The sequence below is a fragment of the Sander lucioperca genome, chromosome 23 (genome assembly GCF_008315115.2).
Source record: "Sander lucioperca isolate FBNREF2018 chromosome 23, SLUC_FBN_1.2, whole genome shotgun sequence".
Lineage (NCBI taxonomy): Eukaryota > Metazoa > Chordata > Actinopteri > Perciformes > Percidae > Sander > Sander lucioperca.
Window position 1 is genome coordinate 1,156,634 of NC_050195.1, and position 143,865 is coordinate 1,300,498.

The 143,865-nt window shown below is 39.9% G+C and overlaps 9 protein-coding genes across 16 annotated transcripts; 4 read left to right on the forward strand and 5 right to left on the reverse strand.

Annotated features, from left to right (window-relative positions):
- Window positions 1-3,286: 3,286 nt before the first annotated feature.
- Window positions 3,287-16,322, forward strand: csrnp1b (cysteine-serine-rich nuclear protein 1b). 2 transcript variants are annotated; one of them, XM_031323454.2, is made up of 6 exons: window positions 3,299-3,557; window positions 8,038-8,172; window positions 9,954-10,146; window positions 12,057-12,316; window positions 12,426-12,722; window positions 12,844-16,322. In XM_031323454.2, exons 3-6 carry the CDS (start codon window positions 9,972-9,974, stop codon window positions 13,816-13,818), a joined length of 1,707 nt encoding a protein of 568 aa, XP_031179314.1. In that variant the 5' UTR covers window positions 3,299-3,557; window positions 8,038-8,172; window positions 9,954-9,971; the 3' UTR covers window positions 13,819-16,322. The 2 variants fall into 2 exon arrangements, with proteins under 2 accessions (XP_031179313.1, XP_031179314.1); XM_031323453.2 differs by lacking the exon at window positions 8,038-8,172 and having other exon boundaries at window positions 3,287-3,557.
- A 587-nt stretch (window positions 16,323-16,909) lies between these two features.
- On the reverse strand, window positions 16,910-19,117 carry LOC116067140 (chymotrypsin-like elastase family member 1). Its single transcript, XM_031323456.1, has 8 exons — window positions 19,006-19,117; window positions 18,806-18,900; window positions 18,476-18,582; window positions 18,247-18,375; window positions 17,822-17,958; window positions 17,548-17,693; window positions 17,088-17,237; window positions 16,910-16,978 (listed from the first exon to the last, which is right to left on the reverse strand). Exons 1-8 carry the CDS (start codon window positions 19,037-19,039, stop codon window positions 16,967-16,969), a joined length of 810 nt encoding a protein of 269 aa, XP_031179316.1. The 5' UTR covers window positions 19,040-19,117; the 3' UTR covers window positions 16,910-16,966.
- Window positions 19,118-20,098: 981 nt separating this feature from the next.
- On the forward strand, window positions 20,099-24,580 carry LOC116067147 (Golgi reassembly-stacking protein 1-like). The gene is made up of 9 exons (XM_031323465.2): window positions 20,099-20,337; window positions 20,840-20,920; window positions 21,585-21,788; window positions 22,141-22,227; window positions 22,341-22,471; window positions 22,573-22,714; window positions 22,807-22,924; window positions 23,019-23,141; window positions 23,546-24,580. The coding sequence occupies exons 1-9, from the start codon at window positions 20,272-20,274 to the stop codon at window positions 23,812-23,814; spliced, it is 1,221 nt and encodes a 406-aa protein (XP_031179325.1). The 5' UTR covers window positions 20,099-20,271; the 3' UTR covers window positions 23,815-24,580.
- A 22,552-nt stretch (window positions 24,581-47,132) lies between these two features.
- On the forward strand, window positions 47,133-50,627 carry slc35g2b (solute carrier family 35 member G2b). Its single transcript, XM_031323466.2, has 2 exons — window positions 47,133-47,643; window positions 48,859-50,627. Exon 2 carries the CDS (start codon window positions 48,886-48,888, stop codon window positions 50,134-50,136), a length of 1,251 nt encoding a protein of 416 aa, XP_031179326.1. The 5' UTR covers window positions 47,133-47,643; window positions 48,859-48,885; the 3' UTR covers window positions 50,137-50,627.
- Window positions 50,628-53,265: 2,638 nt separating this feature from the next.
- nck1b (NCK adaptor protein 1b) lies at window positions 53,266-82,964 on the forward strand. 3 transcript variants are annotated; one of them, XM_031323458.2, is made up of 5 exons: window positions 53,266-53,519; window positions 66,540-66,592; window positions 68,093-68,333; window positions 77,754-78,508; window positions 78,880-82,964. In XM_031323458.2, the coding sequence occupies exons 3-5, from the start codon at window positions 68,108-68,110 to the stop codon at window positions 79,078-79,080; spliced, it is 1,182 nt and encodes a 393-aa protein (XP_031179318.1). In that variant the 5' UTR covers window positions 53,266-53,519; window positions 66,540-66,592; window positions 68,093-68,107; the 3' UTR covers window positions 79,081-82,964. The 3 variants fall into 3 exon arrangements, with proteins under 3 accessions (XP_031179318.1, XP_031179319.1, XP_031179320.1); XM_031323459.2 differs by lacking the exon at window positions 66,540-66,592 and having other exon boundaries at window positions 53,278-53,519; XM_031323460.2 differs by lacking the exons at window positions 53,266-53,519; window positions 66,540-66,592; window positions 68,093-68,333 and adding an exon at window positions 71,126-71,254.
- A 1,266-nt stretch (window positions 82,965-84,230) lies between these two features.
- On the reverse strand, window positions 84,231-96,807 carry bdh1 (3-hydroxybutyrate dehydrogenase, type 1). The gene is made up of 5 exons (XM_035998098.1): window positions 96,550-96,807; window positions 87,195-87,305; window positions 86,563-86,704; window positions 86,295-86,447; window positions 84,231-85,036 (listed from the first exon to the last, which is right to left on the reverse strand). The coding sequence occupies exons 1-5, from the start codon at window positions 96,760-96,762 to the stop codon at window positions 84,570-84,572; spliced, it is 1,086 nt and encodes a 361-aa protein (XP_035853991.1). The 5' UTR covers window positions 96,763-96,807; the 3' UTR covers window positions 84,231-84,569.
- Window positions 96,808-98,281: 1,474 nt separating this feature from the next.
- LOC116053754 (glycogenin-1) lies at window positions 98,282-108,836 on the reverse strand. Of its 2 annotated transcripts, XM_031304906.2 has the most exons (8): window positions 108,665-108,836; window positions 106,988-107,123; window positions 106,706-106,880; window positions 106,451-106,613; window positions 100,880-101,006; window positions 99,349-99,565; window positions 98,833-98,871; window positions 98,282-98,561 (listed from the first exon to the last, which is right to left on the reverse strand). In XM_031304906.2, exons 1-8 carry the CDS (start codon window positions 108,669-108,671, stop codon window positions 98,412-98,414), a joined length of 1,014 nt encoding a protein of 337 aa, XP_031160766.1. In that variant the 5' UTR covers window positions 108,672-108,836; the 3' UTR covers window positions 98,282-98,411. The 2 variants fall into 2 exon arrangements, with proteins under 2 accessions (XP_031160766.1, XP_031160768.1); XM_031304908.2 differs by lacking the exon at window positions 98,833-98,871 and having other exon boundaries at window positions 108,665-108,835.
- A 2,522-nt stretch (window positions 108,837-111,358) lies between these two features.
- Window positions 111,359-116,364, reverse strand: cpb1 (carboxypeptidase B1 (tissue)). Of its 2 annotated transcripts, none has more exons than XM_031304909.2 (11): window positions 116,178-116,364; window positions 115,539-115,614; window positions 115,088-115,212; window positions 114,869-114,968; window positions 114,673-114,774; window positions 114,459-114,563; window positions 114,260-114,370; window positions 114,036-114,126; window positions 113,457-113,659; window positions 112,039-112,123; window positions 111,359-111,727 (listed from the first exon to the last, which is right to left on the reverse strand). In XM_031304909.2, exons 1-11 carry the CDS (start codon window positions 116,276-116,278, stop codon window positions 111,540-111,542), a joined length of 1,287 nt encoding a protein of 428 aa, XP_031160769.1. In that variant the 5' UTR covers window positions 116,279-116,364; the 3' UTR covers window positions 111,359-111,539. The 2 variants fall into 2 exon arrangements, with proteins under 2 accessions (XP_031160769.1, XP_035854151.1); XM_035998258.1 differs by having other exon boundaries at window positions 115,084-115,212.
- A 210-nt stretch (window positions 116,365-116,574) lies between these two features.
- agtr1b (angiotensin II receptor, type 1b) lies at window positions 116,575-125,157 on the reverse strand. Of its 3 annotated transcripts, none has more exons than XM_035998259.1 (2): window positions 125,138-125,157; window positions 116,575-118,625 (listed from the first exon to the last, which is right to left on the reverse strand). In XM_035998259.1, the coding sequence occupies exon 2, from the start codon at window positions 118,517-118,519 to the stop codon at window positions 117,431-117,433; it is 1,089 nt and encodes a 362-aa protein (XP_035854152.1). In that variant the 5' UTR covers window positions 118,520-118,625; window positions 125,138-125,157; the 3' UTR covers window positions 116,575-117,430. The 3 variants fall into 3 exon arrangements, with proteins under 3 accessions (XP_035854152.1, XP_031160770.1, XP_031160771.1); XM_031304910.2 differs by lacking the exon at window positions 125,138-125,157 and adding an exon at window positions 123,843-124,159; XM_031304911.2 differs by lacking the exon at window positions 125,138-125,157 and adding an exon at window positions 120,456-120,548.
- Window positions 125,158-143,865: the final 18,708 nt, after the last annotated feature.

The window sequence follows — 143,865 nt, forward strand, 5'->3', positions numbered from 1 at the left end:
TAAAGAGTCACAGGGCGACGGGAAAGCTAATTGGGTGGAGTCTGTCTGGACATACAGGCTCCCTGGCTCACACTAGCATTACTACGTCACACACCCTCACCTACTGTATTCCACACCTTAGACACATACAAACAAAACAGAGACGGTATCATTATTACAACATCTTCTGTCTGATCAGATATAACAACAAAGGTTCCCTATGCAGATAGCACTATTAAATGTTTATTTAGGATAATTGATAACTTGTCTATTTATGTATTTGATTGCCTTGCCCTGCCTAAAAGCAAAGTGGTTAGAAAGATGTTTTAGTTTGAATGATTTTAGATACCTTAAGAAGAAAAAGTGTCCAGTATTTTACAATAAATGTGCAGACATTAGAGAAACAGCATAAGCATTCGCTCTCTTTTCCTTCCCTTTTCCCTTTTAATCATCTTGTGACCTCTCAGATTGATCCTCTACACCTCTTCCTAGTTGCAATAACAACAATGTGAAGGCTGCAATAACACTTAAAATTGCTCCTTCCCTACTCACAGTGTAATTAGGCTGTAACAGTATGTGATGAAATGGATATAGCATTTACCTTGATCTTGACTATTTACTCAGGAATTGTGTGTTTGAACCATAGAAAACCTAAAAAAATAAAAAATAAACATTACTTTTAGTGGTTTCCTTTAACCAAAAATGTTTTACTATGTTTTTCACTTATCAGTCAGAATCGGGCTTAAATGTTAACACTAATTTCTTAATGATGTTTTGTAACATTTATTTATATTCCTGGGCACAGCAGTACATCCTCTTTGGGTTGCAGCTTTTCTCACGTTTTCACTTTGGCTTCACAAATAAGTTGCATGGCCAGCCATAATCTCCGTTATCTAGCACGTTCATTATCACAAAGCCGTTCACTCTTGTTTACATGTTAATGTATGACTCAGGTGAAACTACTACCTCCAAAGCAAATGACTGAAAACAAGTACATCCACACACTTGCACTCTGTATCTTGTGTTATTTTCATTATCTATTACTTGGAAACTTGGAAAACATGTTTTAATTTAAAATCAGAGACACTTTGGGCACAATAGGAGCACTAATGGGACTATCTGCTGTCATTTAGCTTGGTGTGCTTGCTTTACCTCTGAGGGTGAGGCCCTAAATGGGGCTCAACAGGCTAGTGAGAAAAGGGCCCTCTATTAGCAGGAGACAATTAGCATGGCTCTATGTACACAGCTTTAGGAGGCCTCTCCCCAAATATCGGAGTCAAGCACCTGTATTGACATTGGCGGAACACTTTGCCTCAGTGTTCAGGTCCTGCTGAGAATGAAAGCAGAGCATGTCAGTGTGCTCGCTGCGAGCAGCAAGACTTGTAAATACCTGAGACGAGTTCAGCAGAAGAGGGGAAGGGTGCGTGACGCTGCTGCTTCTGGAGAAAAAGGTTGCAGATTGATCCAGTCAGAGTTTACAGAACTGTGGAATTTCAATTATTGTGCTGATGTGAAACCTTTAAATCATAGAGAAAATGTATTCATTCAAGTTATTCTGCTTGACTGCTCAGAAACCCAACTAACTCAAACTAATTGTTACAGAACTTTTTCTTTTTTTTTCTCCCTAAAATTAGTTCAAAATTACATCAGTTTACATAGTTCCTTCCAGGAAATGTCCATAGGAAGTTATCAGGAAATCCCGGACTATATTATTTATTTGTTTGTGGTAGCCTTACAGTAGTCAAATTTAAAGCAGTATAGTTTGGAGCAGTAGCTTTGTGGTGTCTGCACCTCTCTGCCAAGAAATATTCCGGAGCATAACCTCCTGTAAAACGGAAAATTGTCATTTTTACACTTTTTTTTTTTTTTTTTTTTACGGATTAAACAAAAAATATATAATGTATTAATTAGTGAGCTTTAGAGGGACAGATTATGCTACTGAGCCATGTGGCTAGCAGTTTCCCCTGTTCCCAGTCTTTGGGCTAAGCTAAGTTATACTAAACGGCTGCTGTAGCCTTATATTTCACAGACATGAGAGTGGTATTGATCTTCTCAACTAACTCTCAGCAAGAAAATGAAAGGGCACATCCTATGTCCCAAAAGGATGAACTTTACCTTTTAGGATACTGTGTATATATGATAATCGGCCTAAAAATGACTCGTGTGTAAATTCAACTGTATCTTATGGTTTCCTGATTAATAAATTGTGTTAATTATTTTGTCAAACCACTAATAAACTGAACTGTCACTATGATGCAAAACTATTAAAAGTATATACCGACTTTATATCAGCCGAGTCTGAGTGCCTGTGACATTCTTTAAATCATTTTAAGAGCATATATTGATCACTTTTTATGGTAAAAGCAGTTGTTACCTTTGAAACTGTATTTTAACTTTTGTGTTCCATTGAAAAAAAAAAAGTGAGTCATTTCATACCAGCTTAGTCTAAGTGTTTTCCTTTAACTGGAACTAAGCCACACTACCCAGCATTACAACACTTCCCACGTCAATATTAGAGATGATGATATCTGTCTACTGATGTCACTTACTTCTCACTGTGCACCAGTTAGCTCATAAAGAGAAGAATCTGGAGATCCTCTGAAATTGGTTATGGAAGTTTCCAGCAATTGTTTTTTTATGTGAAGATGTAAGGTATTGGTCAGAGGCTCCACTCTTATTTGCTATATGGTCAGTTAAGAGCACCACATACAAGACAATATACCCTACAGTAGCCTATATTATTGCTGTCCTGTTAAAACCACGTGTCTCCAAAGCCTTGTTTTCAGCTTTTCAGTGCATTTTTCAGATTAGTCAATGGTTTTTTAATAGTTTACTTAGCTACAGTAGGTAATTAGGAGAACCGATAAAACACCTTATCCTTACACTACATTGCACTATAGGCTATATACAGAATATTACCACTATCATTGTATAGAGACTTTTTTTTCACGTTATGGATTTTACCTAAACGTGTTTTTACTAGCCTTCCTATAGTTTCCTGTTTTGTGTTTTTGTGTTTTATTTTTTAATCATATTATATTCTTGTATAGGCATAATTCTATCTATCTATCTATCTATCTATCTATCTATCTATCTATCTATCTATCTAAATAGGCTATGTGCACAACCCCACCACCAGAGGCACTTTAAGGGCTCGTGAGTATTTTATAATTATTAGGCCTATTATTATATTAAAAGGCGACGTTAGATGACCTATGTATTTTCTCATGCAGGTAACGGCGGACACACAAGAGTCACATAAATAAGAGGACAGGCAGGAAGCGGCGTGGGCAGCCTCCCTGTGTCACCGCCTGCGTCAGACCAGACGCCAGGAGGGAGTTTTCCACTGACGAAAAAGGCTGCGCTTCTCGGCAGTCTGCTACAGACAAGGGAAGCGCTTCAGCTGGTACGGAGCCCCGTACGGCGGAGACACACAGACAATAGCACCGAGAGCTGTCTATATGCGGGGATAAGCGCTGCATTTCTTCGTGTCATACTGGATTACTCCACTGTTATCACATCGGCTGTTTATCCAACGCTATTCAGTCCCTAATGGTGATCGGATACTTGACTTGGTGGTGAGTATAGCCTATAGACACAGAATGGAGCTGGTGGGTGACTGAACACCGTTTTTGATGTGTTTAACCTCAGCGGAGGAGGGAAGCCAAATAGTTTGAATGTTCTTTCTCTTGTGTTGGAGTCCTTTTAAATGCACTGTTTGTGTAGCTGTGTGACAATATGTTGTTACAAATGAATCTGTACCGTTTGTTGGCTGGGTTTCCTTTTAAACACACTTCATTTAGTCGTTTAACTTGACGCTTTTATTGTCGGCTATACCTACATATTGACATGGTTGGCTGCTTGCTGAAGTGAGTTTTAACTAATTGGGCTGGTTTACACGCAGGTGATTTAATCTGATTGCAAAGGAATAAAATCATGTATTGGTTTAGGCGAGATTCCAACAAGCCGCTCCATTCACTTATTGATTAATGGATCGATCGCTGATTAATCAGGTTTGTAGAAACTTCACAGCTCACACCAAGCGTGTTTTGCTTTAGGCCTACATTATAGTGTGTTTTCAGATGTGGATTCATTTATGTGTGAACTGTTGATGAGGGCGGCTTTGTGTCCTATTGAACCCGTGCGGAGTTGTTCTTGTTCACCTCAGTGGTGCTGGTGCGCCTCTTGTAACACGAGCGACTCCTGAAGGCACTACATGTGAACACACATACACACACAAACACACACGCACACACACGCACACACACGCGCGCGCACACACACACACACACACACACACACACACACACACACACACACACACACACACACACGCGCGCGCGCACACATACAGCTGACAGGGCTGCTGTCATTAGAATTAGCATTAATCATAAGGAATGATCGGGTCAACTGGGAGAGAGCACCTCACGTCGTGCACGTTCGGCTACATTTAATGATTGGTTTTTGATTGATGGTTGATTTATTTTCACTTGGTGCAGATCTCAGTTTACGCTATGAGCCAGGTGTGGATACGGAATGTTGAGCGCCTTCATTGTTTGAATAATTCTGCACAGGAGCACATGGATATTTTCCTCGTAACCAATAATTATGACCCATAGCCTATAATGTTTGTTATTTCAACCTCTAGAAAAAAACAGCGAGTGTGTCTGCTGTTTATTTAGCCAATTTACAAGATGATTATTTTCATCAGAAGCTGTTAGTAATGCATTATTCAGAAATGGCACTATTAGTCTGAGGCTCTTATTCTATAGAGCCAGACTATCTGTTTTTGATAAAGCGACTGACTGAATCAATTTAATCGTCTCTAGCGCGACCTCACACGGATCCTTTTTGGAATCATGTTTTCTGGAATTAGGCTACAGAGAGCAGAATGATCCTTTGTTTACAGAGAAGGGAATATAGGACTTCACGCTATGCATTTCATGTGCATTTCCCAGGAATGTGCACTGATGTTGAATATCTCTTGTGTAGTAGGCTAGGTAGGTTAGTCTATATAGTATATTTTTTATGATCCCTCTAAAAAATAATAACCAACCAAAATGTTCTCTTAAACCTAAATGGCATGAAGCAACAAAAGCTATTTGCAATTTTTGGAGGAATTTCAATAATGGTCATCCATGACTGACGCCCTCATCTCCATCATATGATCCTGTACTCGGTTAACCTTGTGGTGCCTGCAGCTGTCAGCATAGATGATCTGGATGGCCACTTCCTGTTCACTGCAGTGTACGTTTCACAACCTCAGGAAGCTCACACACACTTTTAGTATCTGTCTCCCCAGCTGGGAGACGCAGCAGCAGTAGTGCTGGGTTCAGACAAGGTTGTCTGTGCCTGCTTCATTTTGGTCACGCAGGATGGCCCCACGCTTTTGTGCCTGGAGATGTGAGAGGGGGCGAGGGGGTGGTGGTGGAGGGGGGTGCAGGGAGTCTGCTCATGGTCTCTCACACAGCAGTGGAGAGTTCCCATCTGCTTTGTCCTCTCCCAGCATTCCATACTGCAAGTGTCCCAGACTGGAGCATGACCCCTGAACCCACCACACACAGACACACAGACACACACACACACACACACACACACACACACACACACACACACACACACACACACACACACTTTTTTATATTTCTTTGTGCAAAGTGAGACTTTCCCCAGGAATTAGTGTACTTAAAATCAGCCCTCTATGGTTTACAATTTGAGTAAACTAACCCAAATCAGTAACAGTCTGACTCCTGCAGGCATCACCTGGCTATTAAAGTTTGGCCTGCATAGCAGATTAATGGCAGCTGAGGGCATGTGAGGTCCACGTGCAAGCTAATAACCCTGTCAGGTGTGGCCAGTAGAGGTAGCTTGCTCGGCTGCCTTATGGGAATAGGACTTTCCAGTGGTTAGCAGTAGAAAGCACATCTGGCTTAGATAGAGACTGTGTTCTTCTCCCACTATTACAGCAAGAGTGGTGCTGCCAGAAAGGAATTCCTGTGGCAGGGAGACATGACATTATTTATTTGTTTTGTACAATCCTCCCTCCTTCTTCCCACTACCTCTCCTTTTTGGAATTGGAGTGTGCCCGGGTCGGGGCAGAGGAACAGAATGTTTCTGTGGCACAGACAGACGAGCTTTGGGCTTCAGGGAGAACAACAGACTCATAGAGGAGAAAACAGGAGCTCTCCCTGCTTTGTTCCAGCAGGTGGAGCGCTTCTGAGTAACAGCTGAGTTTAAGAAACAAGCCAGTGTTTCCCCAGCTGTGCAGGCGCTGGAATCCAGCCCGCCGGCACCTTGATGGCTCTGATCAATTACCCCCTGTCTCCTCAGTGACAGAGCTGGAAGTGAGAGGTGCAATACCATGAAGCCTGGAGGGGGCATCCTGCCCAGACACGCTCCTTCACACACAGTAAGACTCCCAGGTTCATCATTATCACATTTTATGAGCACTCAACTCAGTCAGTCATTCAGGCACTGCACAGGGTTGTCAGTGTGCCATGTAAATGCTTTCGGCTGGCTAAGTTTAGTGTGACTTGTCGCTCCCACCCACACTGTTATCAGCTGCACAGGGGCAGGACAGGCAGTGCAAGGGGGCAAAGTCAACTGTGACTTGTCCTGTTGGGCTGCAGGGCAGACAGGGTCAGTTTAAACAGGCTACTGGGATATGTCTTCACACATGCAGGGATGCATGCAGCCTCTTTTTCCCTTTTAGGCTTTTAAGATTTCCCTGAACATACAAATTCCACTCTTTTTTGTTTTAAAGTATTACCTAAAGTGAAGAGGTAGAGCAATGCTATTAGCTAAATTGCTGTTGAATTTTCTTAATGAGTGATTGATTAAACTTAAACTTTAACATTTTTAACATTCTCAGCTGTTGGAATAATTTAAGATTCCTTAAGAACTTGATGAGCTATCTGTAGATAAAATAGTAATGAATTGGGATTCATATTAACAGCCTGTAGCTGCATGTATCAAGATAATCTTATTCGAATGACATAGTTATGCGTCTGACTTGAGCTGTGTAGTGCTTCTGGTGACAAATCTCCTCGCCAGAGATTTATCTTCCCAACTCTGTGACAACTGGCTGGGGAGCACCTCAGCGGATGCGTCCTTTATCTGCCTGCCTGTGTGTGGTTGATGGAATGACAGTGATGCATAATTTAGTGCGCCATTGAAAACATGCTGTGCTCCTTCTCTGGCTCGGCTGTCCGATCCCATCCATTCTCCGTTTAGTGCAGACATTCACAGGCACGGCTTACTTGAGGAGCTGGCTCTGAATTCTTCTCTTTCATCTTTGTTCTTTTTTTCCTCCCTTCCCTCCACCCTTTTGCAAATGAGTCATTGCACGATTGTTGTCTTTTTTCACCCATTCCCTTGTTCCATCCGCTCTCCCTGCTCTGTTGGCCTTGTTCTGTGGGTGCAGGCAGTGGCTGAGCAGGCTGAGAAGCTCCTGATTGACTACAAGCCGTCCCCTTGCCAGGATTAACCTCTCGCCATTGTTTCTGCCCGTTAAACAGGATTAACAAATCAATGTGTCAGGTAGACTGCAGTCAAGAGACAATGACCCAGTTCTGACACCACTAGCCCCCACCCCAACCTCTCTCCCTCTTCTCCCCTTCTGCCTCACTGCAGCTTTTAATTAAAAAGACTTTGCTTAGCTGGCGCTATGCACTCCCTTGAGGATGCCTCGCAGCTTTGTTTTCATGTTTTTGTTTTTTTTAACAGGGAATTGGGGGTGGGAGTAATGTCAAAAATGTAAGTTGTACCCATGTGTGCTCCTCTTTTATATGTATGCTGTGGTGTGGCGTTCAAAACACACTTGTTGCCTGATCAGTGAATATGTAAGCAACAGATGCTGCACCCAGATGTTTCTAAATTGTTTCAAGGCAAATCCCATGATGTGATAATATTAGTTGCTGTGAAAGGCATTTGGAGATTATTGCCTGCTCGAGAGAGTTGATGGATGGGAATTGAGCGACTGCCTTTCTCATTGGTTCGGTAATGTGAAAAACCGCTGAGGTGGTCACAATGTAAAGGATGCCTTTTTGTTTGTTGCAGGGACAGTATGAGCCAGCTTGACCCGTTGCAAGGTGATTCATTCATCATATGTGCACTGGGGACAACGATATCTGACTGCAGCAATAACAACCCCCCCCATACAGCTGCAAAGCTGCCCCCACTGCCTATACAAAGGTGTCAGCCTCTTGCCCTTGACTCTGATTTCTCTTTTATCCTTGTCAAAAGGCAGGAACGGTTTTACATAATTGCTCCCTGTTGCATGCTGAAAATGACCTTTCTTCTTACCTGCTTAGGCATTTTTTTTTCCTGTTCTTCGATTGCTGACGCTTGCATAACATCCCGATAAGACAAACCAGGCATGCAGGCTACACGTGGAGTTAAAGTTCCTTTAATGCCATTGGATGATCTCTGGGCATGACGTATCATGTCTTTGACTCATTGAGCTGTCCTCTAAGGAGTAGAGGTGACAAATTAGCCTGTTGGCAGGACGGCTTGGTGTGTCTAGCCATGTTCGGTCTAATAATTGACATGTTTGCTACATAAATTGAACTAACTTAAATCTAATCTGCAGTTCTCCCAAAAACAAATCAAGCCAAAAAAGCAACAGAAAGTGCAAAACTGACATTTCCTTATAAACATTTATACAAAAATACAACAACCAAAATTAAAGTGCATTCCTTACATGCTTCAGCTGCAGAAGCTATAAATGATTTTGGCTGCGATTCCAAAGACGGTAAACAGTTTGATGGTAAAAATTATGTATTTATGGGTAAAGTAAAAACTTCCTTTCCCATTCCACGTCATGGAAGGGAGTGTCTGCGCTGGACTTGAGCCCAGTCATGTCTTCCCTCTCCCCTCACTTCCTTCCTCTCCTCCAACCCTCTGTCCCTCCTTGTTTAAGTTAGCAGGAGCTCAGCCCCCGGACTGCGATGATGACTTGTCTTGTATAGTATTCGCCTCGCGCTTCCCAGAAATTGTGACAAAGACTGTGTGTTGTTTGTCAGAGCTACGTGATGCATTAACGTCACCGTAACCATAAAACACACCAGCAGTAAACCTTCCTTCTCATCCAACATGTTCATTTTTTATGTCTGTGGTTTGTTCTTTTTTTCCTGCAACACGCTGAGGTTGATTTGGTTGAGCAACGAGAGTAGGCTATTATTCAGGACTAAACTAAGATTTAAAGATATCAACCAAGCCTGTACATGGAAGAGGTTTCAGAGATATTGGCCATATTTTGGAAGAATAGAGGGTAAATGGCATTCTCTCCTCTCATGATCATCTTTTTTTCTCCTTGTCTCTTGTCTGTCTGTCTACCTGCCTGTTTCTCTCAAAGGATTGATTGTCTTTATCGCTGAGCCAGCAGCCCCTCTCACGGGAGCTCTGAAAGAATACACGCAGGAAACAAAACATCTTGACTATGCATAGCTGTACATATTTACTATTAGGGCTATGCAAACACATTAAACAGGACAAGTGGAAAATTGCCCTGGTGTTGACCCGCTTATTTGATAGTGCTGCCTAAAGGGAATGATTCAAATTAAATGTCTACTGTATGGCTGAATTTGGTCACCCCTGTGCTCGGTCCTTCCTTCTAATCAATGCATTTGCTGAGCTGATGAGATTTGGAAGAGGGTGAAGGGTCCAGTCATTTTTGACGTATGTGAATAGGCCTGATTGATTGCTTCCTGCGCCATGGCTATCTTCTACTCTCAGCTGAGAGCAGCTCGAGATTTGGATGCATACAGTCTCACATGGCCAAGCACAGGACTCGCTTGTACCAATAACGCTGTAAAAGGCCTGTGTGTGTGTGTGTGTGTGCAACATAGAGATCATGTTTATTCGTTGGTTCTGGCTGTGTTATATTACTGTACATTCATAAGACAAAACTTCAAAGCTGTTAAAATAAGTGTAAATCATTTCCTAATAACCCCAACCTCTGCTCTTTCTTGCAGATTGTTCGAACTAACGCCATGAGTGGGCTTCTCAAGAGGAAGTTTGAGGAGGTGGATGAGGATCCATGCTACTCCTCACTCTCCTCCCTCTCCTCTGCCTGCTCAGGCTGGGACTCGGAGGGGGAGAGCTGCTACTCGGACACCCTGGATTCCACTCCCAGCAACCCCAGCTCCCCAGCAACACATTTCAACAGTGAGTGTCCTCTTCCAGCAACAATAAATCATAGAAAAGCTGATGGTACATGCTTTTAAATGCATTCTCTTGCCTTGTCTTTACTGCTCCGCGGAGGCTCTGATAACAAACCCATAAAAACGGGGGACAGTTAAGGAATTTAGGCAGCTGGCAGCTCATGAAACATTTCACAGAAATGATTTCAGACTTCTGCAATGAATGCCCCTTTTGATTGTATGCCCTAAAGCTGCAAAATGGCTAATCACATTATGCAGTGGCTGCTCACCTTGGCTCGGTCTGCACCTTCTTCCCAGAGCCTTGCAGACAGACAGAGCCTCACCTTTTTTCTTGAGAGATATGGGTCGAGAGGCTTCACAGTGTTTCTGTCTGGACCTGGGTGCGTCTGCTGGCCTTTAGGGGACCGGCCGTGTTGGAGAGGGATTGTAGGGGGAGAAGGGCAAACATTTGTGAGGTTTCCAGGATGGCGGGGCAGGGAGCCAGGAGGAGAAGCGTGGCAGGTTGCCAAGGCTGGGAACACACAGAGCCTTGTCTGAAGCCCGGGCGTGCACCCAGCACAGGTGCTGAAAGAGGTTGGGTGAAGGGATACAAAAAAGGGGGGTAGGACAATCAAGAAAAGAAGGCATGCAGACACATCTAGAGGAGCAGATTGTGCAAACCATTATAAATTATAATCCGGTGTTTGTGTTAGACAGAAAGATTCCTGCCATTATGAGGTGAAGGGGGAAAAACAGCCTGCAAAGCTATCCCATTTAGAGGCAGAAGAGTAGGTGTAATTTGTTTCCTGCAGGTGTCATAAGCCTGACTGGATTTGATGGCTGAAACTTGCAGTTTGTTTCATCTGTATTACCCCTAGCGACAGATTTAGTCCACATAGTAAATCTACTGTCTGGACCTGCATTGGGGTAAAAGGTTGTTTTTCAACCTCTGAGCTTCAATTATCACACAGAGTACACATATTTTCCTGTTGGAGGGAAGTTGTTCAGGGTGTGTCCCAAGAAAGCTCCATGGCTGAGAAAAAGGGAATCTACAAGAAATTCCCCACCACATAATAAAGGTGTAATGCAACACATGTGGAGTAATAGCATCCTTTTCTGTTCACACATACATGGACAAAAAAAACTGGCAGCTTATGTAAAGGAAAAAGCATGTCTTAAAGCAAGGCTCAAAAGTCGTGTTGAATATTCCTGGGCAGAGTAAGTGGAATTTCTAATAATGCTTGAATAATTGTTCCCACATATGGTTCCACTTTGATTCCCATATGGTTTCATTGTATTTGTCTGAGTATAGAAAGATGGCTAGTTGCTTTGGGTTCTGAATGTTTTCAACAGAGAAAGGACCTTTGACTCCTCTCAGTTACTGGGCCATTTGTGGGGATTGTCAGCTTGCACAGAGACCAGGGTGGGCCGTTTTTATTCCTGTCCTGAGAGCTACACTTCCACCCTCGACCTCTTCCGCAAGCCCCGAGCATTTATTCACCCGTTTGTGAGATCCTGGCAGCTCTGCTTCCTCCACAGTGTTGGCCACCACAAGGAAATTCCAGAACTGGGTGGTTTTTGTCTCAGAGTAGGACAAGAAACAAGGCTGAATGGATTCTCGTTAGTTTAGGTTTCACTTTAAAAGGATGTAAGTGTGTTCAGGCTCCTGTTAGCAGTGTGTTTTAATTAGGTACATGATAAGGCTTGGTTGAGGACTAGGGCAATGAATCAGAGGGGTGTCCTTTTACAGTCTGTTCAGCAGGGTTTGCACACATCTCAAGACTTCACATGGTGGGGCATTATGCCATCTAGTGGCACATAAAAACAATTAAGCCAGTTTGAAAGAATTCACCAATAACCTTCTGGTTAAAAATCCAATCTCCTTCTTAGACAAGATGTATTCTTAATCTATTCTTCTCTATTCCCCATCAACAGCAACATCCATCCTTAAGAAAGCCAAGAGAGCACGACGGGGCAACGTTACCTTTGACCAGGTGACAGTGTTCTTCTTCCCTCGGTGCCAGGGCTTCACCAGTGTTCCCAGTCGGGGAGGATGCACTTTAGGCATGATGCAGCGCCACAGCACGCTCCGCACATATTCGCTTGCTGAGTTTGCTGTGGAGCAGCAGCTCCTACGCCGGGAAAAATTCCTTAACAGACTCAGGGAGGAAAAGCTGGAGGCTCTCAAATTGAAGGTGAGCAAAATTGCACTAAAGTGTATCAAATAATTTGTAAAAATCCCCAAATTCTGATGCGCAAATTCAGTACAACTATTACTCATTTGATGCCTTTTGTCCTCACCAGCTAACTAAGAACGGAACCCAAGAGAACGAGGAGGCAGAACAGCTAACGGTGGACGACATCCCTGAGCAGGACATCGACATCACTGGGGCCAATTTGGATGAGGTCTCTTTCCTCCAGCCCTACCCGCCAAAACGTCGCTACGGACTGCTCAAAGCAGCCGGTGTGAAGAAGATCGAAAAGGAGGAGAAGCGGCAGCTGCATGAACTGAGGATCTCCAGGGAGAACTGCGGTTGCGACTGCCAGGGCTTCTGCGAGCCTGAGACATGTAGCTGCAGCCTAGCTGGTATCAAATGTCAGGTAAGAGCCAAAAATCCCCTAAACTGCAATTCAAGAACAAGGGCTCCAAATCACAATACAATTGGGACTTCTTATCTGTAATTTTACAAGATATTTAACTACTTCCTTCTGCTTTCCACAGATGGATCATTCCTCTTTCCCATGTGGCTGTACCAAGGACGGCTGTGGAAACACAGAAGGGCGCATTGAGTTCAACTCCACCAGGGTACAGACGCATTACATTCACACTATCATGAAGCTAGAGCTGGAGAAGAGGCTGGAGGAGCAGTCGAGTACAGAGGAGGAGGAGGAGAACACAACCACCTTACCAGCAGTGCCCTCCTTCCCCTTTAGTTCAGAATTGGCAGCAGCTGGAGAGAACAGTTGCAGCAGCGATATGACAGATTTATCAGACTCTTCAGGTCAGAGTGAGGACTCTGAGGCAGGCGAGAGCCGGTGTGAGCATCGCACCCAGCTGGATGTGGATGAGAAAGGCCTGAGCCACATTTTCAGTTTCAGTGACACAGAGAACGGCTCACGAAGTATCAGGGACGGTGGGAACTGTAAAGACACTTGCTGCCCAGACCAACGGCATGAACAGCAGCAGCCATCTGCGGAGGCTTTTAGTAGCTTTAGCATGGTGGACTTTGCTGACGACAATGACAATATAGACGCCGCGCTGTTGGGCGATCACACAGACAATCGAGCAACAACCATCTCAGAACTTTTGGATGAGAACGCCAACCAGGAAAACGGCCTATTCCATAGCAGCAGTGTGCCGCGCACGCCCTCCCCTACCATCGATCGCTCTGCAAATTATAACATGGACCTGAGCCTCTCCTCAGAGTCAGACCTGGAGTTCTTTGACGGTTTCCCCTGCTTGGGGCCCAGCTCGCTCTACAACTCCCTCAAGGAGTACGAACACATGGACAACTTTTTTCAGTTTCAGTTGCCTAGTTACCCTAGCTTCCCTCCGGCGAGCGACCCCGGGACCTGCCTCCTGGAGTCGCTGATTGGCCTTTCAGAATCTGTCCCAGAACCCCCTGCCACATTTACAGACAATCAGCTGTTGGAGGAAGCCATGAAGTTGTCTGTGATGGAGTCTGTGAAAGTTTGACAAAACGTGAAAATGTGTGGACAGTGCAAGAAAAAAAACATGGGTTTTGGAGAGGACCGACCATGCACATAAGAAGTCAATGTCAACGTGATTTTTTTGAAGGAAGTTGTGATTTCCTTCTTGCCTAATAAATGTTTAAATTCCAGACTTGCCTTCAAAACGTTAGCAAAGCAGTTTGGGATGATTGCTGTGTGAGATGGCAGCTAGTGTTAAAAGTGATACAAATTGAGATCAATTTGCCCAGGCCCATATAAACCAATGATGGCTCTCAGTTCCTAAGAAAGCTCTTTTAACCAAACCCAGATCACCAACCATATGCTAAACAGGAATCAACCTTAACCAGGGCCAGGTTGGGAATCTCAACACAGCTGAATGTGCACCTCAGGGATTTTTTCTAGCTTTCTAGCTTTTGGAGGCAATGTATGGTGACCATTGCTGTGATGGCCTTCATATGGAACTGAGTCAAATCACAACATAGTCCTGTTCATGTCCTCCCTTTGGGCTTACACCCAGGTGACTTGAGTAGGTAGGGTCCTCCCTGTGTTGAATCCTGAAGCTAGATTACTCTTTCTTCTCAAGATCTCTCCCAAGGGTCTTCTATGGTACAAAAAAAAAATCCCTCTAAAAGCTCCTCGATCAGCACTTTATCTGTGAAAATAGTTATGTAATAGGCATTGTTGTGGTTTTATGGGGTCGATTCAACAGTTCAACGCTAAATTATGGAGTTTCTTATTTATGAGCTGGGTAACTAGAAATAATGCTCATACTATTTTAAAGCTGTAGCTTGTATTGTCTTTTATTATAACTTTTGTTTTTAAATTATTTCCTTTTATGATTTTATTCTATTTATTTCAGATAAAGCCTACTTTCACTCAAGAAGCACTGTGGTTTGATATTTTCACCTGAAAGTGCAATCTTCCTTCCTTTTTTTCCATATCACATTAAGTCATTGTTATGGGAAATGGGACCACAAGTCCATCAGAAAGTATTTAATATCTATTCTCTTTTACATTTAGCATTTTTGGGGATAATTTATTATGTCATCACTTCATTAGTTATTTAATTTAAGACATTTTGGCAATAAAATGGGGTGTTGTGAAGTTTACTAGATGTGCCTGCTTATCAGGGGAGCCATGCCTGCCAACGGTGTGTGCACAGTGCTTCCATATAAGCTTTGGGACTGAAAACTGTGGAATCCCCCTAATCACTGAAACTAAATTATGGGTCTATTGTATCGCTGCCTATAATGTAACCATAGAAAATTACACTAATATTTTGTAACTAATTTATGTAGCTTGACAAAAGAATTCTAATCACTGACAAATTGAATATTTTATTAAGAAACAAAAATGAGTAATTTTCAATCTGGGAAAACCTTTGTAATATATGAATTATAGAGATATGTATACTTATGAAGGTTATCGCTCTCTAGCATTCTGAAGTATTTTTCATAGGCAGTCTTATGGTTAGATATATTAGCGAAATGCCACTAAAACTAAGTAAATTGCAAAGATCAATTTGATTGTATTCTGAATTTCTTGGAAGTCTGTGACTTGGGTTACATTATGTGATAATTACACATGTAAAGGGTTTTTGTGGATAAAAACTGCATATATTATACATTTTTTATCGCACACACAAACCCTGAAAATTGAAGAGTTGCCTCATTCATGATAGAACAACACCTTTCAAAGGTGATTCTGCTGTCACTTGTGGGAACAGCTGAGGACACTAGAGAGTAGATGTACATATCTCACCCTTTCTACAGCTGTTTTAACAACCTTTCTGGACCTTTTAGAAATTATGCATGCAGGTCCTGTTTGTTAAAACTTCTTCTGATTACTTGTATACTTTGAAAAAGTGCTGAGTGCACATTGGAAATGTATTATTCGCTTTTTGCCTTTTTGATTACTTTGAAATCCATCCGATATATGTTCTTATGCCATGAAGAGGGCACTGATTTTTGCAAGCAAACATTTGTTTCTATTGTATAAAACATCAATTTTCATGAAGAAATGGCAACAGTAAGTGTTTATCAATGTAATGTATTACAGTATAGCTTTTTTAATTTTGTTTTCAAAGAACGTGTCTTACTTTTTGCCTTTTGTGTTGTACATATTTCTGCTTGAATGGTCCTGCAGAGCAAACAGAGCAAACAAAGCTGCTTTATTTTTTACATATTCACACCTTAACCTGCTGTTAAACAGTTTCTTTCATCTAAGCCATTTTGACAGCCTGTCCCTCCAAATAATAAAAAAAAAAACATTTTCTAAATGCTGTTGTTTGTCATATGCTGTTTTGTTAAAATGAACTTTAAGCTACATAATAAACCTGAGTGAAGTTTAGATTCAGAGGATAAGCAAATATGCCCATATTGCAGTCTTTGATTTATCTTATGCACATTTTATGTAGTCTTGGCTTCCTAACTGAAAAGATGTTCAATGGTTTCATGTTCTAACCTACTAAAATCACATTTTCTGTAGCATTAAAGGAAGTAAATAGTCCACGTTCACATTAAATGCATTGACATTCTTTTGTTTTTTTTTTGTGTGTAAACCACTGGAATTCATCTGTGGCTTCTGGTCTCCATGGTTAAGAGAAAAACACTTTATGTGATGTCACGCTGTAGTCTCCTGACTACCACCACAAACATGGCCAGAAACTCCAGACAAGAAGGAAATGTCATGGCGGTGACTACATATAGCTCACATTTGGACAGCATTAAGAAAATGTGGTTCTCGTTAAGTCTTTTGGTAGATGTTACAAGAATTCCTTTTGGTTTTCTTTGATTCTGACTACATTAAAAGGTTTTACCTCTGTGCCACATTACCACTTAAGAAGTCTAATATAAGTCCAGTCTCTTTGGTCTTTTGGTTTAAAACATCCTTAGGATTTTGTCATCCACTGGGATTGCAGCAGATTGGGAGGTCAGAGGATCAGGATTGTTACCATTTGCCCAGGGGCCCTTTAGCTGTGGCCCCATTTGCAGACTAGTTGTAAGCAAATGATATAGTATACTATAGTCAGTTATTTAGTCTTAACATGAAGCACTATCGCCACTTTTTGGCTAAATGTTAAACACACAAATGAATGAGATGCAAATTAATTTTATTTCACAGGTTCCATTTGACAGAATACACTGTGCCACCTATTGGACTATCTGGAGAGAAAAAAACATACAAAGAAATGAAAAGTTAGGCAACTGAAATAGACAGACAAAAACGAGTGACATTTTCAGAATCACATTATAGAGATAAGAGGAGGCTTACTGAAAAGATCCAGTCTTCGAAGAAAGAGACTCTGGTGAAGACAGTGGGTTTAGTCACTTGGTTGCACTCGCCAGATGGACCGTAACTGACAACACCGTGGACCGTCCAGGCTCCATGTGTGAAGCAGCTCAGGGGACCTCCGGAGTCGCCCTGGGACAGGTAGAAACAAGAATAGGGCTCCAGTTTGAAGACTGTGGAATATACCTCTTACTCAGCTTCTTTTGTACAGCTTTTACTTAGCCAGAGATCTACTGGGTGGCATTATGATGTCAGAATGATCATCCTAAATTGGTAAATAAATCGCAAGTGCTGGATCACTTACAATACCATTTAAGTGTGGAGATTAACTTTAAATTACAGTAAAAGAAATAAGACACAAATAATTCAAAAGAACATTTGAATTGTCATGGTCTTGCATTTATGGAAATCAAAAAAGTATGCAAACATATGTTTGCTGTACCTGGCAGCCTGATATGACTCCATCCCCTCCAGCACACACCATGGTTTCCAAAGCATTGCTGCCCCACCAGTTAGGCTGGGAGCAGACTGAATGCTCCACTACAGGGATGGGAGCCACCTGCAGGATGGCAGGGATGCTTCCTATGTCTGTGAAAAGAAAGTGTTTTTTATTAGATGTGCATAAATGGTTTTCATGGGCAATGAGAGATGTGTGTGTGTGTGTGTGTGTGTGTGTGTGTGTGTGTGTGTGTGTGTGTGTGAGAGAGTCTTCTCACAGTCTATGAGTCCCCAGCCGGTGATGTAACAGGTGAACTCATGAGGCAGCATCTCGTTAGGGTAGGGAAGGTTGGCGATGGCCACATAGCCGTTGTCAGTCACAGGATTAGCCAGTCTCAAGAGAGCAATATCATTTCTAATAGACACAAAAAAGAAGCAAAGTTGTGACTGTTTTGACTTGAGGGGGAGGAGATACAGTAGTTCTGTTACCATCTACTTGTGCAAGACACCTCATTCCAAAGCCCTACAGCTCTGTGGCCAAAGTTGAGGGAAAGGGGTAATACAGGATTTCTCCCACTTGTAAATGTGAATGCATGTGATGCCCCCACCCTTGAAAATATCCCCTTGGGCCACTGCTATCAAAAGAAGTTGTGCTTTTAAATGGCTAAATTAAGGTAAGTGATCTGACTTGTTTTTACTTTACCCTTTGCTAAGGTCTTCAGTCCAGCCAGGATGGACATTAATCATTTCCACACGGATGAACTGCTCGCTGCCGTCATACTCATACAGGTTGTACTCACCCACCACCACGCGGTACAGACTAGCATCCATGCTGACAGGAAAGTAAGAAGCAAAGACACACTATGTTTATTTACAATCATTTATCCAACAGACAATGAATAATATGTCAATAAGGACAGTGAGACACCAACCTGAGGATACAGTGAGCTGCAGTCATAATGTAGAAATTACTAATGATAGTGCCTCCACAGATGTGGTAGAAATAACCATCACTGTATGAATCATACTGGAGAGAAGCCTGAGAGAAAACAGAGAACAAATAGACACTGATAATGATAAGAGGATGTCATATTATTTCAGAAATCAAATAAGTATGATGAGGTCTACAGTATAGCAGCTCAATATTGAGCCTATTTGCTCAATTAGAACTAAGAAAACCACTGTTAATGTGTATTATACTGACACAAAAGCCCCACAATTGTATAGAATCACTGTAAAAAAGAAGTGCTAATAAGTTTTACCTGCCATCTCCAGGTGTTGGGTTTAGCATCGTGGCCTCCTATGACCCTCTCATTGTGGACATTATGGTTGAAGGGTGTTTCAGCACAAATCAGCCCTTTGGTGCACACATGAGCATGAAAAGAGAGAACAGTATTGTAATTGTGTTAATGTTCAAAAACAACTTTGTAAAGTGTGTTGGTATATTTCTTAAAAAACTTACCAATGCAGGACAGGCAAGCCACAAGCCAAATCATGTTGGAGCACTGAGGACCAGATGCTGTTTATTACCGGTATTTATATCAGTTTGAGACTAGAAGACCTTCAGAAGGTACTATCATGGTGGGAAAATAGCAGGTGCATATACATGCAGGCCAATTAAACTAAACCATCTGTACAGAGCCTTACTCAAATACACATTTCCCTACAGATAGCTTTTGAAACTGATCAACAAGAAGAACATTTTCCACAGCCTGCTAACATGACTTTATTCAACCCCAAAGAACAGACAGCCTATTTCAGTGGAAGATACAGATGTGTAATTATGTAGTACAAACATAAATACCTATATATGCATATAAAAAGTAATTAAGATAGGAATGTAGAAATTTCTGGAGCTAGTATTTTATAAAATCAAATAAATATAAAATATAATCTTTTAAAATGTAAACATTATTGTCGTTATTATTATGATGTCCTGTGGGAATATAACCTGTTGAGTATTTAAATGGTTGGTTGGTGACTAAAACTTTATCCTGAGCTGCTTTAACATAAGATCTCTCCAGATGATCCATTTTCATCATGCTCAGGTTTCTTTATGTAGCCTAATGTAAAATGTTAACTTTCTTTTGTGCTATCCTTATATACACCAATATGGGAGATAGTTAACTGTAAACATCTTAGGTTAGCTAATGTTGTATTTTGTTCTCTCCCTTGGAACATAACTGTGGTAAACTGACCCCATGTGAAACTCCGGTCAAATCAGATTAGGCCTACAAGGCAAAGCTAAATCAAGTTTAACGAGAAATATAACAGCGAAACAGCTTGATTTTCCTCAATCGTGCTTTATGTAAGGCTACAAACTGCCAAATATATTTGCACGTGTTGTATTCAAATTGATCACGGACAATGTCCATTCTTCATGAATGGAATTAAAGCTTTTACAATAGCGTTTTCTGTTGCTAGGCAACCGCGTAGAACAACCAACCCGACAAGGGCAGCTAATCGAACGCAGATGCTTGAAATCATATTGGCTCGATTTTTCTAGCATCTTTATTTATTAGCTTTGCCTAGCTTTGAAGTGGCTGCGGCTGTCAACCCTTATATACTGTCTATGCTGTCAACCTACCTCTGCTGCTGTTGTTGTTGGCGCTAGCTAGCTTGGATCAGCTGTGTATCTTTCAGTAATGACTTCTACATTAACGTTACTCTACCTCAGTGACAATTAGTCAGTAATATTACGTAGCTATAACGTTAACTGTCGAAGGAAATGGGGCTACCACAGAGCTCGTTTTTGTCAGATGGGGGAACTTATAGTGGATATCATGTCCACGGGGTAAGTTACGTAGTAGCGTAGTGCAAGGTTATATATCCCACAACTCACTTTTTGAACCTGGGTTACCCACTTTTAGCTCACTGGCTTGCTAACTATGCTAGTTATGAACTAATATTGTTGCTGCATGTAGTTATCTATGATGAAAGTAACCCAGTCGCTGGTTTGTAATTGTCAGGTTGTTAGTAACTCGTAAACCGTGGTCAGCTTTAATGGTGTCCGCCCATGATGAGGTGGCATTTGGCAAACATCCAGGTTCTTTAGCTTTGCTAGAGATTGTAACTGTTGAGTACTCATTGCAGAAACTGATACTAGTTAGAATACATTATAAAGTTACAAATTAAGCATGTGAGGAACACCAACTGTGTGATATCTCGCAATGAGAATCCCCAAATTCTGGACAATGCAATATCTTTAGTTGACACAGGGTGGCGACTATAACATGGTACCCTTTTTGTCAAATCAGCCAAATCTCATCAATGTGTTTTGTTTTTTCATATTTCAGGTTCAAGAGGACTCCCCAGCTCTGAGGGCTGGTCTGGAGCCCTTCTTTGACTTCATTCTCTCTATAGGAAATACCCGACTTGTGAGTAAACCTCTATGATGCTTAGGTAAAGGGTGGCATGTCCACTCACCAAATGGAAATATATTACCAAATGACAAACATTGGGTTGTATTGAATGAGTGGCATCCAATGGCATCGAATAGATGAGCACATTTGATTTAAAAAAAAATGGGACAAGGTGAGGACTAAATGAGTTGAGGTAGAAGTAGCATTTAATGTTAGGTTAGGTTTAAGGTTAGATGAGAACATTTGAACATTTGATACTGATGTAAGAAATGTTGTCAACCATTTACCTGATAAGGACTCCTCTGACCTATCCCTGCAGAGGAATGTTGAGCACTTACCTTTAGGCTTTTGTTTGTATAGCTTACCACAGTAGAGTTGCGGTTTCACATACTATTTTGTGGGACAACAAAGATAACATTCTTTGTTTTGGCCTGGTCCTTTTAACTCATTTGGGACTGTTTAAATGTACATTGATGTGTGTTTCTGTGCTGTGTTTCTACTGCAAACCCTGTTTGACAGCCAATTTTCTGTGTTCCCCACAATGCATTTCAAACATCGGGCCTGAATTATAGTCTGGGCCATAGAGTCTGCTATAATCTCATTTCATGTTCTTTTACATAAAAACTGGTTCGCCGCCGCTGCACTGCTGGAATAGTCCACATTTCTCTTGTTTCTCCAGAATAAAGAAAGTGACTTGCTGAAAGACCTTCTAAAGGCCAATGTGGAGAAAGCGGTCAAACTTGAAGTGTACAACTCTAAAACCCAGCGGGTGAGGGAACTGGAGGTGATACCCAGTAACATGTGGGGTGGTCAGGGTCTGCTGGGCGCTAGTGTCCGCTTCTGCAGCTTTGAAGGAGCCAATGAGAACGTTTGGCATGTCTTGGTAAGTCAAGTCTAGCCTTTATAGGGGCTATTCTTTAACTTTTTTTGTTTAACTCTTTCTGCCCTGATATAAAAGAGTTTGTTGGCGGCTTTGAGATAGTAGCCAGGGCATTTTCTTTTAGTTTTTTTTTGTTGAGTTAGAAGAATTTAAAGAAGAGTTGAAGGCTTCAAATCGACTTAATTGTTGTGCCAAATTTGCTAGGGGTTCCTAAACTAAATTAAATGAAGTCATGACCAAATAGACAAATGTTGGTGTGTTATTGTCACACATACATTCTCACACACACACACATATATATATATGCAGTGTTTTAAATATAAATGTCTTCATAACTATCTTACCCTTTTTTCAGGATGTGGAAGCCAGTTCTCCTGCAGCTTTGGCTGGCCTCATTGCTCATGATGACTTCATTGTGGGAGCTGACCAGGTGTTACAAGATGTAAGCTATCTGGTTTTATTCACATTCTTTTTTACATGGATATAAAAAAGATGCATGCGTTCATGAACAAAATACAGTGCAAAATCTGAAATTCCTTTCTTTTTGTGTTGCAGTCAGAGGATTTCTTTTCTTTGATTGAAGCCAACGAGGGGAAACCTCTGAAGCTGCTGGTGTACAACACACAGACTGACAATTGCAGAGAGGTAGTGGTGACTCCAAATGGAGCATGGGGAGGAGAGGGAAGGTAAGAATAGCTGTGACCTTTTCTTATCATGTCACCTGTATATGTACAGACACAATAAACATTTATAGTAATACCCTAGTTTTGTTTGCCTCAAATTTTAGCTTAGGCTGTGGCATTGGCTATGGCTACTTGCACAGAATCCCAACTCGTCCAGCTCACCCTAACAGCCAGAACAAAAGTGTTCTGCAGTCTACAGCGATTGACAGCAGCGAAGAAGAGCTGGTTGCAAGCGACCACACTGAGGTACAGGTTATCACATCTTTCTTTTATTAAATGTTCTTTGGTAGAGAGCAGTTTTCTTCCTCTTGTCTAAAACACAAGTTCTCTTGCCACAGGTGCCTTCAGTGGATGCATGGAGCCCCTCTAGCATCAGTGAAATAGATTTGCATCAAGTCGAAGGAGCTGTGCAGGACTTGTGTGTATCCTCGTCTACTCAGCTAGCTGTGGACTTAGGTTACCAGATCTCATTTTAAGAAGCATTCATTTGTTTTCAGTGTCTGATTTAGTCGATGTGTTTTCACACAGAACAAAATGTAATGAATTGCAGATATTTCCAACACAACCGAAGCGATGACTCAAGACTTGTCAGACATGGTTTCCACTAATGACATGGGACAGAGCTCCATGTTTGTTAATTATGGGGATGACTCTGGAGATCAGTGTAGCTTTGGTAAGTACCTCTACACCCTCTACAAGTGATTGAATTGTGCAGCTGAATGGCGCAATTACATGTTTTCAATGCCATCTGGCTTGAATAGAAAAATGAAGGCGGTTTAAACCAGCTATTGTTTGCATGCCTCGCATGTCTGGGCTCATTTAACGGCTTAGTTGGTGAATTATTTGGTGAATTATTTTTCTTTTATTGCCGTATAAAAAAAAGTCCTTCTAAATTATAGATATTTGAATATATGTGCAACACAACTAAAATAACAATAGCAAAGCGTTTCTAAAACTGTGTCAAGGTTTTCTTTCAGTTTGATATTAAAACAATGCCGTGCAACCGTTTAACAGCATACAGTTTCCTAAGGTTGAACTCTCCTTTACCTACACTTGTTTGTTTTTCTATTTTTACAGATACATCATCTGTTGACCAAAGACCTTCCTCTCCAGAGAGGGAAGAAGACTCAGACATCCAGGAGACCGAGCCAGGGGGTGTTATTGACCGGGTCACTACTACTTCTCCGAGCAGAGAGACCGCGGATTACCTTACAGGCCTTGAAGTCACCACAGAGAACCTGAGTGACGCGAGTATCCCAGAGGTGCAAAAACCTAGTTCTGAGCCCTTAAGCTCAGAGAATACAATGGAGGAAGAGACATGGAAGACTGCTGCATCAGACAGTTAAGAAGACCAGAGTATAAGTAACCTGTTTAACTCATAACTGACGCTAGTTGCATTAGAGGAGATTTAGAGCACACTAGGAAACAGAAATCTTCCCTTATGATTGTAGGTTGCATCACTGGAGCCATGTTTTCGTTTCTAAGAGTTTAATTTATATCCAGGTTCCATTGCTGCATGTTGAATTGCACATTTAAGAGATAGTATGTTGACTGGAAATATGGTTAATACAATATGAATGTACTCTTTAATTTAGGCATACTGCATGTCTCGACATCATGCAGCATGGCGCCTTAGTGGAGTCTTAGATACTGTTAAAAGTCATCCTAGTTTGCACTAAAAAGCCAAAGGTGAATATGTTGTTCTCACCATTATAACCTGCTGAATAGTTTGTAACGCTGTTAGAAAAAGAAAGTTTGAGCTAAAGTTCCCACAGATCCATCATGTGATTTAATTTTTTTATATTTTGGAATTTTAGGTGGATGTTTTTATTTTTGAGAATACACCTGAAAAAGGTTTTTGAATCTCAGGCAGTTACCATTTAAGCCTCTTTGCCTTACGTCTCATTTTAAACACTCGCCTTTCTTATGTGTAGGTTTGCCTTTTTATTGGTGTAAATGAGTGAGCAATGTTTGATGCAGCTCTGTGATTGTTTTCTGTTTCTTCTCTTTCTATGGATTTTAATTAAATTATGTTTCAGATTTTTATGGATGGACAAAGATATTCAAACATTTATGAAAAGAAGATGATCAAGATAAACCTGCAGCAGCCTAGTTAATGTCTTTCTTTTCTTTTATAAGGTGTGTGCATAATTAGAGTGATAAAGCCTTAGCATTTTGTGTAGTTTAACCACTAAAGAGAGGACTGCCAATGTAGCGGCAGCTCACACACACACACACACACACACACACACACACACACACACACACACGCACAGTACTGTAAATGCATACATTATATGACGTGTAACTTCATGCTTTGAGACAGCAGGTGTCAGCAAACACCTCATTCTAGATCTCAACCTGGAAAGCTTCAGTTTTCTGCCACTGCAGATTCAAATTGCTGTCAAATTCTAGGGCTTCTGTATCATATTTTAAATCATGAATGACATGAAGCGGTACAGTGTTTTCTGCAGAAATCACATCTCCTTCATGAACTCTTCAGGGATTTATTTGTTTGATCTAACAGAACAGAAGCAGCTTTCATTAGTGAGGGAAAGTTAACTGCACCGATGCCTCTCAGACCCAGTGACATAATGCATCGTTTGTACCATTCATGTCATCCAATGCTGCATATATATGGTACCTGCCGGGTTGGCTGAAAAAGCCCTCTTCAAAATTAAATCAGAAGCAAGTAGAGGACAACAAATATTAAAAGGCTAGAAATATTCTAATATGGAAATGATGCTCTAGCTTATGATTTAGATACCTATGTTTGCATTTGGGGGATGGGCATTAAGGGAACGAAAAGACTGTGTGGGGGTAGAAAGACGATAGGGAAATGCCTTTGTCTTTATCCACCAGAGAGTGAGTGGTGTTCTTAAAAGGAAGCTTTCCTCTGGCACACCTGTATGTGGGATCGTATTTCTAAGATGAATTTGTAGCAGCCCAGTAGCTTTGGCTCTGCCTACACACCGAAATATAGTAGCAATGCTGACATTTTGCAGAAAGATAAATGCCTCAAGCTTTTCAAATCATCTCAGTACAGAGCTGGGTGGTGTTTGTGTTTTTTTACTTCTAATCTCAGTGTGAATATACCGTTTCGTTGCCTCCATGTTAGGTTTGCAACATGAAGATAGCTTTATTTAAAGAAGCAGCCTGAGGCAAAGGCCAGCAGCTTTGTGCCAGGAGAAGCCAAGAGGTGAAGTATAAAAGGGGCCACCTCCGGACGAACATGCCCGGCCTTCATTTTCTCCCTTTTTCTGCGACCATTTCAAAGGACGCTGTGACGCAGATGAACCCACTTGTCAGTTTAGCTTTATCTCAACCCCTGACAGCCTCAGCTCACAGGCACCAGCATAGTGACTGTCGTTGCAGCATTACAAATTGTGTAATAGGATAACTGCGGAGAAAGGGAGAGGAGGGACAGGGGAGACGTGGATGGAGGGAAAGGATGAAAAAGGTAAACGGAGGGAAAAATGAGCAGGTAATTGCTTCAACCCCAATGGTCACACGTCTCCACATAAAAGTGCATCTTGCTTTTTATCCCTCTGGCTGGTGTGAATGTGCAGGGTTGACTCTTATGTCACAAAAAATGGTTAGATGTACATGTGTGTGAGTAAAAAAAAAAAAAAGAAAAGAAATATAGTAATTCACAGATGCTATAAACAGCCATTTCTTAGTTCATATGGACACACATCCCCCCACACTCACAGACTTCTATTTTCTGTTTTTGCCACCTTCCCACCCTAATCCCAGATATCTTGGCACAATGTAGCCTATATTTAGAAGTGCTGGGAGCTGTATTTTAACACAAGTGACATGCAGTGTTCCTCACAGTGTGCACACCGGAGCATGGGAATAATCTCAGTAAGTGCCGTCTGTGTTACACCACCAACGTATAGGTCATAATAGGATTCTTTCATGCAAGAGTACTGTCACACTGTGGGGCATGAATTCATTAGGAAGTTGTTGTGACCTCCTGCAGTCACTATCAGCGGGCTATACGTTTTTGTTCAATTTGTGCAGGAGACAGTTGTTTGCTTCCAGTAAATATTGCATTTTTATTTTTTTAAAATCAATTTGCTCTTCAGTTATTGTTTACCACACCCTGAGGGGCAGTGTTGTTGGTAGTGGAGTGAAAAATAAAGTCCTCATACCTAAGTGACAAAACAGGTTGATGGCTTTACTAAATAGCTATCAGTAGAGAGATGAGAGGAAATAAGGGAAAAAAGAGAAGGGGAGTGATATGCTACAAAGGTCCCTGGCCAGATATGTGCTCCCATCAGAGCATGTTCTGATCTGCTGTTTCTGTGGTTTGGTTAAGTTTAGGCAAACAAAACTTCTTGGTTAAGGTTAGGTAAAGATTGTTGTTGTGGTTAAGAGGAATAAATGTTGACTGTTGTTGTAGATGGGATGCGGAAAGTGTCTAAGTCAACGTCAGACACATTGATTAGAGTATGGTCATGGTCAAAGGAAACCAACGTTGACTGTTGATACCGACCGCTTTGCTAGGTGGTTTTGGGGTTGTATTATAACACCATCACACTTGTCAGAAAAGTATAAAAATAGATTTTTAAACATTTGAACAAATGGCCAATTCCGTTGTTTTGTCTCCCAGAAGAAAATGGTGAAGTACTGTAACAGCTGAGGCTGATGAGACTATCATTAGTTTTGCAGGTATTAGGCCATAAAACAACATTTTGACCTGATGATGGCACTTAATGAAAAGTTAAGGAATCACCAACATCACTCTTAATCATGAGGGGGACATGACAGTCTGTACAGAATTTCTCTGCAATCCATCCAATATTATTATAAAATATATTATATATTTCATGTTGGAATGTGGTCGACCGACCATCCAGCATTACCATCCCTCGAGCCATGCTGCCAACGTGGCTAAATAGTCTGCCAAAAACATCCGGTATGGTTATCTATCTAAAAAGCAGGTGTCCCTGAGATCCTGGCAACTTCCCTGTATGGGTTCGTTGCCACCTCTCAGTCTCTAAAACCTTTTCCCTTCCTAATATCTAAGAAGGCAAAATTGCAGCAAAGTAAGTTTAATCTTGTACAATTTGTGCTGGTTTCCTGGTGAAAACAGAGCAAGAGATAAAGCTAATAGGAGGCAGCAGCCAATAAGAAGGTTAGGAGAGGGTGCCCTGCTTTATTCCGAATACTAATTGCCATTCAGCAAGGGTGAGGAGCTGGCCACACAAGACAGCACACATTGTTCCACTGTCAGGATGACCCTGCTGATGATAAGTATGCACCCATCTGCTACTGTGGCTCGCAGTCTCTTTACCTGGATAAAATGACACACTTTTATCTGTGCCATCTTTTTGGTGCTTTATAAAAATACAAGGTGTTCAATTTGTCAGAATCAGATAGCTTCTCTAATTGTCATCTGATATCTTTCAGTCCCTCAAGTGCTTCCCATAATTCTATCTTAAGAAAGGAGGCAAATGAATTTGATATTTAGCCATGAGCTGTTTTGTGGTTGATGCTTATTACATTTCTTTTCCAAACAGTTTGTAAGCAAAGGTTTTCTGCCCATTGTGTCCTGTAGGAATTCCCTTGAAATTACATTGTAATGTTAAAAAAAGAAATATTGCTACTGCATTCGTCGCAAGGCTGCTGCTTTCATCATAGAACAAGAAAACAAGAAATACGGTTTTGTTTTGGCAGGGTTTTCTATACAGAGTGCTCAAAAAAATGTCAAGCAGCTGCAACTTCATAGAGCTGACAGCATTTCCCAATCTTCCTACTTTTTTGTCTGTCTGATCCGGAAGCCCTTTTGTTCTGGTGAGAAGCAGCAGATGAGACAGAGGGATAAAGGTTAGGCTCAGCCTCTGACAGTGAATAAGAGTGGATGGGAAAACACAACTCAGCACATTCCTTGCTGTTTTTCTGACATATTTGTTGTGACATCACCCCCACTACCAAGACTTGGTTTTGACCCGATAGGGAGCTGTCTCTTAGTGTTAACCATCGCCCCGCAGGGCAATGCATGCCTGGCTTTGGCCCTCCTCAGTCAACTTATATAAATATGCACACGATATAGCATGCTATTCACTAAAGGAAAAATGTAGTTTTGCAGGATTAGCCTAAATGTCTGAAACACTGGGGTAATGTTTTTGTCATGTAGAAAAGGTCGTTGTTAGGTGAGGCTGTGAAACTGTTGCACACAACAGTGTTCGTGGAGGTGGTGTGCAGTTTCCAAACATTACAGCTGCAGTGCTACAGATGTATTATTATGCTCTCTTACTTGCATACATCCTGATGTCAGTGTTCGACAGCACGTCATACCCAAAATAAACGTGCTATTGGTCACATCATGTTCACGATACATTCTGACCAAGATTGTACCAATTTTCATTTGTCGATGAATAAAATCCTCAGTCGCATGATTTATCATCCACTTACACAAACAGCTCCAGCACTTATTTCCAATTGTAGCTCCTTCAATCAGCTTTAGCTCTGTGTGTGCGTGTGTGCGTGTGTGCGTGCATGCGTGCGTATGTGCATGCAACAGCATGTGCAGCTTGCGTCAGTGTCAAGCCAGAAAAAGCACTGATCTACCTGATAGCCCCGAAGAGGTGTGTTTCTGCAGGGTGGCTCTGCCAGTATGGTGGAAGGGAATGAACTGTGTCAGCTTTTCAGAGCAAAATGGAAGTACCATTTCATGGCGCCATGGGGAAAGAGGGATTAGAGGGAAACGGTGGCTCAGACAGATAACATTTTTTTTTAGAAAATGTATCCAGTAGAGCTGTTGGAGGTGTGCAAGTAAGTGTGGGGGAGAGTTGTGAACATTTGTCTTTTGTGTTTGGTTGAATCTAAATACTGATTTTGATTGATAATCTAACCACAAGAGTGTGGATTTTCTGCTCTGTTCAGTCAGCTACACCGGCTCAAAAAGCAGAATATATCAAAAACCTAATTTCAGAGTGATACTTGACAAATATTGGAGTATTTGTAGGCCAGTGATAGAGGTAGCTTTTGCTGCTGAGCCTATGTGTACACATTATTTTGATACCCAATGGAAAGTTTGAGTGTGTGGGTGGAATATACACTGCATGTGTACTAGTGAAAATCCCATGTTATCAGGTTTGGCCAGAGCCACATTCACTTACAGCAGCTGAGCTGCACTAACACTCAGCCTCCCCTTGAGAATGCCTTTTTTTTGTAATTACTTTGCAGCGCAAGAGGGGAGGGGGGCGAGAAGATGGGCGCCGTACTTTATTCCTGTTGTGTGAAAGCCTTATGTTCCTCTTCGTCCTGCTTTTAAATAGTCTGGCTTCTGTTAAGAGCTTTCCAATTCAGCCTTCGTCCACATTACTAACGTGCTCTTCAATGCTACACAAAGTCAGGGGTCTTTTATACAAGCCATTAAATTGCTATTAAGAGTTTATGTGAGCAGCTATCAGTTGATGGCATTAACAATCTATCATAATTATAGTGGTTGTATGAATGAGCAGGCTTTTGTCAGATAGTCTAATTCAGCTTTGTGTGTCCATGGGGACCAGAGGAGGTGGAGATGTCTGTGTTTTAGTGTAAAGCCAACACATGAAATGAAGACTTTATTTACCTAGTGAGAGGCAAACAGAATGGCAGGTGGGTCCAGGTGGCTGCCTCCACCTATGACTTCAATGACTGTGATAAATGGAGCTCAGAACACTCAGGTGACTCAGACTGGGCAGGCCCATCACTTATCTGGTGGTGAGTCATCAGCGGCCTAAACTGTCAACATCGGCCCATCATACGCAGGAGTCGGAGGGACCTTTGCGTATGTGCATCTGGATGTGTGTGTGCGTGGGTGGCTTTCAAAGCACTGATGGCAACTTTCCACTGTGGTCATCTTGTGTCCTCTGACAATGTGACTGTGGTCTCTTCAGTTTTCCAGCTCTGCCTGCAGACACATGTGTCACACAAACATGTAGATGAAAACACAAGGCACGCAAAGGAGCGCCTCACTGATTCGGATGCTAATTTCTCCTCGGTACATTGTGTTCCCTTGCATGCACTTCACCTCTGTGGACAAGGCTTTGTCACATATGGAGTTACAACTGTAATAACAGCAAAGAGGTTAATTCATGTCTTTGCATTAACCAAATCACTCTCTGTCATCTAAATGAGTCTTTCTGTCATACTTTCAGGCAGGAAAGTTGCATAAGCACATCTTATGTAAAACTAAAAAAAGAAGAATATATTGTGTGTTTGATTCCAGTATTTAAATGATATTATATAATAATTAAGTGCAGCTTTCCAGTGCAAAACCACTATAATTATAATATTTTTGTCATAGAAACATTGTGTTCTGCCTTTAATCTATTGAATATTTTTTGTCTCAAGCAGACACATGTGGTTAAATTAATTGCATTGTCTCTGTCACTATGGCAACTGAAAATTACCACGAAGGACATAATTATAGGGTGCTGCAAGATGTCTGAAAATTCATGAAATTGTCTCTTTTTTTAACTTCCCATATTTATGAGCCTCCTCCACTTAATTTCTGTTTGTGTTATGCTAATTTAGATTTTGCAATTGATTTTTGACTATACTAAGCTATAGCTGCAAAGTGCACAGCGTTTTTAAATGCCAACACTGGCAGAGATGGCAGGGCTGAACCTATAGGTGTTCCTGGTGTGCAGGGAGCTAAGATCAAAGGTTTTTTCAGTAACACCATAATGTAGCTCATCATGTAGGCGTGACTACACCAATGTGCCCTGAAGTTAGCCAGCTGGCAGCTGCTGATTTCCATTGCTATTTCCCCAACCCTAGATTCACATCATGACATTTCAGGCAGCGTGCAATTTCAGTAATATATGTGTTAATAAAATCTGCACTTCTGTGCTTACAGATTTGAATATAAAACCTTCTGTAGCAGTCACAGCTACATGATATGTTCGTATACCTCTGTCAGACACCATCTGTTAAATGTGATGCAGCAAGGGGACATTCAGACATCATGGTATGTTCTCACAATGCTGTGGAACAAATTTCACCAACAAAGGAGTGGATTAACAAAACTCTGCTTTTCTTCTGTCTGGGAGCTGGCAGCACAACAGATTCATTTCCTCTTCCCTCAAAAATAACACCTCTGTGTCACTGTCACCATGAGTGTAAATTTATGAATTGAAGTTAAGGCACTAATCTTCAAAATTCTGTGATTTCAAATTTGACCCCTCAATAATGGATACATGTAGTAACCTGCAATACGGCATCAAACTATACGTGCTGCTTAATTAAAATACATAGTGTTACATTACTAACTACATCCTTGACCAAATTTTTCATGGCACTGTGGTTACCTCTCCTCTCATCTAACTCTTGGCCAAAATGTCAAACTATTCCTTTAAAAGAGATGCTTTCAAACTAGCATTCTAGTAAAAAGAGCTGTTATTTAAATATTACACCACACACGCAAATGGACACATAATCACTTAAAAGATGCAAAAAGACTGTTCTTAGACACTATCAAAACAATAACCTTTCATTCCACCTATATGATATTGTTTGTGTGTGTGTGTATACAAGTGATTTGATACGATCAAATATTAAAGGCATTTATAATACAGCTTGTTAGGATAATAAAACACAGCTGAACTATTAAGTCTGTTTTTTGATATTTCATCTTTAAACACACCAACCAAATAGAGATAAGTCTAATGAGGTTAGATCTTTAAAATACTGTAGATACCTCGTGTTGATTGGCCCTGTGATTGGATTTGTTTTCTCTGATAAAGTTGCTCACAGACTGCTGTCGGGGGCTTTTATCTCCATGTGCTATTCAATGTGGGCAAAGTAACCTTTTATCTTGCCTGTTAATTTAATAATAAAACGATTGTAATGTCCACTTGCTACCACACACATTCAAACACAGAGACTGTAGATAATCCATATCTTTGGCCCAAACAATGAACTGTACGAAATACAAAAGATCAGATGTGGTATCATAGCTAAACCAAATCCAAGAGATTAAAGTCAGATTTTTTTATTGACATTTTTGTATTATTATTTATTCTCATTTAATGACATTTTATCTCATGAGTTTCATTCCCCATCCCTCATTCTCTTTGAAAGACCCAGTTTTTTATGTGATGCATCAAAAGATAAACGCTATGAACATGCTCATTTTAGAAATGCTGTGAAAGGTCATGCTTTCTCCACAGACCCTGGCATTAAGGTGAATAAGTAACATTACAACCTAGTTTAAAAATTGGCCATACTCTGTCTCTTTACAATTAAATATCCATACCCTGGTTACACACATTAAAACAAAAGTGTTAATGCAAGTATATGTGGATTTAAAGATTCTTATCCATCACTGTTTGATCTATATGAGAAGATCCTGCTGAGCATTTTAAAACAACCATATGTGCTCTGCTGAGGAACATGCAGTTATAAGCTGCTTAGCCTGTGATTCAGTACATTAAACCCAGTGCATGAGTCAGCTGCATTTAAAATCTCATTTCTTTTTTCCATTCTCACTTTCAGATCTGAGGCGAGGATTAAAAAAAAAGTATGTAAACGATACTATTTAGTATTTTCTTAAAAAAGGGTTTTACATATGTTGCCAGATGATATATAGGCTAATATATAGACGATATGGCCAAAACTATGCACACATCTCATCAAACCTTAAACTACACTTATGTGTTTGTTGTACATCTCATTCCAAATTCCAATTCCCTGTGTTTAATATGCTGCTATATCAGCCTTTTCTTTTCTGGGAAGGCTTTCCACAAGATTTGCTACTATTCAGCCACTCAAACATAAGTGAGGTCGGCTACCAATTTTGTGCGACAGAGCCTGGCCATAAGTCTGCTTACCAGTTCATCCCAATGTTGGATCTGGTTAAGGTTGGGCTTCTGTGCAGGCCAGTCGAGTCTGGGTTGATATGGTTAACGTGTTAGCCAACAATTGCCTATTTACACATCCATCATACAGAGATTATCTTTCATTTAAAGTTGTGTTTCTGTCCATACATATTCACTCAAAACATGAGCTGAAAGATGCTAAAAAGCTCTGTAGAGCTGAGGGGAAGGTTTGTCACTACAAACAACACCTTTTACATTTCAAGTAATTATTGAATCTATTGTTTATGTAAAATATTGATTAGAACATTTAAGATTTCCCATATTTGGAATCAAGGCGCCTAGCCAGGGGTGACCATATATGTATTTTTGGCTGCATCGTGTATGATATACTAAATTGTAAAATATTGCAATGTCAAGATGCATCTAACACATGTAAAACATGTTGATGTTACAATGTCATTTTGTTTATTAACTTTTAGCATTATTTTTCAGATTTTTCGTCATCATAAATACAAAATTTTAAATTTATTTAGTTGCAACAAAAATGCACTTTCAAACACAAAGTAAGGCATCAAGGAGTAAATACTTTGAGATACTTCAAATAAATTCAGCTTATGGACACACATAATGCCATGTCAACAACCAATAAAAATGTACCATAAAAATTACATAACACTGGGAGTTGCGGAACTTATCGATCTATGATTCATGCCTCTTTTTATTGCTTGGATAATGTTTCACATTCTCAGCCTGCATGCAGCCTCTGGGTCAGTGATTACATGATATTGCAGTTGCTGCTTACCTGACCCATCTATCAATGTACGTCACAATTCAACATGACTCATGCCCATTTTGTCGTGACTATCTATCAGTTCTCCCTCTCTCTTGCTCCCTCCCTCTCTAACCTCCCTTTCTTTCCTTGCTGTGTCCCTGTGTCTCTCACAAACACACTTGTAAACACATTACCGCACACATCGACACACACATGCACACTATCTCCTCCCATACTAAACAAACAGAAAGCCAGGGCAAAACACAAAATGATATAAAATATGTACTGAGATGAAAATGTGACAAGTTGACTTGACTTGACTTGACTGAAAGCACAATAAAGCAGCATGACCTGATTACACATACACTTTCTGTACAGTATGTGCCATGACTTATTCTTTCCTTCGTTTCTGCGTTCTGGGGAGTCCTAGAAATAGCATTTCATTTCATTTGCAGCCTCCTCTGCGGTCTGCCAGGCTGCCATGTTGACAGCTGCCTGGTCGCATAAATAGGATCCCCCAGGCCAGACCCACAGTGAGGAAAACGAGAGAGAATAAGATACAGAGAAACAGGATGATAACAGCTGGTAGGGCGTAGATCTGTCTCAAGTTATCATGTGCTCAGGTCACTTCATGATATCAAGAGGAGGAGTGCCAGAAATGAGGGCAGGCAGTACTTTAAAAACCTCTTTAGTAAAGCCTGACACTTCTTTGTGTTGTGAGTCGATATGCGAAGGAATGTCTCTGCCAAGGAAGAATCCTCTCTAATGAGGCCATTTTGGGATAAAATGCCAGATAAATCGACAAATCCTCTCCCAAACAGCAGACACTGGTACACTGGCTCTAACTGTAACTTCAGTAACAGTGTCTCTCCTATAATAGGAGTTCCTTTTGTCAGTGTGAAAGACCTTGTTTTTCTACCTATGCATATTTAGAAGAAGAAAAAGAAAAGAAAACTTGAAGAAGCACAAACATTAGTGTTACATGTATTTGGTCATAGAACAAGAACAAGTATTGGACAAATTAAAACGTTGGCCTGATGATGGCGCTACATGAGAAGTCAGGAGATCATGAAAGTTATTACGGTTCACCCTCTATGTAAGATGGATATATGCACCAAATCATAAAAAAAAGGAAAGCACCAATATCATTGGGTAATGCAGATGGTTAGATACTTGCTAATGTATTGTCAAGTAGGCTTGACACAATAATAGACCAGGTAGGCTTTGTCAAGGGCCGATTATCTGATGATAATTTGAGAAGCTTGTGCCTATAATGTGGCACTAAACTGGGGTGCCCACTTTCCCAAACTATTTTTGCGATCAACATCAGGCCTCAAACTATTGCGATACGAAACAACTTAAATATTAAAGGTGTCTTAGTGGGTCAACAGAGCATTAACCAATTGTATATCTGTATTTTACCACTATTTATTATTATCATGTATTCTTTATTTATTTGTGGGGATATGGGGGTGTGTGGGGTGGGTTATGTGGTTAATGGATGTTCAAAAGTAAAAAATGTTCTAAGAAATGTTTTTCTTTTCATGAAGCAAAAAATCAAAGACAATAGCACAAAGGGGTAGCTAATTTGTTTGTTTCTACCACGACATTCAGGTTGATGGTTGGATGTTATCATATAAATCTTCTTCTGAATACATAATTGCTTAATGTCTATCCTATTTTCGTCATTGTACTGCCTAGTTGCACACGATTAGCGAGCCTCCCTCTGTAATGTGTGCATCCTCACTCCATGTGATATCACCCATCTCTTCATGGTCCATCTGTTCTCACAAAGGAGGTGTATGAGGTTGCTTTGTGTGCCAGTGCTGACCGGCTCCTATGGTAACAAGGTAGTAAAGATAATGGCCACCTGGAGAAGTAGCCAGCCAATAAGGGCTATGGCTTGTTTTGCTGGTTCTGAGGCAGAGGCATGGGAACCATAGGAAAAACAGTCTGCTGTGGTGTTCCTTAGTAGTAAGCCTGAAGAAAAAAAGGAAATTGCATTACTGGAGAGCCTTTATTCAGACTCATAAAGTAGTCTTTCCTGTGACACCTTTATTTCAAACTGCAGCTTTAAATTCAAGAGTTTTATTTAACATGCTGAAACTTTCTAGACCAAATTTTCTTGTGCTGTGTGCATGAAAACGCTGCTCTGATGACATCATTCACTGATTAAAATGCAATAGAGCACAGGGCTATTCTATTCCGTCTCGGCTTGACGTAATGATGATGACATTTGTGGCTGTATTTTATTACAGTATGTTACGCTATCAGTCTCCCGGACAAAACCGACGTTCCACGTTAATGCCATGCCTGATTAAAACATTGCTGTTCTGTTATCTCACATCCTTTTCCTCCTCTTCTCATTCTCATTATCTGATACTTGTCAACCTTTTCAGCCCAAATGCAAAATTAGCTTAGCGACAGGTTTTATGTCGTGGCAACCGTGTGTGCCAAGATAAATGTAATGGGTTGACCTGACTGCTCAAATCAATATTCTGTGCTTCTGTGGCGACAAGGAGTGTTTGAAGAAAATGTTCCCTTCCACCAAAATCTAAACAAAGTGCCCTGCTTTATGGTCTAATACACTGACAGAACATGTTGATGGGCATTTTGAAGAGGCACTCTGAGGGCGTAGTGGAAAATGCAGGCAGTCTTGCTGAATTTAAAAGCTGAATGGAAAATATGTGTTGTCAGGGGTAATAAAGAAGGGTAACTGCAGCCCTCTCTGTATTGTTCCTAAAGGACCAATAGTCTGGCAAAATGGGAGCTAATAGAGAAGGAGGTAGAGTTGTTCTGATTTACACATTTAAACGATAAGTATGGGCTGGTGCTATTCTGTGTTTTTCTGATTGTCAGCAAATCCCATGAAAAGACCAAAAGCAAGAATTAATTTAGTTTGTCAGTACTTTCTGACTTCACTACCCTGTCCATGTCACTCAGCCCAGAGCCTGTATTCATTCTTACTTAATCTTTAAAAATGTGTCACAAATATAGTTTATTTTTCATTTTCAAGGCTGAGTAATTTTCCAAAACAGCTGAGCACTGGCAAACATAACTCAAACAGGGCTAAATAGTGCTTTAATTAGGAACTATTTTCAGCTGTTGATTAATACACATTTTGTGCACTAGGGATTGCGTACAGCACCATGACGACATATGTGGGAAATAAACTACAGTGCCCATGTTCATGGTCATGAAGGAAAATGTCACTCTTTGCAACTGTATGGCTCAAGGAAGTATTTTTAGCCACGCTAGAGGCATGGCTCTCGGGATATGTCAATGGGTCAGTCCACCACTTTGGTCCAGACTGAAACATTTCAGTAACTATTGGGTGGATTGCCATGAAAGTTTGTACAGTCATTCATGGTCCCCAGAGGATGAAACCTACTCATGTTGGTGATCTCCATATTAGTTTACCCATGCTAAACTGAGATGGTCAAGAGCACGTTAGCATTGTTATTGTGAGCATGCTGATGTTAGCATTTCACTCAAAGCTCCTATAAGTACAGGCTCAGAGAGTTGCAGAATTGTAGTCTTGTGAATAGTTTATGGACAACAATGGAGCTATGACAGAGAGTAATGCTTTGGCTCCACAGGCAGTGCTTGTTCAAAGGATCAATTCATTGTTGGTTTAAGTCTTTTTGTTGACAATAGTAACAAATCTAGAATATCACAAGACTCATCCTTTAAATCATGACATTGCAAGGAAAAACTAAATAGTACTGATAACAAGCTTCATTGGCAGTCCAAGCCTTTCTAACCCTAACCCTAACCCTATATTCTCATTTTATGGAGTGGCAATATACACGCAATGATGAATAGGAGGGTTTTGTTTTAAGTCTCTGTTTGACATAGGGCTCCAGTGAATCCATAATCCCCCACTAATAAATCACTGACCTTCCTCACTCCCACTACTCCATCTTAAGACAACAGTTTTATGATGCAGATGATGATTAATTCTCTGTCAAATAATTGGTTGTGCTCCTCTGATAATGCAGCCCCAGATTCCGCTCTAATTGCTGGTGTGTATCACAGCGCTGTTACCGCAGTGATAGGTGGGAAAGGAGTCATCACATGTCATAACATCCTGCATCTTTCCCCTCGTCTCTCTCTGCTGCCCATTTAGAAACCCCTCAGGTAGTGATTATGAAAAATGCATCTGATACTGGACAGCTTGTTTTGTAGCAGACCAGTGACTCCACAAAGACCTTAGAAGGACACATTTATTCTGAGGCGCGGCAGTCAATCTGATTCCCATTTTCTGTTGTTTTGAGATTGATTTTATCCTCGGTGGTGGTGGTAGTGTACGCTTCAATGGGCTTCCTGTGAGACAGCTGAGGTGTAAAACAGAATATCCTATTGATCTGTTTTTCTCTTTCATGCCTTTGTACACAAATTAAAGTATAGTGATACTATTGTTTCACTTCCCACTATAAAGATAGTTTCCCTAAATGAATTCTGACAAAACACAAAACCAAAAGCAGCATCAACACAAACAAAGTTAGATGGCAGACTTTATGCAAGGAGGCACAAATTGAGGTAGAGTCATTTCTGCAAAGGGAAATTCACCTCTTCACCCAGGAAATTTAAACATAACTAACTTCCAGTGTCACTCTGTCATGCTCCTGTATTTTCTCTCCCCACCAGGCATTTACAGCAGGAATAATATCCTTCAAAAGTCTGCGACCTTTGTAACTGATGCATGACATCTGAGCAAAAAGTCTATAATAGCTACGTCCCCCAATGATGCGCTAAATGTCAGGCCTCACTCTGAAATGATTTAACATGATCTGGAGATAGAAAAAAATATATTGTTAAAGGTCCTATGACATGTTGCTTTTTGGATGCTTTTATATAGGCCTTAGTGGTCCCCTAATACTGTATCTGAAGTCTCTTTCCCCCGAAATTCAGCCTTGGTGCAGAATTACAGCCACTAGAGCCAGTCCCACAATGAGCTTTCCTTAGTATGTGCCATTTCTGTGTCTGTAGCTTTAAATGCTATTGAGGAGGAGAGGGGGGGGGCAAGGTGGAGGGTGGGGGTGTGGCCTTGACCAACTGACACTTTGCTTGTTTGCAAGCCATGATGTCTCTCTCTTTCTCATGGGTGGGCCAAATTCTCTGGGCGGGCAAAGCAGAGAAAGGGGAGGTAACCTTGCTCCTTATGACCTCATAAGGAGCAGATTCCAGATTGGCCCATCTGAGCTTTTTTATTTTCTCAAAGGCAGAGCAGGATACCCAGAGTTTGGTTTACACCTATCGCCATTTCTAGCCACTGGGGGACCATAGGCAGGCTGGGGGAACTCATTAATGTTAAAAAACCTCATAAAGTGAAATTTCCATGCTATGGGACCTTTAAAGGATAACGTCAGGCGGCCAGCATCCTCTCATCATCCCTTACCTTACACCAAAGCACTCCACTTATCTTTATGTCAGTGAATAAAGAACTGGCTGCTGTCTAATGTGTTAAATGTTCTTGTCAAATGTATTTGCATATCATTCACATCAATTTCACAGGTTGTTTTCTTTCCAAGTCAAGAAATCAAATGAATGTGAGTGAAACTTTCTAACAGAACAACATTAGTAGGGGCAAAATGGAGAGTTGATCATATGTCAAAGAGGCGATATGCTTGTGGGTGCTGCAACTGATGAATATTATTATCAATTAAGTTAACAATGAATGTCTTGATAAATCAAGCAAACACTTTGTCTATAAAATGTCAGAATACAATAAAAAGTTTGATGTTTTGACAGTCTGAAAAACAGCCCAAACCCCAAACAACTTTGATGTTAGTGCTTATTAAAGTCGTTTATTTTTATTTCTCACCATCTCGCCATCAAGTTTTATGTACACCTGGATTCTCTCTCTCTTATCTTATCATATATTATATTATATTATATTATCTTAAATATCTAAATATACCGAAATGAGAGTGTAGTGGAAAGGTGATCATTGCAGTTTATGTTTGGCATCATTTGCATGCAATTCCGAGAGGGAGTAAAAATGGAAGACGAAAACATGCATCAATGAGGTCCCATAATTAATTTCTTTGGGATTAGATCTCAAAATTGTTTGATTTTTTTGTTTGATTTGGCCTCATAAGCAATACTACTATTGATGTAGTTGCATCTACTTTAAACTGCAGGTATGAGTTGCTGACTTTCCCCATCACACTACAGCCCTTGCAGCACCTACTTCAGTGTTATTATTGTTCTGTGTTTCTACAGCAACTACAGCCTGCAGTGCGCTCTCACACAGCGAGAGTCCAATTTATGCAGTCACATTTTGCACCTCATAATATGACTGACACATCCTCCGTGCTTTCCACAACAGCATGATGGATGCATCCTGACTTTAATACATGCTTTTGTCGCTGCTGCACAGTGATGACAGTAAACACACCACAGCTACCTCTTGAGCTTACACACTGTCTACAGTCTTTATCTCTCTCCATCTATGTCGTTTTTTAACAATACAAGAGAACAGACAGGACTTTCAATAAAACCGCAGCCATTGCAGCATGATGATCCATAAGACATTTACATAATTGCATATCTAATAAATTGAGCGGAACAGTTATTTGTGAATCGGGATCAGAGGCGATGTGACGCTGTGGGCGGACAAATGCAAAGAAAAGGGCATTCTCATGAGAGGCAGCGTCTAGTCAGAAGTGTTACATGCATTATGGATCAGTACATATACACACTTGCACACACAAAGGCTGCCTCAAAAGGCCATGCAGGCCGGTCTGTGGCAGAAGTCTGAAGGGGTTGAGGCAAAGGCTAATCAAATCCAGAAATGACCATGTCTTAATCATAGACTCTGATGTAAGGTACCTCAGGCAAAACTAGATCTTTCTGTTCCAGATGGTCTTTGTAATGTTATTTTAAGATAGAGAATATGTTATTTGTTTTTCTAGTACAGTGTATTTAAGTAACCATTTTCTTTCAGATGTTGTAGCCTTTCTAGATACACGTTGTCTTATTTTGTACAGCCTAAATAAGGGTCTCCAGTATAAAAAAGGAGAAATATTACCTCTGTTGAGCGGGCAAAGAGTTATAGTACTGTCGTACTCACACATATGCTTGACTTGACTGTCTATCTATGGTGAAAACTGAAGAAATCTTCTCCACTTGTATCTTCTCACATGATGCTTTTTTGGGGTCAAACACACAATGCAAACGTATAGGAACAAACACACACATTAAATGACACAACTTTCCTTGGGCCAATTACACACAGAAACAAATGGGACACATTTTAAACTGACCCTTCTGCTGCTTACACTCAATCATGCCAAACATGGTCTCACGATGCAGCCACAAGCTCACTGTGAGACATCTGAAAGTAATGGCAGACCACTCCGCAATTCTCCCAAATAGTGCCCTGATTCGAAATTCCCTCAGAAAGAAATTATAAGCTTTACTGACTATTGAGTTATGAAGAGCTTTCACAGCGAAGTCTCACGGCAACCAGTTTTAAAAAAAGAAAGAAAAGGATTAAAGACAATTAACAGCTGCTGGAGCTTCAGGATCCAATTATGCTCAGCATCAGCTGCTCTGAGGAGCTTTTAATATCACAGTAAATGAAAAAAACTCATCATCTGCCATAGTGGGTACAAGTTTGATCAGAGGTGTGGAGAGGATGAAAAAGTCTGGAAAACTGTTTTCTCCTTAATAAAAAGCGTCCCACAATCCGTTTGGATTGGTATTTTTGGGTAAGTGTATAGGATAAATAACTGCTCAGATATTTGCAGATGATGATTGTTTTTTTTTTTAAGTACATCTTTTTATCTTTTAATTGAGTTTAGTGTGCTTTGATTGCATCAAGGTTTATTAAATTGGCAAAATTGAGAGCAATAATCCTTAGAGGTACGGGGTGCTCCTTCATCATTGTCCTGTCAGATTTTAAACTAATGTGCCATATGGTAAAATAACTCCTCATGCTGCCTTTCTCTGGTGTATGTTGGGTTCTCGTTTAAGTGACACTTATGTGTTTACTTTTATTATAGATTTTTTGTGTGGCATTGTTAGGCCTTTATTGGATAGGACAGGTTAGACATGAGGGGGGAGAGAGGGGGATTGACATGCAGCAAAGGGCTGCAGGTCAGAACCGAACCCACAGCCGCTGCGGCGAGGACTGAGCCTCTGCATATGGGCGCGCACTCTGCCAGGTGAGCTGCCCACACGCCCCTTATGTGTTTATTTTGAGTCGTACTTTGTGGTAACATTTGTAAAGATGATGACAGTTCAATTTCTTCAACATTCCTTACAGGTTTTTACTTGTTATTTGGATTAAGTTTAATCTTTTGTTACCTATCTCTACTGCAGCCAATGGATGCTTTAGGATGTCTGAGTAGTGTGGTGAGCATGGTTCACAAATAATTTTAGACTTACATGGTGAAATAATACATGTTTGTTTCTCTTCACAATATTTTTTAGCCTTGCTAGCGTCAGTCAGTTGGTCCACCAAGGACAGGCTGCAATGTCTTCATGGTTGGAATGGAATGGTTCATGATTTAACACCTGTAGCTACCTTGTGTTTAGTGTTAATTAGCAAATGTTAGTATGCTAATATGCTAAACTGAGATGGTGACCATGGTAAACATTATACCTGCTAAAGATTAGCACGTTAGCATTGTCATTGTGATCATTTTACAGTAGCATGCTGATGTTAGCGCTTAGCTCAAAGCCCCACACTGCCTTGAGGTGTAGCCTTCAAAGTAGCATGGGTGTAGACCCTTCTTGTTATATTAATATATATTTAAGTTAAATGGATATCAAAGTTATTATATGTGTCATATTGCATGATTGATGATTACACACGTGTGACCTGATACTTCTTTATACCTTGTGAAAACTGATACAGGGAAACAAGTGTTTCCTTTGTTTCCTTTTTTGATCAGAGTGGAAGAGAATATATCAAAACCAGAAAGGAAGCTCATCTTTACGAAAGTAGAAATCCTCCTCAGCTTATACATAATTAAAAGGGCTCGATTTAGAACAAACTGCTGAGTTGGCCCATATATGATTCATGGAAGAATGAGGCGATATTTGGTTTGGGGTTCAGCAAATAGACAGAAAACAAAAGTACTGGTAGCTTGTCTACAGGGACGAGCTATTTACAGAGCAATGTCTGCAGGTAGCATCATGTTCTAAAAAGTTTGGCTTGGTCCTTGGCAGCTGGGCAAACATTAACAGTGTGTTTCTCGCAGACAAAGTGAAAGTCTAACAGCCTCCAGCTTCTCTGCAGGATCTTTGATTCATTTGTATGCAGAGTGTATATAGAACATGCTTGTAGATATTTAGCACTGTTCTTGTTGGTTAATAAGGAAATTGTCAGGTATGCTAGATGTCATTCACTATGGCACTTGGTTTCCTCCACCCTAAAGGTGAACAAAACAAGAACCACATTTATTCTCTCACCACCCACACACAAATTGCCTATTTAGGCCACCATCTTCCATTTATTCCACTTTATTTGCTCCATGTCAGTGACAGACCTGCTCTCACTTTCTCTATATTCTCCAAATCCTTAAATTGCTGTATAAGCCTGTCAATCAATGTACCAATAGAAGCGATGGTGTCGTTTTCTGCTTTCGGGCAATAAAACTGAGATATAACTGCTTAATCAATGACAGATGGCCTAAGCCCCAGACGGAAGATAAATGATCCACATGTTCATCATTAAAGAGGACAGGACAGGGCAAAAAAAACACAGGTGATCAATACAAAGCATACTAAGGCTCCTATATTTTCTCCAATATGCTCACCAAAAAGCCAATAATAATACTACAAAATTCCATTTTCAGTAGAACAAAACTCATTGAAAGAAATTGAAGAAAGGAGTACGAGAAGTATGAGGTGATGTTTGCAGTGACAGGTAAGGAATTGTAGCTCCTTTGAGTAACTAGGCTGCAAAGATTTATAAAATATGTGAAAATAAGAAAACAGCTTACAGAAATGAAAATGCATAAAATGTCAACCTAGCAAAACGTCCACAGTAGAAGTGTCTGTGAAAAAAAATGTAAATCTTGGTATCGCTTTATACAAAGTACTAATCAGGGCACAACCTCATGAAGTGTGAAGAAGTGACTTTTTGCACATGACTTACAAGACTTTTCCACTCGATCATGTAGTGCAAGAGGAGTGTTGTTCCTGTGCATGCAACATAATTAACAGTAATGTAAGTTGGAGTTTCACCGTCTTGAAATCTGTTGTGATGCAAAGAAGTTGCACTGAAACTTTCTGCACTGCAGGGCATAATAATAACAAACACAACCTGCTATCGCCAGTAATTAGTCATCATTATGTGCTCACATCTGTTTTAAAGTGTCCTTGTCCACACATTAAGTTGACAAGCTCGGGCAATATGAGGTATACCCAGGGGTGTAACTTGGGTTTGAGAAGTGAGGGGGACACAAAACAGGGGGTCTGGCCAGTCCTCTGCCAAATAAATGATTTCAATTTGAATCCCATTTCCTGCATTTCTACATAGGTTTTTGGGACTATGGTGATAAAAAATCCAGGAAACAACTGAAAGAATGGTACTAAACTACACATAAGAAAAGGATGTCTTACTTTCTTTATTGCTCAAAATAGCAGGCCAATCACCGAGACGTATAATATCAAACCAAAGTAGGGAGGGACACAAACTGGATTTTGAGTAATGGGAGGGACTTGTCACCCCTGTCCCCAGTGGAAATTACACCCTAGGGTATACCTATATAATATAGTGTACACTACTAACAATATACCTTTATTTTAAGGTAAGCATCTACAAGTGGAGCCTCTGCTAAAACTGAGTGGATTAAGGAAGCTTAACATGCTAATATCTCCTCAGAAATATTTAATAGAGCAGATGAATTCCCCCATTAAGTGAGGTAAGAAAGATCTCCAGCATTTGAACTTCTCTTCAGACTGAATTTTAAGTAAATTAAGTAAATCATAAAAACGATCCATTAAATTCTTATGTCGTGATTATGCACACTGGATGGCAAAATAAAAGGACACGGCGCAATTGCTTCCCAGTTTCATTGTGGTTCAATGAGCTGTGTGAGGCAGTTTAGAGTTGATGGTGGTTTTTTTTTCCTCCCTCGACTTAATCCTGTAGTACAGGGCACTGGATGCTTAAGCAGGTACAGCTTCATACACAACCAAAGTAGTCATTGTGAAAGTCATGTGTTGTGGTGGGAAATCGAAGTGTATCCTTATTAGTTCTCGTAGAAAAACATATAACCACAAAGTATTACAGAAAGGACTACAAAAGCTCACAACCAATACATCAATAAAAATATTTTAAAGAAATAGTTTGACATTTTGGAAAATATGTCTTTGTGACAAGAGTTAAATGTGAAGAAAAATACCACCCTCATACATACAGGGGTGGTGATGGCGCAGTGGATGTGACACATTCCTTTGGTGTGGGAGATCTGGGTTCAATTTCCACTGCGATACATCGACCAATGTGTCCCTGAGCAAGGCACTTAACCCCTAGTTGCTCCAGAAGCGTACAACCTCTGACATATGTAGCAATTGTAAGCCACTTTGGATAAAAGTGTTGGCTAACTGACATGTAATCTAATGTCATATCTGTGCATTAGTTATGAAGGTTAGCTTAGCTTAAAGACTGGATGCTTGCCTAATGAGATATAATGTTTTATAGTTATTAGTGAGCTTTCGATGTGCTGGCACAGGCGGACTTTTAACCCCCTAGCTGTTTCCCCGAGCTCCCAGTCTTTATGCTAAGCTAAGATAACTGTCTCCTGGCTTTAGCGTCATATTTAATGGACAGACATGAAAGGGGTGTCAACCTTCCCATGTAACTTTCAGCAAGAAAGCAAATAAGAGTATTTCCCAAAATGTAAAACTATTCCATTAATGCAGATTTGGACTCAATCTACAACATCTCAGTCACAGCAACACATTTTGTAAGAATGTAAACATGGATGTATAGCTTTTAATTATTCACTCATATGAATAATTCATAATTTTTTAATTATTCTGACACATAAATATGCCAATAATTCTAAAATATCAATTCTCCATTAAATGATTCTAAGCATTCACTTTAACTATATAATAATGTTGCAAAGTGTATTATTTTGCGTAAACTAAAAACCTTTTATCTCTTTATCTTCTGCAAAGTTGACTTGCTTACTATTATTTGTTCATGAGATTAAAAAAAATCTTATAATAATAATAATAATAACTTTATTCAGGACACAAAAGGTCCATAATACTATACATTAAATATATAGGCTACTACTACAATTATTGCACCCATAACAGGTCAATTATGTCCCTTAAAGTTCACATTCCCTGCTGTCTGATTTATTCACTGTAAATAACTTAATGTTAATGTTGACACAGAAGTAATTGCCACAACATCACAAATCACCTTCCTCCTTGCTCTGCGCCTATTAAAATCACAGTCAATGTTACAGAGGCGGTGGCAGCTAGTGGCAGTATGATCTAAATTACTAGTGGAGGTTCCTGTTGCATTGCCTAAGGGGGTAAACTCAACAATCTAATGTTATTGCTTTCAACTTCCCCCCATCTTGGAGTGACTATACATTTTTGCCTGCCTTTCATCTACCTGCAGTCAGCATATGCCACCGCCGCTTTACATTGGGCTTCTTTTACATCGGTATTTATTTTGCTTCCTCTTTGCAAAATCGATCATTGTATTTAGACAGTGATAGTTCAATTGATCCTCCTAAAGACAGACATTTATTGATGCTGGCTGTTAGGAACAAGTAGTGAAATGAACATTGCACAGAAGGGAGGACCACCGTTCTCATGAGACTCTATCTGGAGCAAATGAGAGGGTCCCTAGAGAGGATTATAGGAATCCCAATCACTTCAAGCTGCAACACCAAATAAAAAAATTAAAAAAAACTAGCCGTTAATCCAGTATAATATGTGGCCCACACAAAGATTTTGCAAATAAGACTAGAAAATCAGCAATGTAGCAGGGGGTAAACCCCACCCTTAAAACACGATCATTACAGGCTATGTCATGAGCAATTAAGCTGATGCATGTAGAATATGGGAGACAAAGGCTTTTACTTCCTTCATCACAGTATAATTACTTCAAATAGACAAATTAAATGTTCCTCTTAAAGTGGATGGGGTTTAATCTTATGAACATGATGATGATGACTGACCAACCGACGCACATCCCTTTTCCCTCCTGAGAGATGACGAATGAGCGGGTCTAGGTGGAGGAGGAGGATGAGGAGGAGAAACCACTGGCTGTGACAGTTGCTTCTCTCTCCCGACTTTCCTCCCCGGCCGGCCGCTTCAGCTTCTTCTTTATCATCATCATCATCATCACTACCATCATCATCATCGCCCTCAGCAACAGCAGTTTCAGCAGCAGCAGCAGCAGCAGCAGAAGCAGCGTCCATCGACAGCGTGGGGAACAAATAAGCAGCACGCATCTTCAAGAGGCGCTCCACTCGAAGGGGAAGATGGGGAAATGGCAGTTGACCAAATGTAAGGATCAAGAAACCAGACGAGGTCTTCATTTATGATACAAACCCGGGTTTATGCATCAATAGGAACTACTCAAAGGAAAAAGGGTAAGACGATGTTATGTTTCACTTGCTGCATGCGGTTAATAGCCTACTCCAAAGCAAACGCCTCATAAGATCGTCCTTAAAAATGTCCATTGATAAAGATTTTACAGAAAGACGCTCTTTGTCAGTTTTAACCTAAATAGAACTAGACTTTAATAATTCACATGACAAGATCTTGCATCAACCGACCTAAATTGTTATCTAAAGGAGGAATTATGATTTTTGTATGGAGTTTTCTGTCTCGAATTTCTGAAAATAATATTTTTGTCAGCTAAAGATATTAAGCCATCGTTAAATTGGCTATAAGTGCTCACAGCGTTGCTTTGAGGTTTCTTTTCAGACTCAAACATCTCCAATCTTTATTTTTAAGTAATATCCCTAGAACTAGCAGTATATATCACCACCGTGTACTATTAAGGATCAAGTCATAGGCCATGCATATTTTAAAAAGGAGGAGCAATCGCATTTATGAGGAAAGAAGGCAATAAGAGTATCTATCTGCCCCCTTGTGGTGTTGATTCATGCTGTCTTAAGGGATTGACAGAATGAATGTAGTAATAATAACATCTTGAAAAGATTTAGTGGAAATTAGTTCCTAATATATTAAGCTTTTCTTTTTTAAATATAGCCTATTGTGTTGATTTTATTACATTTGGTAACATCATCCTTAAGCCAAATCCCTTTGCTGTTCAAAGGAATCATAAAAAGGGTCCATTCAAACTATTCATTTAACCCTTTCACACAGTCCTTGTTCCAGGGTTTGCTAATTTATGGTGTGCAACATTCACATCATAAGTGGCCCACATTCATGTATCATCCCCCCTGTGGTTTCCTGTTATGTAATTTCATCCCCATCAGACTGCATCAGCCTCAGTGTTTGCTGCTTGGCTTATATGAGCTTGCATGGGAGTAACAAAACACAAGTGTATAGGCAGAGTAAAGAATGTAAGTAAGACAAGGGTGATACATGCAGTAATTGTGTGGTTTTACTATGTGCATGCATGTGTATGATAATGTGTCAGCACATGTATTTTATGTGTGTGTCAGGGATGGTTTCAAGAAAACAAAAGAAGTTATGAATCATGCAAAAAAAGATTCTGTTTCAGAAAAGCTCTGTTCTGACTGATTCGATCAATAAAAACAGACCGCAGGGCAACGATTTATTTGAATGTTATTTCAGCACAATAACCCTGCAATGAATTTTATTTAATTTTTCAGATTACCCCATCTGACACATAAGGAAACATGGATGTATCTTCATCCTCGCTGCAGTACGGATCAAAAAAGCGGGTTAAGATTCACCCAAACACAGTGACAGTGAAATATGCCACACACTTTCCCCAGCCTGGCGATGAAGGGTATGATGATGCACCCTCTTTTGAGGAGTTTGGCGCCTTTGCGGAAGCTAATGTGGGAAAGAGACTGGTGTCAGACAGCAAAGGTAGCCGGACTTTGTTTGGAACCATGGAGACCCAGCCTAAGCAGCCAAGTGTGCAAAAAGACAAGGGGGTTGGGGGCCAGCTGGCCAGCTTTGGAGAAGCGAATGTGTTGGCCTCCAGGGTGACCTGGATGGCGTTGTTTGGGGCAGCGGTGGCTCATGGTTGTGTGGCACTGATTACTCGTTTAGCAGCCGATCGCTCTAAAGTGCCCTCCCTCGAGCTGCTCTTCATCCGCTCCGTGATCCAAGTGCTGTCCATCCTGGTGGTCTTCTACTACCAGGAGGCCCCATTTGGCCCTAAGGGCTACCGACTGCGTCTCTTCTTCTACGGTGTGTGCAATGTAATCTCAATCACCTGCGCCTACACCTCTTTTGCTATAGTACCACCCAGTAATGGCACCATCATGTGGCGGGCCTCCACCACAGTCTTCAGTGCAATACTGGCCTTCCTGCTTCTGGATGAGAGGCTGGGCTACACAGATGTGGTCACAGTGGTGGGAAGCGTGTTCGGTCTGTGCCTAGTCATGGTGCCAAATGTCGCAGACGAGGAGAAGTCCCGCCTGGGGTTTTGGAAGGAGGCCTTTGGCTACACAATGACAGTCATGGCCGGCTTGACCGCTGCCCTCTCCATGATTGTCTACAGAGCCATTAAGGAGCGCGTCAGCATGTGGGCGGCACTCTTTACCTTCGGCTGGACGGGCACGGTGTGGGGTGCCTCCACCATGTTTATCATGCAGGAGCCCATCATTCCTCTGGATGGGGAGACCTGGGGCTATTTAATTGGGATCTGTATCTGCTCCACCGTGGCGTTCCTCGGAGTCTACTATGCTCTAAACAAGTTTCATCCAGCCTTAGTCAGTACAGTGCAGCATCTAGAGATCGTGGTTGCCATGTTGCTCCAGCTCATTGTTCTGAGGATGATCCCGTCTGTCTATGACGTCATCGGAGGCCTGGTCATCATGATCAGTGTGTTCACCCTGACAGGAGTCAAGCTGTACAGGGTGAGCAGGGCCATGCGGCAGGATTATCAAGAGATCCTAGACTCGCCCATCAAATGAGTTTTGATATGTCAGTCTATTTGTTTACAGTGTTGCTTGGTTGTTAAAGAATGTCTGAATCTTAATCTGATGATTTTGTATTGTTGTATTGTTGGAAGAGTGCCAGTTGTGTAACTAATGTCTTAATATTTGTGTGTTAAATAAAAGACAAATGTAGTATGGTGACTATGTCCCTCTGATAGTACTGCTTTAATGTCTAATTGTGTCGAAGACCAAAATGTCGGCAAAAAAAAATTTCATTTTTGTGATTTATTTTTGCTCCAACATTTGCAAACATATTTAATCTGGTATTGTGAGTGGCAGTGTAAGATGATCATTTTAATGAAATGCACCTTTTACAACAATAATAACATCAACAACAAGGTGTGGTGTATCCCTCTGTTGTCACACTGCCACAGATGTCACACTGTGTAAATGTCAGCCCAGAAATCATTCATACTACAAACAAGGAATTAAAGAATCAAAATAAATACCACCCATGTTTCATAAAATAACTGGTATTGCTTTTCTTAGCAGCAATCTGTTGCTCGCCAAGACGGTGTAAGTTCTTCAAATAAAATGTCATTATAGAGGAAACAGCACAGGGATGGATATGGGAGAGCAAACCTTTTGTGCACAGGAAAACAAGCAATCTGTATTATTCCATATACTATTTTCTCCCAGCAATGGTTTGTGCACAAACTAATACCTCTTCTTACTTCCTCACCTATGACCTGGCCCCAGCAGCCGCTTGATATTTAACACTAGTGATGATTTCATCCCTGGACGCTGCTTCTGTTTACTTTCAGACGCATATCAAACTAATGCCCAGAGGCACGTGCACTGCATTGAATTAAAGTCCCCTTTAACAACATGAGACCATCTGCTTTTTTCTGTAGTGCAAAATCCAGTGGCTCACCAGCGCTGTTTCCTCTCTCTGTGTGGAGAACCAAGCCAAGGCAGTCAGTCTCTGTGATTGCCCAGAGGCAAAGCAACAGTGATGAAATGACACAAAAACATAATGATGATGCAGAGCGGATGAAAGAGGACATGTTGCGGTTCAGAACTGGCACAATGTGGATGTTTCACTTAGAGCCCAGCAGGTGGCATTCACAATCCATGCTCCATTACTCAGTTAGAGTTGAAGTAATGGTTTATTACAGTAAATCATGAAGGTGGTAGTGCTGTATCCAGTGGTTAATCAAACTTAGCCAGGGACAGTTATCGCATCAAAACAATTTAAACACTTAACATGGCACACTTCGTCCAAACCCTTTTTATTTAGTGAGCAGAAGCAGAGTTCTATGTATGATCTGATAAAGTGCTGTACATTTTAGCCTTGTGGTTACAACCACACAAATAGCAGTGCAGTGTTGCTGAAATCAAATCATTATCTGTGATGACAATCTACTATCAGTAATGCTACAGTCAATACAATGGTGAGTAAACTACAAGTACAATTAACTTACAACCACCATCATAAACACATCATAATGTAAAATTGTTTTCACTTTGAAAACACACTTTGTCAGTCACGTTTTCTTTAAAAACACTACGTTCAATAGCTTAAGTTTATTTTTCAAACTAAAAAAGGTGAATAAACTGAGATAAAGATACATTATATGTGTTGTATCATACCCTTGTTTTGAGATGGGATTTGGGTGCAGAAAGCAGAATACATGCAGAGGAGGCCCATCTGTTTGAGCAGGAAACAGATTGCATCCTGCAGCGAGCTGCACAACCTTCCAAATTACTCTGCAACCCTTTTCACCACAGACATGTTTATTAGAAGTATCATTTCCCAGGAGGGGCCTGAATGGAATTTGATGATGAGTTATTGTATATATGTGTGTGAGTGTCTGTATTTGTGCTGCACAAATGACTGAGCATTTTTTAAGAAAGGATCAACACACTGGGCTTACACAATTTCATCTATATCTATTCATCATATAAGGCCATACTTAAAGTACTGTACATACAACATATTGCCAGCTGCAGACACCATTTAGTAAATTAGGAAAATAAGGTGCAGTTCACTTCATTATTATACAGGTTGAGACCTAAGCCCAACTCAGTGCTTTATAGGCCTTCAGTAGGGTGAATTGTGTAAAGTGGGAAATCTTTTGCATTTCATACATATTGTGACATATACATTACATCCACACCCAATTCCATTTTAAAACCCCCAGGATGTGTGCTAATCAAAGCAAAAGAGAAAATGCAGATCACAAAATCATAGACATATTAGTGCTCTTAGCACAAGTTGTCTGAAAATATCTGCAGCTTCCTAATGTGGGACAGTTGTGTCCCTAATCTGGGACACATGAAAGGTCTATGATAAAAGGTAAACAAAAAAGGTGATAAAATCACCTTGATTCATGTAACATAGTAAAAAAAAGTTAGTAACTCTCTTGGTTATGGACGGATGAAACATGGATAATAATCATAACACATGGTACTTGAGTTATCTTGGTGAAAGTGGCCATTGCCTTTCATCCTGTGCAAGAGAGTAGTGGAATGGCTTTATTGGTTTTCTACTGAGTTTTAAAATTCAGTGCTATTTTATTTTTTCCTTTTAAGACATCTACTCACTTCACACACACACACACACACACACACACACACACACACACACACACACACACACACACACACACACACACACACACACACACACACTAATTTATACTTTGTGTTTGATGATTGCATCCTCATATATGACTGGTTCAGAGGTCATGTGATTTTGATTACATGACACCACAGCTTTGGCTAACCAATAGTTTCACTGGCATTCATGTGTATATGGGGGACCTACAAACACTAGACCTTAGGTGTCCCACATTTGGAAGTGTCCCACTTTCCAATTCACCCTACATATTTTCTTTTGGACAGCTGATTCTAAGCCAAATAATAAGTACATAAGTGTAAAATAATAGGATATATATATATATATATATATATATCTTTTTATTCATATACAGTTTTCTTTTTTTATAGTAGTGATTATGTTGACTTTTAGCCTCATGAGGCGAAAATCATGATGGATGCTTAAAACATCAGCAGCTGCAGTGTGATTGACTGACAGCGCCGAGGTCCAATTAATATAGAGTCGACTCCTCTGCAGCCAATTGGATGCGAGTGGGAGGAACCTGGAATCTGAACAGCTTGTGAGGCTGCTGCTAGCTACTCTAGCCTAGCTGTGCTTCTGAGCAATGACATGCTTTGATATAGAAATGCTATTCCAACGGGGCACAGCGTCTCACTCTCATCGGCTAGGCTAGCTTGTTGGAGTGGAAAAATAACTGGCTGCTAGGTAGCGAGGAATCTGGATACCATTTGTGTGACGCTTCTAGACATTGAATATTTCTTAAAGGAGATAAGAAGAGGTGGTCATCAGCAATCAGGTAAGACACGGTAGGAATCTGAGCTGCCACTGAGGGTGAAGCTATCTGCAGGCTACCGCACTAACGTTTCTCACGAGAGCTACAGGCTAGCTTCTGCTATCCTTGAATTCATCGAGTGACGTTATAAGTCACGTCGTTAACTGTTAACCTAGACAAAACCATTCTGTCGCCTTGCCAACATGGCCAGCATACGGTTACCCAGCTGACTAGCCGTTGGCTGTAACCGATATATTTGTAACCATTAAAAGCATTTTGGTGAATTTTATTAGCCAGGTTAACGTTAGCCAAGTTAGATAGCGTGATATGCTGTCAAGCTTAAGTCATAAGATAAAAGCTCAGATATAACTGCTGTACAACCTCTGAATGCGGCTACACTTCATGTCGTGCAGTGCACCACGTTAACGCTTTTCTTTTCGAGATTGAAAAGGGAGAGGACGCCTCAGCGGTAGCCACAGTAAACGTTTTACAATGCAAACTGCATCTTCTAATTGACTGCACTTCACTATGTCTCATTGCTTACATTTTTCTATAACGTTAACTAATGCTGACGTTGAATTTGTTGTGCTGTGATTGGACACCAGCTTGGTCATGGTCACGATAGAGGCATTCCCTAACATTAACTTATGCTTCCCTGTAACTTGTGTTGGCTGTAATTGTACAAACATAAATGGTTACTGTAGTCAGTCTTTCATTTTTTGCATACTAATTCAAAGACAAACTAACAACTGCATACTTCATTTCTGATAACTTCCCTACCTAGGGAGACCAGTAATAGGTACTGTTAGGCAAATGTACTGTTTGGAAACCATTTCTGTTTTGGGGCTAAATTTGAGATAATGGCTCCCTCTGTTTATCGCCTAACAGTGTTTCTACCTTACACAACCAAAGCCAGACTAAATGTCATGCTTTAGTAGCACAATGGGCGATAAGGCTGTATAATTGTTGGCAAGCTCTTGTGGCTTATGTTTGTGTGGCCTGTTACAAAACTTGTTCAACAGTACTGTGAAACAATCAGCAGATTAATATGGCTTGAGTGTTTTGTCGCACAGATATTAATGTGGAGATATGTGGTTAGTTTGATGTGAATAATTTTAAGGGAGTAGCATGTATGTCTTTCCAAACACCAAAGGGGTCTTTTGCAGCTGCCGAATAGTATAGTTTCTGTAATTATTGTCACACTGACAGACCTCTTCACAGTCTCTCATTAAGGTTTCAGGGAGGTGAGAGGGGGAGAGAGACATTTGGTCTGCTGTAGCTCTGTTCTCAATGGGAGTCAGAGGGAGGATAAGGCACAGTTTGCAGGCAGAAAGATGGTGGAGACCTGCTTACCAGCATGATTTGCTTAAAGGCTGATATTATACATAATCGGTCAAAAAATTTTTGACCGTTGAGGCCAAGTTGTAAGATGTGAAAATGGCTAATAGGAGACCCATAGAGAACATTTGCACCCATCAGCTGCCAGGTCATGAGCTCAAGTTTAGGATCGAGAACTCCCCCTGAACTAAAGTAAAGACTATTCAGCTATGCATGTTGATATATTTCAGTGATGTAGCCCTATATACTTTATCGGTGTCCTATTTATAGCTCCTGTTGACTCAGATACCCTCTAATAACACCTTTGTTTGAATGTTATGACAGTATATTATTATGGATATGCAGTGATGAGCTTTTTTCTTCTGCCCTTGCTTATTTCTTAGTGTCTGCTTTGTGCTACCAGTGGCCTCAAGCAGCCAAATCTGTCCTCACAGCCTAGGGAAAAATACCAACTGTGCATTTTAGTGATAGCCAAAAAAAATCTAATGTGGCTGAAAATTCCTCTGGTCAAATGACGAGCCCAGGATTCTAATGTATTAAGTTGCTTTTGGTTTCTATTGCAGTTGAGAAATGGGGGTAATTTTTATTATTATTGTGTCTCTTTTCTCTTGAAATCTCCCTAATTTCAGTTATTGCATATGCTCTCTTCCACTTCCTCATTTTCTTTCGTGATTTTGTCGATGAAGATTCGTCTTTTTCTGTCTGGCGGGTTTTGCTTTGACTGCTCATGCATATAGGCATGTTTGAACAGTCAATAACAAAAGTACTTTCTATGTGTTAACCAAGGTCACCTTCTAAAAAAAGGAACTTAGCCTTTTGTCAGGAGCATAATGAATGACAAGTGCACTTTTTTTATCAGTAGTAGACTTGAGAACATAAAAAAAGCTCTGTTCAGCTGTTAATGCATTCAAAAGCAAAGTCATCAAGCACTGCAGTTATTGCTATTTGGTGTGATGACATTTTACCTCACTTCTGTACAGTCTTATGGTCTAGGCTGTGTGCGGTTAAAATATTTGCTATCATTTCTCATTTGGAGTAAGTGACTTGACTTCCTCATGTAGGAGGAAAGAAGTGTGCAGTTTCAGTGGTGTTTTCTCCATTAGTTCATTATGGTTCTTGGTTTTCTTTCAGTGGGTTTGGCAGTGTAAAAATGAGGATGTGTGTACTTGCAACTGTTGCTGTCGTGGTAATGACAGAATTAGTTGTGTATCCATGACTAAAAAAAACAATGATGTCAAAATGTGTTAGAAGTGTAAATTTCTTTCTTGATGAAAGTATACTTGTAAGGCACAGCTGCATTTTCACTGTGATACACTGAAGCTATGTTTAGTCTGGCCACCTCCTAGATATTTTATGTGAATTTGGGCTAAAATCGGGCTTAATCCCGACACATTTGCCTGGTTTAAGATGTTACCCATCTATCACTACAGAACTAGCTGTGGATTTCAAAATCAATATTGAATTGATTAATAAAATACTATATAATTGTTTTATGTGATGACGGTGTCTTTCAAATTACTTTGGTGGCACAAGTTTTTGCTTGTAGAAAGCAAATTCCTGTGTCCTCGGAATTCGATCTTTTGGATGGGTTATTAAAATGCATTCTTGTCTTTTTTTGGGTGTACGAATCGGGGCTTTAAGTGATATGACAATCATTTAAAAAGAACTCCCAGTTTCATCAAGCACAGTCCTCCTGTGTCTAAAATGCGGTAGGCTGTTTCTCAGTCAGGCAGCACAGAGGTGAAGATCGTTGTCTGTGGAAAATGTCTCTCCTATCAAACGTCTTTTTGATTTGTGCAGAGTCAGACCCCAGGTTTTTTGTGGCATCACCATCCAATCTGGAATGCCTCCCGCTCTCAAGATGCTCTCACACAAGTTCCAACACGTGGCCCTCCCAGACTTGTGTCCCAAGTGTCTTGTTTAGTCCTATTGTGACAGCACCCTAGGGCTCATATTTGCCAGGATGTATGATGTCTAAGAGGAAGCCAGTGTATCCATTTCATCTTTTTTGACACAGGCTGCCTGGGATTAATATCTTGTGGTTTACAAATGATCTGCTATTTTGACTGCAACAATAGCTTTTTCCAGGAGGCTGCCGTTGCAGTGAGCTATCCAGCTACAGTACATTGGGTGGCCAGATAGTCTCTTTTACTGACTCCTTAATGCTACTAGATGTTTTAAGTAGCCTGACACCACACAATACCAAACCATGAAAAGATTGTACTGTAGTACATGATGTTAGGAATCCTCCTGCTTTGTAAACTTGGATTAGTCATTAGGAAATCCCCTGGAGCTCTCAGAGTCAGTGAGGTAACCTGAAGGTTTATTTTTCTGTTGCCTTGGACCCAGATTGCTTGGATGTGGCCATCATTGGACCTGGTAGCTATAATAAACAAACGGGCCACCCAGAACAACAACTGGCAACTCCAGCATCTAGCAGGGTGTGGACACGGATGTGTAGGCTCTGCTAGGTGAGGTATGAGGAAATAGATCCTTTCTTACATAGAGGTATTATGTTCTGGTGTGAGGATTTGCTTACAAAAAGGATGTAGGCTAAGTGTTTTCGTGCTGGTAGGCTGCTGCTAAGGCCAGTTGTAGAGTACATTGAACTCATTTAGTGTAAATACTGAAAGGTAATAATTAATGTGCCAGTCTGGCTTATTTCTGCAAATACTAATGCAGTGGTCTTATTTCTAAATTTAGCCTGTTCTACAGCATGTTTCCTAAAAGCACTTTGGTTATGTAATTTCTTTGTGGTGTATGATAGGGGTGCTTTGAGCAGGCTTTTCAGGGCTAATATAGATCCCTGATTTACTGTCTTGTGAAGATCTTGAGTAAAAACATTTTTTTCAGCCAGCACTCCTATAAGAGACTCTGTGAAGCCACCACATTTGTCTCATCCCCTTTTATGTTCAGTTGGTCTCACCATTCCAAAATAAAGGACACAAAAAAGGACATCTCATCCTGTTTTTCAGCCACAGAAACGGCATGTCAGTTTACCAATGCCATCTCTCTGTGGGCTAGACAGTGGCATCCAGACTCATGCCTTGTGAAGTGGAGAATATTCAGTCGCAATGAACTGGGAAGTGAAAATGGGGAAATGGAAACACTTTGCTATGCTTGTTTATCTGCCTTATCTACTATGATCAGTTTTTATGGTTGTCAAATTTAGTAATGAATATAATCTGTTATGAATGGGTGCCCACTCTATCACGATACGCGTGTTTGATAAAAGATTGATACCATGGATTTGAATAAGGAACAATCTGTGATTAAAGTGCATTACATATGTCAAAGTGGCCGAGCTAGATTTTGACTTTTCATTTTGTGGCTAAATTGCTAAGCAACATATTTCAAACAGTGGCATTTGTGTAAGCTTCTCACAGATTTGCTTTGAGCATAGAGCAAGCCTTTGGATGTGAAGTCGGCCAAAAAGAAAGCTTGAAACCTTTGGTGTTGGTTGTTGCTATGAGAGTAAATCTCTGGCAATTCTCAAAGGACATGAGCCCCAGTCTATTTTAGGCCATTCCCAACTGCTGAGGGTGATCCCGAGGGCTGGATAACCAACTGCTTTCACACAGTCATCAGCCTATATGCTTAACCTAAAACACTAGAGCCCCCTCTGTCCTTAATGAAGTTTTAATATGATACTGGAACAATACAGTTTTCTAATGGGGAACATCATATTTTCTCCCAGCAACACCGGTGTTAATTGGTCCTCACCTCTCTTAATTGAGGTACATTACATGCGTCAATGCAATGCTAAGATAAGTTATCTGAACTCAGAGGTCAAGCCTGCGCTATGTCAGATCGCATCACTTTCCCATCATCCGGTCACCCTTGTGTCCACACTTCCTGTCTCACAGCTGGCCTGCCAAGTCTCCCATGACCCTTTGCTGCTGTGTTTCTGTTTTGTTTAGAGAGAATTTAGGACAGTTGGGATGAGATGCAGTCTCATGGGTTTTAGTTGCTGTGGTTTCGATGTGAAAAACGGCACAAGCGCGTATTCATCGGCCCGTCGCTGTCCTGCGCTGTCCGATTGTGAAGCCAGACCTGCCCTGTGCCCAAAATGTGAGTTTTGGTGTAAGTTGGAGGAAGTGCAGCAGTGCCAGAGGGGCTGAGTGAGCAGTGAGCACACAGAGCACATTCCAGAAGGCAGCGGAGGCTGTGATTTTAGCAGGCTGTCACAGGGATTAGGTTACTCTGTCTGCCTCTGTGAGCTCATGCTGTTGCTGTCTCAGTGCCTCAGCAGTCCTGTCAAGTTGTGGTACTATTTGTTTCCACAGCGAGAGAGACAAGGATCCATAATTGTTCTCCTAGGCTTGTTTAGATTATACAGTATCCAGTTGTTGTGACATATCATTTTCACAAGGAACCTCTGGTGTCAGCCTGGTAGATCAGAGCCATTAACTGCAATGCATGCTGAACATTAATACTATTCCTGGTCTTTCTTTCTTATGCATATCTCGAGTATTGTATCCCCATGTCATATATTACCATACAGGCCACTGGGTGTGCTCTTTAACTAGATCTCCACTTGTGTTTTTTTTTTTCTTCCTACAGAGACACAAGGGGTTGTGGCAGCAGCTGTAGACTGCAGGATGTGGTCAACTTATGTCAGTTTTGTTTCATAGTAACATGGCATAGTTGCACACTGCATCTCTATTACACTACTGATGTGCAGTTGTTGTGGTTTGTGGTTTACAGAGCCTCTTTAAATTGTATTGACTAGCAAAAAGGTATTTTCTGAACATTTCTGAAGTAGTAGTCTACCCTATGCCTTTTAACTATTAAAGATAACGGTACCAAATTTAGGTTAGTGGTCTTTTTCTGATGGGAAACGGTTGTGACCAGTGTTAACACTCTTGAGAACATGAGTGGATGACTGATAGTAACACTGGTTGTCCTGTCACTGGCCCACAGCTGCTGCTATGGCAGTAGATAAGATGGGGCCACTCTATCAGTTAGTTGGTATTTTGTATTTAACAATCACATGACACATTAGGCTCGCCTTTCATTTGTTATCTATCTGTCATGTCCTAGTATTACTTCACTAATTATATATATATATATATATATTTTAGGGCTGTCAAAATAATGCGTTCATTTCAATTAATTAATCTGAGAAAAAATAACGCGTTAAAAAAAATAACGCAGATTAATCCATTCCATATTGACGTTTGACCTGGAGCCGTTCTAGCCACCATTGGACTGTAAAATGAAGGAGGGAGACGAGAATGTGCTGCCTGGATCATTGATTGGAACATTTACTTGTAAAAAATCTTCTTCCTGCCAACCCTGGCTACCGAAATCTGGTGCCACTGATATGTCTGCGCTTCTCTCTGATGCTCTGAAACAGGCAACACAAACACCGCTGCACGGGACGCTAGTTAACACTATACTCAACAGCAGCTAACGTTAGCCTACCGCTAGCTAGTTAACACTATACTCGACAGCAGCTAACGTTAGCCTACCGCTAGCTAGTAGCTGGATTAAACACTGTTAAAATGCTGACAGCTAACGCTAAACGGTGTAAAGTTTGACTGTGTTTTACCAAAGCCCGTCTACGGAAAGCCGTTCCACTCCCTATTCAGCCCCATTGTACCTACTTTGGTTGCAGTTCCACCAGAGTTCCACTGGGGCTGATCACGGTCCAGTGCAAAATGAATGGGACCCTATGGAGCTAGACGGCTAAATTTGTCTCTTTCGCATGATTGTCGTTGAGAAATCTCAGATTTGATTGTAGTTTTTGCAAGTTCAACATGGATTATAGGTCAAAAGTTGAATGAACGAGTACTTATGCCCTTTCGATTTGTTACAGGTTGAGTTGTTGTTGCCCATAACATGCTAGCATTCTGCTAATGAATGCTGATTGGTCAGTGAAGGACTGATTACGATCGCAGATCCCACTTGACGGCATCCGAAGCAGAACCAGAATGCCAGAGTGAATATTGCGGCGTGGTCTTTAAAACATTAGCAAACCTCTTTCTAGCACGTGTATTAACAGGGAGAGCCTAACCTGTTAGCTGTGTTGTTGATGCCTCGAGAGAAAAAAGGAAGTGACTCGGAGCTTGCCGTAAAGCAGTATCTCTGGCCGTATATGTGTATGACGTCATTGACATTTTAAAAGGCTTTTTAGAACAAAAAAGCCACTTTAAAAAAATCGAACATGCAGCAGTGTGTATTTTCTTAGCCTCCCCTTTCGAATGCAACATTCAAATTACTAGACAAAAAATGATATCCTGAGAAAAGTGGATTTTGAGAGGTATAGCTCCATAGAGTCCCATTCATTCTGTACTGGCCTGTGAGCGCCCCCTATATGGATCAAGAGTGGAACTGCAACTAGTTAAGCGTTATTTTTTTTAACTCGTTATTTTTTCTCAAATTAATTAATCGAAATTAACGCGTTATTTTGAAAGCCCGTGTGTGTGTGTGTGTGTGTATATATATATATATATATATATATATACACACACACACACACGGGCTTTCAAAATAACGCGTTAATTTCGATTAATTAATTAATTAATTAATTAATAATTAATATATATATATATATATATATATATATATATATATATCCCATGTGCAGAAAAACACCCCCAAAGCATGATGCTACCACCCCCATGCTTCACAGTAGGGATGGTGTTCTTGGGATGGTACTCATCATTCTTCTTCCTCCAAACACAGTTAGTGGAATTATGACCAAAAAGTTCTATTTTGGTCTCATCTGACCACATGACTTTCTCCCATGACTCCTCTGGATCATCCAAATGGTCATTGGCAAACTTAAGACAGGCCTTGACATGTGCTGGTTTAAGCAGGGGAACCTTCCGTGCCATGCATGATTTCAAACCATGACGTCTTAGTGTATTACCAACAGTAACCTTGGAAACGGTGGTCCCAGCTCTTTTCAGGTCATTGACCAGCTCCTCCCGTGTAGTTCTGGGCTGATTTCTCACCTTTCTTAGGATCATTGAGACCCCACGAGGTGAGATCTTGCATGGAGCCCCAGTCCGAGGGAGATTGACCGTCATGTTTAGCTTCTTCCATTTTCTAATGATTGCTCCAACAGTGGACCTTTTTTCACCAAGCTGCTTGGCAATTTCCCCGTAGCCCTTTCCAGCCTTGTGGAGGTGTACAATTTTGTCTCTAGTGTCTTTGGACAGCTCTTTGGTCTTGGCCATGTTAGTAGTTGGATTCTTACTGATTGTATGGGGTGGACAGGTGTCTTTATGCAGCTAACGACCTCAAACAGGTGCATCTAATTTAGGATAATAAATGGAGTGGAGGTGGACATTTTAAAGGCAGACTAACAGGTCTTTGAGGGTCAGAATTCTAGCTGATAGACAGGTGTTCAAATACTTATTTGCAGCTGTATCATACAAATAAATAGTTAAAAAAATCATACATTGTGATTTCTGGATTTTTTTTTTTTTTTTTAGATTATGTCTCTCACAGTGGACATGCACCTACGATGACAATTTCAGACCCCTCCATGATTTCTAAGTGGGAGAACTTGCAAAATAGCAGGGTGTTCAAATACTTATTTTCCTCACTGTATATAGATAGATCAGTAAATAGTAGAAGACGTAGCAGCAGTTAGCTGGGAAAACTCTGAAGTTACCACTGTCCACCAGATTTGACCACCTGTCTGCCATCCCATGTGGTCTGGTTGCCCTTGTTGTCAACCACAAAGCTCGTGCATACAAATCCTGTTTTTGCTTTATGTCTGGTATCCAAGTTATTTTCAGAGTTGGACTTGCTTCTTCAAAAACATGTATATGACCTGTTACTCATTACAACGGTCATATGCTATTTGACAGAGACCGGTGATTTATTACATCATTACATTTGTGACTATCTTTTCCCGATTTCCAAATCACCGACTTTTTAGAATCCTGCATAATTACCCTTCTCCTGCATGACTTTTTTAATGACCACTGAACAAGCTGTTTAGACAAAATATTTTTTTTAATTTTTTTTACATGTCTTTCAAAATGCCATATTGGAGACATTGAAGATGCTGTTGTTACTATCAGACTGATCATATGAAAGGAAGACAGCCCCATACTTGTTGCATCTTAAGACCCAATGTTTTAATAATAACAATAACAATAACAATAGTAACTCGAATAATTCAATTACTAAACATCCTCGATGCAAAATGATTTGCCTCGAAGCTTCGTTTAATTAAGGTTACCAACGTTGTATCGCTCACAGTGTTTCTGCACGGAGGATTATTAGTGTCGCACACCGGGCTGACGCTGCTGGCCACACATGCCATATAGACTGATTACAAAATGAAGAAAGAGCGTCAGGGGCTAAGAGAAGAGACAGGATGGAGAAAACGACAGAAAGTGTCCAAAGTTTGGAATCAGTTCAAACGTAATTAAAACGAAAACTCTGCACAGTGTGTCTACTGCAAAATGGAACTAGCTTACCACAATAATAGCACGACGTCAATGCTTCAGCATCTCAACAGAAAACATCGAGTCTAACTTAATCATCCATTCCACGAAGCGGACCCGACAAAAGTAAATCACAGAGTCGTATGGACGATGAAACTACACCAAACACAACAACTACCAAAATCAAAGACAAGAAAATATGTCGTGGTGACCACAATTTGATCTAAAGAGCTGGAAAAACAGCTGATTGTTGCGCACCACTCTCTCTCACTCTCTCTCTTCACGGAGAAATAGCTGATCAACGATTTACTAGCATAAGTGTAACAGAGCTGTGTAGCATGTAATCAAATATATAAATGAAAATAGGTTGAGTATAACTAATATTTACATATAGGCCTATATACAGATCAGTCTCAGGTTGAAACTTGTAATTCTGAAAGTTAAGTTGCACAACTTAAGGCAATGTTTATGTATGTTTAATGTATGCCTTAGTTTGAGGTTGCTATTGCATTTCAGATAATGTTTTCTTCAAAAGTAATGTAAAATGGCACTTAAATGCACTTAATATGTTTAGTTTTTTGAGAGATGATATTGTAAGCAATGTAGGCAATACAAATGTTGCTTTTTCCAAAAATTAAACCAAACTATTGTAACTATTATATTATTTCTCTTCAATAAAAGTATTTCTTATCCGATTACTCGATTTAATCGATGGAATAATCTGTAGAATACTCGATTACTAAAATAATTGATAGCTGCAGCCCTATTTCAGACTTTGGTCAGGAAGCTCAACTTAGCTCTTATTTAATGTACACTGCGGGGGTTGGTGATGTATTGGGTACCTGTTAATTCTGCCAGGCAGCAGGGTAAACGGAGATCCACTGTGGATATGACACCATTTGAGCAGTTTGACCTGTCTGACCTCGTGTTTAGTGCTTTTGGAGTGGCGAGTGGCCTCGGCTTAGTCTGCAGCTGCACGATTAGTTTAAAGCATCTGTCGCCCAACTTTTTGATCCTCCCTCACATCTGCACTATCGTAAGTCACTGCAGTGTCAATGTGCACTTAGCGCGCACTGCGCAGCCACCCTAGGCGTGGGGGATGATGGCAGTTAAAAGAAACTAGTATGCAGTGTGCTTTCTGAACATGGGAGATAGCTGGGAAAAGGTTAATTCCACATTGATGATTATTTCATGCACTGGCAAGGAGAGTAGAAAGTGGAAAACAAGATAGTAAGGGAGGGGTGTTGTAAATGGGGAAGGAGCACATATACACACTTGTCAGCCTCTTTGGCAGACAGTTATCCAGCCCAGCCCAGCCCAGGGAGTGGAGAGATTGTTGCCTTTGTCTTAGTGAAAGAGGCAGCACTTGAGGAGAGTAAATCAGCTCTTTGTTTTTGTGTGCCGCTCCCTAACATGTCTCCCAGTGTTCATTAATTTAATTAGACATGGAAAAGGAGCAGGCAATAACATGCCATGAGATAAAACCCCAGCATACACCCTAATGTTTTTTGGTAAACAAAGTCAACAACACCCCACATGGGGGAAAAATAACCCAGACCACCGGTGTCCCCCTTAAAACTTGTTAAATGCAGAGCCAGTTTGGGGTTAGGGCTGCACGATATGAGGAAAAAGTGCAATTTTTGATAACGTTGTTGAATATCGCAATAACGATTTCTCTTGCAATAAATAAAACCGATATTGAAGTGTACTCAGTTCTGCCTTTCTGCTGCTTTCAGTATACTGCTAAAATACAACAAACTGCTTGTCAAAAAAAAAAAAAAAATGAAAGGAAAGCATTTCCAACATTATTTTATTGAACAAATTGAACTGAACACACAAGGCACCATTAAAAAGAGAATGATAGTTACATTTAAAGTGCAGTTTTCTACTGATTGAGTTGAAGAGTGTCTTTCACAATGTGGTGCAGTCTTTTGTGATGCGTTTATTGCGCAGGTCGATATCACAATGACAAAACACATTTATTGTGCAGCCCTATTTGGGATCTTTATGTTACACATTTTAGCTGTAGGGTCTTGTTATGTACTACTAGCCCATCCTTTTATCCAGTAATGAGGGTGGTCTTAGATGCCTCACTGTCATTCACTGTTTTGTTTTCTGAAATGATGAACCATCTCATCTACAACATCGCAACCTTCTCTCCAGGAAAGCAAGTACAGTTCTTCTCAGCTCTCAGCCTATACTTATTTACTGTTCATTTTACTCCCCTTGGCTAATCATGCTGAATGTTCGCTTGGCTCCTCATGTTTGCCTAAGATCAGGTTCTGGGCCTATCTCAGGGCCAGCTGCAGCTGAAACCTAGACACCACTGCTTCAAATAAAAACCCAGAGCTCTGGATCAATGAGGTCAGTGTCTGGTCCCTGAAGTCAGTCGGGGGGGGGGAAGGTGAAACTCCATCCACTCCCATGACATCAGAGCAGCTAAGCAGCCGCTTCAGTGGTGCCTCACTCCTCCAGTGCTGCAGTCTTAACCTAAGCATAGATGTGCTGATGGCTACATGGGTCATAAGACCAGTTGTTGTGAATGTGCTCATTGTTGAACACAAACAAGTTTTGATTGTGGATCACAGTACTCCCAAATCATGAATTTAAAATGCCAGGGAAACTTGAAAGTTCTTGTGATAAGCAAACAATGGAGCCATGCTTGTAATGCGGTGCACATAATCACATCATTTCCATAGTCTACACACGTAGGAATATTTATAGGCCTTTTCTAAATTTTAAGCAATATCCTACATCATTAGTGCTCAGCAAGAGCTTCGCTGCCTGACGTAGCCATACTGCTGACGCACATTACCCCTCTTCTTTACTTCCCTACTTCCCTATTACAGTCATCTTTGCGATCTTCCTGGCTTTCAGGTTCATGTTTGATGCCTGACACAATAGACAATCGTTGGATTGCTTCTGAGAGGAAATCATCCCTTCTGCAAAATTATAAAGAATGTGGATACTGAGAGATTGGCTCTATACTCTCTGGCAGCTGTTAGTGTTGAAGACTGCGTACAATTGGTAGGGGGAAATTATGTCTGAAGAGACTAAACTGTGGAAATGGTAGCTGGCATTTCTTCAGGAGTCTGACCTAGCTGTGGTATATTTGGATAACCCTGTCCATAGCATGGCATGCATGTAACATTTGTACAGTGCTACATGGACAGTGGCTTTCAAGTCACTTAAACCAAAATACACATACACCTTTTTGAGTATTATTAAAACATTGGGCCAATTTCTAGAAGAGTCAATTTGTAATTCTCCTGCATTGTCTCTATTCTTTTCCTAGGTCTACAGAGAAGTATTAGAGCCCTTGAAGTTCTCAGCTTTGATGCAGTACAGGTACAGCTATCTATATTCAAACCGTTTCTAAATTTATTTTTGGTGTGTCTCTTAGCTAATCATTAGCAAACGGCACAGTTGGAGAATAAAACATGAATGAAGGCTGGGCAGATAGAAAGAAAACCGATTCTCTTGGTGTCATGTCAAAGGGAGGTTTTGTGAAAATGTGGTTCCAAATAAGTATTTTAGTTAAATTCCTAGTAGAGATGCACCGATGACATATGCCGATTTTATGCTGGTCAGAATCTGTAAATAAAAAACATTGTAAAGGCTACCATACACAATGCGTAGGAATTATATATAGGCTAGCAAATAATAACAATAAACCCACTATTAATTACATTATCTTAATGCAGTGTAACTACTGTAGCATGTAAATAATGCACATAAAATACAAACGTGAGCAAGAGCATTCAACAATCGCCATTATATCGAATCAACAGCCACATGCAACTTAGCTAGCAGATGAAGAACACAAACAACGAAATCACCAGCTAACAATGAACTGACAACATAAGTTATACGACTTACAGTTCTCAAGGACGCACGCAATCTCCACTGGCTAGTTATCCTCCGGAGAGCGACAGTCTCTTTTTCCTTTCTCTCCCTTTTCCGCCGGGTGGCGCGCGTGCCCGCTCGCGGTGTGAAGCACGTGTCCACACTATTCTCCGACATGCACTCTTAACAATCACTGCTTACAGACGGCCTTTTGTACAAATGCACTGGGGCGCTGCATGATTAACATCGCGCAACATCAGCATCACACGTGCACACGAAACGCACATGTAGGAAACCTCGTGATTAAACTGCAACATGTCAGCTGTTTGGAAATTCTTCAGCGTGTGTGAAGAAGATAACAAGTTTGCAATATGCAACACCTGCAAGGAAAAAGTAACATAACATTGCACTTTTAGATGTGTGTGAATTTCCCACACCAGGAGTAATTTATATAGTTCTATTTTATAGCGATCGATTATCTGTTCAAAAAATGTTCTATGCAAAATGTAAAATGTTCTATTAAAGAAAAGATAGAAAATAAATATTTGTGTGTGCTCTAAAGTGGTTAGAAAAAAATGAAATCGGAATCGGCTAAAATCGGTATCTGCAGGTCAACTCAATGAAAAATCGGAAATCGACCTAGAAAATTGTAATCCGTGCATCTGTAATTCCTAGTTATGTTTATGTAATCAAATGCGTGTTGTCGTTCATCATAACTATAAATGAAGGTGAGAGAATTTTATCATTGTCTGCGTAGCAATTTCCCCGGGGGTAACCCTGTATTGTTTTACTACCACAGAAACTGTGCCATCGTGTTGTCCTCATTATTCTGGTGGTAGAAAGAAATTGAGGCTGTCTTTATTAAGCCAACACTGGCCCAGATTCGATTGTATAATAGAAATACCTTTTACTGATCTATTAGTTAAAAATCTCCTGTAATGTAGAATATCCATTCTAGCCACTCTGACGTCCTTTCCTTTTCCTCTCCCCTCTCTCCTCCAGTGTACCGAGTGCAAGATGACGGAAGAGGTGATTGTCATCGCCAAGTTTGATTACATGGCCCAGCAGGACCAGGAGCTGGACATCAAGAAGAACGAGCGCCTCTGGCTCCTCGATGACTCAAAGTCCTGGTGGAGGGTTCGAAATGCCACCAACAAAACAGGCTTTGTGCCGTCCAACTATGTGGAGAGGAAAAACAGTGCCAGGAAAGCTTCTATTGTCAAGAATCTTAAAGACACACTTGGTAAAAACAAATCAGTTATGGTTTCTTCAGTTTGTAAGTGTTGATATCAACATGAGATGGTTTGATAAGCATTAGCCAGAAATCGTGTTTAAGTTTATACTCTCCAAAGTCTGTTTTTTTTTCGGAGCTTACACGATTCCAGTTGACCTGTATTTGCACTCTAAACATTTATGGTATTATTATGTCTTCAGTCACTCATAACATCTTTTTGATAAGAGACTGACTTGCTTTGTGTTTCACACACAATTGGTTATTGTTGTTCAAGATGGAGTAGCATCAGCGAGCATCCTTTATCTAGGCCAGCACTACCTCAGTTTGTTTTTGACCACATTGTTGTGGTATCTAATGTAGCCTACTGTATAACAGCTTCCGCACGAAGGTGGTCGCAGGCTGATGTCTGATTGGTTGAAATGCTGAGAGCTATTTTCTTCTCACAGCACACTTAGACTGAAGCTTTAGTATCTAATTGAAATGTCTATGGTGTAGTGTCGAATGTAATGCAGCGCTTTTCCATTTTATCTTGAACCGTTTGTACAGGTAAGGCAGTTTTTATATATATTTTTTATTTCAGATGTTTTTCGGAGGTTAAATATAGATGCAAACATTTATTTCATAACTGTGGCCCCAAAAAGGTAATGTTTTCTTTCGTGTTGACAAATCTAAATATCTCCTGCCCTTTTCTCATGACCAGAATTGATACGACACAGGTGTTGTTTGCTCTGTCAACACAGCAGTAATATTTCTGGGCACTGCCATTTGCCGAGGGCCTTGTACTGCCAGGAGCAAGCAAAATGTGACTGTGTATGTAAGCCAAGGTTACCATTTGTCTTAGCTTAATTCTTCTTGATGACAGACATTTATGATAATTTGGGATGCACACTCTGACTACTTGCATCCGGTCTGGAACACAGCCAGAAAACCTGGCATTTGCTTGCCTATAATTTCACGTTTTGATAATTTCTCCAATGTGGTTTTTATAAAAGGCGAAGGTCTTGTCTTTAGTTTCTGATACTTTTCACACTCTAATCTACAACTTATTCTGCTCTGCAGGGCATCATTGTCTCATTTAAGAGCATGGTGGGATAACCATGTTTGTTGGTGTGCTTCAACCATGTTTGTTTGGGCCGGATTAGCTTTAAGGTTTAAACACCAGCATTTGCCACAGATATTTAAAGGCACACTAAAACAGGCCTGCATGGTATTGCCAACAGTAAAACGTTTTTATTTTTTTTTATAAAGGCTTAGGGTTGTTGTGGTTGTGACATTAACACAGTACTTTATAGTTATTGTAAGTGTATAGTTGTTTATTCAAATTTTTGTGATACTGACAACAAAGCTGATGCCAGGACCTGCTGTTTATGGGCCCATTTGACATAAACATAACATCAAACCACACTTGTGTGTAGCCTTATCTCCTTTGCTCATTTATGTGGTAATTATGACATACCCCTGCGTAGGGTGACCCTCTGCGAGGAAGCCCTGGGCCTCCATGTGGCTTTTCCTTGCATAGAGGGACTAAAAGAATGGGGATGTTCTGGGTACTTCTATCCAGTGTGTCATCAGTATCACACACTGCAGTGTTTGCAAAACACTTATCTGTTGGAAATGTGAACTGTGTCTTCCTGTTAGCTGCACAGTGTGTGGTTTTTAAAAAATGTATGTGCAAGTGTTGTGGTCAGAAGAGACTGGTGACATTCTGGCAGCGCTGTGTGTTGACATATTCCGATGAAAAATAACGTAAGAACAGGAAGAGACCTTAAGGCTCATTTTTTGGCATTTATGTCATGATCCTGTTAACGCCGACTTTAATTTAAAAGACGTTTCCTATTTGTTATAGCTTGACTCAAGCATGTAAATTGTTTAACTGCTGCACTTTTAGTCCGTCCAGTTTTGCCCTTAAGTGTGTATTTGTCCGTTATGTGTGGTGTGTATGCATGAGTGTGTGAGTAGGTGTTGTTGGGTGGGGGTATATTTTGTCATGCACGACAGACAAGAGGCTCCCAACAATTTCCCACCTGTCACTATATCCATTGATAAAATAACCTCAGGTGAACAGCTGCACGACACACCCAGGCTCAGGTCTCAGTACTTTTTTATGATCTGTAAGTAGATTTGATATATTTTAACTAGCAGATTGTGGGTAGTTTTTTTTTTTTTTTTTTTTACATGTGTGGAATAGCAATAAGAGAAGCAGCCTGATGACTACACTTTCATATGTTATGTGGGAGGAAAAATGTATCTTTTCTTTTTTTTTTTTCTTTCCTTTTTTAATCAAGCCCGTTGCTGGGTGTGGAGTGGTGTCATCGTTTAAAAGAATGTGTGAGGGTATGATCTGTCTGCAGATGGCTGTGTTTTTGTGTGTGTGTGTGTGTGTGTGTGTGTGTGTTTTTAGGACTCATGTTTCCTGGGTTTGTTGTAAAGTTATGAGTGTGTCTCTACAAACAACTGCAGTCATGTGACACTGAGCACTGACTCACTCAACCGTCCCCACAGATCCTTACTGAAAGAATTTTGTTTAGATTGCTACCCTCTTCCAACCAATCTGCTGCTTAATGTTGATATAATATAAAACCTTTCAATTTCCCTATAGCTCTCTTCTTTTATCTCTCTTTCTTTCTCTGAGTCTGAGCTTCAATCCCCTCCCTCCCTACTTCTTCCCCTTTCCATGAGGCCTCTGTACTCTTCCTTCCAGAGCTAGACTGGAGGCCTCTCTATACTACACTCTTATTGGCTAAGACTGACCACATGGTCATGAAGTGGGCCGCCCTGCTTTGCTTTCCGCCCAGCTTTTCTGGGTGTTCACATGGAATAACTCTACAGCTGCAGTGGGAAGAGAGCAGGGGCCGGGAAAAGAGACAGAGAGCGAGGGAGAGGCAGCGAGCCCAATATGGACATGGCTAACCTATTCAAACATTTCTTTCGTGAGTTTTTAACTTTACTCATCTTCTGCCGTACTTTGTTGTTTTATAAGTGGTGTAGAGAGCTTTTGTCCAAAGTTTTGAGCGGTTCTTTTTTCTCTCTCTGACTGTTCAGGAGCTGCTGTCAATTTTTTTTCTTCTCTTTCATCTTCCCTTTCTGATTTTTCACTTTGGTTGTAAGTCGGTATCAGCTTCAGGTCAGCCAAACGAATGTGTCATATTTAGAGCAGGCGGGAAGTGATTTCTGTGCTAACATGTTGCTCTGAAAGAGGGAGGTTGTCTTAACAGCTTTTTGAGGCTGTGTCTGTGTGAGCGGCTGCAAAGACTGGGTGGATATGCTTATGAGAAGCCCTCTGCCGAGCCGAAGCCTGTAATTGCCTCAGCAATCCTTCTCTGTCTCTTTCTTTGACACACACACACACACACACACACACACACACACACACACACACACACAATAATCCTACTCCCATTTTTTTTCTAGCATTTGTCCTAGTGAGTGGGCTGCAACTCAGTGGATTACATTATTATGCTTGAAGACCCTCTCTCCCCTGTTTAGGAATATCTGAAGACATAGCCAAAGTCTGTTTTCTTTTATGCTACCCTCAGGGCAAGCTCGCTCATTCTGGGAGGGGCCCCCCCCCCCCCCAACCCCTCAACCTCACTGCCAGTCATGAGCTACAGTTGAAGGGACGCGGGGTGCTTATGTAGAACACTGTAGTCATTGTACTGAGAGGAGCCAGGGGTCTCTGCTGATTGATGGAAGCCGGGCTCCCATCTCCCGCACCTCGCTCGGTTATCAGAGGAATGTCATTGCGCCGGCAGCTCCGTGGGCCGTAGATACTTTACAGCCACACTGACACACTTTTTCAAAAGGCCCTGGCACACACCCATACTGTAATCTCACCTTGTAACCGTTGAGTGGTACCTCCTGTCTCTGCCTATCTTCCCTACTTGTGTGTGTGTGTGTGTGTGTGTGTCCTCGTAAAGAATCCAGAGAGTGTAAAGGGCTTAGAAGAACATAGAGATGAGCTAACAAACCTTTTTCTTGTGTAAACTGAGAGCTGTTAGTCTCCTCTTTCTCTCTTTCTTTCCCCTCCCTCTGTTTCCCTGTTTCTCAGCCTCCACAGCAAGCGGAAACTCTAATTTAAGCCACATTTCTCCCTGAGCGTTAGAGGAGTGCAGTCCAGAGAGGAAGTGAGAAGTTAGAAGGAAGTTGAATCATTGTGCAGGGTCTGTCTGTTTGACTTTCTGGCAGTCTCTGTCCCTCACTCCCTCTTTCCAACTCCCGCTTCTTTTCTCCAAACCACTGTTCACTGTTCAAAGCAAAAGACATAATCATAATTAAGAGATTGGTGGGAGAGTCGTCAACATCACTTGGGCCTTAAGATGTTTTTCTCTTGTAAAGCTGTCCACTCATCGTTGTTTTCCTGTTTCTTTTGCCATTAAGAATTGCTTAACAGGAAGTGAGCAGTGGTTTGGGCTTGTTGAAGACTAGCAAGCACTGTGATTATGTTGGTAGTGAACAGTGGAAATGTCTACAGCACAGCTCCCCTTGTCTATTAAACGTAATGGTTCGACTAAACGATGAGTTTATTGAAAGAAAATTAATCTGCAGCTATTTTGAGAATTGAAACATCATTTTAGTTATTTTTTTAAGCCAAAATGCCAAACATTTGCCAGTTCTAGCTTCTCAAATGTGAGGATGTGAGGATGGTTTTTCTTTGTCGTATATAATGATAATCTGATAATAGCAAAAAATCTCCATCACGAGTTCCCAATGCCCATGATCACATCTTAATGTGTCTTGTTTTGTCCAAGCAACAGTCCAAAACAGAGATATTCAGTTTACTATCATAAGTTAATAAACAAATTGATTGAATTGATTCACAGCTAGGAGGATGGCCTCTACTTGGCGTTGTCCCCGACAGTAATGCTGCACTGTCCAGAAGCTGTAAAAACCAAATGCAGCGCTGTGCCTCCATCCCTCCCTCTGCTCCATCACAGTGACTGATGGCTGCCTGCTTTTGATGTCTCAGACGGCTGAAGTTGAAAGAGCTTTGCGTGTTTCCTGTGCAGTTATCAGTCAGCCATCTTAGCAGCTTGATTGAAGCTGTCATCTTAAAAGGCACCCCAAACCATCCCCATTGAAGAATACGCCAACTCGCTCTTGTGCGTGTTCCCTTTAGTTAGTTAGACTCACTCTTTCTGACTGCACATCGTGTCATTACATTTAACGTGTGTCTCATGCTAGACCATATGGCTGAGAGTTGCTGTGTTGCGTCACATGTCTGGTGAATGCGAGTGACACATTATCAGAGTTTTAAGTTGCCATGGACACATAGGGGATAGACATTAGGATATGATGGGGAATCGCCAGTGCCGTACTTAGCTGACTACCAGCAAATTTTGGCTCTAAAATATATATTTTTTTGTGAGCAAACAAGCCATTTCACTGCTGCTGAAGTTGTCCCTGTGATCATGTTCTGTTCAAGTACTGGGATGTTCAGACACTGTCAGACAGCCTGACGCGGGGTGTTGTCGTCCACAGAGGAAGAGCCCTGGAATGGAGGGAAGCGGAGGGGTCGAAAGGGCCCTGGCAGACAATGGACAGCCAGCCAGCGTAGGGAGGCCAGAGTTAAAAAACAAAACTAGTTCCTGTCTGTCACTGGTAGCCAAACAAACTCCCCAGCACTTTCTTCTCCTCCTGCTGGTGCACCTCATCTGTAAACAAAAAGTGAAGTTTCCGGCAGGGGTTTAAAATATGCGTGTTAAGGTCTTTGTCATGACAGGGATTTACTGCCATCTGACGCAACATGATGTCCTTCCTCCGCATCCTTCTCTCAGGAAATGCACAGGAAAAAGCATCTGACGTCGAAACAGAAAAGTTTCCAGTGCACAGTACTTTTTAGTTTCTCTTCTGTCTTGAAGACCCTTCCCAGGTAGCAGTATATTGGTGGCATGGTTTGTGGCTTTCGGTGAAAGCGCTCAGCTACCACATCTGCGTATGCAAAGTTCATGCAGTTGGCAGTATTTGGGGTTGACTTCAGGTGGAGAGATTAAGTTTGGGCAAGAGGAGGACTGTGCCTCCCTCAGCTAGGGTGGAGTTAGGGGAGACATCAGGGGTGGGGGTTGTCTTTTTTTTTGGTGGGGGGGGGTTGTCGTTGTGTGTGCAGGACCCTTTACATGATACAGTATTTGGGCACAGTTATTGACAACCAATTTACTCTGTAATTCACTTCTACTCCTCACATGGCTGTGTTGTGGTAAAGGTGGCAGGTCTGGACAGCACTGTGGCCTTTTTGGCAAGATGGACTGTCCCATAATTAAAGATTCCCAGCTTCAGTCCTAATAACAACCATTGATGTGTCTGTCACAACAACTATGAGTCCTGTCTGAAGAGCTTGACCTCAATCTGCCCAGTCATTGTAACTGTAACTTGTATACCATATGCAGTTTCTTGGATAGCCTAGAGCACGTACATCCCAATGAAGAAGGAAACCATATGTATGCTACGTTATCAATATTGCACTAATTTAAGCTAGTTCCTTTTAATATTAAGATGATCAGAAGTTACCGCTGCTAAGAAAATATTTCAAGTTTTCTGTCCCCGAACAATATTAAATTGTTGGATAAGACAGCCACTGTTTTCCCCCCATTCTTTTTTAGATATACAGTTCTGCATTTTAAGCATATTACTCCGTGTACTTTGTACATACCATACACCAGATAACTCTTCTCTCTTTTTGTTTGCAGTCAAATGTGTTTCATCCTCTTCTCAATACCAAAATTCCCACTGGACATGCCTTGTGGAGGTCTGCATATTTAAAGGTCCAAAGATTGTCCCCCCAACTTCAGCTTGATTTGACTCACAAACCTGGCAGGAAAACATGGCAAAATATCAAGGAAGTGCCCGCCAAAATCAGTTACTGCCAGTTGAGCAGAATGCAGCTGTGTCCACCATTGAAGCCTGTGGCCTTGCTCTGAGTAGAACCATGCTGTGTGTGTGGTGTGAAAGTCTGGCAAGATAAGAGCCTCAACTAAATTGTAAAAGGAAATACAAACTCACAGTTGTTCTTCACTGCCACACAAGGGAATTCTCAGCAGTTAACCTACAACAGCAGGACAGATGTGCCCTCAATAACCCCTTATATTCTCCCAGTATCATCTTCCCTATAGCTGTGCAGGCAAATCCCAACTTCCGTTTATTACCACGGTTTAGATTGTGCATCTAGTCAAATGTGCTGTCCCTGTGCTCTGCTTTTTTAATGCAAAGTGTTCGTGTGACGGTAGCAGGAAGCAGCAAATAAAATCCATGACAGGGACACTGATAAGGGCTGTGTTACCTGGCCAGAGAGATAAAATATGAGCTCTCTCAGTTGTCAAAAGATACTTTATTTATGCAGGGTTGACCCTTAACCTTTGTTTGGAAGAAAACTAGGTCACTTCCAACTGTGCATAGAACACATCCTGGGGCTTGCACCTGCACAAACATGTTTTTTTTTCCTTAACATGCTGTGGATTCTGTTATTTTTGGATCTTTTTAACATTGAAGAGGAGTAAGCCGTTTGTGTTGGTGTGTGTATGTATGTAAACTTTAAACTCAGGTTTTGTGGCTGCCTTATTTGGCCTCATATATCTATATGTAAAACATTATATATAGATGTTTTGTTCTTGTCTTTTTGCAGTTATCCCTCTTGAGTTATTAAGACTGCACAGAGGCATAACTAGACCGAGCCTTCACGTACAGACATCAGCTCTTAACACCCCGTCTGGAGTCTGTAGTTATCTACAGTGGTGGGACTAATAACAGGGTCTACCTGGAAGCAATTTGACGTTGGACTCTCAGCACTACCATGAAATTTGTCTGCACTCCTTGAGTCACAGACACTTTTCAGTACCAATGTATCTGTGGTAAAGCAGATTCAGTGTGGTGTTGTGACAAAGTCACGCTCCTTGCTCAGAAAACACACACACACACACACACACACACACACACACACACACTATCCTCCCAGCACTGTCCAGGAGACTACACCCTGCCTTCCTGTATAATTTCACCCAGCTGACTTTTGATTATGCAAGCAATAGCTCAGCAAACGTAATCAGAAATAGAGTCACAACTTTGGTTTGCTCATGTTGTCTGGTATCAATGTCTGTCTCAGCTTTGCTCTGGTTTACATCATCAGTAAGGCCATAGATCTGTGATAATAACAGTAATGTTATAATAGCTTTGCAAGAACTAGCAAAATGTGGACTGTTGCTTTCCACAAATAATGTATAGACAGACCAAGCTGTGAGTATTCAAGCTACTTTCTGGTATCTTGAAAAGTTGGAAGAAGGTGTGGTCTCGCCACTGCCTCCACTGCTAGCTACACATTTGTTTCATACTACTGTTAGCATGCCAGGCTGCCAAGTGGAAATTCTTGTCCAGTAAGACGATGGCCACAGGCCTGCCAAAGCTCGGCCTCTGGGCTCTATAACCCAGAAAAAGGCTAAAGGGCTTGGTAATCCCCCTTCTGTTAGCCTCAGGGCTGTTTAGAGATGCCAAGAGGTCGACTGCATGTAAAATAAAATTCAGTCTGTGGTCATTCCTTGTGTGACCGGCTGACATTTAGCTTGCAAACTGAAAGATCCTCTGCTACAGTTGATAAGGTTTTAATAAATGTGCCCTTCTAATCATCCCAGCTCTATGCTGAAGTCAAATGGTCAGCTCAGTGGGATGCTTGGAGCGTGATGGGGTTTGGGAGGGATGGCGAAGTGGACAGAAAGAACTAGAAGCTGGAGCATTTGCTGAAATGAGACAGAGTTTGGTATCCAGCTGCCGGGGTGATTAGCACAATGTGATTAGCAACAATGAAATGTGACTGAGCTTTTTTTGCCCACAGAGAGTCTGTAGTTCATTTCAATGTTAGGTAGCAGTACTTTGATAACCAAGTCTACATTTTTTTTAGTTTCCACAGGATTTATAGGCCCATGCCAAAACAGGTTTTCATCCCACTCTGATTTTTTTCTTTTTTTTTTTTTTTTCTTTTCTCGACCACACCAGCATTGCTTTTTTGTTTCCTCAGCACCTAGGCCTAATCCCCAAGAATGTATCTGGATTTAGAGTGTAGGGGGTTAGGCCACTGTAAATGTGGAAAAGGAATGATTTTAGCCCTTCTTACCGACCCTCCCTGTATTTCAGCACAACCCCTAATGCTCATTATGGATGCCTGGTATTTGTCAGAGGTGTTTTTTTTTAATGGTGCGTTTGTGGTTTTTGTTTTTTCTGTTGAGACTTGTTCCACATCAGTAGAAGGGTGTGAAAAATGTGAATTCCAGGGACCTGGCTTTTGAGTAAAATTGTGACTTGTAAGTTTTAATTTACACCAAATGACCTAAAGGCCAGTGTGCCTTCTAATTACGTTTCTGACCTAATTCACTGGACTTAATTTTAGTGTAGATGAGGATGATGATTTCTCTGTAAACTCTTACACCTTTCCTTCATTATTTTCTCTAGGAATTGGGAAGGTGAAGAGCAGAAAGGGGGGAATGAGAGACACGGCCTCCAACGCAGACGCAGACATGTATGCAGATAACGGCGAGCGGCTGTACGACCTCAACCTTCCCGCCCTGGTCAAGTTCAGCTACACAGCTGAGCGCGAGGACGAGCTGTCTCTGGTGAAAGGCACGCGGGTGGTGGTGATGGAGAAGTGCAGTGACGGCTGGTGGCGCGGCAGCTACAATGGGCGCTCTGGCTGGTTTCCGTCCAACTACGTGACGGAGGACATGGATGGGACGGCGGGGGGAGGCGGCATGGGTGGGCTCGGAGACCCGGCCGGATCGCTAACGGAGAAGCTGGCCGCCGTGATGAACAGCACCACAAACGGGAACAGAGTGCTGCACACGGTCCAGGCGCTCTACCCTTTCAGCTCGGGCAACGACGAAGAGCTGAACTTTGAGAAGGGCGAGGTGATGGAGGTGGTGGAGAAGCCCGAGAACGACCCGGAGTGGTGGAAGTGTCGCAAAGCAGACGGACAGCTGGGCTTGGTGCCTAAAAACTACGTCACTGTGCTGGACTCCAGCTCCCATAAACCCGGAGCGGGGCCTGCTGGGCCGCCCACACCTGACTGTGACTACATCTCACCCTCAGGCACCGGGCGCTTCGCCGGAAAGGAGTGGTACTACGGAAAGGTGACGCGCCACCAGGCGGAGGTGGCCCTCAACCAGAGAGGCATAGAGGGGGACTTCCTCATCCGAGACAGCGAGTCATCGGTCAGTAGCCTACACCTGCTTACCAAACCATCATTGATGTATTGTGCATGGCTTACAGCATTAAGGCCCCTGTACACCGTGCGATTTGCGCTGTCTGAGACGAAAGTTGTCAGAAATGTGTTCAAATCTTCGGTCGTCGGTCCAAAAGGGTGGTCCTAGATTGCACTGTGAGACACATCCACATACGGCCGAATTGGAGCTTTGGCGACTGTCTGAAACGTTGGACCAAATTCTCACAATGTGACTGCTGCTGTGAATGCTACAATTTTGTCGCACAGTCTAAAGGCGCCTTTACTCAGGAGGTAGAAATGTTAAAAGCCCTGTCTGAACATGTATGTATTATAACCTTGTCTTTCCTTTTCTTTTCACAGCCAAACGACTTCTCCATCTCCCTGAAGGCGCAGAGCAAGAACAAGCATTTCAAAGTGCAGCTGAAGGAAAGCCTTTACTGCATTGGACAGCGCAAGTTCAACTCCATGGAAGAGCTTGTTGAACACTACAAAAAGGCCCCCATCTTTACCAGTGAGCAGGGAGACAAACTGTACCTGATCAAGGCCCTGGCTGCTTCCTGATCCCTCTCTCTGTTGCACACATGCCCTTCCACACAGACACAGACATTACATTACCTGCATTCATATATATACATACAGATACTTACGCCAGAACACACACTAACATTTAAAACTCCAAGCCTGAGGACTTAACACATCATCAGGACTTAAATGCCCGATTTGTGAGCATTCCAAGAGGAGGTATGGAAAAAGCATGGGAGAGACACGGAGGAGTGGAAGGGGGAGACAAAAAGACTATGGACTCCAGAGAATTGACTACAGACCTCTTGGTCGCCTATTTTAAATTATCCAGATGTGTTAGGTCATAGGCAATGCCATGTATTTCCACCTTGATATCTATTAGAGTTGCATTTAGTTTCTTTTTTGTTTTTGTTGATAATATATAATCTTTTTAACATTTTTTTTTTTTTTTTTTTTTATGTGATTTTAACTGTATCCAATACACAACCACCACCCGTATGAGTCATTTTTTTAGATGTTAGCAAACTAGCCTACAGACATCTCCATTTCAACTCATTTTTTTGTGTTGTCTGTTTTAATTTGTTCTTTATGATTGTGGACACACTAATCCACAACGTCTGCTAACTGCTAATCATGAATAAAAACGAAGTGACCAAAATATATTTATTGATACAGTTCTGTTAGGATCATGGTGGTAGAGATTGGAATATCACACTCGCACACATCTGTGTTTGGGAGGATTAGGAGGATTCCTCTTCTTGTTCAACGTCAAACTAGTTCAACTTTCCTTTTGTACAACCGAACTGCTTGTCTCACATATTGCTGTATCCATATCATGTGAATGTTACAAAGCTGAGGCATCACAGGCAGCGCGGGGCTGACTTTGCATGTGTGCATGCAAACGGAGAGGTGTCCTCAAACCTTCACTGTTCACTCTCTCACTCTCCTAAAAGAGAGATTGACAGTCCACGTGAGTGTTGGGGAGTTTAACTACAAGTCTAGAGGTCATGTGAAGAGTCAGAAAGTACTTCATAGTCTGGAGACTTCCTTGGACTCCCCCACCCCCCAGCCATTCCCCCCTTAGCTTGAGTGTGACTGACAGCTGATGCACCCTCCTAGTGTTGCCAAAGGGGATGTTTTTTTTGCAGTTGAGGAGGAAGAAGGGCAGCGGGGTGGGTGTATGTTGACAGCAGTACACACACACACACACACACACACACACACACACACACACACACACAATCTTTGTGGTGGTGGGAGGGGAACTGGAGAAGCAGTCCAGAGGATGATGTCACTGCTCCTGAATTAGTGATCACTGGAGGGAATGGAGGAGTTAAGGGGTCACCCAGGGGTGGTGTTTGTACGGTTTCTGTGCATATACATCAAGCTAGGAGACACCCTCGTCCTCCAGAAGGCACAAAGGATTTCCAGAAAACAATCCCTTACAGTGAAGTACTGATAAAAGAAATGCTTGATGTTTTATCTGATATTTGGGCTTATTTGTCTTCCAAATATATGGTCAACGTAAAGTTGTAATACAGTTCATCTAAATGTTTTCCGCAGACCACATGGCTTATATTTACAGTGAATGGGTATTTGTTGAGTGAAAATGGACCAAGTAGTGTTTGAATGTTAAAGAGGCAGCTAGCACCAGCGCCGGCAATCAGAGCAGCGTTGGCAGGGAGCTGCTCCAGCAGCGGGCTCAGGGAGATGATGATGATGATGATCACCATGCTTGTGATGAGTTCTCCAGCTGTAACCGGTTGGACCTGAGCACAGAGGGAGAGAGAGAAAGGGCGGGGGGGAGGGGGGATTTCATAGAGAAGGAATGGAAAAATGGACCCTAAAAAACAAAAGCAGTGAAGTAGGATCTAGGGAGGAGACTTGGAGAATGTGTTCCACAGAATAGAGTGTCTGGATTACCGCTCCCAGTCATATACAGCTGGGGAAATGAACGCAGGCCAATGCTGATGTATTTTATAGTAAAGAGTAAAGGAATTTGGATAGGAGGGCCTTTTAAGGTCTAATTAATCCAAGCATGAAAAAGTCAGTCATGCGACAAAGAACACAAAACATGGGTGTGAACCTGTTTTTTTTTTTTAATCCATTACCCAGATGATTGACAGAGCTATTCATACAAGAGCTGTGAGTGTGTTTTCTCTGGGTTTTTTTTTTTTTTTTTTTTTTTTGGAGCTGTAAAAGGTGAATTATAAACAGTGAAACAGTTACCTTTCAGTTTGATTAATGACGGGTTAAAAATGGCAAGTTCTAATTACGCACCTGCAGTACCAGTCATCAGTTAATTTAAGTGAGATTATATCTTATTAAACAATACAAAAACAACATTCCTCTTGTTTAATACCAAACATGGTTAAGATCACAATGTAAATCACAGGATTGTTTATCAGTATGGCTTGAGTGATTTTTGTTCATTTTTGGGTCCCGAATCTATAAAAGAAAATTTGTGCCTGTATTCCCTTCATTTCCATCTATCCCCTCTTAGTTTCTGTGTTATCAGTGACCAGATAAGTATTTGGGTGACAGGACTCACCTCCTTCACCCAATCCCTGGCTGTTGTATTGGTGCCATGTCTTCTGACACTTTATGTGAGACAGTGTTTGCTTACAGTAATAACCAACTGTTATCAACAACCCATTTATTTATTTTTTTTTGCGTGAAATTTCCTCCCTTGACTTCCAGTTCTAAAGAATCTGCAATATCATGCAGCATTAACGTGACAAACGCCAACGCTATGTGCCCCAGTTTGAAGGATTTAGGAGGAGATTTTAATGTGCCTTCGCAGCTTTCTGTCAACCAAAGGTTTAGTGTCCCCCTTATTTTTCCTCCCCACTTGTCACCACTGCGTGCTATTTGGTTAAAGCTTTGCATGTGCGTCAGTCTGATTAGTGAGCGATGTGTTGGGGGTGTCATCCTTAAGGGTATTTCCTCATTTATCTGTTGGCTGAAAATGTTTTTATCACGCATAAAATGCCCATTAGGTGATATTGTGTGTAGTTTCAAGTGACCTTACCTTTGCTGATTTCATCACGTATAACTTCTTCAGTGAACATTGAATGCCTATATGTACAGTATAAAATATGTGATGTTCATTCAGAAACATAGCGCCCAGGTGTGATGTAATCATGACCTGAATCTCATGTATGAGCACCTCAAGTTAACGGCATCACATATCGTTGGTTGTGAAGAAACTGTCATGGTTTCCCAGGAAATAGTTTTTTTTTAATGTCTGTATGCATTTCATATAAGACTAGTTTAAGACATTCACTTTTGCAGTTTAGCCACTTAAATATGTATAAAAGAACTCCTCAATACTTAAGTGTTTAACTTGATATTCAAATACAGAACTACAATATCTCCCTGCATAGATATTGTTATAAATTGGGATTATTATTATTATTTTTTTTTTTTTCATTTTACACCAATGGAGGCCGCATGAGCAGAGCCTTGTAGCTGTACAGAAATTGTTTTAAATCTGCTTAAAAGGACACTGGAGTCAGTTGTGACAGATATTATCAAGAGATCTTTTATCAAACTATTTTTCATGATACATAACTACAGTGCAGCTGGACAACTCTTTGTTTCTCGACTGCTGAAGCAAGCCTGAGATAACCTTGAATCTCCAGATTGATTTCTTGATAATATTCAGAACAAATGACCCGTGTTTCAACTTTGGTGCTTTTGTGCTGCTTCTCGGTGTTCTTTGTCTCACAATGCTTTTTTTCTGTACGAGAGAGAGAGTGAAGAAAACAGATCCATGCTGTGGAATGATAAAAGGCAGTGCTGTGAAATTTAATGTCATGCTCTTAATACTGTTTTTATGGAGGAGAGATCGTCTTCAGGTGTAATAATTTAGAAGAGTTTATTAGAGTGTTCAAAAGACGTAATAAACAGCATAAAAATGATGTGATAATGATGTCTTGTTTTTAACCGTCACAATGTTTGATTGAATGAATTGTTAAATGTTGGTACTACTTTTACTGGATTACAAAACACAGCATTTGATAAAATGTTTTGTAGACTAGGCCTAGTGTTTGTCTACAAGTCCAAATTATTTGACAACTAGGTCGATTTTTCTTCTTCTCTGTGCTTTAGCTTAGCTATAATGTGATTTATAATGCAGCTTATATTGGGACATTATCATTATCTGATAGACAGCAGATGATTCATGCATGAGGACAGCAGTGGTAGTTTTGTATAATGCATGTACGCCACTTGGTGGCCGTTTGTATCATTACACTTGCTGGCACCACCCAGGCCAATCACAAAAGAGGCCTTCAACAAAACACCATCCCATTTTGGTCAACTTTATTTCAAATCACTCTTGATAATTGATAATGATACTGTGATTGTAATGTTTTCAAACTACAATGCTCTTTTCATTCACATTGTTCTCTGTTTAAAATCCATTAAGAAGGGTTGGGGGCGTTTTGTTCAAACACGCCCATTAATTACATAAATCAACCTCGCTGTCGAAGTAGCACGCAGGAAATCATGGCGCATGTGAAACAAAGTGGGCTTGTGTGGTTGTTACGTAACTTTGGGGTGAGTCGAGCCAAATCTCACCACGTCCTTATAGTAGCTGACCTCGGTTTGTTCCGGCGTCGATCACAACAGAACAGCAGGGGCCTTCTCTTGAGCTCGACCAGCTTTGGTCCTCATGCCAGTGTGGCCCCAGAAGATTCCCATGAGGCAAAACATTACAAGTATGAGGGGGAAAAAGCTATAAGGGGACTAGGGCTGGGTACCGAATTTAATACTTTTGAGGCACCGACCGAATTGCCTCGAGTATCGAAAAATGCCTCGTCATTCAAAACCCAATTTCAATACCTTAGGAGTAAATCTCATCGGCGTCAGTGAGCCGTGAGCATGCAGCATGCTTCTACCAAGATCAAATAATGTTTGTGATTGGCTGTCTTAACGTTACACGTCGTAGAGGCAGGCAGGAAAAACTCTACGTTATGCACAGAGACGAGGCTCACATAAGAGTTGAAAAATAAAAAGATTTGTGCTGTAATGTGAAATGTAATTTATTTTTGTTTCGTCAAATTGGTATTGGAAAAAAATATTGTTAAGGAACTGGTATCGAAGTCACAGTATTGGTATCGGTACCGGTATCGAAAATGAATGAATACCCAGCCCTAAAGGGGACAAACAGATAATACCACAACAAGCAATAACCATGCAGTATTTATATCTACGAGTATGTCATAGCCTCACTGATATCCAACACAGTTGTTACAACTTATCAGGCAATACATCTGTATGGATAACATTATGGTTCTTGTAAGACATGCAATAAGCAAAGTGCAATAATTAACTTAAGAGTTTTTAAAAAAAAACATTATGTTTTAAGGCTTGATCAGTGAATGATTTAAAGTGCTGAGGAAAGATATACGTAGCAGAGAGCCTTCTTCAGAGTAAGTCTGTAGATTTGTGTAGCGCTACATAGTTGAATAATATGCTGCTATATGAAACGGAGGGAGCTCCTACGGGAACAGCCCCTCTTTTTAGAAGTAGAAGAAGTCGGATATGGCGGCAGGCAGATGGGTCATCAGCTGAAGTCTGATCCACCAGTGTGGCTCCATGGGGTTGTATCGTGTGTACGGACGCTTGGATATGATGGCATCAGTGATGTCATCCAGAACAGGGGACACAACCTTCTGTCCGCTGTTGCAGTAAGAGCGCATCAGAGCCATGTATTGCTCAAAGTGGGCTTTCCCATAATCCTCCTTCACATGCGGGGGTGCCTCATTCCACAGCTTATTGGCCGTGCTGGCCACAATGTCTCGGGTCAGGATGCCGGTGGCCACGATGAAGTTCCCTGGCTCGATTATGGACACCTTAACTCCCCAGGTCTTCATCTCATAGCGAAGGCAATCAGAAAACGCTTCCACACCATATTTCGATACACAGTAAGGTGACCGCAGGGCATTTCCCATCCTTGCATACATGCTGGCCAGGTTCACAACACGGCCTGCAGAGATGAAGGTAACAGAGATGGGTTACACTTTACTTGAAGGTATCTACATAAGAGTGACATGACACTGTCATGAACGTGTCATAAACATAAACAAGTCATAAACGTTTATGACATAATGCTTCTTTTAGTAAGTGTCATTCGGTTTTTGTCATGACAAGTTAGGGTTAGGGTTAGAGTTAGGATTAGGGTTCATGTGTCATGACTGTGTCATGTGTTCATGACAGTGTCATGTCACTCTTATGTAGATACCTTCAAGTAAAGTGTTACCCAGAGATGTTGTCAGGCTTTTATACTCTATCTGAGAACAGTTCTCTTTAAAACAAATGCTGAATTAGATGAATAGCATATTCATTATTATTATATTATTATAATTAACAGTATAGTATAGCAATGACAACTGAATGCAGCACCACCAGTAATAAAGATGTAATAGGAAATGAATGTCCTTTGGTGCAGCCACAAACTCAAAGCCTGTTGAGCTTCCAGATTGAAAGTTTAACTGTCTTTAGACATTAAGACATTCTTAACAAGAACATGGCCTGGAGCTGTGCTCTACATTACTACATCACTGTTTCTTGATGAGTCACTCATTATCAACTTATTAAAAGCAGTGCACCACACTGCTGTTCTGTTGGCAGCTGATACACCTTGTCAAAGACAACTTCTTTGACATTTGCATATTCGGAATCGTAAATAATTCAAGTTTTCTATTAGTTTTAAAACATTATCTATCAACTTCTTATTGCACCTAAGCGGTGGAATCAAGTATCATTCACAGTCCACACCACTGCTTTTCTATTTTCTTTTAAATGTCAACCAAAACACTTTTTTCAACTAGCTTTAAGATGGATATAATTAATCCATAACGGGATTATATTGTTGTATTTCTTTTTATTTACAATTTTATACTGTTATATTTTTCATTCTAGATTTGTATTATTCTATTGTGTTTTTCATTTCAGCACTTTTTAACTATGTTAAGAACAGTGCTATACAAATAAAGTCATTAATATTAAAGATTTATTTTCACATTATGGAGAAAGGCTTTCAATTTGTCTTTCAAGCTTGTTTGCATTGTTAGCATTCATCACAGAAGTCATTGGACACAAATTAATTGGTTGGCTGCACCGTTTTCTTTCAAAGATTAAATTCTATACATTCACAAAGAAACATTCCTTTTTGGACATAAACTATGTTTATGTGTTACAAAGTGATAATGTGTAATGCACAGTGTTATCTTCCAGTCCCTGACCTTTGGCCCTGCGGATTAATGGCAGAACAGCTTTGGTGACCCTAATGGTGCCCCACAGGTTCACCTCTGACACCTGCTTGTAGGTTTCCATGGAGGTGAACTCTACTTCTCCAAACGTGGACACACCAGCATTGTTCACCACAGCCCACAGACCTGGATCATGACCCGTGACAGATTGTCATAGAGGAAAAAAAGCAGTCTGTGAATGAATAGACACAGTAATCTTTTTAATCGAATTTAGTAAATACTTGTGAATTATTTACAGTACCACTTTCTGAGTCCTTCAGGTTGTCTTTGATATATTCCGCAGCCTGGTCCACCTGCTCCTCACTGCAGACATCCAGCTGGACTACCTTCATGCGATCTGAATGAAATTCTTCTAGTTCCTTTGCACCCTCTCCACCTTTATCCTGCAAGGATGACATGTCTCCTCAGTTACACCAACTCATGACATGAAGACAAAATACATCAATTGAATCTAAAAGCTTTGGAAAATGCATTCAAAAAAATTGGGTTACACTTTACTTGAAGATATCTACATAAGAGTGACATGACACTGTCATGAACGTGTCATAAACATTATAAACAAGTCATAAACGTTTATGACATAACGCTTCTTTCATTAAGTGTCATTCGGTTTTTGGCATGACAAGTTAGGGTTAGGGTTAGGGTTAGAGTTACAGTTAGGGTTCATGTGTCATGACAGTGTCATGTCACTCTTATGTAGATACCTTCAAGTAAAGTGTTACCAAAAATTGTAGTTACTTAATGCATTATTCAAACTCAGAGAATCCTCTTTTGTCTTGCACTTATACAGTGTAAATAAAGGCCGTAGAGTTGCATGGGTACTCTTTTCAACAGTTTAAGTAGATGAGTAGTTACTGTATGTATTGCCTATACCTTGAAAAGACATCCAGCAAAGACTGTGAAGCCAAGCTTGTGCAGATGTTTGGCAAGGGCATGACCAAATCCACTGTCACAACCTGTAACAAACACAGCTTTCCCCTTCACCTGCAGAGAGGGGCAAAATATAGTAAGGCTTTTGTCATTTTCCCCCAAGACACACATAAAGCCATAGAGATTTACAAAAGGAAAATATAAAAGCTAGCATGCATTAATACATAATGTGTATAATGTAATAACATAAAAGTCAGTTTTATTATTTATGTACAAAACAGCACAAATTCATTTTTACAGCAATGTCTAGCTGATCTCCTATATTATTTTAGTATGTCATTTTTTAATGACATACTATACTATGACTTTTTATGACTTTTTTGACATAGGCTACTATGTTATGGCTTTTTTTAGACTTTTTTTGACATACTATACTATGACTTTTTTCGACACACTACATTAGGACTTTTTTTGACATACTATACTATGACTTTTTTCGACACACTATATTAGGACTTTTTTGACATACTATACTATGACTTTTTATGATATACTATACTATGACTTTTTTCGACTTTTTCGAAATACTATACTATGACTTTTTATGACTTTTTTCAACAGACTAATATTAGCTTTTTGAGTACTATACCATGACTTTTATGACATCCTATACTATGACTTTTTTCAACACACTATATTACGACTTTTTTTGACATACTATAATATGACGTTTTTATGACGTTTTTTATCGACATATTATACTATGACTTTTTTGTGACTTTTTTGGACATACTATACTATGATTTTTTTCGACATGCTAAACTATGATTTTTTTTTTTTGACATACTATACTATGACTTTTTTCAAAGTGCTTGTACTATGACTTTTTTGTGACTTTTTCAACATACTATAATGTCTTTTTCAACATGCTATACTATGATTTTTTTGTGACTTTCTTCGACAAACTATACTATGACTTTTTTAAACATGCTATACTGTGACTATTTTGCGACTTTTTCCGACATACTATACTATGACTTTTTTCAACATCTATACTATGACTTTTTTGTGACATTTTTTGACATACTATACTATGACATTTTTCGACATACAATACTATGACTTTTTTTCGACGTGCTTGTACTATGACTTTTTTCAACATGCTATTTTGTGACTTTTTTGTGACATTCTATACTATAACTTTTACAACTTGTTTTTTGATTTTCTATGCTAAGATTTTTTTATGACTTATGACTTATGACTCAACATTCTATACTGACTTTTTCCACTGCATCTGTGTCTGTTTGCCAGTTTGAACAACAAATGTTAGAACAAACAATCTAAGTGAGGTCTCCGGAATAGCTCACTGAGGTGATCTGCTGACTTAAATGATACTTTGTGATTTGAGGTGGAAGGATCAAACCTCATTCATGACTTGTGAGATTTTAAACTTCTGTCTTCAGTAATGTTAACGATTAATACAACATTTAACCATTGTACTTCAGTTTCATAAATAGTTCAGCAAGGTAAGGTAATGACGATTTGAAGTTCAGGGTTCACCTCTTTTAAAGGAGCAGTGAATATTAAGGTCTATCACTGGAAGGGAAGAAATCAAATATACAATGAAATAATGGTGAAGTGTGAAGAATCAGAAAGCTTAGTGTGGTGGAATGGTAGTTGGAAGACCACGCTGGTTCTGGATTCAATTCTTATGAGTTGTACTATACTATGACCTTTTTTTGACATACTATACAATGACTTCTTTCCACATATTATGCTATGACTTTTTCCGACTTTTTTCAACATACTATACTATGACTTTTTGACTTTTTCCGACATACTATAATACGACTTTTTGTGACTTTTTTCGACATACTGTACTATGACTTTTTTCAACATACAATGCTATGACTTTATTTTCGACTTTGTTCGACTTACTATACTATGACTTTTTTACCACTTTTTTCGACATACTATACTATGACTTTTTTTCACTTTTTTCGACATACTATACCATGACTTTTTTACCACTTTTTTCGACATACCATACTTTGACTTTTTTCGACATACTATGACTTTTTTATCACTTTTTACAACATACTATACTATGACTTTTTTTGACTTACTATACGAAGACTTTTTTTTTAGGTCCAATATACTCAGTGAAAGAGACAAATAAGCCAAAATCATGAAACCTTCTGTCAGGTCACATAGGTTAGAGTGATAAGAGTATGGTTGGAAGACAGAAGGTTCACTGTTCAAATCCTATATGTCTATAAAACTTTTGAGGTCCGATACACTAAGTGAAAGAGACAAATATGCACAAATCATGACAGCTCATGTCTGGTCTGATAGCTTAGAGTGATAAGAGAATGGTTAGAAGACTCGAGGTTAAGTGTTAAGTTCACATCTTGTACTATAATGTGACTTCTTTCAACATACAATAATATTAATTCATTTTCGACTTTGTTTGACTTACTATACTATGACTTTTTTGTGACTTTTTTCGACATACTATACTATGACTTTTTATCACCTTTTCCGACATACTATACTGTGACTTTTTTCAACATACAATACTATGACTTTTTTCAACGTGCTTGTACTATGACTTTTATCGACATACAATACTATCACTTTTTTATCACTTTTTTCAACATACTATACTGTGACTTTTTTCAACTTACTAGATGAAGAATTTTTTTTGTAGGTCCAATATACTCAGTGAAAGAGACGAATAAGCCAAAATCATGAAAGCTTCTGGCAAGTTACATAGCTTAGAGTGATAAGAGTATGGTTGGAAGACAGAAGGTTCACTGTTCAAATCCTATATGTCTATGAAAGTTTTGAGGTCTGACACACTAAGTGAAAGAGACAAATACGCCCAAATCATGAACTCTCATGTCTGGTCTGATAGCTTAGAGTGATAAAAGAATGGTTAGACGACACAAGGTTAAGTGTTAAGTTAAAGTAACTTTTCCCGACCTACTACACTATGACTTTTTTGTGACATTTGTCGACATACTATACTATGACTTTTTTCGACATATTATACTATGACTTTTTTGTGACTTTTTTCAACATGCTATACTACGACTTTTTTGTGACTTTTTTCGACATACTATACTATGACTTTTTTGTGACTTTTTTCGACATACTATACTATGACTTTTTTCAACATACTATACAATGACTTTTTTCAACATACTATACTATGACTTTTTTCAACATCTATACTATGACTTTTTTGTGACTTTTTCCGACATACTATGCTATGACTTTTTTCGGCTTAATTCGACAAACTATACTGTGACTTTTTTGTGACTTTTTTCAACATACTATACTATGACTTTTTTCAACATACTATACTATGACATTTTTCGACATACTATACTATGACGTTTTTGTGACTTTTTTCGACATACTATACTATGACTTTTTTTGACATACTATACTTCGACTTTTTTCGACATACTATACTATGACATTTTTCGACATACTATACTATGACGTTTTTGTGACTTTTTTCGACATACTATACTATGACTTTTTTTGACATACTATACTTCGACTTTTTTCCACATACTATACTATGACTTTTTCCACATACTATACTATGACTTTTTTCGACATACTATACTATGACTTTTTGCGGCTTATTTCAAAAACTATACTATGACTTTTTTGTGACTTTTTTCAACATACTATACTATGACATTGTTGTGACTTTTTTCGACATACTATACTATGACATTTTTCGACATACTATACTATGACATTTTTGTGACTTTTTCCGACATACTATACTATGACTTTTTTCGGCTTATTTCGACAAACTATACTGTGACTTTTTTCAACATACTATACTATGACATTTTTGTGACATTTTTCGACATACTATACTATGACATTTTTGTGACTTTTTCCGACATACTATGCTATGACTTTTTTCGGCTTAATTCGACAAACTATACTATGACTTTTTTTGGCATACTACACTATGACTTTTTTGTGACTTTTTTTGACATACTATACTATGACTTTTTTCCACATACTATACTATGACATTTTTGTGACATTTGTCGACATACTATACTATGACTTTTTTCGACATATTATACTATGACTTTTTTGTGACTTTTTTCAACATGCTATACTACGACTTTTTTGTGACTTTTTCGACATACTATACTATGACTTTTTTGTGACTTTTTTCGACATACTATACTATGACTTTTTTCAACATACTATACAATGACTTTTTTCAACATACTATACTATGACTTTTTTCAACATCTATACTATGACTTTTTTCTGACGTTTTCCGACATACTATGCTATGACTTTTTTCGGCTTAATTCGACAAACTATACTGTGACTTTTTTGTGACTTTTTTGTGACTTTTTTCAACATACTATACTATGACTTTTTTCAACATACTATACTATGACATTTTTCGACATACTATACTATGACGTTTTTGTGACTTTTTTCGACATACTATACTATGACTTTTTTTGACATACTATACTTCGACTTTTTTCGACATACTATACTATGACATTTTTCGACATACTATACTATGACGTTTTTGTGACTTTTTTCGACATACTATACTATGACTTTTTTTGACATACTATACTTCGACTTTTTTCCACATACTATACTATGACTTTTTCCACATACTATACTATGACTTTTTTGTGACTTTTTTCGACATACTATACTATGACTTTTTGCGGCTTATTTCAAAAACTATACTATGACTTTTTTGTGACTTTTTTCAACATACTATACTATGACATTATTGTGACTTTTTTCGACATACTATACTATGACATTTTTCGACATACTATACTATGACATTTTTGTGACTTTTTCCGACATACTATACTATGACTTTTTTCGGCTTATTTCGACAAACTATACTGTGACTTTTTTCAACATACTATACTATGACATTTTTGTGACATTTTTCGACATACTATACTATGACATTTTTGTGACTTTTTCCGACATACTATGCTATGACTTTTTTCGGCTTAATTCGACAAACTATACTATGACTTTTTTTGGCATACTACACTATGACTTTTTTGTGACTTTTTTTGACATACTATACTATGACATTTTTCGACATACTATACTATGACGTTTTTGTGACTTTTTTCGACATACTATACTATGACTTTTTTTGACATACTATACTTCGACTTTTTTCCACATACTATACTATGACTTTTTTCCACATACTATACTATGACATTTTTGTGACTTTTTTCGACATACTATACTATGACTTTTTTCGGCTTATTTCGACAAACTATACTGTGACTTTTTTGTGACTTTTTTCAACATACTATACTATGACATTTTTGTGACTTTTTTCGACATACTATACTATGACTTTTTTCAACATACTATACTATGACTTTTTTCAACATCTATACTATGACATTTTTGTGACTTTTTTCGACATACTATACTATGACTTTTTTTGACATACTATACTTCAACTTTTTTCCACATACTATACTATGACTTTTTTTGGCATACTACACTATGACTTTTTTGTGACTTTTTCCGACATACTATGCTATGACTTTTTTCGGCTTAATTCGACAAACTATACTATGACTTTTTTCGACGTACTATACTATGACTTTTTTTGACATACTATACTTCAACTTTTTTCCACATACTATACCATGACTTTTTTCAATATGCTATACTATGACATTTTTGTGACTTTTTTCGACATACTATACTATGACTTTTTTGTGACTTTTTTCGACATGCTATACTATGACTTTTTTTAACATACTATACTTCAAATTTTTTCCACATACTATACTATGACTTTTTTCAATATGCTATACTATGACATTTTTGTGACTTTTTTCGACATACTATACTATGACTTTTTTTGACATACTATACTTCAACTTTTTTCCACATACTATACTATGACTTTTTTCAATATGCTATACTATGACATTTTTGTGACTTTTTTCGACATACTATACTATGACTTTTTTGTGACTTTATTCTACATGCTATACTATGACTTTTTTCAACATACTATACTATGACATTTTTCGACATACTATAACATGACTTTTTTCGACATACTATACTATGACTTTTTTTGACATACTATACTTCAACTTTTTTCCACATACTATACTATGACTTTTTTTGGCATACTACACTATGACTTTTTTGTGACTTTTTCCGACATACTATGCTATGACTTTTTTCGGCTTAATTCGACAAACTATACTATGACTTTTTTCGACATACTATACTATGACTTTTTTTGACATACTATACTTCAACTTTTTTCCACATACTATACTATGACTTTTTTCAATATGCTATACTATGACATTTTTGTGACTTTTTTCGACATACTATACTATGACTTTTTTGTGACTTTTTTCGACATGCTATACTATGACTTTTTTTAACATACTATACTTCAAATTTTTTCCACATACTATACTATGACTTTTTTCAATATGCTATACTATGACATTTTTGTGACTTTTTTCGACATACTATACTATGACTTTTTTTGACATACTATACTTCAACTTTTTTCCACATACTATACTATGACTTTTTTCAATATGCTATACTATGACATTTTTGTGACTTTTTTCGACATACTATACTATGACTTTTTTGTGACTTTATTCTACATGCTATACTATGACTTTTTTCGACATACTATACTATGACTTTTTTCGACATACTATACTATGACTTTTTTCGACATACTATACTATGACTTTTTTTGACATACTATACTTCAACTTTTTTCCACATACTATACTATGACTTTTTTTGGCATACTACACTATGACTTTTTTGTGACTTTTTCCGACATACTATGCTATGACTTTTTTCGGCTTAATTCGACAAACTATACTATGACTTTTTTTGACATACTATACTTCGACTTTTTTGACATACTATACTTCAACTTTTTCCACATACTATACTATGACTTTTTTCAATATGCTATACTATGACTTTTTGTGACTTTTTTCGACATACTATACTATGACTTTTTTGTGACTTTTTTCGACATGCTATACTATGACTTTTTTTAACATACTATACTTCAAATTTTTTCCACATACTATACTATGACTTTTTTCAATATGCTATACTATGACATTTTTGTGACTTTTTTCGACATACTATACTATGACTTTTTTTGACATACTATACTTCAACTTTTTTCCACATACTATACTATGACTTTTTTCAATATGCTATACTATGACATTTTTGTGACTTTTTTCGACATACTATACTATGACTTTTTTGTGACTTTATTCTACATGCTATACTATGACTTTTTTCAACATACTATACTATGACATTTTTCGACATACTATAACATGACTTTTTTCGACATACTATACTATGACTTTTTTTGACGTACTATACTTCAACTTTTTTCCACATACTATACTATGACTTTTTTTGGCATACTACACTATGACTTTTTTGTGACTTTTTCCGACATACTATGCTATGACTTTTTTCGGCTTAATTCGACAAACTATACTATGACTTTTTTTGGCATACTACACTATGACTTTTTTGTGACTTTTTCCGACATACTATACTATGACATTTTTCAACATACTATACTATGACGTTTTTGTGACTTTTTTCGACATACTATACTATGACTTTTTTTGACATACTATACTTCGACTTTTTTCCACATACTATACTATGACTTTTTTCCACATACTATACTATGACATTTTTGTGACTTTTTTCGACATACTATACTATGACTTTTTTCGGCTTATTTCGACAAACTATACTGTGACTTTTTTGTGACTTTTTTCAACATACTATACTATGACATTTTTGTGACTTTTTTCGACATACTATACTATGACTTTTTCCGACATACTATACTATGACATTTTTCAACATACTATACTATGACGTTTTTGTGACTTTTTTCGACATACTATACTATGACTTTTTTTGACATACTATACTTCGACTTTTTTCCACATACTATACTATGACATTTTTGTGACTTTTTTCGACATACTATACTATGACTTTTTTCGGCTTATTTCGACAAACTATACTGTGACTTTTTTGTGACTTTTTTCGACATACTATACTATGACATTTTTGTGACTTTTTTCGACATACTATACTATGACTTTTTTCGACATACTATACTATGACTTTTTTCAACATCTATACTATGACATTTTTGTGACTTTTTTCGACATACTACACTATGACTTTTTTGTGACTTTTTTCAACATACTATACTATGACTTTTTTTGACATACTATACCATGACTTTTTTTCGACATACAATTCTATGACTTTATTTTGACTTTTTTTCAATATTCTATGACTTTTTTCGACATACTATACTATTACTTTTTTCGACATACTATACTATGACTTTTTGGAATTTTTTCGACATACTATACTATGACTTATTTCGACATACTATACTATGACTTTTTTCAACATGCTATACTGTGACTTTTTTGGACGTACTATACCATGACTTTTTTCGACATACAATTCTATTATGACTTTATTTCGACTTTTTTCGACATTCTATGACTTTTTTTGACATACTATACCATGACTTTTTCGGACATACAATTCTATGACTTTATTTCGACTTTTTTCGACATATTATACTATTACTTTTTTCAACATACTATACTATTACTTTTTTTGACATACTATACTATTACTTTTTGTGACTTTTTTCGACATACTATGACTATGACTTTTTATGACTTTTTTCAATTTACTATGCTGACTCGTTTGTGACTTTTTTTTGACATACAATTCTAAGAATTCTTTTCAACTTTTTTCGACATACAATACTATGACTTTTTTTTCGACATACTATACTATGCCGTTTTTATAACAGATACTATGACTGGTAATAAAATGAAAATATTCCACAATGGAATGTCAAAGAAATTAAAAGGATTGTCTATTACATTTTAATGACTATGACTTTTATGACATTTTTATGACATTCTATACTATGACTTTTTATGGCATTTTTCATGGCATACTATTATTTATGAAATTTTCATGACAGCCTATATTATGAAACTGTATTCGACATTTGTTATGGCATATAATATGGAACTGTATTTGACATTTATTTTGGTATATAGCGTTGTTACAGAAGGCATTCGTTCATTTTTCATCAGTGGCAACTACGTGATATATTAAACTGATGCTGTGACATTTGCATCCCTATGGATCATCTTTGGACATTAATTAATTTTCGTGTTGGAAATAACAGCCCATACTGTAACATTAACGTTACCTCCACCAATCCTCTAGGAAATCGAGGCGTCGTCACGTACAACACAAAAAGTAAATACAGCACAACTATGCACTCGGTTACACTCGTCTCCGGTAATCCCAACATCCTCATCGCTACGTTCAGTAGAGCAGGTAGTCCAAAACCCAACACAACCGTCAGAAACACTGAAAATGACACAAGAAGCGACACTCGGAACACGGAGAGCGGGGCCATCTTGACAGAATGGTGTGTTTACTTTCCAGGCGAAGCGATCTACATCACCCGCCGCGGGGTCACGGCACGCCCCCTGAATGAGAGCACCGTAAATCCCCGGGGCTGCTTTTAACAGAAATTTCGGTAAAATATTAGTTATTAGAAAGTAACCGTTAGAAAACTTGTAGGCGTTCAGTTGCTGTTTACGAACGTGTTATTAAGACTTGTGTCAGTTAACACCCCCGTTATTCATTTCTGTTTTAGTTAAAGCCTGTAGCACTTAGTTATCTGTGAACAACTTATAAGTTAATGGACTTTATCATTTCTTACATCCACAAGCTTCGGCAAACAAAAGTGAGTCCGGTCCTGGTCCGGACACCGTCAACGGGACTCATGCGAAACCGGAAGTACGCAGGAGTGAAACTTCTTACCTTCATATAAATCCCTTTGGATTCGAACACGTTCCTCAATTTTCTCTCTAGTACGTCTGTAATGCATGGTCTAAAAGTAGCTCGATGTACTTGTACGATGTAATACGGGTGTCCGTGCCAACAATATATTCGTGTCTGTCTGCTTAAAAATAAGTTACTCATGTACCATTTCATGAGCTGCCTTCATTTAAAAACAATTTACAAATCCTGGTAAAATTGTATTATATTTCCCACAGACTGAGCAACTTCACTAAAGGTACAGTATGCACAATTATACTGCAGCTCATGTAGAGGGAGCAGCTTGAGTGTCAGAACTGGTTTTGTATGCACACCAAATAAATTAAATATATGCCTCAAATCGTTAAACCCATTTACAGTCACTGGTGTAAACACACACATTAATTCTATCTCCTGAACATGTGTGTATTTCAGGCCCTACTGGGGAAATCAATAAAAAGTATAAATTAAAGACATTTATATATGAACATTCACACCACTCCAGTAGTTTCAGTTCCACCTCAATGTTTAAGGAAAAAAAAAAAAAAAAAAAACTTTTAATAAGGTTTTTAATATTTCCAGATGAAAGATTGTGGTACAGCCAACATCCTTAACAAAAGCTGCTAGTCAAGAACAGATAGGATGATAATAGAGAGCAAGACACTAAGGCACGACGGATCTAGCGTATGGCTAAATGACCATCTTAAGATGTGCTGTAAACATGTTTTAGATCTATGTTAAAACATAGGCAGTTTCAATTTAAAAGCATGACAAATGGAGAAAAGCATGTAATAATGCTCAGAAGACTAGATGACTCATGTAAAAAAAAAAAAAGTTCATGTAACTGACTGCTAATCTTAGACAAAGATACAAAAGACCCAGTTCCACCCTTGATGCCATCCTTTCACCTAAAAACAAACAAAAAAAAAAAAACACCGCATTGACATGGGGAGAGCAAAATTTATATTGCAAGCACCTTCAAAAAAAAAAGTGAATTTGTCCTATAATAAATCTTTCCTGATTCTCTTCAGTGTAGCAGAGCAGACATCTGTGGCAGAGTAAACTGAATAATGACATGCCTTGCATAGACAAAGCCGTTCAGAATATTTAACTTTTCATTTCCCACTGAAACGGTGTTGTCTTTGGAGTATGAAGGGTGTAATGCTGGTGGATGGAGAGACTCAAACTAATTTCTAGTTGAGAAACATCTGTGCCATTTTGATATCCTGCTTCATTGCATCTTTATTTGAGAAAAGTATCAAGCTTTCTCTTGATATTGTCAAATGAGTCCATTCCCATGTAGTCTGCCTGGCCTTGCTCCCACTTCTCCTTCCGTTCTTCTGATGACATCTGGGGTTGGAGTGCTTGTGCAAGTGACGAGAGGCTCCCATCCTGGGGGGAAGAAAAAATAAAAATAAAAAATTACACAATAGTGAAACAGAGCAGGAAAACTGAAAATGAAAAATCAATGACAAGAGACAAATATCACAGAACACATCCTTTCCAAATTAATGGCCACAGGCAAACACACAGGAAAGCTTGGATTTTAGAGGGAGGGCAGTAATAGCATTAAACCAAGTGGCAGCAAACTGTTACTGCTAAGCTATTTAAAAAAAAAAACAAAAACAAAAAAAAAAAAAAAAAACTATTATTTTCACCATACCTGTGCACTCTCAAAAGTGACCAGGTCACTGTACTGGAACTTTATGAGATAAATAGGAAGACAGAAAAGAGGTACATTATCCATAACCAAAATCAAATTTAAAAAAAAAAAAGTGAAAAATAAAAAAGGTGAAAAAAAAACAAAACCATACAATTGCATACATAAATATGGCACAACCTATTTCCAAACCAAAGTACTGTGCTGCATTAATGATGCAAGAACCACTTTATTTCTTTTTTTTTTTTTTTTTTTTTTTTAAATAATAGAGCTGGACAAGGAAACCTTGGTCGGCGTGTTGATGGTCACCAAAGTTGTAAGCTAGCTGTAAAAAGTTGGTTGTGTCACATTTTGGAAATCTAAAGGAAGCTGTTCAATCATCTGTAAGTTTTAAATTGTATATCTTGGACCATGACTCTACAGCTCTGAAGTAATTCTATTCATGTTCTTGCAACGTGCCATATGACTGCAATGCCATAAAGTGATATTGTAAAACAACAAATCAACCAAACAATTCACCGCCACACATCCAGAGTGGAAAGGCTGGTCTCCATAGATCTCCTGCAGCATGGGCACCACAGCGCTGGAGTACAGGGTCCACCACTCCAGGAGGAAGGTGGGATGTGTGGAGGCCTCATGCACACTTCCTGCGATCTGTTTGGATTTGGTGTCAAATGTGTAACTCCATGGCTTGGTCTTCCCTAGGAAATGGACCACCTTGGCATTGCCACCATATCTGAAATGAGTAATAAAGTAAATAAGAATTAGAATGTAGACACCTAAACATTTTTATTGTAGATGCTTTATAGTTACATTTAGTGGATTCAGTTTTTTTAAATTAGTCTCCTTCAAATCACAGCTACATGTGATTTTCATTAAGAAAACTATTTTGACCCCACATTTAAAGAAACACCAACTTCTGCTAAACAGTGTCTAATGTGGCTATACGTATGGCTACAACTATGAGCTACGTAAAAGGTAAACTACTGTTTAGAGAAGAGTCAAAGTCTACAAATTGACTCCGTAATGTTTGTCATATAATAATATTTATTTAAAATGTGTAATGCTAACATAAGCCACCATAAGCTAGTGGTCATAACAGACCAACATAGGCTGTAGCAGTAAAACTGCAGAGTTTATTGATGTTAGCAGGCAGAAGTACATTGGCCACATTTTTGTAATTTTAACAAAACAATTATATGGATTTTTAGAAAAATACTGCCGTCACCATATATGCAGTATTACAACATGAAACTAATCTCAAAATTAGATTTAAGGTTGCACATTGCGTTATGGTTGTAGTGGTATTAGCATGCTTGTATTGGACTATATTATATTAAATAGTGTCTATTACAAACCCTACCAAGCCCCAGAGACATGGGCTTCTTCTTAGTATTGGCAAACTGCACATACACATAAATAAACCTGAATTTGGCCGAGGGGCGGTTTGTTATGTTGCGTTTGCCAGACCTCTAAAGTACTGCTATTGCTGACAACTAACAAGTAACTACATGTTTATCACACCTAGCATCCTGATTTGGTTGCCAGGAAATGCCAAACTATGAGCTTGTTGATGAGCTTTGTTTCTATGGAGGAGAAAGGTTTAGATGCAGAGAGGCAGTGAGGATGGGTGGGGGAGCTCAAGATACATTGCACAATGAGCAGTCCTGGAGGCGAACATAAAAGGTCTTTAAATAAACCACTCTATTTTAGGACTTCGCCTCAGCTGTTGGGAGCTCAGGGTGGTTATCCAACCCAGCGCTGAGGCCTGCCGGGTGATGCTCCAGCAGAGCTGCTGGAATCCAACTGCTGATCTCACTCGTAACCCGATGTCATCACGACGTGACTACACGTTCATGTGATCAAGTGTCTGCTTACACACTGACTTTGTATCCAATATGCAAGAGTTTAGTCACATTGACAAACTCACTGCTCTAGTAACGGTCTTGTGGAAGTATACAGTATACACTGTAGCAGCTCAAACTGTAGAAACACCTCTTACTACAGTGTGAATGTTTTAGAAACATAACCTTGGTAGACAGACACTTACTGCTTGAATGCTGGAAGGTAAGTGTAGATGGCTATGCTGCTGAGGTTGTAGATGAAGGGGAGGTGTTTTGATATGTCAGCTGTTGCCCAGTCGCTGAAGAAGCCATTCAATACACCTTGGTCTCCTCCTGCAACAGAGAGGGGAAGAAAATCAACATACGACAGCACATTAACATACTGTACCTTTCAGGGATAATATGTACAAATCTGAAACCGAATGTACAATCACTAAACCTCTACAATGGTTTTACAGTTAATACTGTATCAGCTTTACATGGATTTCTATACAAAACTTGGATGTACAAATAGTGCTGGTCCCATCTTTTCTAGCTCTGATTTTCTACTTCAGGTATGCAATGCAGCACAATATAGTGCAATATCAAAAATAGCACAGTTGCTTTAATTTGCTTAACAAAAATGTATTGGTCAAATCAGATATAGGGCGGCATATAAAGCCGGTTCTTATGTAGAATCTCAGTGAGCAGTACTACACTTTGAATGGCCTTTTCAAAACATCTTTTTGCAGGGATGAAAGACGTCAGGTTACTTCAGGTCAAAAGAGAGTGGGAGTGCTTTTTGTCTAATTTATGTGCATTAGTAGCGTGAGAAACTTATGCGGGCATAACCGCCAAATTAGCTTAAAAATGCTTTGACAGGTTTAGGGTATGCCTGGATAGCTTTTTTGAAAGGAGGAAAAGCTGAGTGAGAGTTTAGTCAAATGATCTGCATACCTGTGACAGCCAGATTAGTCTTTCCGCTTAACACTGGTCTACATTAGTCAGCAGTCTGCGGAGATCAGTCCAGACAAGCTGTTAGAGCAATGTTCCTACACATTCCGAACACCGAGATAGATTTCCTTCCTTTACAAATTACAATGGTCAATTGAAATAAAATTTCACTTGCTAGAAGGCACGGGATGATCTGATTTAAGTTTTCCACCCTGGGTTTTCTGAAATCATACAATATGCAAGCCATGCATGAGCACAGTGTAGGTGTATTGTGATCACAGTAGCTATACAGAGCTTTAAAGAGACATGACGTACAGAACATGTCTGTCATAAGTGCATTACTGTTAACATTATACTCTCCAATGATGGCAAAATATCAAAGATGATGTGTTGTTGAAAGGCCCAGGGGTATACATCTAGAGGAACACTGGGTTCTTTGGCTAATCCACCAGTGGCAAGGATTTATTCATCGAATGCATTTGACAAAGATTGATTGCCTGCCGTTTGCTCACTGACCTCCAATACTACAGTTCAAAGTCAAAATCTGCATGGCAACACCAGAAGCCTTTCAATAGGCTGCAGTAGGATAGCCTGTAAGCAGAGGGCAATGCTAGCTTGATTGCTCTGTTGTGCACTTACATCCTTCATATTGTTGCCAATAGCTGTAGCAGCTAAATGCTCCAATATGTTCACAAGGCGCTAACTTTGTCATGAGGTGCTGGGCAGGTAGCATACAGTTGGTTTACCAGAGCTTATTTCGCTGAAAATATCTGCTTGTTGTGTCTGGAAACAAACACTGGTGACTGTGGTGAGGCTGGACCAAAACTGTTAAGTTGCCAGCCACACAAGACATTTTATATTTCTCAAAGTAAGGGATTGCAAAAGGTTTTGGTATCGCTATTGAAACCCAGGTATCGTTTCTGCACTTGTTTCGAAAAATGTCAATGATCCCCAGCCCTATTCATGACTACTCAACTTTAAATAATACAACTAGACACAAGTATTTAAAAAGTGTTTTGTCTTGCTCTGTGTTGGGGACTTGAATTGAGTGTTAACCCAGAGGGTTAACACTCACTTTAAAAAGTTTGCACTAAATTGCCTCAGGTCCTAGAGGCCCGACTGGAGAGCTGGACGGCCACTCGCCCTCGCTCAATTTGGCCAATTTAGAACTGGGACAGCCCTTGTCATGGTGGTGGCTTACGTAAACACAGAATTTAGGACAGTTTGGGGTCCAGGGACACAATTGATGTTAAGTAGGTCAGTAGCACTTAAAGTATATGACCAGATCTGCGCCTTTTCAAAAAGCTTTTCAGTGAACATCTCCTCTGTTCTGCAACTGACCAGGCAGAACATGGAATTCTGAAGCAAAGCAAAAACATGACATCAGCTCATTGACTATTCATGCTGAATTGCTTCACCATACCGTAAATCATTGGACTTGACACTGGTACAAGATTAGAGGTTGGCCTTTAATAGTACTTTCACATGAAGCTCCTAAAAAGCACAGAACTGTACAGTCTGTGAAACCGCAGACTGCTGCAGTTTAAAATAACACATAGCTGCTGTTTGTCTGAACCCACAACTTCTACTGGGGATTTCAAACTTAATATGGGGCTGACTGTCTTCATTTTGAGGGGATGAGCAGAGCTCAGCAAGAATGTGCATCCAGCTCTGCAAGTTTGTCTTGGCAGCAAGCAACACTGGAGCCACAGATGCAGAGATAGAGCCTCTGGGTTTAACCACTGAAATTATTTTCCTGTTGTCTTTCCTCAGCAATTTTTCAATATCATCCGTGAACTGCAGAGAGACAGAGAGCTGCATGTGTACATTGTGTATTCCTTAGAGTGGAACTGAAATGCTAAAAGGTCAATGCAACTTCAACTCATGCCCCAGTTAACATTAAAAACCATCCATGGCTATAAATAAGACAGCTTTACTCATTACCATGCCATCAGGCATACAGACGCCGACATCCCATTGAAATATTGGATGTAAAAATATAAATAAAATGACACTGAACACTACATAAAAAGACAACGATGTCTTTTGTCTGCAATTGTGATGGAAATAAAACTCTTGCCAACAAACACTTGTGGCAGCCAGAATGAGTCGGCACTACAAAGCATTGGCCACTATTAAACAAACTAATTGGTTTTCCAATAAACTCTGATGGAATCTCTTTCACAATATCACAAAAGGAAGACAGCTTGTCATTTAATGTTAAACAGATTCACTGCTACTAACAAGGACAGGCCTCGGCTCTTCAGAGCCCTACTATAAGTTGCATCCTGTTTTGTCTATTCCACAGCGGTTTCTTTTGTTTAGTGGCATTTTAAGCACCCTGAGAAAACAATTGAGTTTCATTAGAGTCCAACTGGTATATAGGCAGGTTACTTAGGAGCTTTTCCCAAGGCTTTCGACCACATCTCAGTCCTGAATGGAGTTCTCATTGTCATGCTCTCATCATGTAACCCAAGTATGACACTTTGTAACGTAATTAAGACTTGGGTGGTTAAAAGCTCTGGGGGGGAAAAAAAAAAAAAAGAAAACCCAGTTACTGTATTGCCGAACACACTGGCTGATTAACAAGAAATTACAGTAGAGAAATGCTAAAGATTGTTTAAGGTAATTTGAAACAGTGTTGTGATTACATAGTTTGTCTAGCATTGACAAGTTTATTTTTCAGTACCTATCCTGGTCACATTTTATCAACAAATGAAGGCCATCTGTCAATAAAGCGAGATGTGTGTGTGCGCCTGACTCACGGCTCTGAGTCCATGAGACAACTATCTGATTACTCCACATTTGAGATATTGTGATTAAATTCTGAATCTACCACGTTCTGTCAGGTAGATATAGTAGCACAAGGTCTTCCTCTGATGTAGCTGTAGCCTACACTGTAAGTCAGTAGTAGGCGTGGAGTTGCATATTAAGTGGTTTGGGGGTCCTTCTGCAAGTTATTTTGGGGTAAAATCTGGTTTTGGAGAATTCAAATCGGCCCGTTCCAAACAGGAACATTAACGGGCACTGTACGAGTTTATAAAAAAAAAAAAAAAAAAAAAAAAAAAAAAAACGGGTATCAATTTACTAACACGTTTCTAGTCCCAAGATAAAATATTCCTAAATAAAAAAATGCATTTTGCATCTTTCTGCAGTTGAAATTAATGACAGAAGCAGGACAATGGCAGAGTTGAGGCAAAGTAGTAACCTAATAACTGTACAACAAAATTTGTGGGTTATAAAGTCCCAGGTTCTGGTTTTACATTTACCAATACGTGAAATCTGCTTAACACACAGCATTGCGCAACAGCTCTTACTAGTGTATTTGAGAAGGTTGAATGAGGTGACAAACGTATACTCTAGCAGTTCAAAGTGTTTAAAAGGATGTTAATAAAGCTTACTGTGAATGAATGTTTACAGGCTACTAGGGCTGGGCGATAGAGAAAATCAAATTATATTTTTGACCAAATATCTCGATACCGCAATGATATTGTAGTGTTGACTATTGGTGCTTTCACAAAATATTTACACAGTGAGATCTTTGATAAATAATCCTCAGTAATGTGGATATAATGACTAAGTGGGTAAAGGCAAATAATAGAACAGTTACAGCCTGGTAAGTTCAGAAAATGACATAACTTTAACGGTAATGCAGCCTTTAAAACCAGGAAAAGACAACACTTATGCCATATTATGATATCCAAAATCTAAGACGATATCTAGTCTCATATCACGATATTGATATATTGCCCAGCTCTACAGGATACCTTTCCAAAAAAGGCAGTAGCTTATCAGGTGTTAGGAATGTAGTGGTTTGTTATGTTCAAAAACTGCTGTAACTTTTCTGGCAAGCGAAGGTGGTAAACCTGTAGTATATGAGAACCACAGCAACCTACAAGTATGGACTAATGATCTTTTTAGCCACTGATTTGAGCTGCTCAGTAAACCCGATATGGAGCCAAAACGACAACCACAATTCAGTTACAGTACAACTCAGAAGCGTTGCTGAATGTCAACCAGTGCTCTGTGCAAAATACCACCTCTCAAATTTAACTTCCACCCCTCCGCAGTGAGCCCCTGAGCATAACTCAGCAGAGCTAGACAGTCGGGGACAGGAGGGCCTTGTGTCCAGGCACAGGGCTCGATAAAGGACTTACTTAGAGCTAAAAGATAAACAAGCTCGGTTTAACGTCATGTTACCAAGAACTCAATGTTACTCAAAGCCTAAATGTTTGAGTATGACTGAAAATAGATTGCTGACATCACAACTCCGTGGTGGTTAACCAGAAATACTTGCAATTCTAGACCTATTAAATCCTTTCTTGTACAACTTGACACGTTTTATCCAATACCAACATGCAGAAAAAGTCAAAGGATAACTGAAAATATATCAGTTGTGGAGCTTAGGATATAGATAAGATCGATATCACTCTTATTTTTGTACATGTCCAGCATTTAATTTGAAGCTACCGCTAGGAGATGGTTAGCTTAGCATAAAGACGGGGAAAATGCTAGCGTGGCTCATCCTAAGGTTAAAACAAAATCCACCAACCAGCAGCCCCAGCTCACAAACAGATGAGTTATGTTGTTTGTTATTCATAGAAAAAGCCAAGATGTAAAAACTACGGGGTTTCCCCCCCCCCCCCCACTTTTCTTATCCAACCATTGGAAAGAAAGCAAACACGTGTATTTCCTAAGAATGTGAAAGAACTATTCATTTAAGTAGGGATGCAACTTATGATTATTATGGATGAAACTATTAAGTCTTTAATTCATATTCAATCTTATGTTTCATAACATTTCAACACTAAACTAAAGCATCAAACATGTTCTTCTAGACTTACCATCAAAGCTGCCGTGTTCTGTACAATACTGAAGCAGTTTGCCATAGGTCTCCATAGAAGGACGAAAAACAAACACACCAGAGTTGAAGCAGTCAGGCCAGCCAGGGTCGGGAGCAGCTGACAATTCTTCTCTGTCAAACAGCTCATCTATATTTGAAAGCACCTAGGATGCAGACAAACAAATATAAACAGTAGATAGTTACAGTACAACATGTTGAATTTTTCTGGTCAAGTAAAACGCTCAGTTTGTCTTACCAGTGTGTCTGCGTCCATGAAAACACATTTGGAGTAATGTGTGAGAGTCCAGCAGTGTAGTTTGGTGAAGGTGACACCCAGGTCAGGCCTCTTCATCATGGCCAGGTGCGCCGTGTCGCCGCTGTCCAGCACATCCACCATCCTCACCTCATCATAGATTCTCTTCAGCACCGACCTAATGAATCACCATCAACAATCCAGGTGGAAAACAAGGCTTGACAAGAATGCCAACAGGTGTGATAAAGAAATGTTGCACCACTGGCTGGAGGCAAGGTTTCTTACTGGCAAGCATCTGACATTTGTGGACCAATGAGTGCCACCAGCTTCTTGGACGTATTGTGGTTGCGGAGAGACTTGCCTAACACCATGGCTCCCCGAGCATAGCTGTCATTGGTAGCCAACGTCACAAAAGCCTGGTCTGAAGGGGAAAAGCAATTAAACAGACATTGCACTACACCCATTAGCAGTTGATTTGTTATTGGCAGCAAGTGCAAAGCATTGAGCTCCAGTTGAGTTAAAGCACAATGTGGATACTTATTGTGTCTAACATATAGCCATTATTATTTAAGTGACACAAAACATTAAGTTTCGCATTGATGCTTTAAATGGTTAAGTTTTTTTCTGCAATTTAACTACATTGGGACTGCTCTGCAAATTTCTCGTCATTAAGTCACATCTTTCATGTTTGGCCAGCAGGAATCTAATGGACAACAAGCACCATTGCCTCGCCTTACTCACTTGTTTTAAGAAAAATAAGACTTTAGTGCCCAGTACCAGATTAAATGTCTCATTAAGGTGATTTTTATGTGCAGTGTGGTGCCTACTCTGTACCACCACCTCTGCCGACAGGGAGGAAAATTTGTCAGCTACCTGCCAAGTCAGGTCTTGGAACAATGCTCGACTGTGAGAGGACATAAATTGCGATGATGAAAACAGCATTGCTGCTGGGGAGGTTGTGGGACTGCAGCATGTAGGCCAACATGAATCCCACATGGATTGTATATCAACCTCTTGGTACTGTACTACCAAGAATGGGCAAAGAAAGTAAGACAATAGGTACATTATGTACATAAATACAATGTTAATGGTCAGAGTAAAGTTTCGGCCATCAGAGTTGCCAGGAAAAGTTGCTCCGTTTTACTGGCTGTACACAGCGCCACACCTCCTTTCTCTCACACCCCCTTTTCAATTGGTACAATAAGCGCTGCAGTATTTATCCATGTAGCCTAACATGAAACACATAAATAAAGTTTAACCACAACGTAGGCGCAGTGAATTTACAGTATAGGCTGCACACACCCTCTTCCAATTTCCTCAGTACTAAGAGTATATATACACTCTATATTTACCACCAGTGGGAGTTGGGTAATGGATAATGGCACAGGGTTTCTAAAGCTAAGGTCCAGGGACCTGAAAGGGGCTCACTTGCAAAATTATTTAATTTAGCTGTTGTCATTCATTAGAAGAGGTTAATCATTATCTTAGTCACAATTTTCGGATCGGAACAGATTCAGGTTCATATGACACTGGTCTCTTGCAACAGTTTTTACTCAAAATGACGAAATGATGGAGTGGACCAAGCAGTTATACAAGCTAGTGACACTGATTTATGGCTGTCATATATGATAACCATGTTTCGGATATAGTCGATATCTCACGCGTTCTTTTAAGTCAGCTGGTCACTTAACAGACAGCAAAACAGAGATGGATATACAATGTAGGCTACTTTAACTTTAAACTGCCCACTTCGGAGAGCTACTGCGGTACAAACATTATACCCAAACAACAGACAAGCAACTGATACCGACGGTCATTTTCACAATACACACCATTATTACATACCGCCAAAGTCCGCGAGACTTTTAAACTTCCCAGAAAACACGTTTTTAGCTTGAAGGAAGCCCCTACATGAAAACGGCAACGCAATATCACGGTTTAAAATGTGAAAATGCTACATACCAGCCATGACTGAAGAAGTCGAAGCTACTTTGTAGCCTGGACTCGAAGACACAGCAGCCTTGCGTGGAGAAAAAGGACTGACTAAATCTACAGAGGTGGATTTATACCAGTATGACAGCAGCCAGTTAGCGTCATGTGACGGTCTCCACACACCCACCTGCTCCCAACATGAGGCCCCACGCCCCCCAGCAGGTCAGGGAGTTCAGGGAGTATTCCGTGTAAATGAAAAGACAAAACTATCATTTGATCATTTTAACAGACTTTTTGTAGGCTACTTGTTTTGTTAAGTTTGTTCACAACTGGTCTCACAGCGAAAAAAAAGTCAAAAACTAACCTTGACTCAGACATGATTTCACATCCCCAAGACATCATTCTGCAGCCTTGACCTTTCAAACAAGCGCCATGTTTATCCCTTGGCTGGTGTCATCTTTACTCTTGATGACAATAGAGATGGTGATGATGCTGTAATGAGGTGCTAAGATCAGGAACAACATGTTCCATAGTATACATTTGGTTTTTTGTCGCCATCTTGTGAAATAAAGATAGTATAGCAATGACAAGACAAAGAGGTAGTTGTGGAGCTCCCTTGTAGCCTACATGTGTTCCACAACAGCGAATTATTTTTAGTGGTCTCAGTAGAGCTCTTGAGTTAATTCTTAGATCAAGTGGTGTTTTGGGCATGGGTCTAATACTAGGGGGAGGGCGGAGGGGGGTTAACTGTATTATTTTTTTTCATGTTTAAAAAAAACAAGATTAGGTGAGTGTACTTGGAATGCACATATAATGGAATATTCCCTTAACGGCACAACTGATTTGGGGGAAATTATGAACACAGGTTAAGAAGCCTAGCCTGGAGAAAAACTATCCAACAACTAATATGAAACAATGAAGAATGGAAGAGATTGGAGAGCTTCTTGGAACTTATATTAGTGATAGGAGGAGATGATAGGATCAAACAGCTGAACCAACATGGGAGCCTCTGGGTTTTCAAGCTAAGAGCTACACATTTCCCTTAGATATAAGTCACTTCTTGTAAACTGTTTTCTGTTGTATGTTAATACTGTTGGTTTGGTTAAGACATGTCTCCTCTTTTGTCTCGTTTTCCTTTTTGTGTTTTTCTTTGTCTTGAGAGGTCACCCTGTTGACCTTTGGGGACGATGCCCCCTGCTGACCACATTCGGTTTTTGTGACAGACTGGGTGAACACTGTTGTAGAGGGGTTGACCTTGATTGCTGAATGTCTGCACCTGTTGATGTGCTGCTCACACCTGGTGCTTTAAATTGTTTCACCCCTACTCCTGAGCCTGTAACTTCCTGAAGAAGGCTGGATGCCAAAACGTGTTGAAGTTGTTGTTAAAAATAAATAAATCCTGTTCTATTTAGAATGTGCCAGATGCATTAAAGGCATTTTAAAAATATTTCTTGTAAGACGTGTGCCTTGGTTCCTTTCTGGATGTCTATTAAAAAATATGAAACCTTTGATTTACAAATGTTTATAAATTTGCATTTGTCATAATGATACAAAAGCAATCACTGAAATTCTACCTTCTGCTTCAGAAATTTGTGCCAGTGCAGTTAAACTCCCTGCTGATCTTTGGCTCCTTTATTTTCTCCACTCAGGCAAATGCTTGGCAGAGTGGAGACGCTGCCAAGGAGTTACTCTGTGGGTGCTGCTGGACTAAAATCCTTAAAGACTGATACCCCCACCCACCCAACCTCCACCACTGGAACAGCGCCAGCAGAGCAAGAAGAATCACCTGGGTTCAAAGGGTCTGATACAGTAGATTAGTCAATGATTTTGGATCTTGTGTGCTGTTTTTGATTGAGAAGCATAGACCTTTTTCACGGTTGACATGTCATAGTAGGAAAAGCACAGGTGTATTCAAAAACATTAATGATGGCTGCATTCCACTTAGGAGAGGCCCTAGTATTGTGCATGCTGACTCACTGAAATAGCTTACTGGGACACTTGATGGAATGGAGCCATCGTTAAGGTTATCAATTTCAGCTGTGCTTTTCCTACTATGACAAGTCAAAATATCTGCTGTGTAAAAGGTCCATCCTCTAGTCATCAGCTGACTTGTTTAAGGCAACAGGATGGTTCACGCAGTATTGCACACGCTCACTTTATTGTCTCTTATGCTCCAATGCATAGTGGCACAATCTTACCTGCACTGCTGTCATATTTGTTTAATATCTGTTTAATGCTTTTTGCACTATTCCATTTGCACAAATTGTATGCAGATTCTGTACTACACTCAATTTTTATATTTGATCTGTATTTTTTGTAGACTCTTTGTTGTATTTTGTATGTTTATATTTTGCGTATTTAATGTATAACTATGTTGTCTCGCACGTTTTATGCCTTGCCTTGGCCAGGTCGTCGTTGCAAATGAGAATTTGTTCTTAATTGGCTTACCTGGTTAAATAAAGTTTATATAAAAAAATAAAAAAAATGGTTATTAAAGTTCAGTGTCTCGCTATGTTTTCCTGGGCTATGAAGGATTTTTTTAAAGCAAATTATTTATTATTTTATTATTAGTTTCCTGGCCTATTTGTGATGGGCTGTTACATGTAAGCATTATTTTTGTGATGTAAGCATTTAGTTTTGTTGTATATTTCCATACAAACGAGAAAGGCTCAGTCCATCAGACACTATATTATCATATACACATAAAAAAATTGGTTCAGCGTGTGGGGATGGATCATTGATTTTATTGTTTGCACTCATCTTGACATTCTGTCAAGCACAGCGAGGAAACATGGCGGGTGGTGCCTGTATCCATGGATACAGGCTGGAGATGGCTGAGAGGTTGGAGGGGCTGGGGGCTGGTGTAGAGGAGCTGAGTTGGCAGGGGTCCTGGCAGTTCCGCTCTTTAATAGAGGTTCTTCTGCACGTAGGCGGCGATGTACTTGACGGCCAGCATGGTCTCCTCGCATGTGGGCTTGATCTGAGACTCGGGCAGCAGGAAGCCATAACGACCAGTGTCACGCAACTCGAAGGTGTAGGAATACTTTACTCCCAGGTCGTAGGCCCAGTCATCAGAGCCTCCAGCAGCGGGGTCTGAGGACATATAAGGATAGGGGGATCATTCAGAGTGGGATATGCTGATGACCTGGGACAGCCTGGATGTGTTTTTATACAAATAATGCTTTCAGGGGCCAAAACAAAATCCTTGCTAGAAATAGCTTTCTCTCATGATAGGCAATTGCTTTTTTCTTGACTCTAGAGGCCATATATATCAAGAAATGGTTGGTACATTGTGAACACATCATAATGCATATCATTATAGGTGGGAGATAGAATATCAAGCTTTCTCTAATACACTATTTCTCCATGGAGACCAATGTAGCTGCAATACTCGCTGTACTTACAGATGGTTGCAGCACCGGGTCCACTGGTGTAGCTAGTACCATACAGACTACGCAGAGCAGCAGAAGCTCCCTCAGCAACCTTCAGCTACAAAACAGAGAACAAACAAAAGTCAGATCAAAGGACCAATCAGACGATTTTTTACCAATTTTTTCATATATTTAACTGAATACTTTGATATATCTGAGCCTGTTATATTCCTGTATTTACACACTTCAGACAGCATCAGAGAACATAAAAAATATATCAGAAGTTAGCTAACATTAGCCACCATAAGCTACTGTTCATACCAGACCAAGTAAGGTTGTATCAGCAAAACACCTGAGTTTAATGAATTGAGCAACAGTGCTTTTTATCTATTATGAATTCAACTTTTGATTTGTAAGTGTTAAGACTGTGTCATCAATTCTTTTAAAAGTTAAATAGTTTTGATTTAAAGTGAAAAGAAAAACCCAGCTTGTATTAAGAACAGTAAATACATGGGGTTTTTTGCCCATCATCCATTGCGCTTTTTCGAACAAAACACGTTTAATGATATTACAGAAAAAAGTAAAACGCTTCAGTGAGTCCCAACAGGAAATGAAACCCTCAGAGAAATGCACAAGCAGGAAATGATATTTCTGGAAGAGCAGATGAGTTATGACAGATCCCCAGAGTTCTTTTGTTCTGTAACGTGTCAGAAGAGAGTTAAATTACGAGCGGGTAATAGAAAGGCAGAGACATGTGATGTGCCTCAGTTAGTATGAGAGCTGGATCAGGGGTGTGAGTGTTAACTGTACACCCCAGTGAGAGGTAAAAGAACCACGAGAATGAAGCATATGAGCAGGGAGTAAATGATTTGCAGCAGCCAAGTGTGACCTTTAGATAAGAGTCATAATGGAACTGGGTTAAATTCTTGCTTAAGCTTTTGGAAACACCTTTAGAGATATTATAATCAGTTTCTATTATATTCATATTATATAACATTTGTTCTGAAAGTTTTAATATGCTGCTATTCTTTGAAATGAGATGCACACCGAAATGCTGCCCATCATAAAGACATTGTTCACGCTATTTAGTTAGCATCTAATGAGTGTAATTTCCTGTATAGATGTAATATCATTTAAAAGAAATGCTGCCGTCAATTTAGTCCTTATAGTGGCACTACTTTTACCTTTGATGCTTCTCTGACGATCATTACATGAAGAGCCAGATTGATCCAAAATGTAACATACCTATGTCTAATGCTGTTAATCTATTGTTATTGTGTTCCTAATGCATACATTTCCATTAAGGCTGTATACATTAGGGTGCCGCACTTTAGCGATGCATATGACACTGCCATGATGAATAATTATATAGTCATTGTGACTGACCAAGCATGTTAGTTAATATATTCACTGTCCTCATTCAGCAATTATGGCAGATAATGATGACTTACCAGCTCACTGTGGTGTGCAGCCAGCTCAAAGGTGTAGGAATAGGGGAAGAGCAGCAGCTGGGAGTAGGAGTGGATGGTTAGGTAGGCCTTGAGGACGGACTTGTTCCTGCGGATGAAGTCGGCAACGTTCTTGACCTCGATCTCAGACTCAGGACTGTACCCACAGAAGGTGTCGCTGCAGGGGTTGCTGGAGGCTCCAGTGGCTGTATTGAAAATTACATTGTTGAAAACCATGAATAGAGACATTTATTTTACTTCTTCAAATGCATTGTGACTATGCTTGAAGGCATGATTGTACACATGAAGTTGACTTGAAGAGTACTATACAGCCTCTGAAAACAGTTATATAATGTCTCACAGTATGTGGCTCTGGAAGGAGTTTGAGAAAAACGTACAATGTGTAGATTTGAAAGATGTGGGATGACTCACACTAGGCACTAAAAGTCAAGATACCTCGGCCTGTGCTGCACAGAGTTTGGCCATTTATAAATAAATCAGTTTCACATATACCCCCATCTTTGTAGTAGTGCAATATAAAAGTACCCCTTTGGGATATAGCCACGTATATGTTGCACTTACTGCACCAGCCAGCGTTCCAGTTCCTGTTGGGATCGGCACCAATGCAGCTGGATCCAGATTTCCTGGAGCGAGTCTTCCTCCACATCCTGTTCTAAAGTCCCCCAGTGGACAGAATAAACATATCAGACATGCATTTAACAAACCAACAAATTCTTTAAGATAAAAAAGACTGCATGGTCTCTATTAGGTTACACTATAAATTTAAGCTTGAAGTTGGAACTTACGCTCTTGTGGGTGTAGTCGTAGCCATCAATGTTAAAGACAGGCAGAACAAATACATCCATCTGGTTGAGCAGACTGGTCATCTGAGAATCACTGCCATAGGTGGACAGAGCCTGAGGATGATTGGAAAACATTCTGTGATGTTATGAGTGGAAGTCTTTGTATAAACGCTTGCCATGCCCATCCAGGTGTTTTCCTTACCTCCTTGACAAACCACTGGCAGAAAGCAGGAGATATCCACTCTCTAGCGTGAATACCACAATCCATGAAGATAGCGGGCTTGGTGGAGCTGGACTTCTTACCGAGCTGTGGTTGTTAAAAGTAAGAAGAAAACATTTGTGAGAATAATCAGTGGTATACTTATCCAACAGTTTTCAACACGAGGGACTGATATATCAGATAAGTCTTGTAATACCTTGAGAACAGTCATGGGGCGTCCCTCGTAGGTGCTTCCAATCACCTGCTTGCTAATCAGGTTAGGATTGGAGGAGGAAATGGAGGCGATCCAGGACTGGACCTGAAATTAAAGGGAAAACAAATAAGAACAGGAAATAACAATCCAGTCAGGTGAGATTGTGATTGTGGAAGAGATTGATCTATTTTCCTCTTACAGTATCCCAGGTGTTGTACTTGGTGTAGCTGTGGGCTCTGGGAGAGGGCCTGTTATCAACCTGAGCATCAACAGAAGACTGCACATCCTCAATGAGGACCCTGAAGAGGGATTCATTAAAACAAATATTTAAAAAGCACATGTATAAAATAAAACCTCTGTCTTCGATTAAGTGTAAATCAGATAAAGATTTATTTTGCATCTTTGTCTTGTGACCTACTTGTACTCCATGTCATTCTGCTGCAGGGTGGTGTACACCATATCCAGGTACATGGCCCGCACACGGATGTCCACATCGATGTCGATGGTCACCAGCTCAGGGCTCTCGGGTCTCCAGAAGTCGACCTGCAGATGGCGCCAAAGTCAAACACTTGGGCATGCTGAGCTCAATCTTTTCATTTGACAAACTTTGATAAGCTAAAAGACATATTATTGTGAAGTGAATGTGAGATGACAAAGATCCAGCAATATAGACAGTAATTGATCTAAGTATTCAAAAAAAAAGTGCAATTAGATATGATTTGCATATCTGAACAGGCGTTCAGTGAATTGACCCAAAAAATATATCCAATTTAACCTCTTCCACCATTAGCAAACCAATTAAATCCCATGTAGTGAGTAAATATAGCATTATAAGGTGTGTGGGTGTGTGAGAGAAAGCATCAAGGTACCTCGATGCTCTTAGCCAGGTCCTTAATGAGGGTCACATGCTCATCAAGTACAGGCTTCAGACGGAAGACTTTCTCTCTAGTGAAAAAAAGAGAGAGAGAGATCACAAATATGGTACAATAGCCACAGTTTTGTGGTCACATTACTGGGCAGTCTCTTTACTACACTGTAAAATAATACTCTGTGCATGTATAAAATGCAAACTGCACAAGTGCTGGCCTTTCACAAGTGTGAAATGTGTTGTGATTGTTAAATATGTTATTCAATGGCACTTATGCAAGGTTTATACCTAATAACTGTTTTATACATGTTAAATTCCACATTTGGTCAACGGTCAAAACGTGACCATTTCACAACTTGACGTGAGACCGTGTTGGAAATTGACATATGGTCAATTGATGGCAGGCAAATTACATTGAACCATAATTCAGTACTCATTTGGCGCACAGGTTAATATTGGCTAATACCATCCTACTGTATAATTCATAACAGACAGGTCAAGAACCATACTACAGTATGTCATCATGCATGCTTAATGCAAAGTCATGATTGGCACTGTAATTTAGACATTGTATGGCAATAGTGTCACACATAATTGACAGAAATGTGTCTTTTTGCTTTGACAAATACTAGATATTTACCCTTCGAAGTGAGTGATTTCAGCCAGGGCAACAGCCACCAATCCAAGAAGCAGGAGGGCCCTCATGTTGTCTGTGAGGCTGAACTCACTGTTTAACAGCATTTATAAACATTACCGGCTGCCCATCTACCAATCCTCGTCTGTAATGCAGCAACATGTCACACATCCTCCCAAAAAGCCACCTGTTGTTTTTAGGTGCTACGTGGAGGAACGTGAGGACATAGTCAATGATTAATAAATGCTAGAGGTGCTTAGGGACATTTTGAGCCAAGGTAACTTTTTTGATCCTTAATACTTAATCTCATTCTGGATGTTTTGGTAACTAATGACACATTTTCATGACTAATCAGGATAATTTGTATCTTTTTATCATAAGGTAATACAAAGTCAACTTAGTACTACAGAATTTTATTTTACTTATAATTTCATATATTCACAAACTGTACATTTACAGAGTAGGAAAAACAATATCTCAACATGTTTAAATACCACATAGACAACCAGCAGATATATTGACAATGATCCCCCTGCCTGGAGTGTTTGTGTATTATTTCAAACTCATTATGCAAACACTTAACCACATATAACATGCAGGCACTAGTTATCATAGTCACATATGTTATAAGCTCACTTTTCCAATGTTGTATGTACTGCAGACAGCTGCTGGCAGAGCATGCACAGGTGCTAATGATTTTCTTTTCTTTTTTAGCTTTGGCATCTTTGCTGAGCACTTGATCACTGTTTCAACTGGTGAAAGACCTACTGAGCACACAGAATGGTTATCACTGGACAATATATCACTGCACTGTATCCTTAAGGCACAACAGCGACAAAATCCTGCAGTGCATGCATATCTTATATAAATAATGGCATAAGTGATCTGTAATTATGTATAGTATTTTCTAGCTTTGATATACAGTAGTTAATTCCTGGATTTTCTTTACTTCACTGATGCCAGTGAGATTCATTTCACATGCTTCGAGTAAAACATCTGCCTGCATAAATGTGACAAGCATGAGTGCTGTGTGACCTGTGATGGTTTATGAATAATCATTCTTCAGATAAGCACTGTACAATGTAATGAATGTCTCTTGGACTCACAGAGGGACATTAATAATGTTAACTGTTCTGCATGATTCAGTGCTTGGTAATACAGTTGGGGTTTTAAATGCATGGAATTTCTCCATGCCTGGCCCCTTAACCACAGACCAAAAGAGCGGGAAGAGTGAACATATCGTCTCTCTGTTTTCTTCTTCACTTGTCGTCAGAGGAAGCCTTGCTTTTGACTGTGAGGCTCAATGCCTCAGAGGCACGAAAAGAGAGGGCGCTCATCTTGGAGCTAATGCTTGGGTGAGGCCCTCTAGTTTCACTTGGCAAGCAGCGCAACAGACGCAGGAAGTTCTTGCGAAAGTTATGCCCAACAAATCCGTACACAATAGGGTTAACGCAGCTGTTGAAGTAGGCAATGCAGATAGTGAAGGGCATGGCCGTGTCTATGATTTCCAGGATGGCACAGTTCTCCACCGGTGTTAGCTGGGTGAGTACCTGCATTAAGTGGAACACCTGATGGGGCACCCAGCACAGGAAGAAGGCTAGGACAGCTGCTGCAAGCATGCGCAGTACCTCGTCATCACGTGAACGGGAACTTTTCTGGATGTGCCTCGCCCCCACCAGCGCCCGTCCGATGAGGCAGTAACATGTGATGATGATAACAAAGGGCACCAGGAAGCCCAGCAGGCTTTTCAGCAGGCTGATGGCCAGCAGGAGCTCTTTCACCCTCACAACATTTTCAGTGGCTGGGTGCAGAATGGCACACACTGTAGTGTAGTTTCTGATGTTGATGACATCCCTGGTCAGTGCTGTGGGCACACTAAGCACAAAGGCAAAAAGCCAGACCACTACACATGAGATATGGGCGTACAGCACCGTGCGTAACCTGCGTGATCGCAGTGGGTGGACGATAGCAAGATAGCGGTCAATGCTGAGTGCTGTGAGGAAGAAGATGCTGGTGTAGAGGTTAAAAATCACCAGCCCTGCACTGGCCTTGCAGAGGAATCCTCCAAAGGGCCAGTGGTAGCCTGTGGCGGTGAAGGTGGCCCACATGGGCAGAGTGATGAGGAAGGTGAGGTCAGAAACAGCAAGGTTGAGCACAAATATGTTGGCCACCGTCTTGAGCTTCAAGTAGCAGTAGATGACAGCCACTACCATACTGTTTCCGACAATGCCTACAACAAAGATACAGCCGTAGACAACGGGTACCAGGGTGAAGATGAATTCATGGCTTCCAGACATGCCGCATGTCAGAGCTATCCCTTCTGTCGCTCCTGCAGTTATATTCTGCATTTTCCTTTTTTAAGTGCCAGATCCTGGGACCTTTAAACAGGGGCCCTGTCGGCAGGGTGCGTCTGTGGTGACTGATACAGGCCTTGGGCGAGGGCCTCAGCGAGTCCTATAAAAGAAACACAACAAAAATGTCACAGGCAGTCTAGGGGAAGAGCCATCATTACCGCTGGCATGGCCCATAAACGCTAATCCACACGAGCCCCAATGAAAGTGCTCACCCTACACCAGCTCATTAAAGACCTACATATTAAAGCCATCCTGACGCTTTATGTTATTTCTGTAAAATAAGAAGCCATGAAAAACAGATGTTCTATGTTATTCAATATTCCAAAAATGCCCTTTGAAACATCATTATTCAGACAGTCTGCATTCTCCCTTCTCATTTATATCGTCTCTCGGCTAATGAATGGCAACAGTAAAACAGTACAGTGTTTATCAAATGGTCCGTCCATCTGGGTGGACTGTCAGCACCCGGAAGGAGAACATTTATGCCTTGTGTTATGACCTGTGTTAATGAAGACTGCATGGCAAAGTGTGAGCTTGGATAACAACACCATTAAACACTGAGGTACTGAGGGAGGAGAGAGAAAGAGAGGGTTGAGGCTCCAGTCACTGTAGAAGACATGTCACGTTTCAAACCCTTGGTGTGCAGAGATACATTGTACCCAGCATGAGAACTTCTAATCAGCACACACCTAAACAAACAGGACAGCAGGGATTCGGCTCTGTGGAAACATTGCTCTGTGAGAAAATCAAACCTGCGTGCTGCGGAAATATTTGCCTCAGGGCTCGTTTTTGCTTCATTTGTACCAGCAGAATGTGAAATGGGAATAAAAAACTAATTCTACCCTTTGTTTAGAGTCTTTATGTTTTAATAGAATGGCTTAGTGAGTGTCATTAGTGGGGCTGATGTAATAATATTAGCATAAGCCTCATATATTCTATCACTATAGCTGCAAAGATAGTTTCTGTTACTAATTACATGAAATTGACAACATTTTCGCAGTTGCATTAAAACCAAACAGATGGCAGGGGAAAACATCCTCTGAATTTTAAGCTTAAAGGGGGCAAACTGCATATACAGATAATTCCAAAAATATATGTTTTTTAAGAATATGAAGTGGACTCTTTTGTATAATACAGATAAAGTGTAGACTACTGTATACGCTGCCACATAAAAAAATTGAAATCTTCTGATTACCAGTTTCACTAAACTAAGCAGGTGTCTAGCCACAAGATGGCATTCTAGCTTCAAGATTTTACTCCCATCTCACAGCTGACACAGTACTGTGATATCATGATGGAAATTATTGTACAATTAAAAAGTATCGATCAATTGCCTTTTGCAGAAATACAGTTGCTGCTGTTGCTCTTACAGCTGGACTTACAGTACTTACTGAATTATGCACATTTAAAAACCTTCCCCTATCTGCATTCCTATTGCCCTCTGGTTGGCATTAAGACAGTCTGAGCCCTGCCAGTAGAACTATTTTATCTCCCAGTCCAAGATCTCCTCATTTTCCACTAGGTTTCGGTGGGTGAATTCTTTGGGAAAAAAAACACTGTGCACTAAAGCAACTACCGTATCGGTTGCAGATGTGGGGATTGTTGAGTGTGGAAGATGTGTGGGTGCCAAGGGCAACAGAATAATGAAATATCTTTGCGAGTTTCCTGCACAGAATATCCTGGTGTAGTAGGTAGGGTAAAGCACCAACACAGATGTCACTGCTTGGATTTACTGTACATGTGTTTTCTTTTTATAATAACAGTGGGTGGCTGTACATTTTAACTACACAGAAGACAGCGACAAAACACATCAGTTTCACTGCTTTAAAACAGTGGGATTTAAAACTGTTTAAGAAAATCTCTTGATGCTAAGATTTCTCGTGACCACAAATGGAAATATGGGAGAAAATGGACGCCACATGCCTCTTACCATTATTGAAAAGGCTGGCATTTTAACCACCAGTATTTTTCCATGAGGGAGATGCTCAATGCCAGGGGATGTGCATAAGGAGTGAATATAAACAAGGCTGCGTGTCCAGTGAGCTATAGCTCGGAAGTGAGATGGCACATTACTGAATGATAGCCATAAACCCTGGGTGACCACAGACAGGAAGGTAAACACCTACTTCACAAGGTCCATGAACAAGCTGCATCCGCTCGGACGAGACAATGGTCTGCATGTGTTTGCAAACACACAGCTGCTTACAATGAATGATACAATCTTGATTAGGAGGAAGTTTGGAGGCATTTTTGCTCTACATAGCCTGACTCCTTAATGGCACTGTAGCAGCAACATTCCATTTTAACGCTATTTTGGGGTATTTAAATAAAGCCCCTTCCTGAGACCCTGGGAATTCCTTAGAAAGCTAAACCTAGAAAAATGATGTGCCGAGTAGGACTGAGTTTGGATGGAATGGTGGTTCCCAACAACAGAGCTATCTGAGGATGCCCTCGACCTGAGTACCTGTCTGCTCTGACATGAGCACCACCATCTGGCTGCCTATAGAGAGAGCCACTAAAATGCCTGGTTGATGGAGTTAATGATTTACAAACGTATTACAGCCCATTATGAAGTGAGGTTCATCTTACTGAGAACACACCACCTCAGCCACCCACGTTTAGGTCTCGTTTCAGGCATTTTCGGTCAACAGAATGTTTTGCTACATATGGTATCTTCAAACACGTTACAGGAATACAAATGTAATACTCCGCTTCCCACCTGTTGCAATTAGCCAGGGAAAAAGGACCCAAACGCAGAGAGAGGTAGGCAGGCAGGAGATGGCTTGAGTTCAGGGATTTATTGATAACAAAAAAGCCGCTCAGAGGCTGGAAAAACCATACAAAAAAACTCAGAAAAAAATACAAAAGCAACAGGAAAAACACAGGCTGACGGCAACACGGGCAAGAAACAAAAGGAGCAAACTTACAGGGACAGGACACAACAGAATACAAAACGATCTGACAAGAGACAAACGGAACACAGAGGTTAAATACATGAGGTAATGAACAAATGAGGGACAGGACTATCAAAATAAAACAGGAAACAGAAATATACACAGAGAACAGAACAGTCAACAGGGTAAACAAACTACACAATGAACAGGGAATACAAATCTACACAACAGAAATATACAAAACAAGATACATACAGAAATCTACAAACAAGGCAAAAGAAATATCCAAACAGGTAACAGAATAAATATACAAACACAGGGAAAATGCACAAATAAACAATAAAGACAACAGAAATGAACAAACTGGAAACAGAAATATCCCTAAACCGTAACACCACCACCATCAAATGGCAATACATGGTCTTGGAATTGCACAACAGCTTATTTGTCATTATTACTCCTCCATGTAGAGTAATAGTATGGGTGTCTAAAAGTGTAGTGGACCACAACCGTAGCCTCCTATAACTCAGTTCCTCCTCTGGCTCAACTTACAGTTTCTCACTTCAGCTGAAGAGTTTTTGAAGTAGGAAACTTGACCAAGAGCAAACTCACTGACAGCTAAAGTAACTCTTAAATGTTAAGTATGGTGATGCCACGCAATGAAGTTGATTGCAATTTAAAAAAAACTACATCAAAAGCACCATACTTCTCCATTTAAAATATGTGCATTTTATACATATATTTTCAGAAGATTTTGATTAAGTGTGTGTGTGTGTGTGTGTGTGTGTAAGAGTGATAGTGTCCATGAACAAAATGAGGACTGCCAGAGATGGGCTAATGGAAATATTGGCTTCAGAAACCATGTCTGCATTTACAAAACTTCACTTTCATGTGACTTGCACAATTAAACAGCACAAACTTCAGCCTGTAGAGCTTCCCTTAATTTCCTGTACTGTACGTAATAAAATACGCTACTGAAGTTTTCAATTACAAAAACATTATAAACAACGTATGAATCCCTTTCTCTCCTACTTATTTTTGATCACCGAGATAGTTTGTTAGAGGATCATTTAACTATAAAACCTGAGATTATATTAAATAACACAATTACTGGCTCTCAAGAGTAGTGTTTGTCTCCAAGATATACACATTAGGGGGGGAAGTAAGCGCCTATAAAAGTGAAACCCATACAAAGCTCTTGCTTTCACTCTGAAGCCACAACTTCTTTTCCTCATGTTCATTCTACAGTATCACTCTATTTCTTCTTCAACAGTTAAACCTGTCTGGCTGAAAATTAAATATCACCTGTTTTTTTTCCGTTTCTACAGATACATTTCCCTACTATTCCACAGCCACCATGTTTTCTTCCCCATCTGCTCTTTTTCCTGCCTGTTTTAGGAATTAAATTCCTAATAAAGTGAGGAGTTGCCAGTTCTGGATTCTTCCCATAAACCGCACAGCTAGAGTAGTTGTTTTAAAGGCTCTGATCAAACAGGACTTTCACATGAACTAGTTGAACAAACAACAACAGGTGGCACCAATTAAGTCAGTGAATACATGTTATATGTCAGGGGTGGCCAACCAGTTAGGTATAAAGAGCCACAAAAAAAAACGCACCATAGCAAAAAGCCACACAACACATGCACGTCCACACTACAACAGCAACAGTGTCTTCCAGATCTGATGACAGTCATAATACATAGCAGTTTTCATAGTTTTTTTTCTCACTTAGATTGACTCCGTGGGAAACCTGACAGTCTTTGTTATCCACAATCCTTTTCAGGTCTTGCTAGAACTCGGTTGTGGCCACTCAAAGCAACTCTCTCACTCATTTGTCACTAGAGGGTCTTTCAAACAATCAGATTCAGCAGTGAAAGGGTTAACGAGGAAGGTGATCTGTGGCCGCTGTTTTTCCTCAGGTTGCAGAATCTGTCCTCAGAACTCTGCTGCATTATTTTCCATTTTAAAAATAATTGGCAAATGTATTGGCAGATGCATTCAAATGGTTTTTTTTTTTACTTATCTGAAATACTGTATGTTTCAAAAAAGTTAAAAACAACAATCAACCAATGACACAGCCCCCAGCCACACAGTAAGAGCCTCACAGGAGCAGGCAAAGAGCCGCATACGGCTCAAGAGCCACAGGTTCGCCACCCCTGTTATATGTCATTTTGTTCAATGCATTTACTCCATATGCGGGTTCCCAAGGTAATATCAGCAAATTTCAACAAAGGGCTTGTGATATAAATATTGACAGACGCTGAAACCTTTTTTGTGCTGAAACATTAGAAGCTTATCCAATTAGAGGCTATTACAGAAAGTTACATTTAAAGAGCTTACAGACTTACAATAACAATCATTTTTTTTCATTTTTAAAAGTTGGTAAAACATCTTCCTGGAAATGAGGTAATGTGGGATCTTACCTGTGGTGCTGAATCAGGAAGTTGTTGATGCTTTCAGAGCAGGACAGACAGAGAGATAGAGAGACCACTGCAGTGTGCCAGTGGCTGCCTCTGATTTAACTTAACTGGTGGAGTGAGACGAGCAGGAATACCGTCTGACACACAAACCCCCCCCCCCCCCCCCCACACACACACACACTACTCTCTCTCTCTCTCTCTCTCTCACACACACACACACACACACACACACACACACTACAATGATGAATGAATAACATTGGAGCTAGTCAGCTACGTATTGTCCTAGCCCATCTCTCCTGCGCGCATCCAAACACACACACCCACACACCCACACAATCTTACACAATAGCAACCCTCTTCCCCTCTCCTCCTCCCCCTCCTTCCACCCTACTCCCCAAGCACCATCTCTCTCTCCTCTCTCTAAATGTCTACTTTTAATCACTCACTTTCTCTTTCATATGAAATTTATTGCTACCTTTGACAAGTGGAGCTTATTAAAGGCCTGTTGCACAATCTTTTGAGGGCGTTCAATTCAGCGTAACAGTTTAATTAATCAGACACAGGCATGCACAGTGGTATTTACAGCACTTTGGTTAATTTTACTTTAATATCTCGACCAACTCTATCCTCCATTAGCGCTCATCTCTCATCCCATGGCAGTCCCCTGTATTTGTCCTTTGCACAGCATAAAAAGGCATAACCAGGCTTTGATTGTGATTGGACCTGTCGACACACTGTATTAATAGCTGCCACAAGCTCGCCCTTGGCTTGGACCAGGGTGTATCAGGGGCGAGGAGAGGGAACTTGCAAGGGGGAGCCGGAGAGTTGGGTTACCGCTTTTCTTTCACTCCACGCTGGCCTTCCTATGAACACTTCCCATTTTCCATTGTGATTCAGTTGTCATAGCTTTTTTTTTTTTAAAGAGGTTGATGTATTGTTAGAGTGTGTGAATGTATATGCATGTCAGGGTGGCCGAGCTAACAACTCCACGTGGTCAAGCTGGCTTTGTTGAGGCTATTTAAGTGTGATTGAGGCACTTGCTGATGTGACTGGTAAAACTGTACTCCAAAGAATAATTTCACGCATGCTAAAAGAATTTGTATAGGGCGTAAGGGAGAAATTTGAAGCCTGCACTCTTTACGGTTGTGTAATCCAGCTGTTATAATAAGGGAGCTTTAGTTTTAGCAACTGCAAACATCAATCAAACACTCTTTGGCACTAAAGATATTTGTCTCACTATTCTTTTGTTTTTTCTCAAGGTGTGACAGGTGTTGAGAAGTGGGTCACACCCTCACCTCTCCGCTGCTATCGCAGCTGTCATGGAGATGGATAGTGATGGATGAGGCGGCATGGCTGTCATCCTCTAAATCTCCTTCAGTTTCAGTGTCCGCAGTGTTGACGGTGAAGAGAGCCATCACCTTCGGTTGAAGACGAACAAGTCAAGAAAGGAAAAACACACTTTGGGCTAAGTGGAGGTCCTGTTTCTTGGCTTTTGCTCACTCAGGTGACAACGTCATTTGAGAATAATCACATTTACCAAGCGTACTATAGCTCACTGCATCTTGGAGGTCACACAGGGTCAAAAAGCAACACGTAAAAAGATCTGGAAAACTTTTATGAAAACACGTGACATGCACCAGAGTGCTCTTCAGCATTTATACCTGTCATTTTTCAGGCAGGGCAGGTTGCAGAGAGGACAGTATCTCACTTTGTCTGAAAAACAACAACAGAGCCATTTACACCTCCAGGGGGACTATGATCAGGCTCCATTATGTCTTCTATTACCGCGACTGATAAGAATCATCCACTAGGCAAATTTTATTGTGTATTCTGTCACAGCAATGAGCACCCATACGGTAGCTTGGTCTCGCTGCCACGAGAATGATCAACAATCTAAATCTGACCCACAAGTCCTCTCAGGAAGGAACAGTTATGTATAAAGCTCCGAATCTCCACCGCATTTTCAACAAAACAAATAATTCAAAGTAGGAACAGGATGTTGTTGCAACACCCTGCACTAAAACATTGCTTTACACTCCCCGAGTACAAGCAGAAACAGATGTTGCTAAAAAAAAGGAGATCTGGGGGGAGAAGACTATGTGGGGGAATGAAATGTCCTATGGGACTGTAACTTTTTAGAATGGATGGGTGGTGTTTATTTCAGGTTGTGGTGGGTGCGTTTTGCAAAGTAAAACTCCATGTGCTGGGTAAAAAACTGCATGATTGACTCTAAAATAACACATAAATGATCAATCCAAGATTTTTTCAAATTTGTGTTGTGCAACAGTAATCTGAGTAAAACCCAAGGAATATGGTCATTTATCATCTATTGGGTAATGCATCATTTCTGGATGAGGAAGGCCAGAGAGAGGCCAAAGCTTTGTATGAGCTTCAAGTGCTCATACCCTGGAGGTGTGCAATAGTGGGCGATGCTCTTGCTAATCAAATCACTCTAACAAGATAAGCTGTGTTAGCACTTAAGCTGTAGTAGAATGAATTGATGACCAAGGTAATTAGTGGCAGCACAGATCACAGCGGGGAACAACGGACCTTTTGCACCAGAGCAACACAGGCACTAAAATGCCAAACCATCACACAGCCACCTGCTGAAGAAAGACAATACTCTGTGAGGTCTGAAGACTGAGCTTTAACCGTAAACTGCTGACCTGTATTGACAAGAAGCTGAGTCATCACTTATACCTGTGTAAAAGGATTTGACATGTTGCTGCGTCAAAAATTCATGTGTGAAATGATTGCATTTTATTTTAAACTATAGTGACAAGGGGCCAATTTCATTAAAATGAAATGATGAAGAACATGAGCTGCATGTTTCTTTTCTCATGTTAGTTATTAGTTTCTGTTGAACAATGCAGGGTAAACTTTGCCAAAAGACACAAATCTCTGGCGTATAAGTGACCTGCAGAGCAAGAAAGGCTGACATGTGGTTTTAATGAGCATCATCAGTTTTTCTCCCAAAGTCTATCTTGTACTTGTACATGTTTTAAATCTAACTATGAAAACGGTTGCCTCATCGTTCCCAGATGAATTTTATTCATAGACCTGTTTCACAGCAGACATGTGAACATGTCATAGCAGGAACAGCAGCACAGGTGGAACTCATAACATAAGGATGTCTATGTTACAATCACTGCAGTGAAATGCAACAATTAATAATATTATTAGATACACCTGTGTTTGACAGGTCAAAATTTAAGCAGTGAAGAGGGTCAGTTCTACTTTACCTTTTAAGGTATTGCCAAGGTGTTTGACTCTGTTACAGGCTAACTGTAGCGATAATACACAAGGCACAAACTGGGGTAGGTGAGCAATGATGCTAAGTTGATACACGGTTGGAAATGTATGCAGTGAAGCTACGTTAGCTGAAAACTAGCATTAGCTACTGACTACAGGTGACACCATTTGCTGCAACATAATTGAACGCACCCTTGTACAATAGAGTATTTAAACTATAACCCCGCCTTCCATGCTTGCTTTGGCACTAATCTTAAACAATTATGCTAAGTTTACCCCATAGACTGGATTAAACAGGTTTGCCCCCAAACAATTGGTGGTAATGCTAATATAGCATTTCCTGAGCTAACTTACTGGCTTCATTATCACTGTTGCTTCAAAACGTCTTTGCAAGAAAAAAGGCCTACAATTTTGTGCTTCAGGCACGTTAACGTTAAATCCAAACCTCGTCATTCCTTCGTTGGCTTCAAACCTGAACTTCACACTGGATGTTTTCCGGACCTGCTGCAAGTTTGCTCTGCTGCGACTCTTGCCAAACTCAATGCCAGGTATCACTGCTTTGCTTCAGACTGCGTGTGTGTATGTGTGTCTGCTTGTGCTATTATATAGGCCTATTGTAAGTAGATGTTTTGGCTCTGTTAGGTTGGTGTTAATGTGTTTGGCTGACAAGCTGCTTGCTGTTTAATTGCTCTCTGGCAGATCTATTTGTGGCTGCTATGTCTTGGCTTTTGCTGTTGCTCTCATCCACTTGGATGTAGTGTTAGCATCATAGACTGTGAAAATAAGGTTTGCATTGATATAAATTGTGATATAATGTATTTTTATTTTTGCATGTGAATTATGATGCTTTCATAATGTTGATTTTGCATTGTGGGGAAATAGGAGGACTCTTGTGTTGACTATTGTTAGTTGTATTAGCTGAAGTAGTATTGCATCATCCTTCCTTCTGTTTCGGGATAGTCTCCTACTGAATATGCTATTGTGTATTGTACTTGGGACTGTTGTCTTGCAAACATCCTTTTCACTTAGTTATTACCTTGTAATGTTGGTTTCATTGAGGACTAAACATGGCCTTTACCATATTCATCTAATAATTAGATACACATTTCATCTTTGTTATGTGACAGCTTGTTTAATTCTTATCTTTTTCTTTTTTTCTTCTTATTTATAACTTATAACTATCTTATACGTTTTTACTGATATATATATATATATATATATATATATATATATATATATATATATATATATATATATATATATATATATATATACGGTCAAAAGTTTGGGGTCACTTAGAAATTTCCATTCCATTCCATTACAGATAGAATACCAGCTGAGATCAGTTGCATTGTTTTTTTAATCAGGGCAGCAGTTCTCAGATTACATTATGTGTTTACATAATTGCAAAGGGGTTCTCGACTGTTGTAGAAGAAGTGGCTGATCTTTAATGCAATATCTACATTGCCCATTATCAGCAACCATTCATCCAATGTTCCAAAGGCACATTCTGTTTACTAATCTGATATCATTTTAAAAGGCTAATCTGAGAAAACATTGGAGAACCCTTTTGCAATTATGAAAGCACATAACGTAATCTGAAAACTGCTGACCTGGTTAAAAAAACAATGCAACCGATCTCAGCTGGTATTCTGTCTGTAATGGAGTTGAATGGAAATTTCTAAGTGACCCCAAACTTTTGACTGGTATATTATGCAGGACTTTATGTTGTAATTGTTTGTCGTGTACACTGATTTAGAGCACTTTTCATTAAAAAAATCTGTTATTTAGGAAAAATATATTTTTAACCCTAATACTGTAATTTCAAAAGTATAATTTACATATGGATAAACCTTTTATGTGGTAACTTGCTGACATAGCGCTATGTTAATTAAGACATTTATCAACTTAATTAGTCACCTAATTAAGATAAATAGTTTTCTTTTGTAAATATTGCAGTGATTATAGTGTTACAATAAATACAACATATGATTCTTGTGTTAAAGACTTATGTTCATTGGGGGGAGCCTAGCGGTTCAGTTTACAAATACTATAACTAATTTACATCTGGTGTGGGTTTTTAAATGCTATAAAATATGTTGTCCTAAAAAGATGTTTTGTGGTGTTTTTGCTTGGAGTGTAAACAATGTGGTAGGAAGGCTGGACTCCAGTAAGCCACCACAACACCATATAACATGTATTTTATCTAATGGACTCTCATGCTTTATATAGACATAACACACATCCATCCATCTGTACAGAACTAATTTCTGGGCTCCTGACAGTCTTAAACATCCAGCGCTTCATACATCTCCCTCGGCTGACCCACAAGGGACCCGTCCAATGTGACTTTAACAAGCCTTTTATTTTCTCAGTGTGCTGCAAAGGTGTCAAGGACAGCTCGAGCATTATCCCTCTGGTGCCATCAAGGCTCAGAAAATATTTACTGCATCTCTCACACTGAATTGACCTGCCTTGTTAGCGTTGTTGCCCACATGAGCCTCACTCAAAACATTTTGTTTGTGTGGGAGGACGAGAATGACGGGGACAAGGAGTAACAGAACAGAAAGTGTGTTTTGTCACATGAAATGTTTTTTGTTGTTGTTTTTCAGTTGGAGCTATAAGCAGTCAGGAATATGTGCAGTACCACCTGTAAGCATACTGGTTTTGGATTGACCTTTGCCCCCTGAGCTTTAAATTCTGCTTAACGTCACGGAAATCTTTGACCCAGAGGTTGACCATGGAGATGTAAAATGATGTGGCTGCGACACTCTTGATCAGAGCTAAAAGAACAGATATGTCAAAGACAACAAATCTTTTGCACAAACAGGAAGCGTCCAAGAGATTGGAGGAGGAAAGTGGTGGGAAGGCCTGTAAGGGGCCTCTTAAAGTCACATTGTTTAGGTCTGGGCTCCCCAAGGTTGCCTTTTTACATCTACACACAAGGAGGGATGGGAAAATACAGAGGGGGGATGCTAAGGGAGGCTTGCTACTTCTTCTTTAGTGTAACCTCTCCCATGAATATTTTAGATCCATGTACGATTAGAAAAAAGGCATTTATACTCGGATGACCTTTGAATTCAATAAAACAGTGAGCTGTCATATAGTCGTATTTGGCTTTCTTACGGTACTATCTGTTCAGCCAAAGGAACATTATAGACTGAGATAACAGAGGAAGAAGTAATATTGCCTTCAAGCAAGGAAGGAAGTATGTTTGCTGTAAAGGTTTGGTTCAGTTTATTAAAGAGATTTGTCAATAAAATCAGACATCACAGACACAGATTACAAGAGCGTAAACAGATAAATTCTCTATGTTCTTTTATTCTAATAGTTTATTGTTTGGTAGCAGTGGGCTGTCGGTATGGGCTGTCAACTCTAATGCATATTATAGCTCCTTCACTGTTATTGTCACTTAACTTCAAAGCAAAAAGCCTGCGTGTGTTTATCCAAATGGGGGTATCGTTGTATGCTCTCTTACTTACTGTATTGTTCCCGTATGTGAAACTCAGCATGTGTGTATGTGAGTCTGCGATGTGCGTAAGATGAAGAGTTTCACGCACACACTAGCATACTAAGGGTCTGGAACCTCTTCTTATCCCAGGCCAGGCTTTCCTTAAGTAAACAGCATGTGAACAGCACTGAGTCTTCTTTCTCACCCATGACCCTCACTCTATAAAAAAAAAAAAAGTCATAACCAGGCAGAGAAACATTACCAAGGAGTTTTGAGTCAACCCCAATTAAATTAAAAAATAATACAGATAATAATAGCATCCATTAAATCACATATGGACAGTAAATTGTGCTTTTAAGATGCATCCGTGTGTGAATATATCCAAGACCGTATGTACAGTATTTCAGCTCCTACTTCCCTTTAGAAAACCCTCCAGCCATGTTGTTACTCTTAGGGGCTGCTGGAGAGTTCAGCCTCAGCTGAGTCAATAACCCTGGTGCCCTCCAGACCTTATAAACACCCCCGTCCTCCAGGAAGAGGGTGACTCACGCCAACACTGGCGATGTTTTGTCATGTCCTCATCTCTGTTGTAACGAACAGATTACTCTTTGACATATGTGTTTTGAGAGAATGGTTCAGTCCACACTGTCGTATCACAAATAAACAGGCTTACTTTTGTGATAGCATGATTTGAGCTGAAACAATATGGAAACATTAAATTATCCACTAAAAAAAATAGTTCCAGTATCAAACTGAAGTAGTTTTCTTAGTGAACTGTGATGTGCTGAGGTTATTTTAGATTAATGGAAGCTACAAAGACAAATGGCAACAAACTCTAAATATGTAGGCTATATTTGTAAAAAAAAATCTAATTACAATATTTTGTTAAATATCCTTTCGGCATTATGACTTAGTGCAGAACACCCTGTGTAGTTTTGATCATCTATGTATGAAATGAAACTAAACAGGACTAGGAATGAAAATAAACATATCAGGACTGTGAATGTTAGGCCATGGACTGAATGATGATCATTGGGATTTTTGTCATAACACCGGAATCACTGCTGACCAAATTGGCAACCCCGACAGGCACCTACCTTTTTTTTTAACAGTTTTAAATTGTGCAATGAGTTTGAACCTAGTGGGAAATCTTCATTTTGAGAAACGTTTGCATGCCGTTGTTTCATGGTATTTATAGCAACCTATCACCACTCATTTAACCCCAAATTTGGGTAACTCAAATTATTTTAGACATTTATCAGTTGTGGCATTGTGGTATGTGGGGGTGCGGGTCTCATATTTAGAATACACAACTCTAAACACAAAAGGTCACACAGCAGACATGTGCAAGGCTCTGTACCCAGTTACGTGGATGATGACATTGATAATCTCACCAAGCAGGGAATTCTTTCTGTGCTGTTGCAAGTTTTGTTATTATGTTACTTAGAAGTAGTGATGTGATTTACAAAGTTACAATGTTGTGGCGAGGTAATAACTCTGGATAGGTAAAGCTGGATGTTCAGAATACATTTAACAAAACTAGAATTTAATGAGAATTAAAAAAACAAACACTTCTGTTTAAGTTGTGAGTTCTCTTGTAGTTGCTGCTCTTAATGTCGGCTGACTGGTCATGATGATAGTAACTGGAAAGGTGGGTTATTGAGTCAAGTTTTAGAGACAATAGGAGAGAAGAAACAGCCTCATGAGACAATAGGAGATTAACTTTGTTTTTGTCAATAGTTAGAGAAACCTGGGAGAAAAAAGGATGGGGAACTTAGAAAAATCACTAATACACAAGCAAGAAGCCATATGATTATTGCCTTAAAAGGAAACCTAAAGATTATGATTCCACTGTGATTTACTTTGCTTTAATAGTCTTTGTACTGTAATACAAACGGCTACTGCTATATTTTTTATATTAAATTTTCCTCTTTAGATCTTTATCCCCTGTGTTATAAGGGCTATGACTCAGTAAACGGATGCAATAACCTTTTAAAAGAACATCAGTATTGGCAAAATATGATTCTTAGCCAAGCTCTACTGCAGACATTTAGTGCAAACAACAATTTATAATCCCAAAACCTGACTCTAAATGACCTTCACGTGCATAATTTACTCTTCTCCCTCTTCGTCATCAGTTTCCTGCATGTTTGCTGCATATTCTGGGACGCTGAGTTCACTTGACCTAAAGCAAGCAACAGGTCAAAAACTTTGTTCCAGCCAGCTCGACTCGCCATCTGTCCATCCCTCCATCCCTCCAGTCCTGTTTTGTTGCAGTTAACAGGCATTTTTTTTAAATGCAGCACTTGCGTTTAGTCATGAATATGTTTCCTATAAAAAATTCTTCTTGATTCCTTTGAGATGCATCACTGTGATTCCCTGGTGTGTCTGACTACTTTTATACTGAATACCAGGAGTTTGGAACATTGTGTAAAACTTTGTGTGCCCATTCCCAGCATTTTCTGCTGAGGCAGCCTTGCTTAGGAAGTTTGTCTTGGCCCGGCTTTTGAAGGAGTGCCAGTTAGTGGATGGCACCAAGGTCTTGTAATCAGCACATAATCCCTGAGAAGGAGGGGCTCAAACTGGTTTCTAATTTGGTTTTCTGTCCTGTTGTTTGTATTTGGATACTTGGAGACACTAAGAAATGACAGAGCGTCTCCAGCTTCTTTAATGTGACGTATGTCCAAGTTAAGTAGAATATGAGGGCATGGGACCATTTCAGTAGGGATGTAAGCGTATCGTAAAGAGATTTTATTTGGTTATCCAACGTTGACATGACAGAACATGAGTGTCTGGAGAAGCTCAGAGATTCATACTTAAACCTCTATTTCCCTCCACCCACACCTCCCTAACGAAGGAGAGACTTTCCGAAAAGTATTCCGATTTGTACAATTCCTTACACCTCTCTAAGCGTTTATCACCCCTCCTCCTATAGTGAGACAGTTCGGAGCAGTTCAACTGTCTTTTATATAATGAAAGGGGTTATAGCTGGTTGCTCTAAATTGCAATAAGTAAACATCATCTCATCATTATCTGTGTAAATCATTTGATTAATAGGTAGCTAACAACCGTAGATGCTAGTTTAAAAAAGAAATATTTTTTGCTTTCATATTTTTTAATACCATTATTATGGATTGGAGTTCGAGGTGGGTTCGATGTACTTTTATTTTTTTCCTGACAATCACAGAGGCATTCAGTTGCCCCATTGGTGCTCGTACTGTGTGCTTCTGAGGTCAGTTAACCCCTGCTGAGAGAGCTGGAGTGGAGTAGAGCTAGAGGAAATAACACAGCAGCGGGGTATCTCATGCCAATCAACATACAGCAAAGGGAAAAGCATTAGCCGAAAAACTGATGCTTACCAATTTCCCAAGACTGTGTGGGTTGATGTTTTTACCCTTGAGAGGATATAGTGGTTAATGTGGCTACTATAGCTTGAAACATGTTGTCTCAGAGGGGTTATGCATTAGTTCCTTGGATATTTTATGCCATAAGTTAAGCCTCTCATCTTCTGAGACACTTTAATTCCCATTACTGTATGTGCTTTGTTTGTATTTGTCAGGATTTAAATCTATAAGTGAATGAGCATCTTATTTTCTGCCCGATGTCTGTGTTGACGCTGTTATTATGGCATTTAACTCGGTTGTACACATGACTTGACATTAAGGGTCAAGTTTCCGAGTACTCCCACTCTGTGTCTGTACAAAGAAAGAGGAGGCGACTCACCACAAGGCAACTCCTAATGAAATCCCTTCTTGGGAGCTTTGTAAATATTTTCATCCTCTCCCTCAGCTTGCTGATAGACTAATTCCACTCATTTTCCTGATTAATCACTGAGGAGTGGAGAGAGGCCGAGATGGGAGGAACTGATAAAGTGGTCACACGGCTGTTGTCCAAAACTGTCCACATCAACATCCTGTATGCAACCGTATACTGTCCTCATATCACACCTAAACACACGTGCACAGGCAGGTAAAAATAGCTCTCCATACAGTATGTATTCAGCAGTATTTGTGGCAAGGCTTTTATTTTGTAAATATAATGTAGAAATTTCCATCTAGAGCTGAAATTATTAGTCGATTGATCAATTAACAGAAAATGAATTGGAAATGATTATCAATGAAGATATTTCGTATTTCAGGCTATTAATTAACATTACCTATTAGCCAGGTTGACACCAGACCCTTCTCAGTTGTAACTGAGAGTGGGTCTGGGCAAGCTTCATTCGCAGCCCATTTCCAAAGGGGCGTCACCAACGGACGTCGCTCAAATGCCTCTGGGCGCATTGGATATTCCTTCAACCAATCAGACCAACGATCCGGGTGACGTAGCAGCTACAGCGGCATCAACGGGTTGCTGCGCTTCGGTGGCCGTTATGTTGAATGTAAACAAAAAGCTGCTTGCCGTCGCTGCGCTATCGTCATCGTGTAAAGCCCGCTTCAACGGTTGTGTTTGGTGCCTCGATTTGGAAAAATTGGAAATGGGCTTGAATGGGCTCTTGGCCAGACTGACTTGCAGAGCAAATCTCAAATTTGCCAGAAGTTCGTCAGGGTTTCCCCAGGCTAATTACCTATAGTTCCAGCTTCCCAATTGAGGATTTGCTGCTTTTCTTATGTGATAGTAAACTTAATGTATTTGGGTTGGACAAGATATAACCTTAGGCATTTTATATTATTCCCTGACATTTTTATAGAACAAATGGTTTATTAAGAAAATAGATTAATTGATAAATGAAAATTAAGTAATAGTTGCAGCTTGAATTCGAAAATCATTAAATCTACAATGAGTCCTCCAAACCATTCGACCACATAGGTGGTTTATTCCTACCCTTTTATACAACCCATAGAAGCGTTTCATAAATTAAAGCCTCTAGCGGTGGCAGGAAATACGACCCACCGGAGCGTTTTTAATCCTCATAGGTAAATGTCGCTAAAATTTATCGACATCGAAATTCTGAAGCTGACGTATTTTTCCCATGACGATAATTTAGATAATTCATTTCTGTTGATAGGCCTACTTTCTCCTTAAAAAACATTCTACCGTGTGTGCAGGGTACGAAATTAACCCTCGCCAGTCGCCAAATGCAGAAGCGGACAGACACGCACACACCAGACACCAGCCACTACCTTTTGTTTACTGATAGCTAGTGTTTAACTCAGGCTAATTATTTAGCTAGTAAGTGGCGATTTTTGGCAGCCAGCCTTCCAAAAGAAAGCACAATGAAATTAAATGTTAACCGATCATTAACCGTTGACCGACAAGCTGGAAACGGAATCTCAGTTCACCCGTCCAGGAGGTTCTTACACACTTTCATGCTTGTACCGGTGTTGATGTTTTGTGCATTGTCGGACACACGCAACCACTTTCCTGAAACCGCTTGCTTGCTCGGTCCTGATCAATATAGTTTCATGTGTCACGTAGCTCTCCACAAGCAGAAAAAAGAGAAAAAATGCAACTTGCTTGTTCAAAGTTAGGACTAACAAGTTAATTAGCAGTTAAGAAATAGAAATAGATACTCAGTGTCCATCGTCAAATCACAAAAAAAATAAAATGATCGTTAATTTATTGTTATCGAGGTAAAATGTGCAATTAATTGTGATTTTGATTTTAGGTCATATCGTGCAGACCTATTTTGAACCATCCACCACCCAAACCTTCCTCCATATGCAGAGTTTGGCGCTCTTTTACTTCATCTCACCTTACTTCCATCATAATTATTATGGCCACTATAGGGCACCACCATTATAAAATAAATATGGGTCGTGATTGCTTAAACAAACGATTTATGGGGCATTTCCGCAGGAAGACAGCCTCAGTCTATACCAGTTGCCTCAGCTGATTAAACATAAAGGTAATGTGTTCATTAGATCTTATTGGATTACATCTTGAGTAGGGTTGGGCATCGAGAACCAATTCCTACTTGGAATCGTTTCAAAAATTACGATTCCATCGGAATCGTTTCTTTATTGGAATCGTTTGGAATTGTTTAGAGGATTTGGTTTCAAATCCGATCATCGCTTCCCAATTTAATATGCGCAAGTTTTGGTTTCCGTAGCAGCCAGGCGCTTGTTGTGTCGCAGCCATGGAGCACAGTAAGCGGCGCTCTAGTGGGGCTTTATTTTACGTTGAAAAAGCGGTAAAACTGCAAACCACCATTGACTCAAAATAAAACTTTCCTCTTATTTGTGAAAATAGGCATGTGAACCGCTTCAACTCCACCCTCAAAGAATCGGAATCGAGAATCGATAAGAACCGGAATCGAAAGGAAGAATCGGAATTGGAATCAGAATCGTTAAAATCAAAACGATGCCCAACCCTAATCTTGAGTTAAGTGATGTCCTAGTTAAAAACACCTGGGATCAATATGGCTTAAACCTTGTAGTGAATTTAAATTTGCCGGTAATGGTCAGAAACCGAAGCACCCTTCTTGACACTTTGCAGTATGCAAGTATCATGTGTGATTAAAGTACAACTTTGTACCTCTGGACCGATATTCTGGATGGACAGTATGGATAACATCTCCTATCACAGTATAGCATAACATTTTATATCTCAATATCAATATACGTATTTTGTGATTTAGGGTTAGGTGTAAATTGTCTACAGATTTTCTGGAAATTCAATTGAGACATTATTAGATATCATAACCTAAAAAGAATGTTTGTTTTTTGGTTAATCCAGTGAAGTTAATATCTGAAACCTGTGTTCATTGATGGTGTATACATACACATATGTCTCATTCTGTGCCTATTTCACACACAATCACATTATTGTGTGTCTTGCCGTGACTATTTATTAAGGACACGCTGCTTTGAGATTCAAAATGTTGTTTTAGTGTCTTTCCCAAACAGGCATTTAGAATACTTTATTGTCTCAATAGCCACAATTATCACAACAATACGCTGCTGAAAGCCTCACATAGGGGAAATACTACTCTCTATTATAAGATGGTGCTGTTTTCTTTAATAAAGATTAATCTGTGGTAGGGGATATGGCAGAGTTAAGAAACATATTACACAACTGCACACAGATTTTTTTTCATTGCAAAAGATGAATTGTTGCACTTCTAATTGAAATAATACACAGACTTTGTTACAGATATATACTTGGACTCATCTGTGCACAGCGTATAAATACGCATACCCGCACACATAATCCATCTTTGACAGGTGAGATACACCAGTAATGCTGAGGAAACTGCTGAATGTTTTTTTTCTCCAAACTTTTGCAGAGCATAAACTCCTTCTGTCATCCTGGTTATTTGAAAAACATTACTTACTGATGGCAGTAATACTGATTGATGAAGTTGAGTTTCCACATGAGCCTCTTGTCAGTTACTTGGAGTAAGCCAAACCACAGATGGATACCATGTGGGTCTTCATTATACCTGAGGGTTTCCTGCCTCCTCTAAATTCATACCGTATCACATGTGTAGTCCATTTCTTTTTATCTGAAACGATTTGGTCCATGAGCAGAATCTGTATTTCATATTTTAAGACTATGTAAGTATCACATGGAAAAGTGCCAGCAAGGGTCACACCTTCAGAGTGTAAAACGCCAAATCTGATGGTAATATGACACACGTGTGAGCACGATCTAAACAGACGTCACAGGTAATAGGTTCTCAGAAAACTGTCCATCATGTTTATTTAATCACTCCTGATGGGTTTTGGGTGATGCAGGCAGATATTGGACTCAGAGCTAGCGCAGTGAAAATCAGGTTAACTCTTACACCAAATGTGGAGGAGGCCTGCAAATCTGGCCCCTGTTCTATTTCCCCTGGCTGCATTACCCACTTCTAACAAAGTTACAGCACACTTCTCATTTTTCATTGGATTAAAAGGGTAATATAGATTTGGACATGAGACACCATGGTGCATTAATCCCCATGTGCATCTGCGCTACTGTTCAGATTGTCACAGACACACACACACACACACACACACACACACACCCCTTTCTCTTTTTCTTTTCACATACACTCTCTCACTCATATCAGGGTTTAGTTTGTCGCCGACTTTCCTCACAACAGATGCTGCTCATTAACCTTTTGTCTCTGTCACCCGCTTAATTACATCACAAAAGGACAACAGCGCTAATAATGATCACTTACAATGATTCAGACCCATTAAAAGCTGTAACAAGGTAGAGAATGGAAAGTAAGGCCACTGATGACTGCATAAATAACAATACAAAAAGTATTGTTTTATGTCTGGAGTTTGGCTGGGTGTTGTGGTCTTTCGACTAAAAAAAGGATGCTGATAAAACGTTGACTAAACACAACAGAATAAACATGAACGTGGAATGAGTTTTGTTTTTTTTCGGTGATATGTTATTAATTTATGTAGTCCCAGCACTAGGTACTGGTAGAAAGCCCATATTTTTTCTTTCTCATGGATTTACACATTTCTTGGTCATCCAGTTCCAACCAGTAATTTTATACTTCCCAAAAGGCTGGTTTCATCACATTTTTATCCAAGAGTTTCTGTCAAGTTTTCTAGAATAGATTACACCTTTTTATACCATTATATAATTCTTTGGTCATGTTTTCAGTTTGATTTGTTGGTTTGTTTGTCCATTTGTCAGCAGGAATACGAAAAAACTGCTGCCCCCATTTATTTTTTTTTTTATCTTGGTGGAAGGGTGTAGCATGGGCCAAGGAAGCACCCGTTTAATTTTAGATTGGCTCCAAATCACAGGGCGGATACACACGTTTTAATTTTGTTAACATTGCGAGATAGGGCATTTGGCGGAGGTCTGCGCTCTCCAAGTTCAATTCTAGTTATTCATGATTTGCTTTGTTAAGAGGCAACCTGTTGGTATGAGACAACAGTTCATCAGTTCAATAAAAAAAGCTATCAAACTCCATTAACTTCACATTCGCATTTTCCAGAACAGCAAAACTAAAGGGATTCTCTACATTCAAACACACAAATTCTGTTATTCTTCCTCTCATGGGTCATTTCCTTTACTGCACATGTTTCATATTATGTATAGCATAAGTTACACTCCTGAGGGCAAAATACTTTGAGGGAACCCTCAATAATTGTGTTCGAGTGACATCTTCCCATATTCCTCTCAGTTTAGCTTTTGTTATCATGACCTCTGCGTTTAGTCAGGGACATATGTTAACTATTCAGGAGAAACAGTTTCGCTCCACAGTAAAGTTGGGCTCCCTGGCCACTGGTTTGCAAGGTTTGGAAGAGCCAGTTTCCCATGTCTGTTTCCCAAATAGGTTATGCAACACAAGTTGTACAAAGGAAACACGGGGTCTGGAGATGTACTTCTCATGCTTCCAACAAGCTGCATGACAAACTGTGGATTGCAGAAAAAAAGAAGAAACTAATTCAAGATGATGATCATCACCCATTTACAAGACCCTGGCCAGTCTAAACTGGTCTGTAAAAATGACGAAGTTCACCAGTGGAATAACGATAAGGTCTGAGATAGGGCATGGCAATATTGAAATTATATCAAATTTGTGATATGAGACTAGATATCGTCTCAGATTTTGGATACCATAATATTAAACTATGGCGTTAGTGTTGTCTTTTCCTGGTTTTAAAGGCTGCATTACCAGACTGTTCTAGTTGTTCTACTGTATCTTGCCTTTAACCACTTAGTCATTATATCCACATTACTGAATTTTTTTAAATTTATTTTTAATTGAATTGTAAAAATATTTTGCTAACGCACCAATTGTCAACCATACGATATTGTCGCAATATCGACATTGAGGTATTTGGTCAAGAATATCGTGATATCTGATTTCCTCCATATCGCCCAGCCCTAGTCTGAGTGAATGATCTAAAAACTAGAGATGAGTGTAATTTGCAAAAGTTAGTTTGTTACTTTAAATGTGTGTGATCCCGAGTCTTTTGAGACAGTCAGGGTTTGAGTCCTCTTACAGTATATGTTCGAGACTTTAACTCTGGGAAAGACCTTAAAGGTCCCATGGCATGAAAATTTCACTTTATGAGGTTTTTTAACATTAATATGAGTTCCCCCAGCCTGCCTATGGTCCCCCAGTGGCTAGAAATAGCGATAGGTGTAAACCGAGCCCTGGGTATCCTGCTCTGCCTTTGAGAAAATGAAAGCTCAGATGGACTGATCTGGAATCTGCTCCTTATGAGGTCATAAGGAGCAAGGTTTTCTCCCCTTTCTCTGCTTTGCCCGCCCAGAGAATTTGGCCCACCCATGAGAGAGAGACATCATGGCTTTCAAACGAGCAAAGTGGCAGTTGGTCAAGGCCACACCCCCACTCTCCACCTTGCCCCCCCCCTCTCCTCCTCAATAGCTACAGACACAGAAATGACACATACTAAAGAAAGCTCATTGTGGGACTGGCTTTAGTGGCTGTAATTATGCACCAAGGCTGAATTTCGGGAAAGAGACTTCAGATACAGTATTAGGAGACCACTAAGGCCTATATAAAAGCATCCAAAAAGCACCATGTCATGGGACCTTTAAGAGAGGAAGGAATGCAGGAATTGAGGAAGGAAATGAAAGGAAAGAAAATTAAGGTAGAAATCAAGGAATAAAGGAAGGGAGGGAACATGTAATCAATTGAGGAATAAAGGTATTAGGAAAAGAAATTGAGGAAGAAAATTAGTAAAAAATGAATTAAGTGAGAAAGGAATGAAGGAAAAAATTAAGCATGGAAAGATTTAAGGAAAGGAGGAATTAAGGAATCAAGAAAGAATGGAATCAAGAAAAGAAGCAAATAAAGAAGTAATATATGTGCAATCCATTCTCCCTTCATTATCCTCTTCTCCCTCTTTATTCATTACAGTAATTTAAAGGCCATTACACTGATAATATGTTGTCAAAAAAGGGTGTCACACGGGCTGTTTCAGTACACTGAATTAGTCTGAATTACATATATTATTGTGTTACATTTTCAAAGCTTGGCTGAATATTTAAGACCTCTTCAAACACTATAATAACGCACCTTACCTGTGATATACACCTTAGCATCAGGGAGGCCATCTGCTCAGACCAGGCACACAATAATAAAGATGACCTGTCATCTTTGGCGTGGACCCACATCATCTTTGGGTCCAAGCCAAAGATGATGTGGATCCTGATGACCACATCATCTAAAGGCCTTCAAAGTCAGGCACATGAAAGGGCCTTTCTGGACCATTTTTCACAAGCTTTACATCCATTAAGCCCAGTCATCTGGAGCCAACTGAAACCCAGAGGAAGAAAAGCATCACCAGGCCTGGTTACTGTGCGTAACCAGGCCTGGTAGTAGGCCACTAGATCACTTCTAGTCCCAGCTGGCACTCTGTTGTACTTTTTCACTGATATGATTTGTAATTTTCCAAACTCTGCAGAATGTGCCCTGTGTGTGTGTGTGTGTGTGTGTGTGTGTGTGTGTGTGTGTGTGTGTGTGTGTGTGTCTTGTTTACGATTTTTAGGAAATATATATAACTCTTAAAGTCCTATATGTTTCCTTTTCATGTGTGGAGTATTTGAAAAATACAGCTTACATACCTTTAGAAAACATTTTCATTTACATGATTTTGGTGTATTAAGTGATTTGTTTTTGATTGTTCAACACCTTGATATTTAATGGTGGAGTAAAATGAAGCAGTACGTGATCGCCTCTTGTATGAAGTCTTTCCCAAGCATGTCTCAACTCTGCCCCATGGTGGACGCATGAATTAACAGCCAATTGAGAGCCTCTATTTGCTCACATTGTCTGATTTGTTTTAGGGATTCTTTCTCCTCTGTAACTCTTTTAAAAAAAAAAGTTTAAAATCTCCCATCTCTGAAAGTCTTTTGTAGTTCCTATTTCCCTTGAAAAGGAATAAAAAAAAGGTTTCTAGCATGTTTATAAACATTAAATATATATTATAGTACAACAATCAGTTTAGGTTACTTAAATAGCATATTGGGAATTATAGCACCAATAATTGCAGCCATGAACATTTGGTGCAAGTAAACCTCGAGTCTTTTTGGCTCACCCTCACCCTAACCCTCACCCTAACCCTAACCCTGAGATCTGCCAGTCTGACAATCAGTTGAATTTAAGATGAGAATTGGGTGGCTGCCATCTTGTGGTTTCTAATCTGAATTACACAAAAGCAAATCCATTTAGTGAAAGCTCATTTAATGACATGAAGAAACAGAATCTATTTAACTTCAGCTGCAGTGAAGTCAGATTCCTTATAAAGCAGGTACAGCCCCTGGTTAATGTTAATGTTACTTAAATTGTGCTTTTTTTTGATGGTTTGCCGTTGTACAATAGGAAAGATGTAAGACATGTATGTCCCACGCTTTCCTGAAGTCATATTGAGGTTTTTGCCATCAGCAGTTCAGGCTCTCAGACCTTTTGTCATAGACAGAGATTTAATGTTCTTCACACTGTGTTGAGTTTTCCCCCCTAAACATTAAAACTCCTCTTTTACTTTCCTGCTTCATGAAATTTCCCCACCACTGGGATTGTTGAAATTACAGTGACACTTAAATGACCTCCTCCTTAATTATTTCAGTTTAAGGTGCTCAGCAATGAAATAGCAGCTAAATCACTGGAAGTGTATGCAGCGATAACTATTAGGTTTGACCACACCACTGGAGTTCAATTGATGTGTTGTAGCATGCAGTTAGCAGCTGAATGTTTGCAAGTCCCATGGTGAGAAGTTAGGGATGCTAACTCTGTGCCTGCACACCAAGCACATCAACTAGCTAGCCTTGGGCAAAGGAATCAAACATGCTGGAGTAGTTGAGTCAGTTTGCATCCCTAATGTCGGAACAAAACGGTAGCCCCGGCGGTAACACTCAACGCTTTACTTGTTTATTTATTTCTGTATTTTTGCCCCCTTCTAATCTCCTGTTCCCGAATTAATTGCTCAATTAGCATAGTAAATTAGCGAAACAATTATGATGCATGGAAAACTTCCAGCGCACACCATAACAGCCAGTCTGGATATATTTAGTGAAGTGAGGAGAGAGAAAAAAATAAAAGGGGAACGAAAGCAGGCAGGGTGGCTTGGAAAGCCAGAGAATTAGAGAGTTTGTAGTGAAATAAAACATTTTAACAAACAGTCCTGCCAAATGAAATGTAATACCCTCTCCTCAGTGTGAGATGTAATAAACATGGCAGTGCAAATTTATTTGCAATGTATAAAAGTAGCAATGAATTAATTCTTCATGCTTCTCAGAAGGTTGCATGGAGTGCACAAAGAATTAAATGCGTTCCTACTTCTACCCCAACATAGAAATGATGGCAGTGTCAGCATGCTGAAGCTAACAAAATAAAGGTTTAGAACAGAGAGGCTTTCTCGTAAGTTTTCTAAGTTTTCTTTATCAGGTGTT

Bases quoted from the DNA above. Each gene is read 5' to 3' on its own strand.
- csrnp1b (XM_031323453.2), top strand. From the start codon at position 9,972: ATGAGTGGGCTTCTCAAGAGGAAGTTTGAGGAGGTGGATGAGGATCCA. The intron at 10,147-12,056 runs GTGAGTGTCCTC...CCCCATCAACAG, and splicing joins CCCAGCAACACATTTCAACA to CAACATCCATCCTTAAGAAA. The intron at 12,317-12,425 runs GTGAGCAAAATT...TGTCCTCACCAG, and splicing joins TGGAGGCTCTCAAATTGAAG to CTAACTAAGAACGGAACCCA.
- LOC116067140 (XM_031323456.1), bottom strand. From the start codon at position 19,039: ATGATTTGGCTTGTGGCTTGCCTGTCCTGCATTG. The intron at 18,376-18,475 runs GTTGGTGTCTCA...CTTTCCTGTCAG, and splicing joins GCAGCTCACTGTATCCTCAG to CATGGATGCTAGTCTGTACC. The intron at 17,959-18,246 runs GTAAAGTAAAAA...TGTGTCTATTAG, and splicing joins ACTGAAGACCTTAGCAAAGG to AAATGATATTGCTCTCTTGA.
- LOC116067147 (XM_031323465.2), top strand. From the start codon at position 20,272: ATGGGGCTACCACAGAGCTCGTTTTTGTCAGATGGGGGAACTTATAGT. The intron at 20,338-20,839 runs GTAAGTTACGTA...TTCATATTTCAG, and splicing joins GTGGATATCATGTCCACGGG to GTTCAAGAGGACTCCCCAGC. The intron at 20,921-21,584 runs GTGAGTAAACCT...TTGTTTCTCCAG, and splicing joins CTATAGGAAATACCCGACTT to AATAAAGAAAGTGACTTGCT.
- slc35g2b (XM_031323466.2), top strand. From the start codon at position 48,886: ATGGATGTATCTTCATCCTCGCTGCAGTACGGATCAAAAAAGCGGGTT.
- nck1b (XM_031323458.2), top strand. From the start codon at position 68,108: ATGACGGAAGAGGTGATTGTCATCGCCAAGTTTGATTACATGGCCCAG. The intron at 68,334-77,753 runs GTAAAAACAAAT...TATTTTCTCTAG, and splicing joins GAATCTTAAAGACACACTTG to GAATTGGGAAGGTGAAGAGC. The intron at 78,509-78,879 runs GTCAGTAGCCTA...TTCTTTTCACAG, and splicing joins TCCGAGACAGCGAGTCATCG to CCAAACGACTTCTCCATCTC.
- bdh1 (XM_035998098.1), bottom strand. From the start codon at position 96,762: ATGGCCCCGCTCTCCGTGTTCCGAGTGTCGCTTCTTGTGTCATTTTCA. The intron at 87,306-96,549 runs GTAACGTTAATG...CCCTCTCTGCAG, and splicing joins TTCCTAGAGGATTGGTGGAG to GTGAAGGGGAAAGCTGTGTT. The intron at 86,705-87,194 runs GTATAGGCAATA...TCATCCTTGCAG, and splicing joins TTGCTGGATGTCTTTTCAAG to GATAAAGGTGGAGAGGGTGC.
- LOC116053754 (XM_031304906.2), bottom strand. The intron at 106,881-106,987 runs GTAAGAAACCTT...GTGATTCATTAG, and splicing joins CAAATGTCAGATGCTTGCCA to GTCGGTGCTGAAGAGAATCT. The intron at 98,562-98,832 runs GTATGGTGAAAA...TCTTCCCCCCAG, and splicing joins TCACTTTTGAGAGTGCACAG to GATGGGAGCCTCTCGTCACT.
- cpb1 (XM_031304909.2), bottom strand. From the start codon at position 116,278: ATGCTGTTAAACAGTGAGTTCAGCCTCACAGACAACATGAGGGCCCTC. The intron at 114,371-114,458 runs GTAAGGAAAACA...AATCATCCTCAG, and splicing joins GCCAGTGGTTTGTCAAGGAG to GCTCTGTCCACCTATGGCAG. The intron at 112,124-113,456 runs GTAAGTCATCAT...TCTGTTTTGTAG, and splicing joins CTGCACACCACAGTGAGCTG to CTGAAGGTTGCTGAGGGAGC.
- agtr1b (XM_035998259.1), bottom strand. From the start codon at position 118,519: ATGCAGAATATAACTGCAGGAGCGACAGAAGGGATAGCTCTGACATGC.